General features: G+C 38.1%; 5 protein-coding genes, 38 non-coding genes and 3 pseudogenes across 52 annotated transcripts; 42 read left to right on the plus strand and 4 right to left on the minus strand.

Annotated features, from left to right (window-relative positions):
- Nucleotides 1-658: 658 nt before the first annotated feature.
- Nucleotides 659-799, plus strand: LOC130431703 (U4 spliceosomal RNA). Its single transcript, XR_008908308.1, has one exon. It is a non-coding gene; the product is annotated as a U4 spliceosomal RNA (small nuclear RNA).
- A 1,470-nt stretch (nt 800-2,269) lies between these two features.
- On the plus strand, nt 2,270-2,410 carry LOC130431843 (U4 spliceosomal RNA). Its single transcript, XR_008908343.1, has one exon. It is a non-coding gene; the product is annotated as a U4 spliceosomal RNA (small nuclear RNA).
- A 964-nt stretch (nt 2,411-3,374) lies between these two features.
- LOC130431816 (U4 spliceosomal RNA) lies at nt 3,375-3,515 on the plus strand. The gene has a single exon (XR_008908331.1). It is a non-coding gene; the product is annotated as a U4 spliceosomal RNA (small nuclear RNA).
- Nucleotides 3,516-4,480: 965 nt separating this feature from the next.
- Nucleotides 4,481-4,621, plus strand: LOC130431829 (U4 spliceosomal RNA). Its single transcript, XR_008908333.1, has one exon. It is a non-coding gene; the product is annotated as a U4 spliceosomal RNA (small nuclear RNA).
- A 957-nt stretch (nt 4,622-5,578) lies between these two features.
- Nucleotides 5,579-5,719, plus strand: LOC130431915 (U4 spliceosomal RNA). The gene has a single exon (XR_008908366.1). It is a non-coding gene; the product is annotated as a U4 spliceosomal RNA (small nuclear RNA).
- A 957-nt stretch (nt 5,720-6,676) lies between these two features.
- On the plus strand, nt 6,677-6,817 carry LOC130431837 (U4 spliceosomal RNA). The gene has a single exon (XR_008908342.1). It is a non-coding gene; the product is annotated as a U4 spliceosomal RNA (small nuclear RNA).
- Nucleotides 6,818-7,773: 956 nt separating this feature from the next.
- On the plus strand, nt 7,774-7,914 carry LOC130431804 (U4 spliceosomal RNA). The gene has a single exon (XR_008908328.1). It is a non-coding gene; the product is annotated as a U4 spliceosomal RNA (small nuclear RNA).
- A 956-nt stretch (nt 7,915-8,870) lies between these two features.
- Nucleotides 8,871-9,007, plus strand: LOC130431936 (U4 spliceosomal RNA). The gene has a single exon (XR_008908373.1). It is a non-coding gene; the product is annotated as a U4 spliceosomal RNA (small nuclear RNA).
- Nucleotides 9,008-9,967: 960 nt separating this feature from the next.
- On the plus strand, nt 9,968-10,108 carry LOC130431728 (U4 spliceosomal RNA). Its single transcript, XR_008908312.1, has one exon. It is a non-coding gene; the product is annotated as a U4 spliceosomal RNA (small nuclear RNA).
- A 956-nt stretch (nt 10,109-11,064) lies between these two features.
- On the plus strand, nt 11,065-11,205 carry LOC130431783 (U4 spliceosomal RNA). Its single transcript, XR_008908324.1, has one exon. It is a non-coding gene; the product is annotated as a U4 spliceosomal RNA (small nuclear RNA).
- A 956-nt stretch (nt 11,206-12,161) lies between these two features.
- Nucleotides 12,162-12,302, plus strand: LOC130431810 (U4 spliceosomal RNA). The gene has a single exon (XR_008908329.1). It is a non-coding gene; the product is annotated as a U4 spliceosomal RNA (small nuclear RNA).
- A 956-nt stretch (nt 12,303-13,258) lies between these two features.
- Nucleotides 13,259-13,422, plus strand: LOC130431930 (U4 spliceosomal RNA; annotated as a pseudogene).
- A 933-nt stretch (nt 13,423-14,355) lies between these two features.
- Nucleotides 14,356-14,496, plus strand: LOC130431734 (U4 spliceosomal RNA). Its single transcript, XR_008908313.1, has one exon. It is a non-coding gene; the product is annotated as a U4 spliceosomal RNA (small nuclear RNA).
- Nucleotides 14,497-15,452: 956 nt separating this feature from the next.
- On the plus strand, nt 15,453-15,593 carry LOC130431791 (U4 spliceosomal RNA). The gene has a single exon (XR_008908325.1). It is a non-coding gene; the product is annotated as a U4 spliceosomal RNA (small nuclear RNA).
- A 956-nt stretch (nt 15,594-16,549) lies between these two features.
- LOC130431796 (U4 spliceosomal RNA) lies at nt 16,550-16,690 on the plus strand. The gene has a single exon (XR_008908326.1). It is a non-coding gene; the product is annotated as a U4 spliceosomal RNA (small nuclear RNA).
- Nucleotides 16,691-17,646: 956 nt separating this feature from the next.
- Nucleotides 17,647-17,787, plus strand: LOC130431848 (U4 spliceosomal RNA). The gene has a single exon (XR_008908344.1). It is a non-coding gene; the product is annotated as a U4 spliceosomal RNA (small nuclear RNA).
- A 956-nt stretch (nt 17,788-18,743) lies between these two features.
- On the plus strand, nt 18,744-18,884 carry LOC130431799 (U4 spliceosomal RNA). Its single transcript, XR_008908327.1, has one exon. It is a non-coding gene; the product is annotated as a U4 spliceosomal RNA (small nuclear RNA).
- A 956-nt stretch (nt 18,885-19,840) lies between these two features.
- LOC130431750 (U4 spliceosomal RNA) lies at nt 19,841-19,981 on the plus strand. The gene has a single exon (XR_008908317.1). It is a non-coding gene; the product is annotated as a U4 spliceosomal RNA (small nuclear RNA).
- A 956-nt stretch (nt 19,982-20,937) lies between these two features.
- Nucleotides 20,938-21,078, plus strand: LOC130431710 (U4 spliceosomal RNA). Its single transcript, XR_008908309.1, has one exon. It is a non-coding gene; the product is annotated as a U4 spliceosomal RNA (small nuclear RNA).
- Nucleotides 21,079-22,034: 956 nt separating this feature from the next.
- On the plus strand, nt 22,035-22,175 carry LOC130431740 (U4 spliceosomal RNA). The gene has a single exon (XR_008908315.1). It is a non-coding gene; the product is annotated as a U4 spliceosomal RNA (small nuclear RNA).
- Nucleotides 22,176-23,131: 956 nt separating this feature from the next.
- Nucleotides 23,132-23,272, plus strand: LOC130431744 (U4 spliceosomal RNA). Its single transcript, XR_008908316.1, has one exon. It is a non-coding gene; the product is annotated as a U4 spliceosomal RNA (small nuclear RNA).
- Nucleotides 23,273-24,227: 955 nt separating this feature from the next.
- LOC130431755 (U4 spliceosomal RNA) lies at nt 24,228-24,368 on the plus strand. Its single transcript, XR_008908319.1, has one exon. It is a non-coding gene; the product is annotated as a U4 spliceosomal RNA (small nuclear RNA).
- A 956-nt stretch (nt 24,369-25,324) lies between these two features.
- On the plus strand, nt 25,325-25,465 carry LOC130431766 (U4 spliceosomal RNA). Its single transcript, XR_008908321.1, has one exon. It is a non-coding gene; the product is annotated as a U4 spliceosomal RNA (small nuclear RNA).
- Nucleotides 25,466-26,421: 956 nt separating this feature from the next.
- LOC130431772 (U4 spliceosomal RNA) lies at nt 26,422-26,562 on the plus strand. The gene has a single exon (XR_008908322.1). It is a non-coding gene; the product is annotated as a U4 spliceosomal RNA (small nuclear RNA).
- A 957-nt stretch (nt 26,563-27,519) lies between these two features.
- On the plus strand, nt 27,520-27,660 carry LOC130431779 (U4 spliceosomal RNA). The gene has a single exon (XR_008908323.1). It is a non-coding gene; the product is annotated as a U4 spliceosomal RNA (small nuclear RNA).
- Nucleotides 27,661-28,616: 956 nt separating this feature from the next.
- Nucleotides 28,617-28,757, plus strand: LOC130431714 (U4 spliceosomal RNA). Its single transcript, XR_008908310.1, has one exon. It is a non-coding gene; the product is annotated as a U4 spliceosomal RNA (small nuclear RNA).
- A 956-nt stretch (nt 28,758-29,713) lies between these two features.
- On the plus strand, nt 29,714-29,855 carry LOC130431901 (U4 spliceosomal RNA). Its single transcript, XR_008908362.1, has one exon. It is a non-coding gene; the product is annotated as a U4 spliceosomal RNA (small nuclear RNA).
- Nucleotides 29,856-30,811: 956 nt separating this feature from the next.
- On the plus strand, nt 30,812-30,952 carry LOC130431855 (U4 spliceosomal RNA). The gene has a single exon (XR_008908345.1). It is a non-coding gene; the product is annotated as a U4 spliceosomal RNA (small nuclear RNA).
- Nucleotides 30,953-31,908: 956 nt separating this feature from the next.
- On the plus strand, nt 31,909-32,069 carry LOC130431922 (U4 spliceosomal RNA; annotated as a pseudogene).
- Nucleotides 32,070-33,004: 935 nt separating this feature from the next.
- Nucleotides 33,005-33,145, plus strand: LOC130431858 (U4 spliceosomal RNA). The gene has a single exon (XR_008908346.1). It is a non-coding gene; the product is annotated as a U4 spliceosomal RNA (small nuclear RNA).
- Nucleotides 33,146-34,101: 956 nt separating this feature from the next.
- On the plus strand, nt 34,102-34,242 carry LOC130431888 (U4 spliceosomal RNA). The gene has a single exon (XR_008908358.1). It is a non-coding gene; the product is annotated as a U4 spliceosomal RNA (small nuclear RNA).
- Nucleotides 34,243-35,198: 956 nt separating this feature from the next.
- Nucleotides 35,199-35,339, plus strand: LOC130431864 (U4 spliceosomal RNA). Its single transcript, XR_008908347.1, has one exon. It is a non-coding gene; the product is annotated as a U4 spliceosomal RNA (small nuclear RNA).
- Nucleotides 35,340-36,294: 955 nt separating this feature from the next.
- LOC130431722 (U4 spliceosomal RNA) lies at nt 36,295-36,435 on the plus strand. The gene has a single exon (XR_008908311.1). It is a non-coding gene; the product is annotated as a U4 spliceosomal RNA (small nuclear RNA).
- A 956-nt stretch (nt 36,436-37,391) lies between these two features.
- On the plus strand, nt 37,392-37,533 carry LOC130431908 (U4 spliceosomal RNA). The gene has a single exon (XR_008908365.1). It is a non-coding gene; the product is annotated as a U4 spliceosomal RNA (small nuclear RNA).
- A 956-nt stretch (nt 37,534-38,489) lies between these two features.
- LOC130431926 (U4 spliceosomal RNA) lies at nt 38,490-38,630 on the plus strand. Its single transcript, XR_008908369.1, has one exon. It is a non-coding gene; the product is annotated as a U4 spliceosomal RNA (small nuclear RNA).
- A 953-nt stretch (nt 38,631-39,583) lies between these two features.
- On the plus strand, nt 39,584-39,724 carry LOC130431871 (U4 spliceosomal RNA). Its single transcript, XR_008908350.1, has one exon. It is a non-coding gene; the product is annotated as a U4 spliceosomal RNA (small nuclear RNA).
- Nucleotides 39,725-40,680: 956 nt separating this feature from the next.
- Nucleotides 40,681-40,821, plus strand: LOC130431895 (U4 spliceosomal RNA). Its single transcript, XR_008908359.1, has one exon. It is a non-coding gene; the product is annotated as a U4 spliceosomal RNA (small nuclear RNA).
- A 956-nt stretch (nt 40,822-41,777) lies between these two features.
- LOC130431876 (U4 spliceosomal RNA) lies at nt 41,778-41,918 on the plus strand. The gene has a single exon (XR_008908351.1). It is a non-coding gene; the product is annotated as a U4 spliceosomal RNA (small nuclear RNA).
- A 956-nt stretch (nt 41,919-42,874) lies between these two features.
- LOC130431832 (U4 spliceosomal RNA) lies at nt 42,875-43,015 on the plus strand. The gene has a single exon (XR_008908336.1). It is a non-coding gene; the product is annotated as a U4 spliceosomal RNA (small nuclear RNA).
- A 3,078-nt stretch (nt 43,016-46,093) lies between these two features.
- Nucleotides 46,094-46,215, minus strand: LOC130431942 (U4 spliceosomal RNA; annotated as a pseudogene).
- A 3,677-nt stretch (nt 46,216-49,892) lies between these two features.
- On the minus strand, nt 49,893-101,875 carry clcn3 (chloride channel 3). Of its 8 annotated transcripts, none has more exons than XM_056751467.1 (15): nt 101,618-101,875; nt 97,041-97,216; nt 79,242-79,408; nt 77,917-78,016; nt 63,508-63,695; nt 63,287-63,409; nt 62,709-62,915; nt 60,637-60,717; nt 60,008-60,260; nt 59,365-59,657; nt 58,104-58,290; nt 57,616-58,014; nt 57,183-57,399; nt 55,466-55,541; nt 49,893-52,242 (listed from the first exon to the last, which is right to left on the minus strand). In XM_056751467.1, the coding sequence occupies exons 2-15, from the start codon at nt 97,198-97,200 to the stop codon at nt 52,081-52,083; spliced, it is 2,613 nt and encodes an 870-aa protein (XP_056607445.1). In that variant the 5' UTR covers nt 97,201-97,216; nt 101,618-101,875; the 3' UTR covers nt 49,893-52,080. The 8 variants fall into 8 exon arrangements, with proteins under 8 accessions (XP_056607445.1, XP_056607437.1, XP_056607466.1 ...); XM_056751459.1 differs by lacking the exon at nt 101,618-101,875 and adding an exon at nt 101,189-101,520; XM_056751488.1 differs by lacking the exon at nt 101,618-101,875 and adding an exon at nt 95,549-96,106 and having other exon boundaries at nt 97,041-97,156.
- Nucleotides 101,876-102,730: 855 nt separating this feature from the next.
- nit1 (nitrilase 1) lies at nt 102,731-106,127 on the minus strand. Of its 3 annotated transcripts, none has more exons than XM_056751535.1 (7): nt 105,995-106,125; nt 105,800-105,901; nt 105,021-105,251; nt 104,692-104,795; nt 103,788-103,924; nt 103,541-103,666; nt 102,731-103,167 (listed from the first exon to the last, which is right to left on the minus strand). In XM_056751535.1, exons 2-7 carry the CDS (start codon nt 105,880-105,882, stop codon nt 102,907-102,909), a joined length of 942 nt encoding a protein of 313 aa, XP_056607513.1. In that variant the 5' UTR covers nt 105,883-105,901; nt 105,995-106,125; the 3' UTR covers nt 102,731-102,906. The 3 variants fall into 3 exon arrangements, with proteins under 3 accessions (XP_056607513.1, XP_056607521.1, XP_056607529.1); XM_056751543.1 differs by having other exon boundaries at nt 105,800-105,890; nt 105,995-106,116; XM_056751551.1 differs by lacking the exon at nt 105,800-105,901 and having other exon boundaries at nt 105,995-106,127.
- Nucleotides 106,128-106,505: 378 nt separating this feature from the next.
- On the plus strand, nt 106,506-108,984 carry pfdn2 (prefoldin subunit 2). The gene is made up of 4 exons (XM_056751563.1): nt 106,506-106,677; nt 107,395-107,483; nt 108,064-108,187; nt 108,289-108,984. The coding sequence occupies exons 1-4, from the start codon at nt 106,603-106,605 to the stop codon at nt 108,475-108,477; spliced, it is 477 nt and encodes a 158-aa protein (XP_056607541.1). The 5' UTR covers nt 106,506-106,602; the 3' UTR covers nt 108,478-108,984.
- Nucleotides 108,985-109,764: 780 nt separating this feature from the next.
- Nucleotides 109,765-109,846, minus strand: trnas-gcu (transfer RNA serine (anticodon GCU)). Its single transcript has one exon. It is a non-coding gene; the product is annotated as a tRNA-Ser (tRNA).
- A 247-nt stretch (nt 109,847-110,093) lies between these two features.
- On the plus strand, nt 110,094-114,411 carry b4gat1 (beta-1,4-glucuronyltransferase 1). The gene is made up of 2 exons (XM_056749566.1): nt 110,094-111,479; nt 113,286-114,411. Exons 1-2 carry the CDS (start codon nt 110,376-110,378, stop codon nt 113,475-113,477), a joined length of 1,296 nt encoding a protein of 431 aa, XP_056605544.1. The 5' UTR covers nt 110,094-110,375; the 3' UTR covers nt 113,478-114,411.
- A 15,149-nt stretch (nt 114,412-129,560) lies between these two features.
- On the plus strand, nt 129,561-132,842 carry six7 (SIX homeobox 7). The gene is made up of 3 exons (XM_056752104.1): nt 129,561-129,968; nt 132,190-132,353; nt 132,650-132,842. The coding sequence occupies exons 1-3, from the start codon at nt 129,561-129,563 to the stop codon at nt 132,840-132,842; spliced, it is 765 nt and encodes a 254-aa protein (XP_056608082.1).
- The last annotated feature ends 581 nt before the right edge of the window (nt 132,843-133,423 follow it).

The raw sequence follows: 133,423 nt of genomic DNA on the forward strand, positions 1-133,423 counted from the left end.
TAAATTTTAAGAAAAAAGATTAAGTTCCTGTTGTATTCTTTAATTATATTGACTTTCCATACTTGACAAATGGGATCTCAGTTTTTGTTATGGTCAAGATCTCTCCCAAGAATCTGATGGAGGCATTTGTGAGATTTCTTAGTCTTTTTCTCAGGAGAAACATCTGAGACGAATGAGACTGCTGCAAGTTTCCATGTTAATCGCACTGGTTTCTAGGAGAAACAACTAGGATTTTACAGTGATCTCGCCTGTGATTTTCTTTCCCAAGAGGAAGCTTGATTGTAAAAAAGGTGGAACAGTTGGGATTGGACATGTGAGTTGTCATGTCCAACCACCGGTAGAGGTTGACTGAGTCAAGCCAAGCCTAAGCCATATTCTGAGAGGTTGAGTGTCATTCCATTAATAAAGGATATTCCTAATTTTCTCTCCCAATTAATTTCCCTCGAGAAAGACACATCTACCCATGTACCATTAGCTTTCTAATTAGAAAGTGAACAGTGATTAATCTTTTTGAGCATATATCTCCCCTGTTGAATAGGCACATCACCTAGCAAAGCAGTGCGTGAAAGACATCTGCACGACACCTTTAAATCTTGCTTACCACCTTGCCGTTCAATGGTCAGGTATGTGCTGATGATAGGTCATGACCTTCACAGGTATTCTTTCGCAGAGGCAATATCGTAGCTCATGAGGTTTATCCGAGGCGTGATCATTGCTGGTTGAAAACTTTACCCAATACCCCGCCAGGATGACTTGAAATACAGTCAGCCTAGGCAATTTTTGCACGTCTCTTAGGAGGCTTCTAATTTTGTTTGAAAGAATAGTGTGCCTGTCTTGGAATTTTTCCATGATGTTGCTTTTTATATTGTAGAAAAGTTCTAGAGGAGTTTGGCATATTTTTTAGATTTGTCTTCATAGTCCAGGGGATTTGATGGATTTGTACAATGTGTTTCATTTAAATGTAACCTTATTTAGATGTATCTCCTGAAATGGCCTGGGCAAAATAAAACAGGATCAATTCAAACCATTGTGAAAACGCTGCAAAAGTGTTTAGACATCAAATTCATGTAGATTGTACGGTAATAAACAACTGGATTTGGGTAAATTTGAAGGAAAAAGTCTGAGTTCCTGTTGAATTCTTTAATGATATTGACTTTGCAGACTTGACAAATGGGATCTCAGTTTTTGTTATGGTCAAGATCTCTCCCAAAAATCTGATGGAGGCATTTGTGAGATTTCTTAGTCTTTTTCTCAGGAGAAACAACTGAGACTGCTGCAAGTTTCCATGTTAATCGCACTGGTCTTCCCATGTACCATTAGCTTTTTAATTAAAAAGTGAACAGTGATTAATCTTTTTGAGCGCATCTCTCCCCTGTTGAATAGGGACATCACCCAGCAAAGCAGGGCGTGAATGGCATCTGCACGACACCTTTAATTCTTGCTTACCACCTTGCCGTCCAATGGTCAGGTATGCGCTCACGATAGGTCTTATCTCCTGAATTGGTCTGGGCAAAATAAAACAGGATCAATTCAAACTATTATGAAAATGCTGCAAAAGTGTTTAGACGTCAAATTAATGTTGATTGTACGGTAATAAACAGCTGGATTTGGGTAAATTTTAAGAAAAAAGATTAAGTTCCTGTTGAATTCTTTAATTATATTGACTTTCCATACTTGACAAATGGGATCTCAGTTTTTGTTATGGTCAAGATCTCTCCCAAGAATCTGATGGAGGCATTTGTGAGAATTCTTAGTCTTTTCTCAGGAGAAACATCTGAGACGAATGAGACTGCTGCAAGTTTCCATGTTAATCGCACTGGTTTCTAGGAGAAACAACTGGGATTTTACAGTGATCTCGCCTGTGATTTTCTTTCCCAAGAGGAAGCTTGATTGTAAAAAAGGTGGAACAGTTGGGATTGGACATGTGAGTTGTCATGTCCAACCACCGGTAGAGGTTGACTGAGTCAAGCCAAGCCTAAGCCATATTCTGAGAGGTTGAGTGTCATGCCATTAATAAAGGATATTCCTAATTTTCTCTCCCAATTAATTTCCCTCGAGAAAGACACATCTACCGATGTACCATTAGCTTTCTAATTAGAAAGTGAACAGTGATTAATCTTTTTGGGCATATATCTCCCCTGTTGAATAGGCACATCACCTAGCAAAGCAGTGCGTGAAAGACATCTGCACGACACCTTTAAATCTTGCTTACCACCTTGCCGTCCAATGGTCAGGTATGTGCTGATGATAGGTCATGACCTTCACAGGTGTTCTTTCGCAGAGGCAATATCATAGCTCATGAGGTTTATCCGAGGCGTGATCATTGCTGGTTGAAAACTTTACCCAATACCCCGCCGGGATGACTTGAAATACAGTCAACCTTGGCAATTTTTGCTTGTTTCGTAGGAGGCTTCTAATTTTGTTTGAAAGAATAGTGTGCCTGTCTTGGAATTTTTCTATGATGTTGCTTTGTATATTGAGAAAAGTTCTAGAGGAGTTTTGGGTATTTTTTAGATTTCTCTTCTTAGTCCAGGGGATTTGATGGATTTGTCCAATGTGTTTCATTTAAATGTAACCTTATTTAGATGTATCTCCTGAAATGGCTTGGGCAAAATAAAACAGGATCAATTCAAACTATTGTGAAAACGCTGCAAAAGTGTTTAGACATCAAATTAATTTGGATTGTACGGTAAAAAACAACTGGATTTGGGTAAATTTGAAGAAAAAAGTTTGAGTTCCTGTTGAATTCTTTAATGATATTGACTTTGCAGACTTGACAAATGGGATCTCAGTTTTTGTTATGGTCAAGATCTCTCCCAAAAATCTGATGGAGGCATTTGTGAGATTTCTTAGTCTTATTCTCAGGAGAAACATCTGAGACGAATGAGACTGCTCGTTTCCATGTTAATCGCACTGGTTTCTAGGAGAAACAACTGGGATTTTACAGAGATCTCGCCTGTGATTTTCTTTCCCAAGAGGAAGCTTGATTGTAAAAAAGGTGGACCAGTTGAGATGAGACATGTGATTTGTCATGTCCAACCCCCGGTAGAGGTTGACTGAGTCAATCCAAGTCTAAACCATATTCTGAGAGGTTGAGGGTCATGGTCCCAACTCACTAATAAGGGATATTCCTAATTTTCTCTCCCAATTAATTTCCCTCGAGAAAGACACATCTACCCATGTACCATTAGCTTTCTAATTAGAACGTGAACAGTGATTAATCTTTTTGAGCATATATCTCCCATGTTGAATAGGCACATCACCTAGCAAAGCAGTGCGTGAAAGACATCTGCACGACACCTTTAAATCTTGCTTACCACCTTGCCGTCCAATGGTCAGGTATGTGCTTATGATAGGTCATGACCTTCACAGGTATTCTTTTGCAGAGGCAATATCGTAGCTCATGAGGTTTATCCGAGGCGTGATCATTGCTGGTTGAAAACTTTACCCAATACCCCGCCGGGATGACTTGAAATACAGTCAACCTTGGCAATTTTTGCTCGTCTCTTAGAAGGCTTCTGATTTTGTTTGAAAGAATAGTGTGCCTGACTTGGCATTTTTCTATGATGTTGCTTTTCTGTATTGTGAAAAGTTCTAGAGGAGTTTTGGGTATTTTTTAGATTTCTCTTCTTAGTCCAGGGGATTTGATGGATTTGTCCAATGTGTTTCATTTAAATGTAACCTTATTTAGATGTATCTCCTGAAATGGCTTGGGCAAAATAAAACAGGATCAATTCAAACCATTGTGAAAACGCTGCAAAAGTGTTTAGACATCAAATTAATGTGGATTGTACGGTAATAAACAACTGGATTTGGGTGAATTTGAAGAAAAAAGTTTGAGTTCCTGTTGAATTCTTTAATGATATTGACTTTGCAGACTTGACAAATGGGATCTCAGTTTTTGTTATGGTCAAGATCTCTCCCAAAAATCTGATGGAGGCATTTGTGAGATTTCTTAGTCTTATTCTCAGGAGAAACATCTGAGACGAATGAGACTGCTCGTTTCCATGTTAATCGCACTGGTTTCTAGGAGAAACAACTGGGATTTTACAGAGATCTCGCCTGTGATTTTCTTTCCCAAGAGGAAGCTTGATTGTAAAAAAGGTGGACCAGTTGAGATGAGACATGTGATTTGTCATGTCCAACCCCCGGTAGAGGTTGACTGAGTCAATCCAAGTCTAAACCATATTCTGAGAGGTTGAGGGTCATGGTCCCAACTCACTAATAAGGGATATTCCTAATTTTCTCTCCCAATTAATTTCCCTCGAGAAAGACACATCTACCCATGTACCATTAGCTTTCTAATTAGAACGTGAACAGTGATTAATCTTTTTGAGCATATATCTCCCATGTTGAATAGGCACATCACCTAGCAAAGCAGTGCGTGAAAGACATCTGCACGACACCTTTAAATCTTGCTTACCACCTTGCCGTCCAATGGTCAGGTATGTGCTTATGATAGGTCATGACCTTCACAGGTATTCTTTTGCAGAGGCAATATCGTAGCTCATGAGGTTTATCCGAGGCGTGATCATTGCTGGTTGAAAACTTTACCCAATACCCCGCCGGGATGACTTGAAATACAGTCAACCTTGGCAATTTTTGCTCGTCTCTTAGAAGGCTTCTGATTTTGTTTGAAAGAATAGTGTGCCTGACTTGGCATTTTTCTATGATGTTGCTTTTCTGTATTGTGAAAAGTTCTAGAGGAGTTTTGGGTATTTTTTAGATTTCTCTTCTTAGTCCAGGGGATTTGATGGATTTGTCCAATGTGTTTCATTTAAATGTAACCTTATTTAGATGTATCTCCTGAAATGGCTTGGGCAAAATAAAACAGGATCAATTCAAACCATTGTGAAAACGCTGCAAAAGTGTTTAGACATCAAATTAATGTGGATTGTACGGTAATAAACAACTGGATTTGGGTGAATTTGAAGAAAAAAGTTTGAGTTCCTGTTGAATTCTTTAATGATATTGACTTTGCAGACTTGACAAATGGGATCTCAGTTTTTGTTATGGTCAAGATCTCTCCCAAAAATCTGATGGAGGCATTTGTGAGATGTCTTAGTCTTATTCTCAGGAGAAACATCTGAGACGAATGAGACTGCTCGTTTCCATGTTAATCGCACTGGTTTCTAGGAGAAACAACTAGGATTTTACAGAGATCTCGCCTGTGATTTTCTTTCCCAAGAGGAAGCTTGATTGTAAAAAAGGTGGACCAGTTGAGATGAGACATGTGATTTGTCATGTCCAACCCCCGGTAGAGGTTGACTGAGTCAATCCAAGTCTAAACCATATTCTGAGAGGTTGAGTGTCATGCCATTAATAAAGGATATTCCTAATTTTCTCTCCCAATTAATTTCCCTCGAGAAAGACACATCTACCCATGTACCATTAGCTTTTTAATTAAAAAGTGAACAGTGATTAATCTTTTTGAGCGCAGCTCTCCCCTGTTGAATAGGCACATCACCTAGCAAAGCAGGGCGTGAATGGCATCTGCACGACACCTTTAAATCTTGCTTACCACCTTGCCGTCCAATGGTCAGGTATGTGCTGATGATAGGTTGTGACCTTCACAGGTATTCTTTCGCAGAGGCGATATCGTAGCTCATGAGGTTTATCCGAGGCGTGATAGTTGCTGGTTGAAAACTTTACCCAATACCCCGCAGGGATGGCTTGAAATACAGTCAGCCTTGGCAATTTTTGCTCGTCTCTTAGGAGGTTTCTAATTTTGTTTCAAAGAGTAGTGTGCCTGTCTTGGAATTTTTCCATGATGTTGCTTTTTATATTGTAGAAAAGTTCTAGAGGTGTTTGGCATATTTTTTAGATTTCTCTTCTTAATCCACTGGATTTGATGGATTTGTCCAATGTGTTTCATTTAAATGTAACCTTATTTAGATGTATCTCCTGAAATGGCCTGGGCAAAATGAAACAGGATCAATTCAAACCATTGTGAAAACGCTGCAAAAGTGTTTAGACATCAAATTAATGTGGATTGTACGGTAATAAACAACTGGATTTGGGTAAATTTGAAGGAAAAAGTTTGAGTTCCTGTTGAATTCTTTAATGATATTGACTTTGCAGACTTGACAAATGGGATCTCAGTTTTTGTTATGGTCAAGATCTCTCCCAAAAATCTGATGGAGGCATTTGTGAGATTTCTTAGTCTTTTTCTCAGGAGAAACATCTGAGACGAATGAGACTGCTCGTTTCCATGTTAATCGCACTGGTTTCTAGGAGAAACAACTAGGATTTTACAGAGATCTCGCCTGTGATTTTCTTTCCCAAGAGGAAGCTTGATTGTAAAAAAGGTGGAACAGTTGGGATTGGACATGTGAGTTGTCATGTCCAACCCCCGGTAGAGGTTGACTGAGTCAATCCAAGTCTAAACCATATTCTGAGAGGTTGAGTGTCATGCCATTAATAAAGGATATTCCTAATTTTCTCTCCCAATTAATTTCCCTCGAGAAAGACACATCTACCCATGTACCATTAGCTTTCTAATTAGAAAGTGAACAGTGATTAATCTTTTTGAGCATATATCTCCCATGTTGAATAGGCACATGACCTAGCAAAGCAGTGCGTGAAAGACATCTGCACGACACCTTTAAATCTTGCTTACCACCTTGCCGTCCAATGGTCAGGTATGTGCTGATGATAGGTCATGACCCTCACAGGTATTCTTTCGCAGAGGCAATATCGTAGCTCATGAGGTTTATCCGAGGCGTGATCATTGCTGGTTGAAAACTTTACCCAATACCCCGCTGGGATGACTTGAAATACTGTCAACCTTGGCAATTTTTGCTCGTCTCTTAGGAGGCTTCTCATTTTGTTTGAAAGAATAGTGTGCCTGTCTTGGAATTTTTCTATGATGTTGCTTTTTATATTGAGAAAAGTTCTAGAGGAGTTTTGGGTATTTTTTAGATTTCTCTTCTTAGTCCAGGGGATTTGATGGATTTGTCCAATGTGTTTCATTTAAATGTAACCTTATTTAGATGTATCTCCTGAAATGGCCTGGGCAAAATGAAACAGGATCAATTCAAACCATTGTGAAAACGCTGCAAAAGTGTTTAGACATCAAATTAATGTGCATTGTACGGTAATAAACAACTGGATTTGGGTAAATTTGAAGGAAAAAGTTTGAGTTCCTGTTGAATTCTTTAATGATATTGACTTTGCACACTTGACAAATGGGATCTCAGTTTTTGTTATGTTCAAGATCTCTCCCAAAAATCTGATGGAGGCATTTGTGAGATTTCTTAGTCTTTTTCTCAGGAGAAACATCTGAGACGAATGAGACTGCTCGTTTCCATGTTAATCGCACTGGTTTCAAGGAGAAACAACTGGGATTTTACAGAGATCTCGCCTGTGATTTTCTTTCCCAAGAGGAAGCTTGATTGTAAAAAAGGTGGACCAGTTGAGATGAGACATGTGATTTGTCATGTCCAACCCCCGGTAGAGGTTGACTGAGTCAATCCAAGTCTAAACCATATTCTGAGAGGTTGAGGGTCATGCCATTAATAAAGGATATTCCTAATTTTCTCTCCCAATTAATTTCCCTCGAGAAAGACACATCTACCCATGTACCATTAGCTTTCTAATTAGAAAGTGAACAGTGATTAATCTTTTTGAGCATATATCTCCCATGTTGAATAGGCACATGACCTAGCAAAGCAGTGCGTGAAAGACATCTGCACGACACCTTTAAATCTTGCTTACCACCTTGCCGTCCAATGGTCAGGTATGTGCTGATGATAGGTCATGACCCTCACAGGTATTTTTTCGCAGAGGCAATATCGTAGCTCATGAGGTTTATCCGAGGCGTGATCATTGCTGGTTGAAAACTTTACCCAATACCCCGCCGGGATGACTTGAAATACAGTCAACCGTGGCAATTTTTGCTCGTCTCTTAGGAGGCTTCTGATTTTGTTTGAAAGAATAGTGTGCCTGTCTTGGAATTTTTCTATGATGTTGCTTTTTATATTGAGAAAAGTTCTAGAGGAGTTTTGGGTATTTTTTAGATTTCTCTTCTTAGTCCAGGGGATTTGATGGATTTGTCCAATGTGTTTCATTTAAATGTAACCTTATTTAGATGTATCTCCTGAAATGGCTTGGGCAAAATAAAACAGGGTCAATTCAAACTATTGTGAAAACGCTGCAAAAGTGTTTAGACATCAAATTAATTTGGATTGTACGGTAATAAACAACTGGATTTGGGTAAATTTGAAGGAAAAAGTTTGAGTTCCTGTTGAATTCTTTAATGATATTCACTTTGCAGACTTGACAAATGGGATCTCAGTTTTTGTTATGGTCAAGATCTCTCCCAAAAATCTGATGGAGGAAGTTGTGAGATTTCTTAGTCTTTTTCTCAGGAGAAACATCTGAGACGAATGAGACTGCTCTTTTCCATGTTAATCGCACTGGTTTCTAGGAGAAACAACTAGGATTTTACAGAGATCTCGCCTGTGATTTTCTTTCCCAAGAGGAAGCTTGATTGTAAAAAAGGTGGAACAGTTGGGATTGGACATGTGAGTTGTCATGTCCAACCACCGGTAGAGGTTGACTGAGTCAAGCCAAGCCTAAGCCATATTCTGAGAGGTTGAGTGTCATGCCATTAATAAAGGATATTCCTAATTTTCTCTCCCAATTAATTTCCCTCGAGAAAGACAGATCTACCCATGTATCATTAGCTTTCTAATTAGAAAGTGAACAGTGATTAATCTTTTTGAGCATATATCTCCCATGTTGAATAGGCACATCACCTAGGAAAGCAGTGCGTGAAAGACATCTGCACGACACCGTTAAATCTTGCTTACCACCTTGCCGTCCAATGGTCAGGTATGTGCTGTTGATAGGTCATGACCTTCACAGGTATTGTTTCGCAGAGGCAATATCGTAGCTCATGAGGTTTATACAAGGAGTGATCATTGCTGGTTGAAAACTTTACCCAATACCCCGCCGGGATGACTTGAAATACAGTCAGCCTTGGCAATTTTTGCTCGTCTCTTAGCATGCTTCTAATTTTGTTTGAAAGAGTAGTGTGCCTGTCTTGGAATTTTTCTATGATGTTGCTTTTTATATTGAAAAAATTTCTAGAGGAGTTTTGGGTATTTTTTAGATTTCTTTTCTTAGTCCAGGGGATTTGATGGATTTGTCCAATGTGTTTCATTTAAATGTAACCTTATTTAGATGTATCTCCTGAAATGGCTTGGGCAAAATAAAACAGGATCAATTCAAACTATTGTGAAAACGCTGCAAAAGTGTTTAGACATCAAATTAATTTGGATTGTACGGTAAAAAACAACTGGATTTGGGTAAATTTGAAGAAAAAAGTTTGAGTTCCTGTTGAATTCTTTAATGATATTGACTTTGCAGACTTGACAAATGGGATCTCAGTTTTTGTTATGGTCAAGATCTCTCCCAAAAATCTGATGGAGGCATTTGTGAGATTTCTTAGTCTTATTCTCAGGAGAAACATCTGAGACGAATGAGACTGCTCGTTTCCATGTTAATCGCACTGGTTTCTAGGAGAAACAACTAGGATTTTACAGAGATCTCGCCTGTGATTTTCTTTCCCAAGAGGAAGCTTGATTGTAAAAAAGGTGGAACAGTTGGGATTGGACATGTGAGTTGTCATGTCCAACCACCGGTAGAGGTTGACTGAGTCAAGCCAAGCCTAAGCCATATTCTGAGAGGTTGAGTGTCATGCCATTAATAAAGGATATTCCTAATTTTCTCTCCCAATTAATTTCCCTCGAGAAAGACACATCTACCCATGTACCATTAGCTTTCTAATTAGAAAGTGAACAGTGATTAATCTTTTTGAGCATATATCTCCCATGTTGAATAGGCACATGACCTAGCAAAGCAGTGCGTGAAAGACATCTGCACGACACCTTTAAATCTTGCTTACCACCTTGCCGTCCAATGGTCAGGTATGTGCTGATGATAGGTCATGACCCTCACAGGTATTCTTTCGCAGAGGCAATATCGTAGCTCATGAGGTTTATCCGAGGCGTGATCATTGCTGGTTGAAAACTTTACCCAATACCCCGCCGGGATGACTTGAAATACAGTCAACCTTGGCAATTTTTGCTCGTCTCTTAAGAGGCTTCTGATTTTGTTTGAAAGAATAGTGTGCCTGTCTTGGAATTTTTCTATGATGTTGCTTTTTATATTGAGAAAAGTTCTAGAGGAGTTTTGGGTATTTTTTAGATTTCTCTTCTTAGTCCAGGGGATTTGATGGATTTGTCCAATGTGTTTCATTTAAATGTAACCTTATTTAGATGTATCTCCTGAAATGGCCTGGGCAAAATGAAACAGGATCAATTCAAACCATTGTGAAAACGCTGCAAAAGTGTTTAGACATCAAATTAATGTGGATTGTACGGTAATAAACAACTGGATTTGGGTAAATTTGAAGGAAAAAGTTTGAGTTCCTGTTGAATTCTTTAATGATATTGACTTTGCAGACTTGACAAATGGGATCTCAGTTTTTGTTATGGTCAAGATCTCTCCCAAAAATCAGATGGAGGCATTTGTGAGATTTCTTAGTCTTATTCTCAGGAGAAACATCTGAGACGAATGAGACTGCTCGTTTCCATGTTAATCGCACTGGTTTCTAGGAGAAACGACTGGGATTTTACAGAGATCTCGCCTGTGATTTTCTTTCCCAAGAGGAAGCTTGATTGTAAAAAAGGTGGACCAGTTGAGATGAGACATGTGATTTGTCATGTCCAACCCCCGGTAGAGGTTGACTGAGTCAATCCAAGTCTAAACCATATTCTGAGAGGTTGAGTGTCATGCCATTAATAAAGGATATTCCTAATTTTCTCTCCCAATTAATTTCCCTCGAGAAAGACACATCTACCCATGTACCATTAGCTTTCTAATTAGAAAGTGAACAGTGATTAATCTTTTTGAGCATATATCTCCCATGTTGAATAGGCACATGACCTAGCAAAGCAGTGCGTGAAAGACATCTGCACGACACCTTTAAATCTTGCTTACCACCTTGCCGTCCAATGGTCAGGTATGTGCTGATGATAGGTCATGACCCTCACAGGTATTCTTTCGCAGAGGCAATATCGTAGCTCATGAGGTTTATCCGAGGCGTGATCATTGCTGGTTGAAAACTTTACCCAATACCCCGCTGGGATGACTTGAAATAATGTCAACCTTGGCAATTTTTGCTCGTCTCTTAGGAGGCTTCTCATTTTGTTTGAAAGAATAGTGTGCCTGTCTTGGAATTTTTCTATGATGTTGCTTTTTATATTGAGAAAAGTTCTAGAGGAGCTTTGGGTATTTTTTAGATTTCTCTTCTTAGTCCAGGGGATTTGATGGATTTGTCCAATGTGTTTCATTTAAATGTAACCTTATTTCGATGTATCTCCTGAAATGGCCTGGGCAAAATGAAACAGGATCAATTCAAACCATTGTGAAAACGCTGCAAAAGTGTTTAGACATCAAATTAATGTGGATTGTGCGGTAATAAACAACTGGATTTGGGTAAATTTGAAGGAAAAAGTTTGAGTTCCTGTTGAATTCTTTAATGATATTGACTTTGCAGACTTGACAAATGGGATCTCAGTTTTTGTTATGGTCAAGATCTCTCCCAAAAATCAGATGGAGGCATTTGTGAGATTTCTTAGTCTTATTCTCAGGAGAAACATCTGAGACGAATGAGACTGCTCGTTTCCATGTTAATCGCACTGGTTTCAAGGAGAAACAACTGGGATTTTACAGAGATCTCGCCTGTGATTTTCTTTCCCAAGAGGAAGCTTGATTGTAAAAAAGGTGGACCAGTTGAGATGAGACATGTGATTTGTCATGTCCAACCCCCGGTAGAGGTTGACTGAGTCAATCCAAGTCTAAACCATATTCTGAGAGGTTGAGGGTCGTGCCATTAATAAAGGATATTCCTAATTTTCTCTCCCAATTAATTTCCCTCGAGAAAGACACATCTACCCATGTACCATTAGCTTTCTAATTAGAAAGTGAACAGTGATTAATCTTTTTGAGCATATATCTCCCATGTTGAATAGGCACATGACCTAGCAAAGCAGTGCGTGAAAGACATCTGCACGACACCTTTAAATCTTGCTTACCACCTTGCCGTCCAATGGTCAGGTATGTGCTGATGATAGGTCATGACCCTCACAGGTATTTTTTCGCAGAGGCAATATCGTAGCTCATGAGGTTTATCCGAGGCGTGATCATTGCTGGTTGAAAACTTTACCCAATACCCCGCCGGGATGACTTGAAATACAGTCAACCGTGGCAATTTTTGCTCGTCTCTTAGGAGGCTTCTGATTTTGTTTGAAAGAATAGTGTGCCTGTCTTGGAATTTTTCTATGATGTTGCTTTTTATATTGAGAAAAGTTCTAGAGGAGTTTTGGGTATTTTTTAGATTTCTCTTCTTAGTCCAGGGGATTTGATGGATTTGTCCAATGTGTTTCATTTAAATGTAACCTTATTTAGATGTATCTCCTGAAATGGCTTGGGCAAAATAAAACAGGGTCAATTCAAACTATTGTGAAAACGCTGCAAAAGTGTTTAGACATCAAATTAATTTGGATTGTACGGTAATAAACAACTGGATTTGGGTAAATTTGAAGGAAAAAGTTTGAGTTCCTGTTGAATTCTTTAATGATATTCACTTTGCAGACTTAACAAATGGGATCTCAGTTTTTGTTATGGTCAAGATCTCTCCCAAAAATCTGATGGAGGCATTTGTGAGATTTCTTAGTCTTTTTCTCAGGAGAAACATCTGAGACGAATGAGACTGCTCTTTTCCATGTTAATCGCACTGGTTTCTAGGAGAAACAACTAGGATTTTACAGAGATCTCGCCTGTGATTTTCTTTCCCAAGAGGAAGCTTGATTGTAAAAAAGGTGGAACAGTTGGGATTGGACATGTGAGTTGTCATGTCCAACCACCGGTAGAGGTTGACTGAGTCAAGCCAAGCCTAAGCCATATTCTGAGAGGTTGAGTGTCATGCCATTAATAAAGGATATTCCTAATTTTCTCTCCCAATTAATTTCCCTCGAGAAAGACAGATCTACCCATGTATCATTAGCTTTCTAATTAGAAAGTGAACAGTGATTAATCTTTTTGAGCATATATCTCCCATGTTGAATAGGCACATCACCTAGGAAAGCAGTGCGTGAAAGACATCTGCACGACACCGTTAAATCTTGCTTACCACCTTGCCGTCCAATGGTCAGGTATGTTCTGTTGATAGGTCATGACCTTCACAGGTATTCTTTCGCAGAGGCAATATCGTAGCTCATGAGGTTTATACAAGGAGTGATCATTGCTGGTTGAAAACTTTACCCAATAACCCGCCGGGATGACTTGAAATACAGTCAGCCTTGGCAATTTTTGCTCGTCTCTTAGCATGCTTCTAATTTTGTTTGAAAGAGTAGTGTGCCTGTCTTGGAATTTTTCTATGATGTTGCTTTTTATATTGAAAAAATTTCTAGAGGAGTTTTGGGTATTTTTTAGATTTCTTTTCTTAGTCCAGGGGATTTGATGGATTTGTCCAATGTGTTTCATTTAAATGTAACCTTATTTAGATGTATCTCCTGAAATGGCTTGGGCAAAATAAAACAGGATCAATTCAAACTATTGTGAAAACGCTGCAAAAGTGTTTAGACATCAAATTAATTTGGATTGTACGGTAAAAAACAACTGGATTTGGGTAAATTTGAAGAAAAAAGTTTGAGTTCCTGTTGAATTCTTTAATGATATTGACTTTGCAGACTTGACAAATGGGATCTCAGTTTTTGTTATGGTCAAGATCTCTCCCAAAAATCTGATGGAGGCATTTGTGAGATTTCTTAGTCTTATTCTCAGGAGAAACATCTGAGACGAATGAGACTGCTCGTTTCCATGTTAATCGCACTGGTTTCTAGGAGAAACAACTAGGATTTTACAGAGATCTCGCCTGTGATTTTCTTTCCCAAGAGGAAGCTTGATTGTAAAAAAGGTGGAACAGTTGGGATTGGACATGTGAGTTGTCATGTCCAACCACCGGTAGAGGTTGACTGAGTCAAGCCAAGCCTAAGCCATATTCTGAGAGGTTGAGTGTCATGCCATTAATAAAGGATATTCCTAATTTTCTCTCCCAATTAATTTCCCTCGAGAAAGACACATCTACCCATGTACCATTAGCTTTCTAATTAGAAAGTGAACAGTGATTAATCTTTTTGAGCATATATCTCCCATGTTGAATAGGCACATGACCTAGCAAAGCAGTGCGTGAAAGACATCTGCACGACACCTTTAAATCTTGCTTACCACCTTGCCGTCCAATGGTCAGGTATGTGCTGATGATAGGTCATGACCCTCACAGGTATTCTTTCGCAGAGGCAATATCGTAGCTCATGAGGTTTATCCGAGGCGTGATCATTGCTGGTTGAAAACTTTACCCAATACCCCGCCGGGATGACTTGAAATACAGTCAACCTTGGCAATTTTTGCTCGTCTCTTAAGAGGCTTCTGATTTTGTTTGAAAGAATAGTGTGCCTGTCTTGGAATTTTTCTATGATGTTGCTTTTTATATTGAGAAAAGTTCTAGAGGAGTTTTGGGTATTTTTTAGATTTCTCTTCTTAGTCCAGGGGATTTGATGGATTTGTCCAATGTGTTTCATTTAAATGTAACCTTATTTAGATGTATCTCCTGAAATGGCCTGGGCAAAATGAAACAGGATCAATTCAAACCATTGTGAAAACGCTGCAAAAGTGTTTAGACATCAAATTAATGTGGATTGTACGGTAATAAACAACTGGATTTGGGTAAATTTGAAGGAAAAAGTTTGAGTTCCTGTTGAATTCTTTAATGATATTGACTTTGCAGACTTGACAAATGGGATCTCAGTTTTTGTTATGGTCAAGATCTCTCCCAAAAATCAGATGGAGGCATTTGTGAGATTTCTTAGTCTTATTCTCAGGAGAAACATCTGAGACGAATGAGACTGCTCGTTTCCATGTTAATCGCACTGGTTTCTAGGAGAAACGACTGGGATTTTACAGAGATCTCGCCTGTGATTTTCTTTCCCAAGAGGAAGCTTGATTGTAAAAAAGGTGGACCAGTTGAGATGAGACATGTGATTTGTCATGTCCAACCCCCGGTAGAGGTTGACTGAGTCAATCCAAGTCTAAACCATATTCTGAGAGGTTGAGTGTCATGCCATTAATAAAGGATATTCCTAATTTTCTCTCCCAATTAATTTCCCTCGAGAAAGACACATCTACCCATGTACCATTAGCTTTCTAATTATAAAGTGAACAGTGATTAATCTTTTTGAGCATATATCTCCCATGTTGAATAGGCACATGACCTAGCAAAGCAGTGCGTGAAAGACATCTGCACGACACCTTTAAATCTTGCTTACCACCTTGCCGTCCAATGGTCAGGTATGTGCTGATGATAGGTCATGACCCTCACAGGTATTCTTTCGCAGAGGCAATATCGTAGCTCATGAGGTTTATCCGAGGCGTGATCATTGCTGGTTGAAAACTTTACCCAATACCCCGCTGGGATGACTTGAAATAATGTCAACCTTGGCAATTTTTGCTCGTCTCTTAGGAGGCTTCTCATTTTGTTTGAAAGAATAGTGTGCCTGTCTTGGAATTTTTCTATGATGTTGCTTTTTATATTGAGAAAAGTTCTAGAGGAGCTTTGGGTATTTTTTAGATTTCTCTTCTTAGTCCAGGGGATTTGATGGATTTGTCCAATGTGTTTCATTTAAATGTAACCTTATTTCGATGTATCTCCTGAAATGGCCTGGGCAAAATGAAACAGGATCAATTCAAACCATTGTGAAAACGCTGCAAAAGTGTTTAGACATCAAATTAATGTGGATTGTGCGGTAATAAACAACTGGATTTGGGTAAATTTGAAGGAAAAAGTTTGAGTTCCTGTTGAATTCTTTAATGATATTGACTTTGCAGACTTGACAAATGGGATCTCAGTTTTTGTTATGGTCAAGATCTCTCCCAAAAATCAGATGGAGGCATTTGTGAGATTTCTTAGTCTTATTCTCAGGAGAAACATCTGAGACGAATGAGACTGCTCGTTTCCATGTTAATCGCACTGGTTTCAAGGAGAAACAACTGGGATTTTACAGAGATCTCGCCTGTGATTTTCTTTCCCAAGAGGAAGCTTGATTGTAAAAAAGGTGGACCAGTTGAGATGAGACATGTGATTTGTCATGTCCAACCCCCGGTAGAGGTTGACTGAGTCAATCCAAGTCTAAACCATATTCTGAGAGGTTGAGGGTCGTGCCATTAATAAAGGATATTCCTAATTTTCTCTCCCAATTAATTTCCCTCGAGAAAGACACATCTACCCATGTACCATTAGCTTTCTAATTAGAAAGTGAACAGTGATTAATCTTTTTGAGCATATATCTCCCATGTTGAATAGGCACATGACCTAGCAAAGCAGTGCGTGAAAGACATCTGCACGACACCTTTAAATCTTGCTTACCACCTTGCCGTCCAATGGTCAGGTATGTGCTGATGATAGGTCATGACCCTCACAGGAATTCTTTCGCAGAGGCAATATCGTAGCTCATGAGGTTTATCCGAGGCGTGATCATTGCTGGTTGAAAACTTTACCCAATACCCCGCCGGGATGACTTGAAATACAGTCAACCGTGGCAATTTTTGCTCGTCTCTTAGGAGGCTTCTGATTTTGTTTGTAAGAATAGTGTGCCTGTCTTGGAATTTTTCTATGATGTTGCTTTTTATATTGAGAAAAGTTCTAGAGGAGTTTTGGGTATTTTTTAGATTTCTCTTCTTAGTCCAGGGGATTTGATGGATTTGTCCAATGTGTTTCATTTAAATGTAACCTTATTTAGATGTATCTCCTGAAATGGCCTGGGCAAAATGAAACAGGATCAATTCAAACCATTGTGAAAACGCTGCAAAAGTGTTTAGACATCAAATTAATGTGGATTGTACGGTAATAAACAACTGGATTTGGGTAAATTTGAAGGAAAAAGTTTGAGTTCCTGTTGAATTCTTTAATGATATTGACTTTGCACACTTGACAAATGGGATCTCAGTTTTTGTTATGTTCAAGATCTCTCCCAAAAATCTGATGGAGGCATTTGTGAGATTTCTTAGTCTTTTTCTCAGGAGAAACATCTGAGACGAATGAGACTGCTCGTTTCCATGTTAATCGCACTGGTTTCTAGGAGAAACAACTAGGATTTTACAGAGATCTCGCCTGTGATTTTCTTTCCCAAGAGGAAGCTTGATTATAAAAAAGGTGGAACAGTTGGGATTGGACATGTGAGTTGTCATGTCCAACCACCGGTAGAGGTTGACTGAGTCAATCCAAGCCTAAGCCATATTCTGAGAGGTTGAGTGTCATGCCATTAATAAAGGATATTCCTAATTTTCTCTCCCAATTAATTTCCCTCGAGAAAGACACATCTACCCATGTACCTTTAGCTTTCTAATTAGAAAGTGAACAGTGATTAATCTTTTTGAGCATATATCTCCCATGTTGAATAGGCACATGACCTAGCAAAGCAGTGCGTGAAAGACATCTGCACGACACCTTTAAATCTTGCTTACCACCTTGCCGTCCAATGGTCAGGTATGTGCTGATGATAGGTCATGACCCTCACAGGAATTCTTTCGCAGAGGCAATATCGTAGCTCATGAGGTTTATCTGAGGCGTGATCATTGCTGGTTGAAAACTTTACCCAATACCCCGCTGGGATGACTTGAAATAATGTCAACCTTGGCAATTTTTGCTCGTCTCTTAGGAGGCTTCTCATTTTGTTTGAAAGAATAGTGTGCCTGTCTTGGAATTTTTCTATGATGTTGCTTTTTATATTGAGAAAAGTTCTAGAGGAGCTTTGGGTATTTTTTAGATTTCTCTTCTTAGTCCAGGGGATTTGATGGATTTGTCCAATGTGTTTCATTTAAATGTAACCTTATTTCGATGTATCTCCTGAAATGGCCTGGGCAAAATGAAACAGGATCAATTCAAACCATTGTGAAAACGCTGCAAAAGTGTTTAGACATCAAATTAATGTGGATTGTGCGGTAATAAACAACTGGATTTGGGTAAATTTGAAGGAAAAAGTTTGAGTTCCTGTTGAATTCTTTAATGATATTGACTTTGCAGACTTGACAAATGGGATCTCAGTTTTTGTTATGGTCAAGATCTCTCCCAAAAATCAGATGGAGGCATTTGTGAGATTTCTTAGTCTTATTCTCAGGAGAAACATCTGAGACGAATGAGACTGCTCGTTTCCATGTTAATCGCACTGGTTTCAAGGAGAAACAACTGGGATTTTACAGAGATCTCGCCTGTGATTTTCTTTCCCAAGAGGAAGCTTGATTGTAAAAAAGGTGGACCAGTTGAGATGAGACATGTGATTTGTCATGTCCAACCCCCGGTAGAGGTTGACTGAGTCAATCCAAGTCTAAACCATATTCTGAGAGGTTGAGGGTCGTGCCATTAATAAAGGATATTCCTAATTTTCTCTCCCAATTAATTTCCCTCGAGAAAGACACATCTACCCATGTACCATTAGCTTTCTAATTAGAAAGTGAACAGTGATTAATCTTTTTGAGCATATATCTCCCATGTTGAATAGGCACATGACCTAGCAAAGCAGTGCGTGAAAGACATCTGCACGACACCTTTAAATCTTGCTTACCACCTTGCCGTCCAATGGTCAGGTATGTGCTGATGATAGGTCATGACCCTCACAGGTATTCTTTCGCAGAGGCAATATCGTAGCTCATGAGGTTTATCCGAGGCGTGATCATTGCTGGTTGAAAACTTTACCCAATACCCCGCCGGGATGACTTGAAATACAGTCAACCGTGGCAATTTTTGCTCGTCTCTTAGGAGGCTTCTGATTTTGTTTGTAAGAATAGTGTGCCTGTCTTGGAATTTTTCTATGATGTTGCTTTTTATATTGAGAAAAGTTCTAGAGGAGTTTTGGGTATTTTTTAGATTTCTCTTCTTAGTCCAGGGGATTTGATGGATTTGTCCAATGTGTTTCATTTAAATGTAACCTTATTTAGATGTATCTCCTGAAATGGCCTGGGCAAAATGAAACAGGATCAATTCAAACCATTGTGAAAACGCTGCAAAAGTGTTTAGACATCAAATTAATGTGGATTGTACGGTAATAAACAACTGGATTTGGGTAAATTTGAAGGAAAAAGTTTGAGTTCCTGTTGAATTCTTTAATGATATTGACTTTGCACACTTGACAAATGGGATCTCAGTTTTTGTTATGTTCAAGATCTCTCCCAAAAATCTGATGGAGGCATTTGTGAGATTTCTTAGTCTTTTTCTCAGGAGAAACATCTGAGACGAATGAGACTGCTCGTTTCCATGTTAATCGCACTGGTTTCTAGGAGAAACAACTAGGATTTTACAGAGATCTCGCCTGTGATTTTCTTTCCCAAGAGGAAGCTTGATTATAAAAAAGGTGGAACAGTTGGGATTGGACATGTGAGTTGTCATGTCCAACCACCGGTAGAGGTTGACTGAGTCAAGCCAAGCCTAAGCCATATTCTGAGAGGTTGAGTGTCATGCCATTAATAAAGGATATTCCTAATTTTCTCTCCCAATTAATTTCCCTCGAGAAAGACACATCTACCCATGTACCATTAGCTTTCTAATTAGAAAGTGAACAGTGATTAATCTTTTTGAGCATATATCTCCCATGTTGAATAGGCACATGACCTAGCAAAGCAGTGCGTGAAAGACATCTGCACGACACCTTTAAATCTTGCTTACCACCTTGCCGTCCAATGGTCAGGTATGTGCTGATGATAGGTCATGACCCTCACAGGTATTCTTTCGCAGAGGCAATATCGTAGCTCATGAGGTTTATCCGAGGCGTGATCATTGCTGGTTGAAAACTTTACCCAATACCCCGCCGGGATGACTTGAAATACAGTCAACCTTGGCAATTTTTGCTCGTCTCTTAGGAGGCTTCTGATTTTGTTTGAAAGAATAGTGTGCCTGTCTTGGAATTTTTCTATGATGTTGCTTTTTATATTGAGAAAAGTTCTAGAGGAGTTTTGGGTATTTTTTAGATTTCTCTTCTTAGTCCAGGGGATTTGATGGATTTGTCCAATGTGTTTCATTTAAATGTAACCTTATTTAGATGTATCTCCTGAAATGGCCTGGGCAAAATAAAAAAGGATCAATTCAAACCATTGTGAAAACGCTGCAAAAGTGTTTAGACATCAAATTAATGTGGATTGTACGGTAATAAACAACTGGATTTGGGTAAATTTGAAGGAAAAAGTTTGAGTTCCTGTTGAATTCTTTAATGATATTGACTTTGCACACTTGACAAATGGGATCTCAGTTTTTGTTATGTTCAAGATCTCTCCCAAAAATCTGATGGAGGCATTTGTGAGATTTCTTAGTCTTTTTCTCAGGAGAAACATCTGAGACGAATGAGACTGCTCGTTTCCATGTTAATCGCACTGGTTTCTAGGAGAAACAACTAGGATTTTACAGAGATCTCGCCTGTGATTTTCTTTCCCAAGAGGAAGCTTGATTGTAAAAAAGGTGGAACAGTTGGGATTGGACATGTGAGTTGTCATGTCCAACCACCGGTAGAGGTTGACTGAGTCAAGCCAAGCCTAAGCCATATTCTGAGAGGTTGAGTGTCATGCCATTAATAAAGGATATTCCTAATTTTCTCTCCCAATTAATTTCCCTCGAGAAAGACACATCTACCCATGTACCATTAGCTTTCTAATTAGAAAGTGAACAGTGATTAATCTTTTTGAGCATATATCTCCCATGTTGAATAGGCATATGACCTAGCAAAGCAGTGCGTGAAAGACATCTGCACGACACCTTTAAATCTTGCTTACCACCTTGCCGTCCAATGGTCAGGTATGTGCTGATGATAGGTCATGACCTTCACAGGTATTCTTTCGCAGAGGCAATATCGTAGCTCATGAGGTTTATCCGAGGCGTGATTATTGCTGGTTGAAAACTTTACCCAATACCCCGCCGGGATGACTTGAAATACAGTCAACCTTGGCAATTTTTGCTCGTCTCTTAGGAGGCTTCTGATTTTGTTTGAAAGAATAGTGTGCCTGTCTTGGAATTTTTCTATGATGTTGCTTTTTATATTGAGAAAAGTTCTAGAGGAGTTTTGGGTATTTTTTAGATTTCTCTTCTTAGTCCAGGGGATTTGATGGATTTGTCCAATGTGTTTCATTTAAATGTAACCTTATTTAGATGTATCTCCTGAAATGGCCTGGGCAAAATAAAACAGGATCAATTCAAACCATTGTGAAAACGCTGCAAAAGTGTTTAGACATCAAATTAATGTGGATTGTACGGTAATAAACAACTGGATTTGGGTAAATTTGAAGGAAAAAGTTTGAGTTCCTGTTGAATTCTTTAATGATATTGACTTTGCACACTTGACAAATGGGATCTCAGTTTTTGTTATGTTCAAGATCTCTCCCAAAAATCTGATGGAGGCATTTGTGAGATTTCTTAGTCTTTTTCTCAGGAGAAACATCTGAGACGAATGAGACTGCTCGTTTCCATGTTAATCGCACTGGTTTCTAGGAGAAACAACTAGGATTTTACAGAGATCTCGCCTGTGATTTTCTTTCCCAAGAGGAAGCTTGATTGTAAAAAAGGTGGAACAGTTGGGATTGGACATGTGAGTTGTCATGTCCAACCACCGGTAGAGGTTGACTGAGTCAAGCCAAGCCTAAGCCATATTCTGAGAGGTTGAGTGTCATGCCATTAATAAAGGATATTCCTAATTTTCTCTCCCAATTAATTTCCCTCGAGAAAGACACATCTACCCATGTACCATTAGCTTTCTAATTAGAAAGTGAACAGTGATTAATCTTTTTGAGCATATATCTCCCATGTTGAATAGGCACATGACCTAGCAAAGCAGTGCGTGAAAGACATCTGCACGACACCTTTAAATCTTGCTTACCACCTTGCCGTCCAATGGTCAGGTATGTGCTGATGATAGGTCATGACCTTCACAGGTATTCTTTCGCAGAGGCAATATCGTAGCTCATGAGGTTTATCCGAGGCGTGATCATTGCTGGTTGAAAACTTTACCCAATACCCCGCCGGGATGACTTGAAATACAGTCAACCTTGGCAATTTTTGCTCGTCTCTTAGGAGGCTTCTAATTTTGTTTGAAAGAATAGTGTGCCTGTCTTGGAATTTTTCTATGATGTTGCTTTTTATATTGAGAAAAGTTCTAGAGGAGTTTTGGGTATTTTTTAGATTTCTCTTCTTAGTCCAGGGGATTTGATGGATTTGTCCAATGTGTTTCATTTAAATGTAACCTTATTTAGATGTATCTCCTGAAATGGCCTGGGCAAAATAAAACAGGATCAATTCAAACCATTGTGAAAACGCTGCAAAAGTGTTTAGACATCAAATTAATGTGGATTGTACGGTAATAAACAACTGGATTTGGGTAAATTTGAAGGAAAAAGTTTGAGTTCCTGTTGAATTCTTTAATGATATTGACTTTGCACACTTGACAAATGGGATCTCAGTTTTTGTTATGTTCAAGATCTCTCCCAAAAATCTGATGGAGGCATTTGTGAGATTTCTTAGTCTTTTTCTCAGGAGAAACATCTGAGACGAATGAGACTGCTCGTTTCCATGTTAATCGCACTGGTTTCTAGGAGAAACAACTAGGATTTTACAGAGATCTCGCCTGTGATTTTCTTTCCCAAGAGGAAGCTTGATTGTAAAAAAGGTGGAACAGTTGGGATTGGACATGTGAGTTGTCATGTCCAACCACCGGTAGAGGTTGACTGAGTCAAGCCAAGCCTAAGCCATATTCTGAGAGGTTGAGTGTCATGCCATTAATAAAGGATATTCCTAATTTTCTCTCCCAATTAATTTCCCTCGAGAAAGACACATCTACCCATGTACCATTAGCTTTCTAATTAGAAAGTGAACAGTGATTAATCTTTTTGAGCATATATCTCCCATGTTGAATAGGCACATCACCTAGCAAAGCAGTGCGTGAAAGACATCTGCACGACACCTTTAAATCTTGCTTACCACCTTGCCGTCCAATGGTCAGGTATGTGCTGATGATAGGTCATGACCTTCACAGGTATTCTTTCGCAGAGGCAATATCGTAGCTCATGAGGTTTATCCGAGGCGTGATCATTGCTGGTTGAAAACTTTACCCAATACCCCGCCGGGATGACTTGAAATACAGTCAACCTTGGCAATTTTTGCTCGTCTCTTAGGAGGCTTCTAATTTTGTTTGAAAGAATAGTGTGCCTGTCTTGGAATTTTTCTATGATGTTGCTTTTTATATTGAGAAAAGTTCTAGAGGAGTTTTGGGTATTTTTTAGATTTCTCTTCTTAGTCCAGGGGATTTGATGGATTTGTCCAATGTGTTTCATTTAAATGTAACCTTATTTAGATGTATCTCCTGAAATGGCCTGGGCAAAATAAAACAGGATCAATTCAAACCATTGTGAAAACGCTGCAAAAGTGTTTAGACATCAAATTAATGTGGATTGTACGGTAATAAACAACTGGATTTGGGTAAATTTGAAGGAAAAAGTTTGAGTTCCTGTTGAATTCTTTAATGATATTGACTTTGCACACTTGACAAATGGGATCTCAGTTTTTGTTATGTCAAGATCTCTCCCAAAAATCTGATGGAGGCATTTGTGAGATTTCTTAGTCTTTTTCTCAGGAGAAACATCTGAGACGAATGAGACTGCTCGTTTCCATGTTAATCGCACTGGTTTCTAGGAGAAACAACTAGGATTTTACAGAGATCTCGCCTGTGATTTTCTTTCCCAAGAGGAAGCTTGATTGTAAAAAAGGTGGAACAGTTGGGATTGGACATGTGAGTTGTCATGTCCAACCACCGGTAGAGGTTGACTGAGTCAAGCCAAGCCTAAGCCATATTCTGAGAGGTTGAGTGTCATGCCATTAATAAAGGATATTCCTAATTTTCTCTCCCAATTAATTTCCCTCGAGAAAGACACATCTACCCATGTACCATTAGCTTTCTAATTAGAAAGTGAACAGTGATTAATCTTTTTGAGCATATATCTCCCATGTTGAATAGGCACATGACCTAGCAAAGCAGTGCGTGAAAGACATCTGCACGACACCTTTAAATCTTGCTTACCACCTTGCCGTCCAATGGTCAGGTATGTGCTGATGATAGGTCATGACCTTCACAGGTATTCTTTCGCAGAGGCAATATCGTAGCTCATGAGGTTTATCCGAGGCGTGATCATTGCTGGTTGAAAACTTTACCCAATACCCCGCCGGGATGACTTGAAATACAGTCAACCTTGGCAATTTTTGCTCGTCTCTTAGGAGGCTTCTGATTTTGTTTGAAAGAATAGTGTGCCTGTCTTGGAATTTTTCTATGATGTTGCTTTTTATATTGAGAAAAGTTCTAGAGGAGTTTTGGGTATTTTTTAGATTTCTCTTCTTAGTCCAGGGGATTTGATGGATTTGTCCAATGTGTTTCATTTAAATGTAACCTTATTTAGATGTATCTCCTGAAATGGCCTGGGCAAAATAAAAAAGGATCAATTCAAACCATTGTGAAAACGCTGCAAAAGTGTTTAGACATCAAATTAATGTGGATTGTACGGTAATAAACAACTGGATTTGGGTAAATTTGAAGGAAAAAGTTTGAGTTCCTGTTGAATTCTTTAATGATATTGACTTTGCACACTTGACAAATGGGATCTCAGTTTTTGTTATGTTCAAGATCTCTCCCAAAAATCTGATGGAGGCATTTGTGAGATTTCTTAGTCTTTTTCTCAGGAGAAACATCTGAGACGAATGAGACTGCTCGTTTCCATGTTAATCGCACTGGTTTCTAGGAGAAACAACTAGGATTTTACAGAGATCTCGCCTGTGATTTTCTTTCCCAAGAGGAAGCTTGATTGTAAAAAAGGTGGAACAGTTGGGATTGGACATGTGAGTTGTCATGTCCAACCACCGGTAGAGGTTGACTGAGTCAAGCCAAGCCTAAGCCATATTCTGAGAGGTTGAGTGTCATGCCATTAATAAAGGATATTCCTAATTTTCTCTCCCAATTAATTTCCCTCGAGAAAGACACATCTACCCATGTACCATTAGCTTTCTAATTAGAAAGTGAACAGTGATTAATCTTTTTGAGCATATATCTCCCATGTTGAATAGGCACATCACCTAGCAAAGCAGTGCGTGAAAGACATCTGCACGACACCTTTAAATCTTGCTTACCACCTTGCCGTCCAATGGTCAGGTATGTGCTGATGATAGGTCATGACCTTCACAGGTATTCTTTCGCAGAGGCAATATCGTAGCTCATGAGGTTTATCCGAGGCGTGATCATTGCTGGTTGAAAACTTTACCCAATACCCCGCCGGGATGACTTGAAATACAGTCAACCTTGGCAATTTTTGCTCGTCTCTTAGGAGGCTTCTGATTTTGTTTGAAAGAATAGTGTGCCTGTCTTGGAATTTTTCTATGATGTTGCTTTTTATATTGAGAAAAGTTCTAGAGGAGTTTTGGGTATTTTTTAGATTTCTCTTCTTAGTCCAGGGGATTTGATGGATTTGTCCAATGTGTTTCATTTAAATGTAACCTTATTTAGATGTATCTCCTGAAATGGCCTGGGCAAAATAAAACAGGATCAATTCAAACCATTGTGAAAACGCTGCAAAAGTGTTTAGACATCAAATTAATGTGGATTGTACGGTAATAAACAACTGGATTTGGGTAAATTTGAAGGAAAAAGTTTGAGTTCCTGTTGAATTCTTTAATGATATTGACTTTGCACACTTGACAAATGGGATCTCAGTTTTTGTTATGTTCAAGATCTCTCCCAAAAATCTGATGGAGGCATTTGTGAGATTTCTTAGTCTTTTTCTCAGGAGAAACATCTGAGACGAATGAGACTGCTCGTTTCCATGTTAATCGCACTGGTTTCTAGGAGAAACAACTAGGATTTTACAGAGATCTCGCCTGTGATTTTCTTTCCCAAGAGGAAGCTTGATTGTAAAAAAGGTGGAACAGTTGGGATTGGACATGTGAGTTGTCATGTCCAACCACCGGTAGAGGTTGACTGAGTCAAGCCAAGCCTAAGCCATATTCTGAGAGGTTGAGTGTCATGCCATTAATAAAGGATATTCCTAATTTTCTCTCCCAATTAATTTCCCTCGAGAAAGACACATCTACCCATGTACCATTAGCTTTCTAATTAGAAAGTGAACAGTGATTAATCTTTTTGAGCATATATCTCCCATGTTGAATAGGCACATCACCTAGCAAAGCAGTGCGTGAAAGACATCTGCACGACACCTTTAAATCTTGCTTACCACCTTGCCGTCCAATGGTCAGGTATGTGCTGATGATAGGTCATGACCTTCACAGGTATTCTTTCGCAGAGGCAATATCGTAGCTCATGAGGTTTTTCCGAGGCGTGATCATTGCTGGTTGAAAACTTTACCCAATACCCCGCCGGGATGACTTGAAATACAGTCAACCTTGGCAATTTTTGCTCGTCTCTTAGGAGGCTTCTAATTTTGTTTGAAAGAATAGTGCTGCCTGTCTTGGAATTTTTCTATGATGTTGCTTTTTATATTGAGAAAAGTTCTAGAGGAGTTTTGGGTATTTTTTAGATTTCTCTTCTTAGTCCAGGGGATTTGATGGATTTGTCCAATGTGTTTCATTTAAATGTAACCTTATTTAGATGTATCTCCTGAAATGGCCTGGGCAAAATAAAACAGGATCAATTCAAACCATTGTGAAAACGCTGCAAAAGTGTTTAGACATCAAATTAATGTGGATTGTACGGTAATAAACAACTGGATTTGGGTAAATTTGAAGGAAAAAGTTTGAGTTCCTGTTGAATTCTTTAATGATATTGACTTTGCAGACTTGACAAATGGGATCTCAGTTTTTGTTATAGTCAAGATCTCTCCCAAAAATCTGATGGAGGCATTTGTGAGATTTCTTAGTCTTTTTCTCAGGAGAAACATCTGAGACGAATGAGACTGCTCATTTCCATGTTAATCGCACTGGTTTCTAGGAGAAACAACTAGGATTTTACAGAGATCTCGCCTGTGATTTTCTTTCCCAAGAGGAAGCTTGATTGTAAAAAAGGTGGAACAGTTGGGATTGGACATGTGAGTTGTCATGTCCAACCACCGGTAGAGGTTGACTGAGTCAAGCCAAGCCTAAGCCATATTCTGAGAGGTTGAGTGTCATGCCATTAATAAAGGATATTCCTAATTTTCTCTCCCAATTAATTTCCCTCGAGAAAGACACATCTACCCATGTACCATTAGCTTTCTAATTAGAAAGTGAACAGTGATTAATCTTTTTGAGCATATATCTCCCATGTTGAATAGGCACATCACCTAGCAAAGCAGTGCGTGAAAGACATCTGCACGACACCTTTAAATCTTGCTTACCACCTTGCCGTCCAATGGTCAGGTATGTTCTGATGATAGGTCATGACCTTCACAGGTATTCTTTCGCAGAGGCAATATCGTAGCTCATGAGGTTTTTCCGAGGCGTGATCATTGCTGGTTGAAAACTTTACCCAATATCCCGCCGGGATGACTTGAAATACAGTCAACCTTGGCAATTTTTGCTCGTCTCTTAGGAGGCTTCTAATTTTGTTTGAAAGAATAGTCTGCCTGTCTTGGAATTTTACTACGATGTTGCTTTTTATATTGAGAAAATTTCTAGAGGAGTTTTGGGTATTTTTTAGATTTCTCTTCTTAGTCCAGGGGATTTGATGGATTTGTCCAATGTGTTTCATTTAAATGCAACCTTATTTATATGTATCTCCTGAAATGGCCTGGGCAAAATAAAAAAGGATCAATTCAAACCATTGTGAAAACGCTGCAAAAGTGTTTAGACATCAAATTAATGTGGATTGTACGGTAATAAACAACTGGATTTGGGTAAATTTGAAGGAAAAAGTTTGAGTTCCTGTTGAATTCTTTAATGATATTGACTTTGCACACTTGACAAATGGGATCTCAGTTTTTGTTATGGTCAAGATCTCTCCCAAAAATCTGATGGAGGCATTTGTGAGATTTCTTAGTCTTTTTCTCAGGAGAAACATCTGAGACGAATGAGACTGCTCGTTTCCATGTTAATCGCACTGGTTTCTAGGAGAAACAACTAGGATTTTACAGAGATCTCGCCTGTGATTTTCTTTCCCAAGAGGAAGCTTGATTATAAAAAAGGTGGAACAGTTGGGATTGGACATGTGAGTTGTCATGTCCAACCACCGGTAGAGGTTGACTGAGTCAAGCCAAGCCTAAGCCATATTCTGAGAGGTTGAGTGTCATGCCATTAATAAAGGATATTCCTAATTTTCTCTCCCAATTAATTTCCCTCGAGAAAGACACATCTACCCATGTACCATTAGCTTTCTAATTAGAAAGTGAACAGTGATTAATCTTTTTGAGCATATATCTCCCATGTTGAATAGGCACATGACCTAGCAAAGCAGTGCGTGAAAGACATCTGCACGACACCTTTAAATCTTGCTTACCACCTTGCCGTCCAATGGTCAGGTATGTGCTGATGATAGGTCATGACCTTCACAGGTATTCTTTCGCAGAGGCAATATCGTAGCTCATGAGGTTTATCCGAGGCGTGATCATTGCTGGTTGAAAACTTTACCCAATACCCCGCCGGGATGACTTGAAATACAGTCAACCTTGGCAATTTTTGTTCGTCTCTTAGGAGGCTTCTGATTTTGTTTGAAAGAATAGTGTGCCTGTCTTGGAATTTTACTACGATGTTGCTTTTTATATTGAGAAAATTTCTAGAGGAGTTTTGGGTATTTTTTAGATTTCTCTTCTTAGTCCAGGGGATTTGATGGATTTGTCCAATGTGTTTCATTTAAATGTAACCTTATTTAGATGTATCTCCTGAAATGGCCTGGGCAAAATAAAACAGGATCAATTCAAACCATTGTGGAAACGCTGCAAAAGTGTTTAGACATCAAATTAATGTGGATTGTACGGTAATAAACAACTGGATTTGGGTAAATTTGAAGGAAAAAGTTTGAGTTCCTGTTGAATTCTTTAATGATATTGACTTTGCACACTTGACAAATGGGATCTCAGTTTTTGTTATGGTCAAGATCTCTCCCAAAAATCTGATGGAGGCATTTGTGAGATTTCTTAGTCTTTTTCTCAGGAGAAACATCTGAGACGAATGAGACTGCTCGTTTCCATGTTAATCGCACTGGTTTCTAGGAGAAACAACTAGGATTTTACAGAGATCTCGCCTGTGATTTTCTTTCCCAAGAGGAAGCTTGATTATAAAAAAGGTGGAACAGTTGGGATTGGACATGTGAGTTGTCATGTCCAACCACCGGTAGAGGTTGACTGAGTCAAGCCAAGCCTAAGCCATATTCTGAGAGGTTGAGTGTCATGCCATTAATAAAGGATATTCCTAATTTTCTCTCCCAATTAATTTCCCTCGAGAAAGACACATCTACCCATGTACCATTAGCTTTCTAATTAGAAAGTGAACAGTGATTAATCTTTTTGAGCATATATCTCCCATGTTGAATAGGCACATGACCTAGCAAAGCAGTGCGTGAAAGACATCTGCACGACACCTTTAAATCTTGCTTACCACCTTGCCGTCCAATGGTCAGGTATGTGCTGATGATAGGTCATGACCTTCACAGGTTTTCTTTCGCAGAGGCAATATCGTAGCTCAATGAGGTTTATCCGAGGCGTGATCATTGCTGGTTGAAAACTTTACCCAATACCCCGCCGAGATGACTTGAAATACAGTCAACCTTGGCAATTTTTGCTCGTCTCTTAGGAGGCTTGTAATTTTGTTAGAAAGAATAGTGTGCCTGTCTTGGAATTTTTCTATGATGTTGCTTTTTATATTGAGAAAAGTTCTAGAGGAGTTTTGGGTATTTTTTAGATTTCTCTTCTTAGTCCAGGGGATTTGATGGATTTGTCCAATGTGTTTCATTTAAATGTAACCTTATTTAGATGTATCTCCTGAAATGGCCTGGGCAAAATAAAACAGGATCAATTCAAACCATTGTGAAAATGCTGCAAAAGTGTTTAGACATCAAATTAATGTGGATTGTACGGTAATAAACAACTGGATTTGGGTAAATTTGAAGGAAAAAGTTTGAGTTCCTGTTGAATTCTTTAATGATATTGACTTTGCAGACTTGACAAATGGGATCTCAGTTTTTGTTATAGTCAAGATCTCTCCCAAAAATCTGATGGAGGCATTTGTGAGATTTCCTAGTCTTTTTCTCAGGAGAAACATCTGAGACGAATGAGACTGCTCATTTCCATGTTAATCGCACTGGTTTCTAGGAGAAACAACTAGGATTTTACAGAGATCTCGCCTGTGATTTTCTTTCCCAAGAGGAAGCTTGATTGTAAAAAAGGTGGAACAGTTGGGATTGGACATGTGAGTTGTCATGTCCAACCACCGGTAGAGGTTGACTGAGTCAAGCCAAGCCTAAGCCATATTCTGAGAGGTTGAGTGTCATGCCATTAATAAAGGATATTCCTAATTTTCTCTCCCAATTAATTTCCCTCGAGAAAGACACATCTACCCATGTACCATTAGCTTTCTAATTAGAAAGTGAACAGTGATTAATCTTTTTGAGCATATATCTCCCATGTTGAATAGGCACATGACCTAGCAAAGCAGTGCGTGAAAGACATCTGCACGACACCTTTAAATCTTGCTTACCACCTTGCCGTCCAATGGTCAGGTATGTGCTGATGATAGGTCATGACCTTCACAGGTATTCTTTCGCAGAGGCAATATCGTAGCTCATGAGGTTTTTCCGAGGTGTGATCATTGCTGGTTGAAAACTTTACCCAATATCCCGCCGGGATGACTTGAAATACAGTCAACCTTGGCCATTTTTGCTCGTCTCTTAGGAGGCTTCTAATTTTGTTTGAAAGAATAGTCTGCCTGTCTTGGAATTTTACTACGATGTTGCTTTTTATATTGAGAAAATTTCTAGAGGAGTTTTGGGTATTTTTTAGATTTCTCTTCTTAGTCCAGGGGATTTGATGGATTTGTCCAATATGTTTCATTTAAATGCAACCTTATTTATATGTATCTCCTGAAATGGCCTGGGCAAAATAAAACAGGATCAATTCAAACCATTGTGAAAACGCTGCAAAAGTGTTTAGACATCAAATTAATGTGGATTGTACGGTAATAAACAACTGGATTTGGGTAAATTTGAAGGAAAAAGTTTGAGTTCCTGTTGAATTCTTTAATGATATTGACTTTGCACACTTGACAAATGGGATCTCAGTTTTTGTTATGTTCAAGATCTCTCCCAAAAATCTGATGGAGGCATTTGTGAGATTTCTTAGTCTTTTTCTCAGGAGAAACATCTGAGACGAATGAGACTGCTCATTTCCATGTTAATCGCACTGGTTTCTAGGAGAAACAACTAGGATTTTACAGAGATCTCGCCTGTGATTTTCTTTCCCAAGAGGAAGCTTGATTGTAAAAAAGGTGGAACAGTTGGGATTGGACATGTGAGTTGTCATGTCCAACCACCGGTAGAGGTTGACTGAGTCAAGCCAAGCCTAAGCCATATTCTGAGAGGTTGAGTGTCATGCCATTAATAAAGGATATTCCTAATTTTCTCTCCCAATTAATTTCCCTCGAGAAAGACACATCTACCCATGTACCATTAGCTTTCTAATTAGAAAGTGAACAGTGATTAATCTTTTTGAGCATATATCTCCCATGTTGAATAGGCACATCACCTAGGAAAGCAGTGCGTGAAAGACATCTGCACGACACCTTTAAATCTTGCTTACCACCTTGCCGTCCAATGGTCAGGTATGTGCTAATGATAGGTCATGACCTTCACAGGTATTCTTTCGCAGAGGCAATATCGTAGCTCATGAGGTTTTTCCGAGGTGTGATCATTGCTGGTTGAAAACTTTACCCAATATCCCGCCGGGATGACTTGAAATACAGTCAACCTTGGCCATTTTTGCTCGTCTTTAGGAGGCTTCTAATTTTGTTTAAAAGAATAGTCTGCCTGTCTTGGAATTTTACTACGATGTTGCTTTTTATATTGAGAAAATTTCTAGAGGAGTTTTGGGTATTTTTTAGATTTCTCTTCTTAGTCCAGGGGATTTGATGGATTTGTCCAATGTGTTTCATTTAAATGCAACCTTATTTATATGTATCTCCTGAAATGGCCTGGGCAAAATAAAACAGGATCAATTCAAACCATTGTGAAAACGCTGCAAAAGTGTTTAGACATCAAATTAATGTGGATTGTACGGTAATAAACAACTGGATTTGGGTAAATTTGAAGGAAAAAGTTTGAGTTCCTGTTGAATTCTTTAATGATATTGACTTTGCACACTTGACAAATGGGATCTCAGTTTTTGTTATGTTCAAGATCTCTCCCAAAAATCTGATGGAGGCATTTGTGAGATTTCTTAGTCTTTTTCTCAGGAGAAACATCTGAGACGAATGAGACTGCTCATTTCCATGTTAATCGCACTGGTTTCTAGGAGAAACAACTAGGATTTTACAGAGATCTCGCCTGTGATTTTCTTTCCCAAGAGGAAGCTTGATTGTAAAAAAGGTGGAACAGTTGGGATTGGACATGTGAGTTGTCATGTCCAACCACCGGTAGAGGTTGACTGAGTCAAGCCAAGCCTAAGCCATATTCTGAGAGGTTGAGTGTCATGCCATTAATAAAGGATATTCCTAATTTTCTCTCCCAATTAATTTCCCTCGAGAAAGACACATCTACCCATGTACCATTAGCTTTCTAATTAGAAAGTGAACAGTGATTAATCTTTTTGAGCATATATCTCCCATGTTGAATAGGCACATCACCTAGGAAAGCAGTGCGTGAAAGACATCTGCACGACACCTTTAAATCTTGCTTGACACCTTGCCGTCCAATGGTCAGGTATGTGCTAATGATAGGTCATGACCTTCACAGGTATTCTTTCGCAGAGGCAATATCGTAGCTCATGAGGTTTTTCCGAGGTGTGATCATTGCTGGTTGAAAACTTTACCCAATATCCCGCCGGGATGACTTGAAATACAGTCAACCTTGGCCATTTTTGCTCGTCTCTTAGGAGGCTTCTAATTTTGTTTGAAAGAATAGTCTGCCTGTCTTGGAATTTTACTACGATGTTGCTTTTTATATTGAGAAAATTTCTAGAGGAGTTTTGGGTATTTTTTAGATTTCTCTTCTTAGTCCAGGGGATTTGATGGATTTGTCCAATGTGTTTCATTTAAATGCAACCTTATTTATATGTATCTCCTGAAATGGCCTGGGCAAAATAAAACAGGATCAATTCAAACCATTGTGAAAACGCTGCAAAAGTGTTTAGACATCAAATTAATGTGGATTGTACGGTAATAAACAACTGGATTTGGGTAAATTTGAAGGAAAAAGTTTGAGTTCCTGTTGAATTCTTTAATGATATTGACTTTGCACACTTGACAAATGGGATCTCAGTTTTTGTTATGTTCAAGATCTCTCCCAAAAATCTGATGGAGGCATTTGTGAGATTTCTTAGTCTTTTTCTCAGGAGAAACATCTGAGACGAATGAGACTGCTCGTTTCCATGTTAATCGCACTGGTTTCTAGGAGAAACAACTAGGATTTTACAGAGATCTCGCCTGTGATTTTCTTTCCCAAGAGGAAGCTTGATTGTAAAAAAGGTGGAACAGTTGGGATTGGACATGTGAGTTGTCATGTCCAACCACCGGTAGAGGTTGACTGAGTCAAGCCAAGCCTAAGCCATATTCTGAGAGGTTGAGTGTCATGCCATTAATAAAGGATATTCCTAATTTTCTCTCCCAATTAATTTCCCTCGAGAAAGACACATCTACCCATGTACCATTAGCTTTCTAATTAGAAAGTGAACAGTGATTAATCTTTTTGAGCATATATCTCCCATGTTGAATAGGCACATCACCTAGGAAAGCAGTGCGTGAAAGACATCTGCACGACACCTTTAAATCTTGCTTACCACCTTGCCGTCCAATGGTCAGGTATGTGCTGATGATAGGTCATGACCTTCACAGGTATTCTTTAGCAGAGGCAATATCGTAGCTCATGAGGTTTTTCCGAGGTGTGATCATTGCTGGTTGAAAACTTTACCCAATATCCCGCCGGGATGACTTGAAATACAGTCAACCTTGGCCATTTTTGCTCGTCTCTTAGGAGGCTTCTAATTTTGTTTGAAAGAATAGTCTGCCTGTCTTGGAATTTTACTACGATGTTGCTTTTTATATTGAGAAAATTTCTAGAGGAGTTTTGGGTATTTTTTAGATTTCTCTTCTTAGTCCAGGGGATTTGATGGATTTGTCCAATGTGTTTCATTTAAATGCAACCTTATTTATATGTATCTCCTGAAATGGCCTGGGCAAAATAAAACAGGATCAATTCAAACCATTGTGAAAACGCTGCAAAAGTGTTTAGACATCAAATTAATGTGGATTGTACGGTAATAAACAACTGGATTTGGGTAAATTTGAAGGAAAAAGTTTGAGTTCCTGTTGAATTCTTTAATGATATTGACTTTGCACACTTGACAAATGGGATCTCAGTTTTTGTTATGTTCAAGATCTCTCCCAAAAATCTGATGGAGGCATTTGTGAGATTTCTTAGTCTTTTTCTCAGGAGAAACATCTGAGACGAATGAGACTGCTCATTTCCATGTTAATCGCACTGGTTTCTAGGAGAAACAACTAGGATTTTACAGAGATCTCGCCTGTGATTTTCTTTCCCAAGAGGAAGCTTGATTGTAAAAAAGGTGGAACAGTTGGGATTGGACATGTGAGTTGTCATGTCCAACCACCGGTAGAGGTTGACTGAGTCAAGCCAAGCCTAAGCCATATTCTGAGAGGTTGAGTGTCATGCCATTAATAAAGGATATTCCTAATTTTCTCTCCCAATTAATTTCCCTCGAGAAAGACACATCTACCCATGTACCATTAGCTTTCTAATTAGAAAGTGAACAGTGATTAATCTTTTTGAGCATATATCTCCCATGTTGAATAGGCACATCACCTAGGAAAGCAGTGCGTGAAAGACATCTGCACGACACCGTTAAATCTTGCTTACCACCTTGCCGTCCAATGGTCAGGTATGTGCTGATGATAGGTCATGACCTTCACAGGTATTCTTTCGCAGAGGCAATATCGTAGCTCATGAGGTTTTTCCGAGGTGTGATCATTGCTGGTTGAAAACTTTACCCAATATCCCGCCGGGATGACTTGAAATACAGTCAACCTTGGCCATTTTTGCTCGTCTCTTAGGAGGCTTCTAATTTTGTTTGAAAGAATAGTCTGCCTGTCTTGGAATTTTACTACGATGTTGCTTTTTATATTGAGAAAATTTCTAGAGGAGTTTTGGGTATTTTTTTGATTTCTCTTCTTAGTCCAGGGGATTTGATGGATTTGTCCAATGTATTTCATTTAAATGCAACCTTATTTATATGTATCTCCTGAAATGGCCTGGGCAAAATAAAAAAGGATCAATTCAAACCATTGTGAAAACGCTGCAAAAGTGTTTAGACATCAAATTAATGTGGATTGTACGGTAATAAACAACTGGATTTGGGTAAATTTGAAGGAAAAAGTTTGAGTTCCTGTTGAATTCTTTAATGATATTGACTTTGCACACTTGACAAATGGGATCTCAGTTTTTTTATGGTCAAGATCTCTCCCAAAAATCTGATGGAGGCATTTGTGAGATTTCTTAGTCTTTTTCTCAGGAGAAACATCTGAGACGAATGAGACTGCTCGTTTCCATGTTAATCGCACTGGTTTCTAGGAGAAACAACTAGGATTTTACAGAGATCTCGCCTGTGATTTTCTTTCCCAAGAGGAAGCTTGATTATAAAAAAGGTGGAACAGTTGGGATTGGACATGTGAGTTGTCATGTCCAACCACCGGTAGAGGTTGACTGAGTCAAGCCAAGCCTAAGCCATATTCTGAGAGGTTGAGTGTCATGCCATTAATAAAGGATATTCCTAATTTTCTCTCCCAATTAATTTCCCTCGAGAAAGACACATCTACCCATGTACCATTAGCTTTCTAATTAGAAAGTGAACAGTGATTAATCTTTTTGAGCATATATCTCCCATGTTGAATAGGCACATGACCTAGCAAAGCAGTGCGTGAAAGACATCTGCACGACACCTTTAAATCTTGCTTACCACCTTGCCGTCCAATGGTCAGGTATGTGCTGATGATAGGTCATGACCTTCACAGGTATTCTTTCGCAGAGGCAATATCGTAGCTCATGAGGTTTATCCGAGGCGTGATCATTGCTGGTTGAAAACTTTACCCAATACCCCGCCGGGATGACTTGAAATACAGTCAACCTTGGCAATTTTTGTTCGTCTCTTAGGAGGCTTCTGATTTTGTTTGAAAGAATAGTGTGCCTGTCTTGGAATTTTACTACGATGTTGCTTTTTATATTGAGAAAATTTCTAGAGGAGTTTTGGGTATTTTTTAGATTTCTCTTCTTAGTCCAGGGGATTTGATGGATTTGTCCAATGTGTTTCATTTAAATGTAACCTTATTTAGATGTATCTCCTGAAATGGCCTGGGCAAAATAAAACAGGATCAATTCAAACCAATGTGGAAACGCTGCAAAAGTGTTTAGACATCAAATTAATGTGGATTGTACGGTAATAAACAACTGGATTTGGGTAAATTTGAAGGAAAAAGTTTGAGTTCCTGTTGAATTCTTTAATGATATTGACTTTGCACACTTGACAAATGGGATCTCAGTTTTTGTTATGGTCAAGATCTCTCCCAAAAATCTGATGGAGGCATTTGTGAGATTTCTTAGTCTTTTTCTCAGGAGAAACATCTGAGACGAATGAGACTGCTCGTTTCCATGTTAATCGCACTGGTTTCTAGGAGAAACAACTAGGATTTTACAGAGATCTCGCCTGTGATTTTCTTTCCCAAGAGGAAGCTTGATTATAAAAAAGGTGGAACAGTTGGGATTGGACATGTGAGTTGTCATGTCCAACCACCGGTAGAGGTTGACTGAGTCAAGCCAAGCCTAAGCCATATTCTGAGAGGTTGAGTGTCATGCCATTAATAAAGGATATTCCTAATTTTCTCTCCCAATTAATTTCCCTCGAGAAAGACACATCTACCCATGTACCATTAGCTTTCTAATTAGAAAGTGAACAGTGATTAATCTTTTTGAGCATATATCTCCCATGTTGAATAGGCACATGACCTAGCAAAGCAGTGCGTGAAAGACATCTGCACGACACCTTTAAATCTTGCTTACCACCTTGCCGTCCAATGGTCAGGTATGTGCTGATGATAGGTCATGACCTTCACAGGTTTTCTTTCGCAGAGGCAATATCGTAGCTCAATGAGGTTTATCCGAGGCGTGATCATTGCTGGTTGAAAACTTTACCCAATACCCCGCCGAGATGACTTGAAATACAGTCAACCTTGGCAATTTTTGCTCGTCTCTTAGGAGGCTTGTAATTTTGTTAGAAAGAATAGTGTGCCTGTCTTGGAATTTTTCTATGATGTTGCTTTTTATATTGAGAAAAGTTCTAGAGGAGTTTTGGGTATTTTTTAGATTTCTCTTCTTAGTCCAGGGGATTTGATGGATTTGTCCAATGTGTTTCATTTAAATGTAACCTTATTTAGATGTATCTCCTGAAATGGCCTGGGCAAAATAAAACAGGATCAATTCAAACCATTGTGAAAATGCTGCAAAAGTGTTTAGACATCAAATTAATGTGGATTGTACGGTAATAAACAACTGGATTTGGGTAAATTTGAAGGAAAAAGTTTGAGTTCCTGTTGAATTCTTTAATGATATTGACTTTGCACACTTGACAAATGGGATCTCAGTTTTTGTTATGTTCAAGATCTCTCCCAAAAATCTGATGGAGGCATTTGTGAGATCTCTTAGTCTTTTTCTCAGGAGAAACATCTGAGACGAATGAGACTGCTCATTTCCATGTTAATCGCACTGGTTTCTAGGAGAAACAACTAGGATTTTACAGAGATCTCGCCTGTGATTTTCTTTCCCAAGAGGAAGCTTGATTGTAAAAAAGGTGGAACAGTTGGGATTGGACATGTGAGTTGTCATGTCCAACCACCGGTAGAGGTTGACTGAGTCAAGCCAAGCCTAAGCCATATTCTGAGAGGTTGAGTGTCATGCCATTAATAAAGGATATTCCTAATTTTCTCTCCCAATTAATTTCCCTCGAGAAAGACACATCTACCCATGTACCATTAGCTTTCTAATTAGAAAGTGAACAGTGATTAATCTTTTTGAGCATATATCTCCCATGTTGAATAGGCACATCACCTAGGAAAGCAGTGCGTGAAAGACATCTGCACGACACCTTTAAATCTTGCTTACCACCTTGCCGTCCAATGGTCAGGTATGTGCTAATGATAGGTCATGACCTTCACAGGTATTCTTTCGCAGAGGCAATATCGTAGCTCATGAGGTTTTTCCGAGGTGTGATCATTGCTGGTTGAAAACTTTACCCAATATCCCGCCGGGATGACTTGAAATACAGTCAACCTTGGCCATTTTTGCTCGTCTTTAGGAGGCTTCTAATTTTGTTTGAAAGAATAGTCTGCCTGTCTTGGAATTTTACTACGATGCTGCTTTTTATATTGAGAAAATTTCTAGAGGAGTTTTGGGTATTTTTTAGATTTCTCTTCTTAGTCCAGGGGATTTGATGGATTTGTCCAATGTGTTTCATTTAAATGCAACCTTATTTATATGTATCTCCTGAAATGGCCTGGGCAAAATAAAACAGGATCAATTCAAACCATTGTGAAAACGCTGCAAAAGTGTTTAGACATCAAATTAATGTGGATTGTACGGTAATAAACAACTGGATTTGGGTAAATTTGAAGGAAAAAGTTTGAGTTCCTGTTGAATTCTTTAATGATATTGACTTTGCACACTTGACAAATGGGATCTCAGTTTTTGTTATGTTCAAGATCTCTCCCAAAAATCTGATGGAGGCATTTGTGAGATTTCTTAGTCTTTTTCTCAGGAGAAACATCTGAGACGAATGAGACTGCTCATTTCCATGTTAATCGCACTGGTTTCTAGGAGAAACAACTAGGATTTTACAGAGATCTCGCCTGTGATTTTCTTTCCCAAGAGGAAGCTTGATTGTAAAAAAGGTGGAACAGTTGGGATTGGACATGTGAGTTGTCATGTCCAACCACCGGTAGAGGTTGACTGAGTCAAGCCAAGCCTAAGCCATATTCTGAGAGGTTGAGTGTCATGCCATTAATAAAGGATATTCCTAATTTTCTCTCCCAATTAATTTCCCTCGAGAAAGACACATCTACCCATGTACCATTAGCTTTCTAATTAGAAAGTGAACAGTGATTAATCTTTTTGAGCATATATCTCCCATGTTGAATAGGCACATCACCTAGGAAAGCAGTGCGTGAAAGACATCTGCACGACACCTTTAAATCTTGCTTACCACCTTGCCGTCCAATGGTCAGGTATGTGCTAATGATAGGTCATGATTCACAGGTATTCTTTCGCAGAGGCAATATCGTAGCTCATGAGGTTTTTCCGAGGTGTGATCATTGCTGGTTGAAAACTTTACCCAATATCCCGCCGGGATGACTTGAAATACAGTCAACCTTGGCCATTTTTGCTCGTCTCTTAGGAGGCTTCTAATTTTGTTTGAAAGAATAGTCTGCCTGTCTTGGAATTTTACTACGATGTTGCTTTTTATATTGAGAAAATTTCTAGAGGAGTTTTGGGTATTTTTTAGATTTCTCTTCTTAGTCCAGGGGATTTGATGGATTTGTCCAATGTGTTTCATTTAAATGCAACCTTATTTATATGTATCTCCTGAAATGGCCTGGGCAAAATAAAACAGGATCAATTCAAACCATTGTGAAAACGCTGCAAAAGTGTTTAGACATCAAATTAATGTGGATTGTACGGTAATAAACAACTGGATTTGGGTAAATTTGAAGGAAAAAGTTTGAGTTCCTGTTGAATTCTTTAATGATATTGACTTTGCACACTTGACAAATGGGATCTCAGTTTTTGTTATGTTCAAGATCTCTCCCAAAAATCTGATGGAGGCATTTGTGAGATTTCTTAGTCTTTTTCTCAGGAGAAACATCTGAGACGAATGAGACTGCTCGTTTCCATGTTAATCGCACTGGTTTCTAGGAGAAACAACTAGGATTTTACAGAGATCTCGCCTGTGATTTTCTTTCCCAAGAGGAAGCTTGATTGTAAAAAAGGTGGAACAGTTGGGATTGGACATGTGAGTTGTCATGTCCAACCACCGGTAGAGGTTGACTGAGTCAAGCCAAGCCTAAGCCATATTCTGAGAGGTTGAGTGTCATGCCATTAATAAAGGATATTCCTAATTTTCTCTCCCAATTAATTTCCCTCGAGAAAGACACATCTACCCATGTACCATTAGCTTTCTAATTAGAAAGTGAACAGTGATTAATCTTTTTGAGCATATATCTCCCATGTTGAATAGGCACATCACCTAGGAAAGCAGTGCGTGAAAGACATCTGCACGACACCTTTAAATCTTGCTTACCACCTTGCCGTCCAATGGTCAGGTATGTGCTGATGATAGGTCATGACCTTCACAGGTATTCTTTAGCAGAGGCAATATCGTAGCTCATGAGGTTTTTCCGAGGTGTGATCATTGCTGGTTGAAAACTTTACCCAATATCCCGCCGGGATGACTTGAAATACAGTCAACCTTGGCCATTTTTGCTCGTCTCTTAGGAGGCTTCTAATTTTGTTTGAAAGAATAGTCTGCCTGTCTTGGAATTTTACTACGATGTTGCTTTTTATATTGAGAAAATTTCTAGAGGAGTTTTGGGTATTTTTTAGATTTCTCTTCTTAGTCCAGGGGATTTGATGGATTTGTCCAATGTGTTTCATTTAAATGCAACCTTATTTATATGTATCTCCTGAAATGGCCTGGGCAAAATAAAACAGGATCAATTCAAACCATTGTGAAAACGCTGCAAAAGTGTTTAGACATCAAATTAATGTGGATTGTACGGTAATAAACAACTGGATTTGGGTAAATTTCAAGGAAAAAGTTTGAGTTCCTGTTGAATTCTTTAATGATATTGACTTTGCACACTTGACAAATGGGATCTCAGTTTTTGTTATGTTCAAGATCTCTCCCAAAAATCTGATGGAGGCATTTGTGAGATTTCTTAGTCTTTTTCTCAGGAGAAACATCTGAGACGAATGAGACTGCTCATTTCCATGTTAATCGCACTGGTTTCTAGGAGAAACAACTAGGATTTTACAGAGATCTCGCCTGTGATTTTCTTTCCCAAGAGGAAGCTTGATTGTAAAAAAGGTGGAACAGTTGGGATTGGACATGTGAGTTGTCATGTCCAACCACCGGTAGAGGTTGACTGAGTCAAGCCAAGCCTAAGCCATATTCTGAGAGGTTGAGTGTCATGCCATTAATAAAGGATATTCCTAATTTTCTCTCCCAATTAATTTCCCTCGAGAAAGACACATCTACCCATGTACCATTAGCTTTCTAATTAGAAAGTGAACAGTGATTAATCTTTTTGAGCATATATCTCCCATGTTGAATAGGCACATCACCTAGGAAAGCAGTGCGTGAAAGACATCTGCACGACACCGTTAAATCTTGCTTACCACCTTGCCGTCCAATGGTCAGGTATGTGCTGATGATAGGTCATGACCTTCACAGGTATTCTTTCGCAGAGGCAATATCGTAGCTCATGAGGTTTTTCCGAGGTGTGATCATTGCTGGTTGAAAACTTTACCCAATATCCCGCCGGGATGACTTGAAATACAGTCAACCTTGGCCATTTTTGCTCGTCTCTTAGGAGGCTTCTAATTTTGTTTGAAAGAATAGTCTGCCTGTCTTGGAATTTTACTACGATGTTGCTTTTTATATTGAGAAAATTTCTAGAGGAGTTTTGGGTATTTTTTTGATTTCTCTTCTTAGTCCAGGGGATTTGATGGATTTGTCCAATGTGTTTCATTTAAATGCAACCTTATTTATATGTATCTCCTGAAATGGCCTGGGCAAAATAAAACAGGATCAATTCAAACCATTGTGAAAACGCTGCAAAAGTGTTTAGACATCAAATTAATGTGGATTGTACGGTAATAAACAACTGGATTTGGGTAAATTTGAAGGAAAAAGTTTGAGTTCCTGTTGAATTCTTTAATGATATTGACTTTGCACACTTGACAAATGGGATCTCAGTTTTTGTTATGTTCAAGATCTCTCCCAAAAATCTGATGGAGGCATTTGTGAGATTTCTTAGTCTTTTTCTCAGGAGAAACATCTGAGACGAATGAGACTGCTCGTTTCCATGTTAATCGCACTGGTTTCTAGGAGAAACAACTAGGATTTTACAGAGATCTCGCCTGTGATTTTCTTTCCCAAGAGGAAGCTTGATTATAAAAAAGGTGGAACAGTTGGGATTGGACATGTGAGTTGTCATGTCCAACCACCGGTAGAGGTTGACTGAGTCAAGCCAAGCCTAAGCCATATTCTGAGAGGTTGAGTGTCATGCCATTAATAAAGGATATTCCTAATTTTCTCTCCCAATTAATTTCCCTCGAGAAAGACACATCTACCCATGTACCATTAGCTTTCTAATTAGAAAGTGAACAGTGATTAATCTTTTTGAGCATATATCTCCCATGTTGAATAGGCACATGACCTAGCAAAGCAGTGCGTGAAAGACATCTGCACGACACCTTTAAATCTTGCTTACCACCTTGCCGTCCAATGGTCAGGTATGTGCTGTTGATAGGTCATGACCTTCACAGGTATTCTTTCGCAGAGGCAATATCGTAGCTCATGAGGTTTATCCGAGGCGTGATCATTGCAGGTTGAAAACTTTACCCAATACCCCGCCGGGATGACTTGAAATACAGTCAACCTTGGCAATTTTTGTTCGTCTCTTAGGAGGCTTCTGATTTTGTTTGAAAGAATAGTGTGCCTGTCTTGGAATTTTACTACGATGTTGCTTTTTATATTGAGAAAATTTCTAGAGGAGTTTTGGGTATTTTTTAGATTTCTCTTCTTAGTCCAGGGGATTTGATGGATTTGTCCAATGTGTTTCATTTAAATGTAACCTTATTTAGATGTATCTCCTGAAATGGCCTGGGCAAAATAAAACAGGATCAATTCAAACCAATGTGGAAACGCTGCAAAAGTGTTTAGACATCAAATTAATGTGGATTGTACGGTAATAAACAACTGGATTTGGGTAAATTTGAATGAAAAAGTTTGAGTTCCTGTTGAATTCTTTAATGATATTGACTTTGCAGACTTGACAAATGGGATCTCAGTTTTTGTTATGGTCAAGATCTCTCCCAAAAATCTGATGGAGGCATTTGTGAGATTTCTTAGTCTTTTTCTCAGGAGAAACATCTGAGACGAATGAGACTGCTCATTTCCATGTTAATTGCATTGGTTTCTAGGAGAAACAACTGGGATTTTACAGAGATTTCGCCTGTGATTTTCTTTCCCAAGAGGAAGCTTGATTGTAGTAAAGGTGGACCAGTTGGGATGGGACATGTGATTTGTCATGTCCAACCACTGGTAGAGGGTTTTTTTCTTTCCAAAAAGTTTTATTGTCCTCATGTATCATTTTTACATCTCAATTTCATGACATTTTTAACATTTAAATTTAGAAATTCAAACAAAGATAAAAAACATTTCAAAGAGTGAATCATGGAAAGAGAGATAAAAACAACATAAAACAAGGGATGACATAAAAGAAATGTTAAACATGTTTAAAAATCCAAACACATGCTTAAAAGGTATAAAACACATGTTTGTAAAAGGTTTTTAAACATGTTTGTAATTTTTAGTGTTTAAAACGGTATAAAACGAGGAAATGACCATTAAAACCCAAAATCTTAAAAAACCACTGTCTCTCGTCATCTGTTGTCCAGAACCGGGATGAGTCCATGACAAGATGGCCATCACCCCGCTCTGCAGAGCAAGCCAATTTCCTTCCATTTCCGACAGCCAGCGGAAATCCTCTCCCTCCGGCCCGCTGGCTGCTGTTCCCGTAGCCAGATTGGTGAGGGTGCATCTACGGGCGACCAGGTGCGGGGGCAAGCCCGGGACCCTAAGCGTGACCCCAGCCCCCTCCTCCGAATGACAAGGCCCGGCACCCCTGCAGCTTAGATGTGATAATCTGCTCGCAAGCGTGGAGGGGCACCGTAACCTGTTTCCCCACCAGCAGTTCCCCACCAGTTTCTGTTGGTCCAGATGACTTCCCTTTTTTTGTTCAGGGTTTTATGTATGTATTCAAACGTCTGAAAAACCTCTAAGGAACGTTCTTATAAAAAAAATTGTTAGCTGTGTTGTATTTCAGGTTGTATTTCAGGTTGTAGTTGTTATGTTTCTCTGGTTAAATTTTTTTGTAGTTTTTGTTGAACTTTTCTGCAGTGATGTTGTTTGTTAACAGCAGATGTTCATCACTTATGACTCAATCATCACTATAATAATAATAATGAAACTCAATACAAATTCTGTCAAACTGGAGCACAGAAAGGTGTTGGTTTTGGAATAAATCTGGGCCAGAATTGAAATGAACTGTTGTTTATATTTGGTTCAGCTCTACTTTATTTGTTATGATGTTTGACATGTGGCATAGCTTTGACATGCCTGAGGCCCAAATCTGGCAAACAGGTGCGGACCGCACAAGTGCCATCATTCCACGCCGTATGTGAGCCAGATGAGTAAATTATGGGGAGTAAGGTGTGGGCCAGATTTGGGCCGCAAAAATTTGCTATCTGGGTATGTCTTTGGATCACAGCCTTAAAAGATTCCCACAGAGTGGAGTCAGTGTCTTCATAGTTATCATTGATATCTTTTCAGATATAAATTGGAAAAATGATAAATCAGAAAGTAGTGAAGGATGAAAAGGCCAACAATGTGGTTTAAACTTTTGACCGAGATCAAGAACCACTGAGGTTGGAGAATGATCAGAAATTAAGATATGATGATAGTCTGAGGAGATCACGTTTAATATGAGTTTGGAGTCAAGTAAAAAAAAGTATATTCTAGAAAATGACTTGTGCCTTTGTGAAAAAAAGAGTAGCGTCAACCTGTGCCGTGTGTCAATATATATCAACCAGATTCATTGAGGACATAACGTTGTTTAAAATTATGGAGCCAGAAAGTAACTGGCTCACTTGGACTGACCTGTCCAAAACATTATCAAGCACACAGTTAAAATCCCCACCTACAATAACATGTGAATCAGTAAAATCAGACAATAAATTAAATATTTTAGTAAAGAAAGAAGGATCATCAAAGTTTGGTGCATATACGTTAAGAAGTGTAACATGAAGTTAATAAATGTAACCAGTTACCAGAACGTATCGACCGTTTGGATCACTCAAAGTTTGGTCCATATACGTTAAGAAGTGTAACATTAAAAGGGTATTGTCGCTGCAAACAAAGGCAAGTCCAAATACGTCTTTTCAACGTTGTTGATGACGTTGCATAGACGTCCCCTGAGGAGCCAGAATGAAAGTTTTTACAACGTCTTTTTATGACGTCTTCTGAACGTGTGCTATTGTTGTCCAGGTGAACTCTATAATTGTATTATACTGATACCACTTTTGCACCTGCAATTATTATTGAAATTGAATTAATCCACCATTATTGTGATCGGTGTTTGGTTTAGTTGGGATCTTGACTCTTATTTATTACAGGAATTGTAGGTGTATTTTGCCATTGTCAATGTGTTTTAATACACTGGTTTAGTGGCTAAAGAATATCAGTTTTCAAATTTTATTTGCGGAACGAATATTCTCACTAACATGAGTGTATTGCATGTTGTGCAAATGTTGGCTGCATATTAACTTTTGCATAATATGTGGTTAAAGCCTTTCGTTTTCTCATTCATTTCTTAAGAATTTTATAAAATATATTTTCAAATGATTGAACAGCAAGAGCAAATAAACACACAAATACATGATGAATAACAAGACAATCACATTATTCTTTCAAACAAAACCAGAAGCCTCCTAAGAGACGGGCAAAAGTTGCCAAGGCTGACTATACCTATTGGGTAAAGTTTTCAACCAGCAACGATCACGTCTCAGAAAAACCTCATGAGCTACGATATTGCCTCTGCGAAACAATACCTGTGGAGGTCACGACCTATCATCAGGACATACCTGACCATTGGACGGCAAGGTGGTAAGCAAGATTTAAAGGTGTCATGCAGAGGCCATTCACGCACTGCTTTGCTTGGTGATCTGCCTATTCAATAGGGGAGATATATGCTCAAAAAGATTAATCATTGTTCACTTTCTAATAAAAAAGCTAATGGTACATGGGTAGATGTGTCTTTCTCGAGGGAAATTATCTGGGACAGAAAATTAGGAATATCCTTTATAAAAGGGTGGCTGCCATAACCCTCAACCTCTCAGGATATGGTTTAGGCTTGGATTGACTCAGTCAACCTCTACCGGTGGTTGGACATGACAAATCACATGTCCCATCCCAACTGATCCACCTTTTCAACAATCAAGCTTCCTCTTGGGAAAGAAAATCACAGGCGAGATCTCTGTAAAATCCTAGTTGTTTCTCCTAGAAACCAGTGCGATTAACATGGAAACGAGCAGTCTCATTCGTCTCAGATGTTTCTCCTGAGAATAAGACTAGGAAATCTCACAAATGCCTCCATCAGATTTTTGGGAGAGATCTTGACCATAACAAAAACTGAGATCCCATTTGTCAAGTCTGCAATCAAAGTCAATATATTTAAAGAATTCAACAAGAACTTAAGCTTTTTTCTTCAAATGTACCCAAATCCAGTTGTTTTTTACCGTACAATCCACATTAATTTGATGTAAAACTTTTGCAGCATTTTCACAATAGTTTGAATTGTTCCTGCTTTATTTTGCCCAGGCCATTTCAGGAGATACATCTAAATAAGGTTACATTTAAATGAAATACATTGGACAAATCCATCAAATCCCCTGGACTAAGAAGAGAAATCTAAAAAACCCCAAGCTGCTCTAGAACTTTTCTATAATTGATAAAGCAAAATCATGGAAAAGTTCCAAGACAATCACACTATTCTTTCAAACAAAAGAAAGCCTCTTTAAAAGCCTCATAAGAGATGGGCAAACTGTTTGAAAATATGGCATCAAATTATGAAGGGATGTAGATTACCTGAAACTGCTATTTTTGCCCCATATCGCAATCACGCATTTCCCCCCTCTCTCAGATGCAATATTCATGTGGAGGCTGAATGGTATTGTTACCTTGGAGGATTTTTATATTAACAAACATTTTGCTTCTTTCTCTCAATTAAAAGATAAATTTTATCTTCCCACAACACACTTTTTTCGACATTTACAGATTCGAAATTATGTGCGTCATGCAGTGCCTAATTTTGAGTCACTACCAGAGGGAAAGAGGGATTTATAGGCTATTGTTGGGCTCGCCTGATTCCAAAAATATGTTTTCAGATTTTGTAACTGTGTTTTCTGAAGAACTTAGTTATTCCACACATTCATTAAAAGTTTCATTAAAAGGAGAGCCTTAGCAGGATTCGGTCATGTTCTGTTAATTCTAGGCATCAGTTAATTCAATTTAAAGTGATGCATAGATTGCACTACTCAAAATCTAAATTACACAGAATTTTCCCCACAATTTCTTCTACATGTGATCGGTGTAAATCTGCAGAGGGCTCTCTTACCCATCTCTTTTGGACATGACCTAAACTTTTTTTTTTTTTTGTGACTTATTTAAGTGGTTTTCTGACATGTGCGGTTTTGTGTTTAAACCCGATCCAGAGATTGTATAGAAAGAAATTATGATCTGACAGAGAGAGAGAGAATATCCAAATAATGCAAAGTATCATTATTTATGGAATGATTATCACTAAGAGCATCATTCTAAGACTCTGGAAATCCGTTAATGTCCTCAGTTCATGACTTGGCTGACCTATATTTCTGGAATATTGCACATGGAGAGAGTCTGGTATGGAATTATGGGTGACCTTGACAAATTTTGCAATATATGGCAACCATTTCTGGATCATCTTAACCAGTTTAACACTAACTCTGATCAGTAATGGAGGGCATAGTATGCCGACTGTTTTACCACCTAGAGAGTGCTTGTTTGTGGTTTATCACTGAAATTGCACATACGCCCTGGTTGTTCTTAGTTCCCTTTTTTTTCCTGTGTATTTTTCTTTTACTTTTTCTTTTCTTTTATTGTTACTACAATTATTTTATCATTCATTGATTTGTATATATATATATATATATATATATATACATAATTTTTTGTGTGTCTTTTTTGAAACATTTTTTTAAAACGTTAAAATCCTAATAAAAATACTATATAAAATAACAATACATCACTTCATAACCATTAAATCTGTTCTCTAAGAAGTTCTTATCGATGAAAAACTATTCACACAAGAAAAATCTAATAAAAATAAAATACTTGCTTAAAATAACATAAATGTTATACATCATATTTTAATACTGCGCTATTTTATGTCATTCAAATAATATATATTTCACATTAGTAAAATTATGAGAATGGGAAATGAAAAAAAAAACTGTTTTATCCATACTATTAGGTCTTGTTACGTGAAGCAGCGATTTCCAAACTTTTTCATTCCAGGACCCACCTAGACTGGTATAATCTATCTTTAGACCCCCCAAAATATTTTTATCTGGAAATATGGGGAGGAAATACAAAGTCATCCTCTATAAGCAGAAGAGATTTTATTTTCCCTAAATAGAATAAAGGAATTTTAAGCTGCAATACCAAACTATCTAATGGTAAAATATCAAAGCTATTGTTATTGCCAGTCATTAACTGTTTTTTTTGTGTGTCATTCAAAAGCCAAGTGACTTTTCACGACCCACAGTTTGAAAACCCCTGACATGAAGTACCACGACTTCTGGGAAATGCTGAAAGTGTTATTGTAAAGTGCAGCGACACCTCCCCTTCTGACTTTTAGACAAGGCTAATGTTTATAATAATAATCTTGGGGGAAAGACTAATTTAAAGTAACATAACCATCTGGTTTTATCCATATTTCTGTCTAACAGAGCATGTCTATTTTATGATCTGTCATCATATCGTTAACAAAAAGTGCTTTATTAGAGAGAGATCTAATGTTTAGCAATCCGAGTCGAAACAGTTGATTATCTGCATTTTGTTAATGTTTAATTGGTTTAATGTTTATTAAATTACTTTTGAGAGGTTTTCAGCTATAGCTGCTCTTGTCGCTCTGTACTGCTATAGCTCCAGACAATGCTTACTGGTGCAGCTGAGTGGTGTTCCTTGGTAAACCCACGCCCCGAGACTTCGAGGTTGGGGATTCGAACCCTGTGGGTAACACGTTTATATGTAAAACCTTTGATTTGATTTCATTCTCACCTTCTCATCATAACATATTTGTTTCTCACATACATTCTGTATCTGCTGTGTTTTGTTCTCGTCTGCTATAGCTTCAGGCAGGACTTGAGTGTGTAGCTGGGTGGCGCAGCTAGTTAAATCCCATCCATACCTTGTAACATCGAGGTTGTGGCTTCAAAACCCGTGAGAACAGTGTTATATGTTATATGCATTATATGTATATAATGTTACATGGTTCCAGGCTGCTCTCGCGGGGCCTTGCCCCCGTATCGCTGCTTTCAGCTATATTTAAAATTGCAACTAATGGGTTTTATACTAATAAAAATGACAAACACATACCCATCATTCATTGATTTACCGGACAGAAGCATATAGACGTGTGATACAGAATCAGTGAGAGCTATACTATGCAAACAAAAGATCAACCATTAATTTAAAACAATTTAATTTTTACATTATACATTTACATTTTTACATTTATAATGTACAATTAGACCATCAATCATACGTAATATTCATGTACATATTGTACAACTCAAGCACTAGTATAAATAAAATTTAGTTCAATGTACAACAACATTGTTTCTCCAGTGCAACATCAACTGTTAATGAGAACAGAGCCCACACATGCTCATATTCCATCTGTCAGCAGGTTCAGGGTTCAAATGCCAGTTACCATGGAAACAAAAAAGGACAGAACTTCACTGATTAGTTAAAAGACAACACTTCTGCGTTATTTAGGAAAAACATAACATGCTAATATGCAACTCATTAAAATTTTTGGGAAAACCAAAGGTTTAGAGCAGCCGGAAGGTTATAACAATTTTCTGATTTAACATACGGTAGTAACCATTGCTAAACCCAATCTGTATTTGTCTCTATATTGAATTTGCACAAAATTATGATATGTATCTTTTATGCCAAAAGCAGTTGTCATATATTAAATGCAACTTCTCATTCCTTTTCGTGCCTGGTCACATTGCTTAATCGTTCTCTCAAATTCTGGAACTGGTTCACCGTTTATGGCTCTATGTACATGCGGTTTTAATGACAACCCTCTCATCTCATCCTGCGACTTACAGTTTCCTACCTAAATAGGGTGGTATTTTTTCTTATTACTGTAATAATTAACCAATGTAAACAGACAGTTTTATTATACAAATACAAACATCACGTAACAATCTGTATTTTTTTATAATTATGTTCTCTAGCTAGTATATGGTTTTCATTATGGTATTACATCAAAATGTGATTCTTGAAGATTGATTGCAATAAAAAAAATGGGAAAAAGAGTGAACATGAAGCAAAGGCCACTTACTAACTTCTCTGGAACCAACCCAATTTGAACATTTACATTTGTTAGCAAAAATACATTTGTTACTCACATTTTTGTTTGCAAACTGAGAGGAATTGCTTAGTGCATGGAGTAGAACAACAAGGACAACAGCTTTAAAAGAAAAGAGTCTTTTACGTTTGTTTATAGGTAATAAAAAACAAACAAATGTTCCCAGTGTAGGTGCTTCAAGACCTGCCAGAAAACCTTGGTTGCCTCGTTCCTAATGACTGTTTAGAATGCCTATCGTAGTGTCAATGTTGAACATGATTAATGGAAGGTAATTCACCCACTCGGTTCTCTCTTCACCTTCTGTCCCTAGAAAGCCTGCTTTAAAATGTTTGATCAGTTCACCGTTTGAATACTCAACCCTCACAGATTCATAAATATGAACATGATCTGTATAGACATTAAAGGCATAGTTCACCCAAAAACTAAATGATGTCATCATTTACTCAACAAAGTAATTTATTCAGGTATGAAATTATATGAGGGTATGATGAACACAGAGAAAGATATTTGGAAGAATGTTAGCCATGTTTAGTTCTGCAACATCATTGACTACCCCAAGCAGAAAAAAATTAAATGGTAGTCAAATTCTACAGAAATGTTCAACAGAACAATTTTTGAACTATGGAAGGGGGTGACGTCTAAGAACTGAAAATGGAAACATTCTTCCAATTATCTTTCTTTGTGTTCAAAGGAACACAGACATTTACACAGGTCTGAAACAACATGAGGGTGAGTAAATGAAGACAAAAATTCATTTTTGGGTGAACTATCCCTTTAAGAGTTTATTTTGCTTCACATATCCTGACTGGAATGTTGGGATGCACTCACAAACACAATCTCACTCTGTCACATCATACACCCTAAAGGTAAACAATGTTATGCAGTCTTGCTGTGACAGGGCAGTGGTGCTTTGTGGTGAAGGTCCCTCCTCGCAAATGAGCGGTTCATCTTGACCTGTCACGTCTTGGGGACACAAGGCAGAAAGCTTACAGAGTTCAAATAACGGGGGGTCTGAAGGTGAAACAAATGTGTCTTTAACACACACACATGTACAAACACCCACGCTTGTGGTCGAGTTAGCTGAGGAGAAGGTCTCTCCACGCAGAGCATCCGAAACTGAAGCTTTGCCCAAATCTCCAAGCTTCTCAAGCAGCAAGGCTCAACCTCAAACATCTCCTTCTGTTATCTTATGCATCCAGAAGATTTGACCAGGATGGGGTCCTGTCTGGTTAAGTGTTCTATTTTTTCTAGGGTAGCAAAGGGATGTGTGGTCAGAGGGATGAATTGTCCAGTAAACGCACTTCCTCTTCACTCTCTTCCTCGTAGCGAGAGAAGGAAGATGCTAGTTGAACATTATGGACTCGGGGTCCTGGTTTGTCATCTGGGCCATATGACGGAGGATATCTTTTTTTGTAATAACACCAAGGAGGCGCCTAGAAAGAGAAAAGGGGAAAATAGGATTTAGTTTCCTTTTTTGCTTTTGCAATGAGAACTGTCATGATTGTCGCCAATTTTTGCAGAGAAGACTCACTGAAATGAATCAAAACCCAGTATTTTGATAATTTTAGAAACTTAGAAACCCAGCTGCATTATGCTGATAATTGACAATAACCTTTTTCTTTAACTACATTATGTGAAAATAAAACTGCAGACTTGGCAACAGACAATTGACAGCTTCTAGTTTAAAGAACGGCAGAGAGTGTGAAGATGAAGTGTGCAGGAATAACTATAGTGTTTCTATGAGCCGACAGCACATGTACAGTGAAAAGCAAGTGTTGCAACTGAAAGTGAAACAGTGTGAGAGCCTCAAGCTTCGCACACTATGGCCTTGGTGACCGAGAGAACAGACAGTTATTTTACAAAACAAATTCATGAGCATACTTATTCACAACAAACGTTCGTCTTGCTTTTTGTCTACAGTGTTGAGGAATTTTACTTTTAGTAGTAATGTTACATTAATGCATTACATTCATCATAAACCCACCATTATTTACCCCCCCTTCTGTAAATTTTATTTTTTCAAAAGTCATATTTGTATTATCATGTTTTTATTGTGTTTTATTGTGTTAGTTTGCTGTTTTTTTAAGTTATAATGGCTTAAGACAAAACAAACCAACTGCAGTTTGACTGATATTACCTGGAATGCACAATAAAAAAACAGCATTAGCTGTATAAGATTGTGCACTACACTAATATATTACTTCAGAGGCATTACTGGATTGTATTTTAAAATCCATAACATTATACATTTACAGTTAATTGAAGGCCTGTGGCTTTATACTGATATATATACTCATAGATATTGTCAATTTTATTTGTTTATAAAATGATACATTTTTCACAGCATTAAGATGACAAAATTTAAATGGAACTAGTTTATGTCCACAGATAAAAGAGACATGTTATCTTTTCAAAGAGGGAGGCATGAGAAGCCAGGTCTCATAATTGTCTTCTGTTCATGAAAATAAAAATAAGTTCACAAAAGATATAAATAAATTCACATCCATTAAATTAACGGTTACATAATTGTGAGCCCACATGTGAAAGCCCAAGTGTTTTGTTATTAACTGAATGTCCTTTACATTAAGATGTTTAGAACAGTGAAAAAATAACACTAATATGAAAATATAAATTGTTTCAGTGGTCTATTTTTTATACATCATATTTAAATGATTTCTTAAAAATTCTACATTTTTAATAACAACATGTTGTGAGCTTAATGGGAACAGGGGGTATGCAGTGTGCCCATTAAGCACAGCCAGACTTCTTTAATTTAATTATGTTTTTTTTTCCATTAAATTTCTCATTTAAAATGAAGTTACATTATTGTATGAAAGATTAACATTTTATTTTAAGATAACTTTTTGTACTGAAAGAAATGTCTTGTGCACTAAAAATTACTAAAAGTAGAGTTTGGTGAGCTTAGTAGGTATGTTTACCCTATAATAATTATATATATACAAATCTAATTTTATACCCATGATACAGTAGTAGTATAACAACGCACTGCGCCAGGCGAATTGTGTGGTTACATCATTGTTTTCAAAAATTTAATAATTTTTACAATACTTATATAATAATATAAGTAATAATAATAATATAATAATTTTGGGTATTATTGCATGGTGTTACTTCAGAGTTTGCTCACAGCATAAGTACTACACTGTAAATGCAGCATTACTACGCACACTACCCCCAACACTGTTTGTCCAAATAGATATTTTGTATAACCCCAATAATGCATTTTTCTTAATCGAGGATGCCTGCTGACATATGGATGGTCAACCAATCTTCCACATGAACTATGCTCGTGAGTTTGGTCCTGAAAAGGACAATTTGACAAGAGCTGGAAATGTGAAAGTCCATCCAAACAGAGCTAGAGGCATGAAACACTCGTGAAATGAGTGTCAAACCTTCGCGAAATGTTTGTTGATAAAGGAATAAGGACAGGGTGTGGGATTTGAGACGGAGTGAGGATTGTTGGTTTGGGGTTCAGCAGACTACACACTACAGGAAGTGCTATTATTCTTGAGCCACATCAAATTAACATGGTACTAGCACCACCAAATCCTATTCATAGCTACTATGCCTACAGAGATGAAAAAATAGCTATGTTGAAGAATGAGAAAATATTCGCTACACATCACTGTTACTCGCCAATAGTTTAGTGGCGGAGCTGCGCAAGGGATCAGATGTCATCGATCTGTAGCCCAGCAGATGCAGACTGGGCAACCCACCAAGGAATTTAGCAATAAACAAGGAAAACAAACAAACAATTCAGATGAAGGACATCACGGCATGTGTATTATATGTGCTTAGTGAGTACACATGCACAATGTAGAGTTTAAAGGGAAGGGCTACATAAGAGTGCTTTTCAAAGACACCATGGCTTTGTGACAAACTATTCTAATCTGTGGGGATGACCGAGGACAGGAGCAATAATCTGAGTGAAAGCAGATTTTACAAAACAATAAAGACATATGCAGGAGAATATAGTATTTCTTTTTTTTAAGTTATATTTCAGGGGCAGTTGGCTTTGTTGGAACAGGACAGTAGAGGACTGACAGGAAAGCACTGGGCAGTTGAGATGGGAATTCACAAAGGCTATCGGTCCAAAACTTTTCTTTATAATTCAAATTGACCCCATTTACTTTCTTGTACGACTTTTTCCCATTGATCAATCAAATCCTGTTCAAGAAATGCATTGCATTATAGAATATAAATGCGTTGCATTAATAGACTGATCTGAGCCGGGCAATGGTCAAATGGAACAATTTTTAAATGAAATACGTGACTTACTTCAATACCAAAACGGTTACCATCCAACTCTCCAATAACGTTTTACTTCTTGCATTTGGGACTGGTAAGGGTTTTGTACTTGACGTGTAGAACAATTCCACAAATTTGAGCAGACTGTCACACGAAACGTTTGAAAACATATACTAAAATGAAATATTCTCCTACAGACATCAGGAAAAGTGACAGCAAAAACGTCAAATCAAGTTAAATGTCGCGAAAACAGATTTTTTTTCAGAACTAGATTTGAAGTTTAGGGGAACCCCTCAGGAATGTATTTTTTTCACTCAAGTTTCATGCGTCCCTCCTAAGAGGTGGAGTCTAACAGGCAGAGTGGGGGGCATGGGCGGGGCTAATCACCAAGGGCTCCACGTGCAGCTTGAGCTCTTCCAGATGTTCTAAAATATTCTTCTTTGTGATGATGCCCAATACAATCCTGCAACACACACCGTGACGACCATCACTTAGCAAACAAAAATTACAGCCACAAATGAAGTACAAAGAAAAATAAAAACAACATAAGAAAAACAGGACAACATAAGCAATATGAACAGAAATTTACGAGATCATCAAAATAATCAGGTGAAATGCAATTAAATAAACAGGAAATAATCTAATTGTAAATACTGCAACCACCACCATATGTCCATAAACATTTCATGCTATGGATTGGCCAGCAGTTGTGAGCTTAACAATAATTACTTTACGATTCTCCAACAAAAATTACTTAAATAATAACTTAAAGATAGTTTAAAATATCATGGTGCGATTCCTCTGTAAGTGTGGCTTAAGTTGTGCCCTATGATTTACACGATGCAGAAAGTGTGGACGGAATGGCAGAATCCAGTTATGATAACACAATTTGTTGTTTAATGTGGACTGGCACGACATCTTCCAGATGAAGAGATTCTTCTTTATTATTTGCTAGAAACGCTGAATACCTAATTAAAGCTTTGAATAATGTCAGTTATTACTTAGCTGCTGTTTTAATATGTTATCTGCTTGCTCTGCGTGTTCTGTGTACGAAACTTGTGGAGTTTACAGAGTCTACGTATGGAGACGTGAACACATGAGCTGAGAATTTACTTCACAAGCATTTCACTGTTTCATTTGGGCAAAAGCTACTGTCAAACATGCATTGAAAATGTCTTTGCGACGAGCCGTCTAAATAATTTCCGCATTGACATACTCGCAATACAGTAAATGTACAAGTAAAATTACTAACGATGATACAAACATTTTAGTAGACAGTGTAAAATGAAAGAAAAAATGCCTACATTATGCGTCTTGAGCTGCCAAATGTCAATGTACGCAAATGCAAATTACTCGACTTTTTTATCATGTGACCTACAGTTGAGAGAATTTTTTATTTGGTGAGCAGAGATTCCCACTTAGGTCTGTTCCTCACAAAAAGCTATCATGCGGCTTCAGAAAACATGAAATAATAATGATTTGATAACAGTCATATTGACTAACATTTGCCTACATCTTGCCTCAGAAGTAAAGACTTCAGAATTCAAGAATTTTGCATGTTTTGGACGGCATGCAAGCAGATGAAGGGTGACACAATGAGATTTCTTATTTCCATTCCCTGTAATCTAAAACTAGTTCCTCGATTTGGTGCATTGCACCCTGTAGTGCATCATTTACACAGCAGGGCACAGTGCAGAGCAACTCTCATTGTGACCAAGCAGACCTGAAGTGCTGAGATAGTGTAGATTACCCTTTGGCTTTTTGTAGCATAAAAAAATATTTACACCATTTAACTTGCAAACAATCTGAATTTTTAAAGCAAATTATTCTAGGTATGGCTTTTTCAGTATCTAACGCTACGGTTATTAAATGAGATTGTTTAGCAAGCCGATAGATACAGTGAAGGCTTGTGTTTAAAAGAGTGTTTCACCCGTGTCTGAGCAGGAGACTAGCAGCTGAGAGGCATGTGGTTCAGTGTGTGAATGACACCACAGACTGAGCCCCATGAACAGTCTATCGATGGGATATGTTAGTTGAATCTATTTCACACAGAACACTGAGGAGGTTATGTATTTCTCACTCCGGCGGCCAAGAGAACACTCACCCGTTGTGTGTCACAAGGCACTGGCGGAGGCCGAGCTTGCGGAAAATGTCTACCACAATCTCCATGGGCGTGTGGTCGGTGACGGTGAAAGGGCTCATGTCAAGGATGCTGCGGAGTTTCAGGGGCCGTGGGCTGTCGGCAGGAAGGGTAGGAGCATGCGGGGTGAAATACACACGGGAATTCAGCACTATTCTCTCCTGCTTACGGCAGGCACTTTCTGTAGAGGGCGAAACAAAAGTGAAGAAAAACAACATTATTTGCACCATAGCACAGCACCATAGAATGCTAGTTATGTTATGGCTGATAAAGTACTGGTACTGCCAAAATGTTTATTTTCTGTGAAGGAAATGAAATATATTTTCTTAGATTTTGGGCTAAAACAGGTTCAGACATGGTTTGTTTGAGAACAGAAATAAAAGTGTTGCTTAGTTACCTATAGCAATTGTTATATCCCTCCGCAGTGCAAAGCCTACCAGCCTCTGAGACTCTTTGGAAACGATAACTGGGAAGCCGTTATAGCTCGTTTCTGAAATTATGGTCTGCAGCTCGCCGAGCGTCATGTCATCCTGCGTAAGCACGGCCAGCGGCGGGTCATTGCGTGCTGGACGCATCACGTCCCTTGCTAATGTGGTGTGTGTGAATTCTTCTTTGGCGTCCAGGAATGGATATCCATTAAGACGGATATGGGCCTCGTATATTCCCTCTCTCCCAAACGCATCACCCACCCATTTACTGGTCATCACGGCCGCCATTAGAGGAACAATGTATTCCAGACCGCCAGTGAGTTCAAACACAATGACCACCAGAGACACAGTCATGCGAGTCACACCACCTACAGCCAGCACAATATAACAAAAATTGGTTCATTAGCGAAAACACAGATGCAAAGAAAGAACAAAGCATCCATGCATGCACACTTACCAAGGCAGGCTGCAGCCCCGACCATGGCGTAGAGTCCAGGCGTGATGCAGTCAGCACCCACCTCACACCATTCTCTAAACAGGAACCAGTCGTGGTGATAATATGCCAGTTGCTCAACAGCGATTCCCACGATACGTCCAGCAATCGCACCGATGGCCATGCTGGGGATGAACAGACCTGATGGCACCTGAGGATCAAACCACATAACCAGATTGACATTCAAGAGTTTAAAAAGGGTAATCCTGTAGTTAATCTCAACAGAATAACATGGCAAGCATTGATGCTGTGGCAGAATCCCCTTTGCTCAGAGACATGCGAGAACCATTCAGATTCACCGTTGAGATTTGTGTGCCACCATTACGAATGTAGTCCTCTTATCTACACGTGTTTAAATTCAATTGCAACATATAAAAGACACATTAGCTTCAGAACATATTTACTAGCTCCCTGGAGTCCCCTGAACCCCTCTTGGATTACTTTTACGATGCAATTTTGAGCTTCAAAAAGCGTTGGGTACATTTCAAAGCTACTAACAGGCAGGATTTTCTTTTTTAACACTCCAAGCTGTGTTCAGCTGACATTTACACTTAGAATGGCATGAGGGCGAGTTTATTATGGCAGATTTTTTTGGGGTGACCTATTGTAACATGATTTAAGTAGGGAAGGAAGGAGTCGGAAACCGGAAGACATTTTAAATCATTTAATAAAGTAATATAACAGCAGGCGGCCCCTCACGGACGACCGCCGGCAAACAATAACACAGTAAAACATAAATACATATACAAACACTTCGGGCCCGGACCGCTCTCTTCGACGGTCCGGTCGCTCCTTCCATTTATATGCTCTCAATCTCCTATGTGATTCGAGCCCGGTGTGCGCACACCTGGCGCTCATTCACAATTACTCACCGGACTTGAACCATGGTCTCGCCCTGCCTACTCTACTACACCTATTTATTTAAATATTTAAATCTAATGACGTCAAACTAACTTTACCCGCAAAATCCAAGAGCTCTTTAAACGTATAAATCATTATATGTTTTTACGGTTTTGTTCATGATTTAATAAAAAAGGAACCTGAGAATAGCAACTTTGACCAAAAATATTTTATTAATGAAATAAATGTTGATTGAAATCAGGACTGTAAATTTAAGTGCCGTTACTTCAATGTACTTTTGTTGTAAATTCATGTATTGTAAATTAAAGTCCAACCGAAAGAATTGTTATTGTGATTTGCTCAACGGCGAATGCTGGATGCTCACCTTCAGGCCAAAAGTAAAGATGGTCATGATGATTTTGAAGATGAGCGCCAGGCTGAGCTGCCACATGGCAGAGTAAACACCTGGCGTGGCGGCAGCCTCCGAGCCTTCTGGGTATGCTTGACTGCCGTTCATCTGACTTCTGTACTGACAGAGCTGTGATGATTCCAGTGGGCCGCAGTCTGTGAACAGCTCCTTAATCAGTTCGCTGGTGTTCTGGCGCGTGTACGGGTTTGGGAATGCGATTATGGCTGTGATAGCCGCCACTGTGATCACCTCCAACACTGGATACTTTCCTGTTGTAATAGTTTGACACAGTATTCAACTCATGATATTAACAATATAAAAATCATGATGTGTATTAAAAACAGTTCATCCAAAAATAAAAATTCTAGCATAATTTACACTCATGCCATCCTTTACAAAAGTCATCATTAAATGGTGCCATTTGATTTTTGCGTGCCTTGTAAAACGTTTGGTTTCAATTTCACGAAATCAGCTCAAACCATGAATACATTTCTTATATACCTATCGTTTAACTCACGATTACTTTTTGGTGCGTCGACTTGTTGGGTGGTATACATGGACATAAACAGTCATTTTGGGTGAACTATTTCTTTAATTTCACATTACATTCAATTTTTACCAAAGCGTGTGGATTTGCGTCGCCGGCACCAGGCGATATTGGCCCGAATGAAAAAGGCCCCCCATAGGCCACCGAAAACCCCCAACAGGATGAAGGGGAAAAGCTCAAACAGGTACCAGGGTGTGTGGTATTCAACATAGAACAGCACCAGCCGGCTGTTTCCGAATGGGTTTATGGAGCGTAGCACAAATGCTGCCACCAGAGCAGCAAAGAACGAGCGCCATAGAGTCTTTAGTGGGAAGTAGTAACTGACCTAAGGGGAAAGACATCAGTACATCAGTTAAGCTGAAATACAGTTTTTAAGGCGTGGAACTTGTCTTGGAATTGGTAACGATTTGTAATGCTTACAATCTTCTACATTGAAAAAAAAATATTGTCCAGTTTTCTGCAGAAGCCATATTTTTATTGAGTTTTGACATTCAGCAGAATTACACACGCCTTAAGACTTAAAATACACTATAAGACTTTTGCTCAGATTTTGTGCCGGTCTGCAGATTTGATCAGTTAGTGTTTCTATCTGAAACTTTCAAAAAGTCTGCAAGTGCATGATGTCTAGTTTATAACAATTCAGATCATATTTTAAGTCTCGTAAGTGTATTCCAGCCAATAGATGAAGATGTAAATCTCACCTCCTCTAAACTGAAAAGTACTCCTCCTATAGGAGCTCCAAAAGCAACAGACACACCAGCAGCTGAAGCTGCAGATAAAACCTGCAATGCGAGAAACACAGGGTCATGGAAAACAAAGCAAAACAAATCAAAACTTGAGAAAATATTGTCATTAACCCGTCAGAAAATATATTAAAACAGGTTGAAAGTAAAAAAAATTATCAAAACTGTGTTTTCAGTAATTATTAACCTATAAGGTTTTGTCTATCATCTCTAAAAATATGTTGGCGAAATTCAATTGACAGTGGCAAGCTGATCTTTGAGGACATGATCGACAGAGATGCAAAAAAATCGGCCATAGATTTCCCTCTCTTATCACCACAAAGACAGTTTACATATCAATGTACATGAAGAATGAAGGTCTTGAGAAAACTACGGCAAAGCATACATGGATTTAAAGCACAGAGTGACCTGGAAAAAAGTTTGTAAATGTGCACACAACCGAATCGCTCTTTGTTTGAGTTTAAATTTAAACGTCCTTAATAGTGATTTTTACAGGCCGTAATAGTTAAAACATTTGTGGCTTGAGCCCCCTTAGACCACCCCTAACGCTTCCTCTGATCCGAACAAATGTCTTTTTAAAGACACTTGCTTTACATGCTCATTTTAAGTTACACTATGGTATTTTTATTTTTAGTACCATATATGTCCAAAACTGCAAACTACCCTCTCTCTCTATATTGTTGATGAAAGTGACTCACTATATTCAGAGCTCAACTCGAAGGAGATTTTGGTCATTCTGGTTCAGATTATTAGAATTTAAAGACAAATAAAGGCAGTTATTAAACAAGAACAAATAAACAGAATTACAAGCAATAGCACAAATAAATACAATCAGGGCAGGAATTAAACTGATATTTCACCCAAAAATGAAACTTCTGTTGTCATTTCAAACCTGCATGACTTTCTTCTGCAATCACAAAAGAAGATATTTTGAAAAATGTTGTTGACCGAACAGCTATGGCATCCATTCACTTGCATTGGTTTTGTGCTCATACAATAGAAGTCAAGGGGTGCCATAGCAGAAGAGAGAAGGTCAAATGACAAGAGAATGGGGTAAAAGATGAAAGAATTTTCATTCTTAGGTGAAATATCCCTTAAAAGACCTGCGGGACACTTGAAAACCTGCCACCTTTTTAGATACGATACTAAAATCCACTATCTATTAATGAGTGAGTCGGGTTAGGGTAGCGATCAGCGGACTTCAGACAACCACAACTTTTGTAATAATACAAGGTAACAAAATGATAAAGGCTTGAACCTAGTTTTCATATGGTATCAAAATCTGTATTATGTAAAAATCTATCCATGTGTTTGGTTTTCCCAGATCGCATCATACTTCTTATAACTAGTTTTAAAACCAATCATTTCAGCGTTTCCTATACAATACAATTACTTGGGCGGACAGGTATATTGATACCTAAAGTATATTTGCCATCACATTTTGTAAAATAAATCCATTCGTGATAATGACAGTATCTGTGATCACTTTACTAGTGGATAAACAGCGCTTCATCGTCTTCTCTCTTTCCTGACTTGTTTGCTGCGAGTGGAGTGTGGCCGCGTGCGTGTCCTCCTCTTACGTGTTAACATGCACTCACTTCCGATGAGCTCCACGTGTGCGAGCCCTTGGCCTCTCGACCGCACGTGTGGTTAACTCCTTGTAGTGTATTTAACAGTCACTTGCATTTAAAATGAAAGTAGTGTTCATAATACAGCAACACATTGTTGAGAAAGGGCAAACATCATATAGACGCTCCATAATGTAGATGTACTGTATTGTGATTTTGTTCGATGATGTTGCGGTTATAAATCAGTATTTTAGCAGCAGTTAAAGTAACTGCTGGTGGCATTCAGTTGTAAAATACAGTATAATGTGACAGAAAAAAGAGAGTACAAGAAAAACAGATATCAAGTGCTAACATTAACACGATGTAAACTCGACGTGATGAAGTCACAAATGTCAAAATCCTGTGGGAAACACTGCAATACTGTCTTCTAACCCTCACACTGTTCTGGTTCTAATGCCTTACCTCTCGTTTCTTGGCCTCGTTTTTGCTGTATTTGGGAAAGAGGTAGGAAAAGATGTTGCCACAGCAACAGGCGACGTGGACCAGCGGACCCTCCTTCCCGAGACTAAGACCTGATGCCACAGCCAATACCAGAGTGATGGTCTTTATCAACAAGGTCCATTTCCCCAAGTACCCTCGAATAATGAAGCCACTCAGAATAGTTTTAATCTAAAAAGAAGTAAAGTAGAAAAGAGGTGAGATGATTTCAAAGTACAAAACAAACAGCCACAATTATTCAAAATCAACCCTATTCTATAATCCTACTTAAAGTAAAGCTATTTACTTATAGTAAATTACAGTTAGGTTTTCTAACATATGTTTCAGTGCACAACTAGTCTTATTTTCTGAATTCGATGTGCAGAGCAGAGTGCATGATGTTGACACCAACATCTTGGGCCAACTGGAATGCAGACTTTAGATTTGGGGTTCACTATTAAGGTACTAAATCGGAATATGCTCATATCTGTATCTTTTACAATATCATATCAAAATTGATGCAAACACAGCAGTCGTTGCTTTTAATTCATATGCAAGATTACCTCAGGTATTCCAGATCCACAGGCGTAAGGGGCAAACACCTTCACCAAAGACACGGCCAGGAAGGCAAAGGAAAGTGCCCAAAATGTGAACATGAAGTAGTTCATTATGTAGGAACCAGGACCCTAAAGGACACAAGAAGAAAGAATTATAGACCCAGACTGAACCTCAATGATGCTTTTTATCTGGTACACGTTAATACAGAATCTGTTTATGCTCAGACCTCAGCTTGACCCAGAATGAGTTCGGCCCATGTCTTCCATTGGGGACACTTGTCTCTCTCAGCAAATGTGGTCTCGTTGGAGCCCCAGCAACACTGCTCATGATTAAACCACATTGCACTGAGACACACGCCCTCTTTCAGGTCGTTCAACCAGTCGGCGGCGATGTCTATCAAACCGGCTAATGCACCTGGCAAAACGAAAGGACAATTTGAGGTCTAACCATAATAGTGCTTTTAAAATAAAATAAAAATCTCATTTCAGGACTAAAATTATTCTAAATGTTCTGGATCAAATATGGTTTGTATAAAATTCATGCACAAAATTCACCCCAATCCCCACAAAACAGTCTTTAATGTTACTAATTAAATGTTACATGATTCAAAACAGGAAACTGTCTATCAAAAATAGATATTTTTCACTAAGCAACACAAAAACAAACCATTATAACTTCCCAATTCCTTCTGGCAATTTTGGAAATATCAGTTCAAATGTTTATTAGTTTAACAGTCACCCTTACAATATTTAATAAAATAGGTTGATGGTTTGTGAAATTTGACATTAGCAAAAGAAATTAAGACAGAGTTTACAAATGGCCCTTGAGTGGTTTATACTAGGCCTACTTTAAGAAATCATTGCAGATTACAATAACATTTTAACAATAATTGAAAGGATATTGTGGCCTCAAAAGACTTTCAAACACAGCCACTAGATGGTGCATCTATGTCATTCATAGAGCATTTTTTCGAATAAATCTGCATGTTTTGCAAATGATGCACGGTTTTAGTTAATTTCAATGTATGCTTTCAGTAGAGACTTCAACGTGTTTATATTACAGTGACTAGATCGGCGTAATTTAGAGCGGTCGGCAATAATCTTCACAGCACCGAGAGAGAGAGAGAGAGAGAGAGAGAGAGGGAGAGAGAGAGAGGAGAGAGAGAGAGGGAGAGAGAGAGAGGGAGAGAGAGAGAGGGAGAGAGAGAGGAGAGAGAGAGAGAGAGAGAGAGAGAGAGAGAAAGTCCAAGCAAAAAAACGTGTAAACCAACGAACAAGTGACATTTTTAGAGCTGGAGTCAAAAAGTGGAGAAGGCAATGGAAGGACCAACCACTATATATGATAAACATTATTTTTACAGAAACAAATGAATAAAGTATTAATTTTTGTCCCCACCACTTTTCAAAACAAAGTTACGCCAAGGAAGGAATGCGTCAGGTCAGGTGCACGTCAAGCCAAGTTGGGTAACTCACAGGTCTCGACCACCAGTGTTCAAAGTCCACTCCTGATATAGGTTTAAAATTTTTAATTTTACATTTTTATTGAACAACGTATAGCCTCTATATACCGATATAGACGTCTCAACTTCCAGACTCAGGATTATCCGTATACGTTTCAAAACGCTGTTCATTTCCGCACTTAATTAAAAATGACATCACATTTTTTTTGAGTACCAAAACAGCCATGTTTGGCTTCTATTAGTCTTGTTTGACTCTCTGGAAACATAAAGATAACTCCCAAAATGATGTTCTTCTGAATGAAGCAGTCACTCTGCATTTATAACAAGTTTGTGCATGACATAGAGAGTGTAGAAAGGATCCGATTGGCCAGCTGTATGATTACCACGCGCATATCCCCAACCACCCAATCCCGCCACAAATTTAAATAAACCGAATTTATGCAATTTACGCGGGTGATCCCAGCGAGGAAAAAAAACAGAAATCGCATCCCTGCTTGCTGTATTTTAATACAACTGAATGCCCAATAAAGCCCGAAGTTGTTTACATATTTAATGTTTATGATGTCAGACATAAAATAATAATTACAGACAAATGCTTATGTTCATGTGTCGAGTCAGTAACAATGATAGATGCTTGTAAACGTTGTTTTGTAATCATTCATTCATTCATTCACTAAGAGATACATTTTCCACTCACTGAAAGCTACTAGCTGCTATCGCTCCCTTAAACTCTGCACCACTGGTTTGTGTGCACCTGTGTGCGTGTGTATGGATGCATGCACAAAACGCGGGGGTATGAGTGAGTGACGGATGCATGCTTTGCCGAATCAGATCAAGAAACTTTGACGCAAAAAAAATGCCACAAAGATCGTTGTGTGATAATGAATTGTAAAAAAACATTTTCAGTTAGATTTGAAACTCAATAATGAATCTTGTATCATATGTTAAGTTACATAAAAATAAAGGTCCCTCTTTGTTAATTTGTTAGCGCCAATGCTAATACAGTCCTTATTAACCTTTTAATGCTTTTATAACTGTAATGGGGTAAAATAAATGGGAGGACATGATCGGGTTGACAGCATCTATTTTACATAAACCTATCCGAAGTCTATGTGCTTGAAAAAAGATAGATATATGCTCCAGACTGTGCCTAAAACAGTAACAAATATTAATTAGTGTGTAATATTTTTGCGTAGGTAACCAATGTTTCCAACGGAAGCACTATACTTTTAAAAAGCACCAATCTAGCGAGAGAGAGCTTTGCAGGTCTCAGGGAAGGTGCACTTCCTCTAGCGGCAGACGCAACCGACTCCCATGCCGGACCAACACTCGGTTCGAGGTCCAATAGTAGCAGGAGCTGTGCGAGACAGGTCACACAAGTAGTTTCTCGCACTCTTCGCACCAGCGCTCTGCTCTCTGTCTGCGTTTATTTCACACTCTGCGCATCAATGGCTTCTAAAAGGCAACAGGAAATAAGTGCTCGCAAAACTGTGGAATTCCGTGGATTTTAGCGCTTGTTATTGACGAGCAGACACACACAATGTGAGCTTGTAAGTAGTATGCGGTGTTTGCTGTGACGGATTTTAATGAGCCCGAGAAGTTCAGGGAACGTATTTGTTATAAGGCACCACTGTTTCATTTCAAATCCATTCACAGCAAGAGGAACAACATTATTTACAGTTATCTTTACATTATGTTGTGAACATGTGAAAAAGTGTCATTATTAAAATTATACTATATTTCTTACAGTATAATATATAAATATGTTCTTGACATGCACCTTTTCTGTTGGTTCAAATGAATTCAGAGGCATTTGGTCTGGTGTATTCAGAGTTTAATCAGTCTTAACAATAATCAATTACGCTTACCTCTTTTAAATAAGCAGAAACCAATCTGCTGTCATCGGATTTAAATACATAGACGGCCAGCAATTGAAGACTATTTGAACACATTTACACATACAGACATGCTCAAATTTGTTGGTACCATTACAGCTCATTGAAATAACGCTTCATTCCTCCTGAAGAGTGATGAAATTAAAAGCTATTGTATCACGTATACAAGCTTTTGGTATGTCATATAATAAAGCAAAGAAGCTGTGGAAAGAGATTATTAATTATTGCTTATTCTACAAAGATATTATAAAATGGCCTGTGCAAATTTGTTGGACCCCTTATAAAGGATAATACATAATAGGATTATAGTGATATTTCAAACTAATTGGTTTCTTTAATTAGTATCACACATGTATCCAATCTTGTAATCAGTCATTCAGCCTATTTAAACGGAGAAAAGTAGTCACTGTGCTGTTTGGTATCATTGTGTGCACCACACTGAACATTGACCAGAGAAAGCAAAGGATAGAGTCATCATAGACAAGAATGGTAAAAGTAAAGGCTACAAGACCATCTCCAAGCAGCTCAATGTTCCTGTGACAACAGTTGGAAATATTATTAAGAAGTTTTAGGTTCATGGAATTGTAGCCAACCTCCCTGGGCGCGGCCGCAAGAGGAAAATCAACCATAGATTGAACAGAAGGATAGTGCGAATGGTAGAAAAGAACCAAGGATAACTGCCAAAGAGATGCAAGCTGAACTCAAAGGTGAAGGTACGTCAGTTTCTGATCGCACCATCAGTCACCTTTTGAGCAAGAAGAAGACCCAGGAGGACTTCACTTTTAAAACAAACAAGTCAGACTGGTATTTGCTAAAACTCATATTAACAAGCCACAATCCTTCTGGGAGAATGTCCTTTAGGACATATGAGTCAAAACTGGAGCTTTTTGGCAAGCCACATCAGCTCTATTTTCATAGACGAAAAAAATCAAGCTTTAAAAGAAGTGAACACCGTACCTACAGTGAAAAATTGAGGAGGCTCGGTTATGTTCTGGGGTTGCTTTGCTGCATCTGGTACAGGGCGCCTTGAATCTGTACAGGGCACGATGAAATCTCAAGACTATTAAGGCATTCTGCAGCGAAACGTACTGCGCTGTTTCAGAAAGCTCTTAGTCGCAGGTCAGGGTCCTCCAACAGGATAATGACCCAAAACACACAGCTAAAATTACCCAAGAATGGTTAAAAACAAAACTTTGGACTATTCTGAAGTGGCCTTCTATGAGTCCTGATCTGAATCCTATCGCACATCTATGGAAAGAGCTGAAACTTCCAGTCTGGAGGAGGCAGCCATCAAACCTGAGGCAGCTGGAGCAGTTTGCTCAAGAAGAGGGGGCCAAACTACCTGTTAACAGGTACAGAAGTCTCCTTGAGAGCTACAGAAAACGTTAGCTTGCAGTGATTGCCTCTTAAGGTTGTGCAACAAAATAGTAGTGTAGGGGTTTCATTTGTGTTATTATTTACAATATTATGTTGGATAAAAAAATCTAAAGCAAAGTCTGATTTAGGGCTGCAACTAACGATTATTTTAATAATCGATTAATCTATAAATTATTTGTTCGATTAATCGATGAATCGGATAAAAACCAAAAAACAAGAAAAGCATTAATATCCAACCTTTTATACAAAAACAGAACTGCACAAGTGTGAAGAAGTGCACAAACATTTGCGCCTTGAACCTCCCTGAGCTGTTATAATAATAATAAAATAAAAATATAAAAAATAAAGAACAATTCAAATCAGAAAATTTAACAGGATTTCTCACAAACTCTCACACTGACACACACACACTTTCTCTCTCTCTAAAATTGACTTGAAGCTCATTCATTAAATTATAATTATCAATAATAACCTATATGGGACATAGCACAGAATACACACTGCAAAAATTGCTTTTCTAATTTAGTAGCTTTGTCCTGTTGTCAGTCCAAATATCAAAAAAATCTTAAATCAAGAAACATTTACTAGACACATGAAATAGCATAAGAAAGTATTTCTTGCTTTCTGAATAAACACCTCAAAATTAAGCAATTGTTTGTTTAAAAAAAGCAAATTGATCTGCCAATGGGGTAAGAAAAATAAGCTTAACGAGATATAATCTCAAACAGAAGTTTTAAGCATCACTTAATTTTCTCATGCCATTTTTCTTTTCTAGTAATCTTGATTTAAGAATTTTTTTGATATTTGGACTGGAAACGAGACAAAATTACTTTGTAAGAAAATATTTTTTTTGCAGTGTAGCTATACATGACAACAGAATGAAAAATGAATGGTCCAAAAAAGGATGTTACCACCCCTGCATTACTATTGTTAATAGCAAGTTAACACTAACTTGTCAAGCTGGATAACGAGTAAACACCAGCACCAGCGACATTACGTTCTTCACTTCAAAACGGAACAAAAGTGGGATTCTGTAGTGACTTAACCTGCTGTTGAACTCCCTTCCTCCTCATCAAAGAACCCAACATGTTTCCGTTTCAGGTGCTGGATCATTACTGTGGTGCTCCCGTGTCATGTCATGTCGTTTTTGCATATATTGCAATTAACACACTTTTTCATTTTATTAAGTGTGAAATGCTCCCGCATCTTTGATGACTTGGTTCGCGTTGATTTCTCTGCCTCCGCCATGTATCTTTTCTCTAACTCTGCTGGTTTATTTTATTTTTGCTCCTCCCTGTTTATGATGCGCCGAACTCTAGCACCAGTGCGCGAGAGAGACAGAGTCTGTTCACTCCGCTCCGCGCTTAAATAAAGTTATTTATTTTTTAATAATCAAACGTCTCCGCGTCGCGCGACACAACGAATCGATAATGAAATTCGTTGCCAACTCTTTTAGTAATCGATTTTTATCGATTTTATCGATTCGTTGTTGCAGCCCTAGTCTGATTTCTATTACACATGAAATAAAGAATGGTGGATGCCAATTACTTTTGTCCGTTTCTAGTTATTTCAGAGAAAATTGTGCATTCTTCGTTTTTAGTGGAGGGGTAACAACAAATTTGAGCACATCTACATTTATATTCGTGTTCAAATGTAAATACATTTCAAACTATTCTTTGGAATTCTGCAGATTTTCCCCAAATTTTAGGGTGGAATTAACAAAAAACTGTATGTTTGTATGACCCTGCTTTTGATTGGAAACAACTTGAAAGCCAAATATATGAGCAAAACCTATGAGAGGGAAGATTCACAAAGTATTTTTTATTACAAATTTTAAGTTCATGTTATAATGGCTCTTAAAAACATATTTGGCGCCTACCTTTTCCCCTATGGGAACCAATGGTTTATTAACTGATTTTTTTTGTCTGGAGCCTGTAGATAAATCTAATAGGTTTAAAAAGCCAAAATTAAACTCAAGAAAAGTCTGCTGCATTAATAATTTTAATATACAGTAACCTTAGTGCAAGTAATCTTGTGTAAATGCCGCATAAAAACTGACTTTTGTTTTAATATTGCACATGCATGTATGTTTAGTCAGTTGCCTTACTGAAGTTTATTCAATTCATCTTACACAGCAGCACACTGAGGAGGATGTTCATCAGCATGAAAGACCACAACAGTTTCAGCAACAATTAACTTGTATACTTCATGTATACAAAATGCCATTGCTTTTTATACACCAATATTAACAAATATTGAGCTTTAATAAAATTGTGTTTCAATTAGCATGTACTGGTGTTTTGCTTTGGTACCGAAATTGGTACAGAGAACCGTGGAATTTTACTGGTATTGGTAGTGACGACTACTGAAATGTTGGTACCGTGACAACACTAGTCCAATCATGACTTCTTGTTTCACAGGGGAATTAGTAACTTCTCCGCATTATGAACTCCTCCGCATTTTGCATCCTATAGACTTATGTTGCTCTAGCTCCATTTAACATGCTACCAGGATATTCATTGCTGATATTATAAATAGAGAAAGTGAAAGATTTTCTCAACAAATCCTGTCATCATTTACTCATTTGTGACTATTACTATTACGCAAACCTCAGAAAGTACCTGTAATGGGAGGAAAGCTGGATAGAACATACGTGTCGTTCAGATCTACCAAAATAACTAGTCCTGGGGCGCATCTATGCCCACCAGATTTGGAGAGCATAGCTGTTCTTTATGACGGATAGGGTGCACTCCGATATGTCCAGAATGGAGGGCCCATTTCCCATCGCTGGGAGAGCAAACGGAGCGCTTCGCTTTGCTCATTCTGACCAGTCTCTTTCTGCAGCACGCACAAAGTGGCCACAGTAAGAGGATGAGGTCCATGCATGCTCAAAGTATGAGGTGGAGGAAATCGCTTTTTGTGACAGAGTCAATATCTTTATTGCAGTTTTGACACACACAAAATTAACACTTAACGTCGCCTGCAACTTCCAAGGGGATGCTCGGAGACATTGTGACACGCTTTTTTTGCCCGCTCGCTGATCTGCGGGGTCCTCCTCTCTTCCGACCTGTCAGGAGCGAGGCTTGGAGCCCAACACGGCACTTCCTAACCTGGGCTTCTTGTGTCGCTTCCTGTATGACTCACTGCCGATGAAGCAGTTGCTGCAGGGGCTTGCTGCAGAAGATAATCTCTGCAGGGGTGGAAGCTGCGCTGTGTTCCAGCGAGGCAGGAAATGGCTCATGGCCTTAGAGCTCTTGACCACGTCGGAAAAACGCTCCATCATAGAACCTACCACTTCGCCGAACAAACCGGAAGTTGATATAGGTGCATTGAGGAAGGACCTTCTATCAGCCTCCTTTAGATTAGTGAGGGTGATCCACAGGTGGCGGTGCAAAACCACCATGTAGCCAATGTTTACATTAAGTCATTTAGTAGACACTTTTATCCAAAGCAGCTTACAAATGAGGTAAACGATAGAAGGAATTGGAACCTCATAAGGACAACAAGTGCAAAAATGCACTAAAAACTGGTTTCGTATAGCCTACCACAGTATACAAAGTAGGGGTGCTCCGATCAGGGTTTTTTTAGCCGATCACCGATCCTCGATCACTGAAAGCTGTATTGGCCGATACCGATACCGATCACCGATTATAGGAACTATTTGAAGCTTTCTGAGTACCAAAAGAGAAAGTGTCATGAATTAACTAATGAATATTAGTAAGTAACATATTTGGTAACACTTTCCTTGAAGCATTTATGTATAATGCATTATAAAGAGTTATAAAAGGGTAAAATGCATTATTAATATTCATAATGTGTGTTGTAATGCATTATATGTAGTTGTAAATAATTATAACCAATTTACAATGTGTCGTGTTACAATGAATTGCTTAGTGTTATAATGTATTAACTGTAATAACAATTATCTATTAGACATTACAATGCATTAAAATGTGCATTACACTGCTTGAAAACTACTTTTACAATAAATTAAACATACATGCTTCAAGGAAAGTGTTACCACATATTTTCATAAAACATAGCAGCATGTGACATGAGTCCCAGAAACCCTTTGTCTTCCACAATATAAAGTGGCCATGATCAAAGCAAATTTATTACATTGTTTTATCTGATAATCTGATATTTCTTTATGCTTCTTACTGTCCTTGCAGTAGGGTTGATGCTTTAAAAAATGTCTCCGTTACTGACAGCTGAGGAGAGGTTGCGCTAGACTTAGACTTTTCATTTATTTTCAATGTTTCTGTTGTCGGACATAAAATAATAATCTAATTACAAGCAAATGTTTATGTTCTTATGTCCATACAATAACAATGACAGGTGCCTGTAAAAGGTGTTTTGTACTCACAAGAAAGCTGTGGTTTGGTCATATGTGACCCTGGATCACGAAACCTTAAGGAGCACGGGAATATTTTTAGTTATAGTCGAAAATACATTGTATGGGTCAAAATGATCGAATTTTCTCATGTTCCATTAAGATATTTTGTAAATTCAATATATAAAATATATCAAAACTTTATTTTTGTGAGTGGATGGCCATTAACAGGGCCATTTATTAACAACTTCAAAGGCAATTTTCTCAATATTTAGAATATTTTGCACCCTCAGATTCCAGAGTTGTAAACGGGTTTATCTCTGCCAGATATGATCATATCATGACAACTTATACATCAATAGAAAGCTTAATTATTCAGCTTTCAAATTATGTGAAAATCTTATTTTCCAAAAATGTACCAATAAGACTTCTTTTGTTGTCCGGTTTCACATATATGTGCTGCTTCACTGAACAGAGAAAACGCAGAGAAATTTTTCCACTTACTGAAAGCTATTATTGATACAAAAAGACGGTATTTTATGAAGTAAAAACTCTGTAAAGACGGCACCACAGCGCGCCTGTGTGTATTCGGGGAGTGATGGATGCATATATGCATCTCGAGTCTCTTTTGACCACATGCGCGTTTAGCAAAACTGAATAGACATTTGAGAGTAAGATCATGAATAGAAACACACGTCCCTTCGCGATAGTCTACCTCCTTCCGCTCACAATCACGTTCATTCACGATCACGTTCTAATGACACGAAATGATAAAAAGGGGAATTACAAATCGCATTTATTGTAGTGCGTCAAAATGACGATTGCCATCAGATATTTCTATCACTGGTAGAACAAATGAATCTTCGGTTGACGCGATCTCTGCAGCAGAGTGGCGCTCGAGCTGCTGAACTGCCCGCTCACTTTGCGCGAGGCTAACTTTGAAAACAACTCGCACTCCTTTAAGTGACTAACCCTCAAACGTCTAAAGAGGTTGTTGGTGTAAAAATGTTTTGGGTGCTTCTCGCATCGTGGAATTCACATAGTACACACGTATCAGATTGATAAAGCATTGTCTATTTCACACACCTTGTAGAATTGCCAGACCGATGAAGCCATTTTCATATCGCGTAAAATAAATGTCTCGTCAATTTTGCATCATCTGATCGGCTTTTCTGGATCGGCCTTTTTAGAGACCGCCGATCATACTTCCCAAAGTGATTATCGGCCGATTCTGATTGGCGACCGATCAATCGGAGCACCTCTAATACAAAGCAAAGGATTTTTTTTAAGGATGGAAAGAGTAGAAAAGAAACCGAAGTCAGAACTAATCGGTCAGGTGTTAAATGAAGAGATGTGCTTTCTTCCGACTCTTAAAGACGGCTAGAGATTTGCTGATATTGTAGTGCTGGGTAGATCATCTGGAAATGTGGATCAGATCCAGAGAAGGTATGTGAGAGTGATTTTTTTCTCTTTTGAGGATGACACTACAAGACATTGTTCGTTTGATAAACATTAGATGATTTAGTGGCTGCTCTTCCCAGTCTCAGGGCTTCAATGATTGAGAGCAGTGCAGTCTCTGTGGAATGACCGCTCTTGCACTAAAAAATCATGCACTAAAAATAAAACAAATTTGCTTTACAAATTTGAAGAAAGATTTCACATTGGTATTTGAACCACAAAACGTTAAAATCTGCACTTTTACCATATTAAAAACTTTATATTTTTGTGGTATGGTTGACATTTTCACAGAATTGCCCAGTGGGTTTCTTCAGTAGCAGGGTAATACGGGCCTCTTTGAAGACTGTGGAAAATGTATTTTAGTGGTGAGAGACGAGTTGATGATGTGGGTCAGACTATGCACAACCAATGGAGAGATGGCCTGGAGGAGATGGGTGGGGAAGGCATTAAAGCTGCACGATTAATCACTAAAAGATTGCGATCTCAATTCAAACATCCACACAATTACTTTAATGAAAATCAACGATTCTCGTGTCTCTATTCATTTACACCTCAGACTAAAATCACAATGCTCCAATTTGTGTTGGTTCTGCTGCATAAGCATAGAAAGCATTATCATTATTGGGTATGAAACGACGTCACAAACAGTGTTTTTAACCAGACACACTATCAATATTTTTGTGTCAAATGATCACATAAGTACTCGGGTTAAAGCAGAGAGTTGCCAACTCGCGCACATTAGACAGGCATTTACAAGCTCTCAAGTCTGCCTAAATTAATCTTACACCAAATTACAGACCAACATAATGTAAATACAGCCAAGCAACAAAACGGTTCCTATTATGGCCTTTCACGATTGCGTAACATTGTTCTGATTGTGCTTCACATCTTAACTGGAAAGGTTTGAAACCAGACAGTTTGTAGTGCGGACAAATCCAAGCGTGGCTTTTATCTGTCATTACGGTAAAAACACGTCATAGGAGTGTGTGGCGCTTATCACTGAATTTAGGCTAATAGAGAAGCTGCGCTATTAAAGGTTTTCATCAAGTTGCCCAGGATTTCAAGTTTTCAGGATATGTTAAACCGTTTACAGAAGATAATACTGTGTTGTTATGTTAGTGAGATATGTCTCTCTTTAAAGACTCCTTCAAGCAGTCTATAGGTGTCAAACTGATAAATATTTCTAAAGACTTTTAATTGCAAGTGTCACTGTGGCGAGGAAGGCAGGACGGGAGCCGTGAGGAAGGGGACAGAGTGATAGTTGGAATCAGCTGTGCGCACACCGGCCCCGCATATCTCACGGAGGAAATCTGGAGCATAAGAAGACGAGTGACAGGACTGCTGACGAGAGAGGACCGGGTCCGGACATATATTTTACGTCTGTATTTATGTTCTTGTGGCCGGCTGTCGACCGTGAGGTGGCTGCCGGCATTTTACTTCAGTGCTATTGTTTGTTTATTTTGATTAAACTATTTCAATGTTCGCCGGTTCCTGCCTCCTTCCTTCCCTACTTTGAAAGTGTTACAGTCACCTTATGAATTTGCTTTACTGTAGAAATATTTCATATACAAGTTACTTCATTAATACTTTTTAGGAAGTCAAACTTTTGCATTTCAAGTAAAAAACAAACACTTTAGTTTAGCTATGGTATTTGTTGTAAAAAATGTCTCTTGTTTCCACTGATCTTCCTTGAAATGTTTCTACAACTTGATTGGAGTCCACCTGTGGTTAATACAGTTAATTGGACATGATTTGGAAAGGCACACACCTTTCTATACAAGGTCCCACAGTTAACAGTGCTTGTCAGAGCACAAACCAAGCCATGAAGTCCAAGGGATTGTTTGTAGACCTCCAAGACAGGATTGTATCGAGGCACAGGTCTGGGGAAGGATACAGAAATATTTCTGCAGCATTGAAGGTTCCAATGAGCAAAGTGACCTCCATCATCCGTAAATGGAAGAAGTTTGGAACCACCAGGACTCTTCCTACAGCTGGCCGCCCGGCCAAACTGAGTGATCGGGGGAGAAGGGCCTTAGTCAGGAAGGTGACCAAGAACCCGATGGGTACTCTGACAGAGCTCCAGCATGTCTCTGTGGAGAGAGGAGAACCTTCCAGAAGAACAACCATCTCTACAGCACTCCAATTATCAGGCCTGTATGGCAGAGTGCCCAGACAGAAGCCACTCCTCAGTAAAAGGCACATTACAGCCCGTCTGAAACAAAATTCTCTGGTCTGATGAAGCAAAGATTAAACTCTTGGTCTGGAGGAAAGCAGACACTGCTCGTCACCTGGCCAATACCATGCCTGCAGTGAAGCATGGTGGTGGCACCATTTTTAATTTGTAATAAATTTGCAAAGATTTCAAACAAACTTCTTTCACGTTGTCATTATGGGTTATTGTTTGTAGAATTTTTAGGAAAATAATGAATTTAATCCATTTTGAAATAAGGCTGTAACAAAGTGTGGAAAAAGTGAAGAACTGTGAATATTTTCCGGATGCACTGTAAATGATGTATTACTTTTAATCGTCATTCAGAACCGTAAAAGAATCGCTATCTCTATTTGAAACAAAAGAATCTGGATTCTCAATTTATCCACAATCGTGCAGCTGCAGGCAGGTCGGGTGGTTAGAAGAATTGATATTGTGTTGGGGGATTGGCTGTGTTCAAGAGGCGGTGACGCGGAGAACTGACTGTTGATGGTGGTCATTCTCTTTATGAAGAAAGACGCAAAATCATCAGCTGTTAAGTCCGATGGAGGATAAGAGCAGAGAAGGTTTTAAATAGAGTACGAGAGTCAGGCGAGTTGTTGATTTTAGAGTGATAGAACTGAGTTTTCGCAGAGAAGACATCAGCAGAGAAAGAAGAGACTGATAGAGACAGAGGTCAGTAGGATCTTTAGATTTATCTCCTGGCGTGATGCTCACCGAGAACATCATATAACCAGGGGGCAGAAGGGAATGCAAGGCTGGCCTAGATGTAAGAGGGCATAAGCTGTCCAAGCAAGAAGTTAGTGTGGAATAAAGTGTCGGTGACGCTGTTAGTATTCAACAGAGAGAGCTGTTCAGAGGGAGGAAGCGTGGCGGAGATCGCAGAGGATAAGCGGGAGGGAAAGAGTTTACGTAGCTTGCGTCGGAATGGGACCAGTGGGGAAGCGTGTGTAGTGGAAAGTTAGGAGCTGCGCAGTTATAAATCAAGCGTGTCTTTGTCCCTTTTCAATGTCCCTCCGATGAGCTGCACATTTTTAAAGTCAAACTTGTCTCTCCATGCAGCGTGAGGTGCGCAGTTTTAAAGTCAGACGTGTCTATCCCGTGCATGCGTCTCTCCGTGCAGCACAAGTTGCAGTTTTAAAGTCAAACGTGTCTCTCCATGCACGCGTCTCTCCGTGCAGCGCTTGGTGCAGAGCTTGGTGCAGTTTTTAAGTCAGACGTGTTTTGCATGTTTCTCTTAAAGCTGCTCAGTCATGAATGAAAAAAATAAAGATTATATTTGTAAAACCCAATTTGTGGCGATTGCACTTTCCAAAGTACATAAAAGCCTAAATTTACATATATCAGAGGTAGGAAGTAACTAAGTACACCTTTTGTACTATACATACGTATTATTTTTTTACTGAAATGAGCCACAAAGACACCCCTCTGACTTGAGATAATTATGACGTTTAAAGGCATACATATTAAAGGCAAATTTATTTAGAACCAATATAATTTAGTTGCAATAGAATAGTTTTTTAAAGGGTATAGTGCCTGAATGCCGCTTTGGTGCAACAAGCAAGTCACATGGCATTTCAGTACAGGAAAAAGTGTGCATTTGACTGGGTCTACATTTCACTTCCCATAATCATTTGAACATTAGCAATGCAAACTAGACCTCATCATCAACATCACTGATCGATTTTCAAAGTAAAATATTGAATACATTTTTCACCAAATATCATGTGATATGAATTATTTTGTAATGCATATCCAATGCTATAAAAGATAAATACTGTTTCACAATTACACTGTCCATTTATATCAATGACTCAATCCACTTTGTAAGTACTTTTTACAAGCACTTTCTTAGAGTGAAAAAAAATCTGAATCTGGTGATGATCCTTGAAGCGTGTGCTTACCTGATGCAAGACCTGTTAGCGTGACCACCAGCCACCCTGACCAGGCATCATAAAGACTCTTGGTAAACTCCCATGCGGATTCCTTCTTTTTACTGTTTATCTAAAAATACACACAAGAAGCAAATATTTGTGTCAATACACATAACTTCAACTGTTGATTTGTTAGACCACATTATAATACCAAGTGAAGGTGGAAGGTAATTTGCCAAAAAATATTAAACCAACCAAGTCTTCTACTGTGTGTGCATTCTAGCAAATGAATGAAAGCCTGCAAGTTGCATGTATGAGCAAGCCAAATTTTTTATTACTGCATGTTTTGCTAGGCACTTAAACATGCATTCAAATGTAATGCAATTATATTTAATCAAATTATTTATTAACTAATAGTAATTTAAATCAATGTAGTAAAAACCTTACCTAACATGTCAATTTGATGACTTATTTTTAATTTTGATAATCCACTGTGGTGCAACACGCTCCCTCTACTTTGTATATCAAATAAATTGATATTGAATCAAACTGAATTTTGGAAAACAATTGCAAGCTTAGAAATCAAACTGTGAAATGTGTCAATGCCCTGCCTTAAAACACAGAAGCAGCAGTTTGACTAATGATGACAATTGATGGAAGACAGAAACCTGAAGGAAATTCCTCCATTCAGCTGGCTCGAAGTTCACTCAGCTATTTTCAAAAGCTGAAATAATGTACTTGTTTTATATATTAGTTAAAATAGGTAAAACTCAATATTTTAATGAATTGCAAAAACTGAATAATCGATCAAAACGAATTTATTAATCTGCTTCAATAAATAGTTTGTTTATCACTCCCAGTACTATTGACATATTAAAAAAGTTAACCACATGACCACATTACAGATGTAATGATGTCTTGCATCAATTCATAAACAATTAATTTACACACATAAACAAACACTGTGTCTACACTGGATGCGGCATGTCATGTTTCTACTAGAGACAATACACTCATTAGAAACCATTATAATTTAAAATTTTGTCCACACCTGACGTGTCGCGATGCAGCGCAACAATCCCTTTAGAACAAGCCATGTGTCCGGTGTAGACACGGTGTTAGGCTGTGTCCTACCCAGAAAGAAATAGCCTGAAGTGTTTGTGCAATGGACAATGATGTCAGCACCACACTGACCAATGAGAATTTCAGTAAGACTGAGGTTAAAATTGTGCTTTAGGAAATCCAATTTACTATATTCCCTCTGGATTTTAAACTGACCCAGCTCTTCCCAAAGCCAAAATGGATGTTGTCTGTTTTCTATAATGTGGTAAGTGGAGTAAAAGTTGATGCTTTACCTTTCGATGGCGCTCTCGGTCTTTGCACTTTTCTCTGACCCAGTCAATAGTGTGGAAGTCATCATAGGTGCCCACCCCTGGAATAGGCTCATCCAGCAGATCCAGCAAGTGGGTGGAACTGCTGGCTCCTCCTCCACCACCACCATTAGACATGGTGTAGTTTGACCCTAACGAAACAGAGACGGAAAAAGTCACTTCAAGGCATGCTAAAGGAGAGAAACAAGGGGACCAATTGACCAAGGTAGAGTTTGAAGTTGTAATGTGATACAATAAAGATTTTATTAATTGAAAAATTACAATGTACTAATCCCAAGAGACAAGTGCAAAGAAATGTATGCATAGCAGCATCATCCATCCAGTCAAACGATTTGACTGGACAAAGATAACAGAGCCTAGAAGACAGTTAAATTTAGTGGTCCTATAGAGCCCCATGTAGCTTTAGTGCGCATAATACATAATAATAATACATTTTAAACAATCTCTGCAACGTGACTAGGATTGAGGCGTTATAACGTGAGGCGCGTTTTTATACAACCCGGGCTGCACTATTGAGAGGGAGTCGACTCCAAAAAATTAGATTCCTTGACGCTTTATGTCACTAAAGTTGGATTCATCTCAAAGACAGGAATTGACTCTCGTCGACTCCTTTTCGACTCCGTAATCGTTCATATTGTTATTGACCGATACAGTTAAATTGCCTTTATGATTGGCGAACAGCAACGGATAACATTTAAAAACCAATCATGTTTAACGTAAAAGTCATAACTCTCTGCCTACACGTTATGAATGCGTCCAATGGTCACACTATGCTTAAATGCGAGTCTGTGCACATAACTGGACACAAATCAAAATCAAGTTTGTGGAAACAATTCATTAAGCATTTCATCCATCTTAAAAACATAAAAAAATCAGCAATAGCCAGGAAGTAACAAATTGTGGAGTACAATAAATGAGGAGACAAGAGACGAAGATGCGTCGAGTTCGCTTAGTATCCACTTTAAAATCTCTCACTCCGAACAGCGAGTGAGGTCCAAAACAACAGCACACATCTACAACCGGAACACAACAACAACTAACTCCACCCTCCCTTTAAGGTACAGTACCCTGGTGAATGTCTCTTAATAAGTATAATACTAGTGGTTCGCCACAAAATCATATAAAGTTCTTGTTGCTGGGTTATTATTAGGGCTGAAACGATTCCTCGAGTAACTCGAATACAAGAAAATCATCGAGGCAATTTTTGATGCCTCGATGATTTGTTTAATCCATATAACAACAGTACACATGGAGCACTGCATTTCCCCACGGACTGTTATTACTAACGCACAGCCCGCTAAACTCTATACATGTTACAGAAACTCAAGGAGATGCATTTTAGTCTATTCACACGCTCACACATATTTCTCATGCTGATAAATAACTTAAAATAAGTGGTAGCTTATTGAAATGGTGAACTGGTATTTAACTTAGTTTTAGTCTATTTTGCGAGTGAAACTTGATTTCTGGCAGCATTGAGTCCATAAAACTAGATGCGGAGTAGTGGATGACGAATCCTGTTATTTACACATGCCATCTGGCTGTTCTGCATGTATTATTGAATGAACTGCACAGTTTAAGTGCTACACGCGTGATGCACATGAATTTGTCTGCGTCTGCGCTTTATGAGGACATGAACACATGAACTTCATCTCCAGAGTTGCTCTGAGAGTTTATTTCACGGACATTTTATTGTTTCAGTGAAGAAACAGAGATACAAAAAATCTTTCAACAAACTGCCAAAATAAAAGTCTGCTTAACTCTGTATTTTGTGTGGACTAATATATTACTATTTAATAGTAAAAAAAAGAAACTTAAACAAATTTAGATAAACTAAACGCATCATGCATAAGCTGAAGTAAGTTGTTTATCTTTGAAATTATTCTTTCTAGTATTATTGGGTAAATGGTCATTGGGTAAATGCTCTGACAGCACAAAAAAACTATGATGGTGTGCTCGTTGCGCAAATGCATGTATGTTTGCTAGTAACTTTGGAGATTTGTGCCAGCCAAAAGTAGGGCTGGGCGATATTCCCAAAAAAGAATATCACGATCTTCATAACAAAGAATCTTGATCAACGATCTGAATTGAAATAAGGGGATGTATATTAACTTTTTTGCACATAGCGCTGGTGCTACAGAGGTTTCAAGTTTTGTAGCACAGGCAAAACAGTTGTACAGGTAGCAACAGTATAAAACATCTGTTGTCACCTTTAAAAAACACAAATGCTATATGTTTTATATCAATGGATAAATTAGGGCCATATCAATTTTAGTTTACCCATTTTTTTATTCTGTGTTGTCCAGTTTTTACTATACAATAGTAATATATTTAACCACATAAAAATAGTGTAGTAGCCTATACTATAGTCAGTGTCTCCATTCATTGACGAGACTATGGCAGCCCAGAAATGATTGGAGTATTTTTTTGTATGTGGCTCATGTGCAGAACATCACTGTGTCCCAAACTTGTCAATATATTTGGTTTGTCGGACATAAAGTAGCGCTGCTAAGACTGATCGGTATGTACCGCAGGAGAAATGGTCTTGTCAATAATTGCTCTCATGTTACTTTGATATAAACTTATAGGTCTAAGCAACTTGCGCATAAAGTTGACAACATAATAAATCACAAACTCAACATTACTCTGTTGTGGTGAGAGAGTGTATGCTTTTCTTGCGGGTTAACTCTAAACAGTCGCCGCAAATAATGTATACATGCTATAGTCCTGGATAGTAAAGTGTACTGGCATGCAGGGAGTGGGACAATGGCACTGTGAAAAAGGCCCGATCTGAGCCCGCATTTTAATATATGGTTATGAAATTAGTTCAACTGTTAAAAACTTTTTTTCCTTTATTTTTTGATGGCTCATGCTCTACATGTTTGTGAACTCTCATCTTACCACGTGTTCTTCCCTATTATCCCCATTTATATATGGAGCCAATGATTACATTTTTAAATTACTACTATAGCTATTGTATTCTTATAGATTAAGTCACTTAATTTTGCTCTTAATTCACCAGATTGCAGCATTTACATTTAAAATATGCAAAATTTTCTTCCAGGGAGCGTGAACCCTGCATTCCTTTAGCTCAGTGGTTAGAGCAAGGCGTTAACAATCCCAATGTCATGGGTTCAATACCAGGGGGATTGCACATACTTCGAAACAAAAATGTATAGGATAATGCAGTGCAAGTTGCTTTGGATAAAAGCGTCTGCCAAATGCATAAATGCATGTAGCACGGACCGCCCTAGAGGAAAATACGTTTAGCTCCCATGGTCTCACTTAATTATGTGTGAAGCCCTGCTATAGTATTTACTAGGCCTATAGTAAACTGCAGTAAAATTCCTATTTAACATTGTTTTAACCTTATTATAGTAAATATTAAAGGATCCTACAGATGATCAATTTACAACAAGAATACCACAATTTGCTATATCAAATACTATAGAACACTACATAATTTTTCATTAGAGCGTTTATGTTAACCTCTGTTCGATTTTGACGGGTCGTCGTGAATCGCTCCAGTGTTTCCCATAGGATTTTGACAGACTTGTCGCGCTGGTGACGTCACACACTAATTAGCATATTTGTGATGCCATCACTTCGTATTAGTGTTAGCACATTTTTGACAAGAAAAGCGTCTTTTTAGTAAAAGAAACACTTGCAGTGTTTGGTTACAAATAGCAGCCGGACGCCATGACTTGGCACACGAAGGCAGCCCAGAGAAAAATAGGCTGGGTAACTGAAGTCTATTTGAATAATAAACAGAGAGCATATTTGCAATAACTAATAAAATATTTAGATACTACAATATGTTTTTTCAACCTCAAAAGACGCTCTGAGTTACAGTAAAAGTCGCCAGCCCTGGCGTTTAAAAAAGCGCTCAGGATGTCTTTTGTAAACACGGTTTACTCCATAGGATAATAATGTAAAACAGACGATAGCAGCTGAAAAAAAGAAGTCAAGTCTGAACATGGCTGTATTGTATATTTCATTGATTAAAATTGATGCTATTTGAGAATGCAAGTAACTTTTCAGAACTCTAGCGAACCTTCAACCACATAGTTTAGGCTACATATATTAGGGCTGCACGATTTGAAGAAAAAATCTAATTGTGTTTTTTCTGACCAAAATTGCGATTTGCGATTTAAAATGCAATTTGACTACAATTTTTTTTAAAAAGTGCTAGGTTTGTTGTGTTTGTTTTAACAGCATGCATCAAAGAAAGACATGCAAACATGTCATGACAAATTAAGAGAATAACAAAAGTATTTTAAATAGTTAAATTAACAAGTATAAACTAGGGATGGGCATTTAAGGCAAAAATAATATTCGAAGATCGATGAGAACTATTCGAAGATTATTCAAAATTCGCACCCCTCCCCAATATGGACGCATTTACAGAATTACACACACGTAAACGGAGAGAGAGAGACCACTTTAAATCTGTGACGACACACTGCTTTTTTATTATGGAATAGGCAATCTTACATCAAGCTAAACATTAAGATAACGCATTTAAACATTAATATATTAACAACCGAATGACAGCACTTATTAACAGTACGTCGATCAGCATCAACCGCTCATAATGCTAGGACATTTCCTTGTAAAATATGAGCATGCACATTTATACCAACTAACAAACAGCAGGGTGATTGATCAAGGAAAATATAATAAAGGCATAAATATTTTAGACCAGCCTTAAAACGTGTTAAAACATATAAGCCAAATGAAGGCATTTATTAAAAGTCCGGAACGATTTCATGAATTAATAGCTCAAAAGGCTTCCATTTCTATTGTCATGAAAAAGTTTCTCCAGTCTGGCAGTGATCGTTTTTCTAGACTAAAAGGAAACTCGGGCTGTACAAATTTTTAAAGCCTTCTCCTTCGACAAAGCTGATCGGAAGTGAATCCTTAGCGGTCATTTTAGTAATTAAAGCCGTTATTTGCTCCGCCCGTCTGGCATCCAAATTGGTTGGCCTTGCATTCATCATAGAATAGTCTGTGATACCTTTGCAGGTGTTGATAGAGATTGGTTGTGTTGCCTCGCGAGGTCGACACAGACTTTCGGCATGTTTTACAAAGCACTTGCTTTGGAAGAACATCAGAAGGTCGAAATCCAAAATAGTTCCAAAAATAAGCGTTGCTTGTTCTTTTAGGTACCAAGTAGTTTGCTGCTGCAGGACTTTGCGCTTCAGCAGACATAATATTACTTTGTTGCGTATTTTTAACTGCTGCTCCCTTTCGTGCTCATCTTTTCAAATGACGTTCTTTGCTTATTCAAAAGCATGTACAGTGTTAAAATGTCCCCTTTTGGTTAAATGTCAAATTGCAGAAGCAAACTGTGAAATACTACGTAGGTGTATTTTATCATTTTAAAGCCCTTAATGGAAATAATCGTAGCTCTTGCGATTTGAACATCGCATCCCTTCAAATTGCGATATCGGTTTAAAAACGATTAATCGTGCAGGCCTAACATATATGCATGGGTACCAAGACCTGGTGATGAGCCCGGCGGCTAAATTATTACAGTTGTCCGCATTGTATAGCTAGATAAACTCCAAAGTTATCAAAACGGTTTCTGTTCCGGAGAATTCCTCTCCCTCGGATGCTGCGTCTGAGACGTAGCAACTCAAGACTCTCCAGCCATGCCTTGATAAAAGACGAAACTTCTTGCTAAAATGTGCAATTAAACTTTCCTGCTTAAATGTGTCTGTGGGTCTGACTCGGTTTATATATTGGTATTAAGATGTATTTTGGTCGATCTTTCTATCAAATGGAAATAAGTGCACACAAATTACAACTGAACGCGTCCGGGGCAGAATAACATACAGAGAGAAGCAGGGTTTTTTCTGCTTTGTTGTTAGAAATCTGAAATGGAGAGAAAACATTCTGGTTGCTTGGTACGTTTTTCATCATTAAACCAAAATCATCGTCTTCAGCCAAAGTTGAAATCTTGACTTGTTGTTTCCCCTCGTTTATGCATTGTGTCCGTATGCGGTCTTTTGTGGCCGTTTAAACTAGTAGTCGACCAATTATCGAACTGGCCGATTATCGGCGTTGATATTAAGGATTTAGCCGATAATCGATATCGGTCATTTTCAAAGCCCATTTGCCTTTAAAGTCATTTAATTTTGAAATGCGAAATTTGGCTCTGAAGCAGCCTGTTATTGATCGAGCTGTCGTTTTGCACGTCATTTTAAGTCACGCCATTTCAAAAATACAAGCCATTTTAAAGCACAATGAACTTGAATCGTCGGTCTTCAGTCAGAGCGCTCTCATGCACGTGCGCACACACACACAGACTCCGCATCTAACAAATGTTAGCTTGAGTTATTTTTCGCAATTTATTTATACACATAAATGTTCAAAGACACACATGGGTGTGATAAAATCCCCGTCTAGCCGACAATACACTCAAGGAATAGGCTAATAATGTACTAACTAAGTGTGCCTAAAATATGCTTTTAATGTTATAGCTTAATGAAAACATTTGCGGTCTTTTCAACAACATACAAAATAAAGCTATGAAGGCAATTCAATTATTTACACTTATTATACAAATTCAAATTGTGCTAGTTAATCCAATGATGATCAAAATTATTAATTGAATAGTTCTAGTATTGTATGCAATGTTTAAGTCATCAGAAGATATTTTTCTTTTGTTATTATTCATATTAATTAATAATTATATTAAGTGTTATGATTAAGATTTTTCAGTCAGAATTAAAAATGTTTCAAATGTTTCAGAGCCCGTGTTCTTAATTTTTATACAAATTTCCGTTTTTACACCATACATATATATCGGTTCAAAATATCGGTTATCGGTCTAATTCACATGGAAATAATCGGTATATGCCCTAAAAAGCATATCGGTATAAACACATTCGATCACAAGAGCGTCTAGTTTCCTGCCAGGCTAGAAAAAGGCTTAAAGCTAAATATAACTAAAAACGCAGTTATGAGCAGCAGGCTGTGTAATACAAGAGATTTTTTTATTTTTGTTTTAAATTACATTGTGACCATTTGACTAATAGCAATGTCTGCCAACAAACATAAACAATTTTTTTATTTATGCAATATTCTGTATTACTTATTATTACTTAATTAGATTTTATCAGATGAAGGTGGAATATCATGTACCTCATATAATGGCCATCGGCTGGCCTGATTTCGGCCGGAGTAAACCCATATTGGTCGACGGTAATGTTTCTCAAACAGTGAAAACAGTTAAACCGCTCAGTGACCGCTGCTTCTCCCGCCAAAGAGTAATTGGAATAATTCATGACAGAATTTTCAGTTTTGGGTGGAGTATCCCATTAAAGCCCAAAATGCCTACACTGAACATTCAACAATCACCACGAGTGTGAATGATAAAAATGTGTCTATAATGAAAGCAGAGAACTAGGTCATCAGGATATCACAACAGCTCATAATCAGCTAATCAGCTTTCCAAATAGATCGGTCAGGCTCTGGATATTATGGCAGGGCATTTTTCCATACTATATTATTCTGTAATTATTCAAGTGCCACAAATTCAAAACAAGTTTATAATTAGGATAAATCCAAAAACAAGCCTACACTATCCTGTGTTTTAGTCAAAGTCATGCAACCCGAGTTTGTAATAAGTACAGAAAAACAAATTAAGCTCAGGCGGAGTGCAATAAGGCTGGGCAATGTGTGTAATTTTTTTATAGATAACCGACTTTAAAATCATTGCGATGTCCGATTATATCGGATGTGTTTGACTTCATGCAACGTTGTGCAGACAATTGATCTGCGTATACGGAGCGGGAGGGAATTCGTCCCAAGACCTGCCAAACAAACACCCACGCTTGCACACACAAACACACACACACACAAAGGCGTGCCACCTGCACAAACTAGTGTTGCAGTGACTTCTTTCATCCGGTAAAGCAAGCAGATAAACCATATCTTTTATGCTGTAGTAAAATATTGCATGTGAAATCATCCTAACGTTACCTGTTTATATTGTCGATCTGGTTTAGATTAAATTAAATTTTTGCCCTGCGGTAGGATATATCTGACAGGGTAGGACAATTCGAACACTGGCACAGCCTCGCGAGTGTGAGGTTTTGCTTTGCCGACGCAGCTTGTCTTTCTCTTGTTCTGTATCTGTGCAGTGACCTGCAGAAAACAGCAAAACATTCAACTGACCCAACAAAATAGCGTTTCCAAACTTCTGTCACTGTTACTGACTGGCTGGGCATATGAACATTTATGTTCACCCTAAATCGTTATCAATTATCATCTGGAATCTGTCTGTAGTAATCAACATCAGGAGATTTGCGAGACATCGGCGATATACGATAAAAACGTCACATCGCCCAGCACTAGAGTGCAAAAATATGAAGAAAAATAGCTACATAATCATTTGAGTGAGTATATGATCATTATATTTATACTTAGCATGTTTTTGAGGAAAAGCAAGCCTGTCTAAAAAAGCCGCATCTGATAGCAGTATGCTGGTGGCTGCAGCCGGCTCACTCTCTTATTGCGCAGGTGCTGCGGATACAAACAGATGCGTTTCTAAAGTTGCTAAGTGATCAAGATTATCAAAGCGCTTTGTATTTCTGCGTTGATCTTTTTAATTCAAATTTAGAAGCTTTTAATCCAAAGCGATTTACAGATGGGGTAAACAATGGAAGTTTGTGATTAAATATTACGAGTGCAAATGTTATGTTGGTTGTATTTTGTATAAACGTTACTGTGCGTGAATGTGAACTTTTTAAAAACATATTTTGGATCATCATGCATACACATTCATTTATGAATTTTTAATCAAGTTTTTTAATAAAGTGTGAAGATTTTACTTGTCCAATGTTGGACAGCACTTTTGGCCATAAAGCCCATTGCACACGGAGTCTTCTTGCATCCGAATTTTAAAGTAAATACGACCTCACGTTATGTCATTAACATTTACATACTGCCTCCAATATTTTCGTCAGTCATAAAAAAATTCGGACTGGGTTAGATTTTCTGCGTTTTTCGCATCCGTAGCAAGCATTCTGAGAGGTCTTTTTTTTTTACAATTCAGAGACACCGAACAAAGAGCGCCAAAAACGTATACGAAAATGTTGGACTGTATGTGCAAAGATACAAAGTGATAATAGCTCTGCATATTGAGATTAGGCAAAAATTAAGTACCAGAAAAAGATAGATACACTTCACCTTTCATTTATTAAAAGAGCAACTACTCCACTAAGTCTTCAGAGCAAGAAGATTGTTGATTTCAAATAAAGGGCAGCAATGGCATTTCAGCTGAAGCAACAGCCTTATCGGATAATTTTATTAACCAGCTGTTTTCCAGCAAACCTAAATTTAAATTATGACGGTTGGTCCATACAAACATGTGATAGTTCATAACTTACTGTAGACCTCCTTCACAACAAATCGCCAACTAACATCTCTAATCAGCACATCTTTATGGGCAAAGGCAAAATATTTGAAGAATGTTTCTTTCCTGCATTTCTGCATTATGCAGCGTTAAAAAACTAACTGTCTCTTGAGCTATAATTACACAAAAAAGGGCCTGGCAGACAAATTACTTTTACTACGGATGATTTGCATTAACCTGACCGTTAAACAAACATGTTGTCATTTTAAAAAAAGTGAGAACATAAAGACTAGCTATCTAAATGCCAGTCTATTGCACCAATAATTCTATGTCTTAAGAAGACTTATGTATGGAATAACAAATGTTTTGGTGTTTTTATAGTATTTAAGATCTTCACCGCCCCCGATCCCCAATTTTATTTTGTCTAAAACAGTGACCGAGACTAAATTTACAATAGTCTATAATGACATAAGGGTAAGTAAATAATCTGTCATGTTTGGATGAGCTAACATAAATTGGGTTAAATTATCTGGGTGTCATTACCACATTCTTGAATAATACATTCCACTTGATTAGACTTTGCACGCACACATGCAAAAACATAACGATATTCCTAATGCTACTGTAGACATGCTGTAGCAGATTTTGAGAAAAACATCTCTACCAGCATTCATACTTAATACATGCACACTCTCTGGCAAAATGCAACACACAGGGATACAAAACACAACATAGAAACACAAGACCATACACGTCATTACTGTTTTATTATGAATACCCACGGGAGCTTACACAACCATTGTATCTTCATAGACACAAACACTTACACACAAAAACACACACACGCAACACGTCTTTGACAATAACACCACATATAACGTTACGCAAAAAAAAGAGAAAACATTCCTTCGCGCCGTCGAGCACAAATCTAATAAACGTCTCAGATTATTAATAAACGATTTCGGTCTCGATTAATCGGCCTGCGATATATAAGGTGGGGTGGGGGTAAATAACCCTATCACAAATTGACCCATACCTTTCTTGCTCAGTTCGTGCAGGGGGATCGTATCCCCTCCGCCGTCGTACGGTAAATAGGGGTCGGCGGAGTCCTCCTCCATACCGATGAACGGTTCACAGATGAACAGCAACGTCGGCCATGATCTGCACAGTGCGGTGCTTGTGAATATATGAGTGCGTACGTCCCTTCAACGCATCAATGCGGCATCCCGTGACGTCATCGCGTACCAGAGAACGTAGAGCCGCTGAAAAACATTTGCTGCGTCCCAATTCGTCTACTTAAAGTATGTACTGTTTTTGTCAAGTTAAAGTATATACATCTTAGTGTGTAGCAACATGTATGATTGTACTGAGACGTACTAACGCGAAACGGAAGTTGCCGTTGTTGCCTAGACTATAGACATAATAAATACCTAACCTGTGTCTGAATTCGCCCCCTTTCTCCTATTTAATGCACTGTATCGGGTGTCCACCATTTTGTAGTGTTGTCCAAATTCGGCGCATCTTCCAAACGGAAGTGAGTAATCCTATGCCCTACTCCCTTAGAAGGTCTGAGCCTTAGAAGTCAACTCTTTCAAGGGTGCAGGGCTGTACTGTCTCTCGTGTATGCGTTTCGAACTCTCTTCAGAAAGGGAATGACTGGCCAAAAGTTATCTTGACAATGCCACACATGCACTCCGGATCCAGCACTCATTTGTTGAAAATAAACAACACCTTTAATACTTCTTGTTAAATATTGTGTAATTATGTCTCATTTCACCTTGTATTTTATTATTATTAAAGGGAATATGTAATAAAGGAAACCTATAAACAAGTAGCTATTTTTAAACGTATTATACTTTCCTATAAACCAAATTATCTTTATACCATATTTTAACAATCTCAAAATCAAATTTATTACTGACAAAAATAGTGTAAAACAAACACAAACTAAATGATTTTACTTAAATTTGTAGGTAACAAAACAAACTTAATCCCACTTAATAAAAAATGTGTCGCGAGAACCTGTAATCCAACATCACGTGATCACAAACAAACCTCATTTCCTTAAAGTGACCATGGCATGTACCCTTCGCTAACGGACTTCTGAAAGGGCCCTTTGTGAAGGGATTCAGGTGTTCACTTTTGTTTGGAACGCCCCTACAAATGGCGTCCCCTTCGCGAAGCGCCCTTCAAGAGCGCATAAATGCCATTTGGAAAATGCCTTCTGAGTGAACAACTCATTCCCTACACTCGTTCACTCAATATTTCCCATAATACAACGGGAATGGGGGAAGAGTGACCAAACTCCCAGTGAAATAAAAAATGACATGCCTATTTTTTCATGAAATATTGCAGCATTTAATATAAAAAGTTTGTCAATGCGTGCCATTTTCTTTTTAAAATTTGTGTGCCCTCATAATCTTTAGTTAAAATCTGAAAATGCGCTTCCTTCCTGTAATGACTATCCATCTTAATGCTGCCTTCACGTGCTCTCCGAAATTCAATTCCCACTTCAACCCAGAAGTAACGTCTGGATTTAGAAACATTAAAAGCATTAAATAATTTTAAAACTTTAATGTTACTAATGATTTAGTAGCATTAAAATATGACAAGTATTTGGTAACATTAAAATAATTAACTGTTCCATAGATTACTTAGGGGTTGTAAGAATTTCGAATTATCCAATTTCTGAGAGCATGTGAAGACAGTATTAATGACGTATGTCAGACGGCTTGGGCGGAGCATCCGTGAACTCCCCCTTCCACTGTTAAGGCCGTGGCATGCTTGATTTTCCGCATCTGTGTCTGTCTCGCGAGTTCAACACATACACAAAACAAATGAGTATGTGTGCTCTACCAGACCGTTAGAGGGCAGCGCTGAGTCGCATCATTTACAGACATCCTGAAAATTAATGAATGAGGAAGGGTTTTCGCCATTGCAAACAACAAAAACAACAACCAAACAGTTTGGAGAAGGATATGCTTCTAAGCTTACTGTTCTTGCTTTCAGCGTGTTGGTTTTGTGTCATTCTTCTTAGACAACGGCACACTGCACACTTTCTGTGTGTGTATTTACCCCTAGTGGACTAGTGCAGTCTTTTTGCGCATGCGCTGTTGTACGCGGCACATCCACGTAGACTCAGAAAATGGGCGGCACACGGACCGGGTGTGCGAAAATTCCGTCATACGCACACGGGTGGACAGACCATACTTCCAGCTTTAGTCTGCTGCCAGTTCCATTTAAAAATGCAACGGCTGTTTTTATACATCCAGTCAAATCGCAGAGAAAGACGAAGCCACGCCCACTATTTTTCTCATTAGAAATTCCATTTCACACGGAATACGAATGTTATAGACAGTAGTGTTTTATTTTAATTATATTAAATAATTTCATTAAAAGTAATAGTAAATAGATGTAGCAAACTTATATAAACGTGACAAAAAAGTGCAAATTAACTTTACAATTTTACAAGAAATTGAAAGAGTCCATAAAGCCACAGGTGCGATGTAAACGCTTATGACAAATGACCACGACAGAACTGTGATTTTACATCCGTTTCTTGTTTTCATTCACTTCTTCCCCATATAGTGGACTATTTAGCATTCACTATATAGGGAAAAGTGAATGAGTGAAAGAGTGTTTGAAATCCAGATGCAGCTCTAGATGCTGCATTGGCCGTTTTGCTCCGCTGCTGCGATACGTCAACAGCCCGCCATATGGGTGAGGGCAGCAGTGCACTAAAAGACCACTGAAATCAATGGGAGAGCTGTGCTTTTTCAGCATTAAAAGCACAATCATGTTAATGGTGTCATGAACTGGCCTATTTTATTGTTTTATACTGTTGTATGATGTCTACTTATGACGTTTGCGTGGTATTAAAATGAAAAAACATCAAAATCAATAAGTAATAGGGTATTTTCTACCCGGGTTTGGACGCCGGCTCGACAAACGCTCAGTTTTAATGGGTGTGCCGCATTGAACACTTAGAATTAAACGCCCACTCTTACTATTGGATTGCAGTTTGCTTAGTAAACTAAGTTGGAGCCTTCTGTGAATTTGGTTAGACACATAACGTTAGGTTACACATTTTCAGCACATATCAAGCGATCCCTAACAATGCAATAGTGAAGCATAGTACAAATATGTTTTACTCACATAAGATTGCTGCGCCATCCCTGTTGGATCCAATATTGATGTTTTTTATTTTAGTCTCTCCGCAAATCCCGTGTCGACCTGGGCCTTGTACACAAAGGAATGTTCGCTTGGCTACGATTACCTCTTATATAACAAAAACTTGGGTTCAATTTTATGTCTTAATTCATGATACCTTTAACATTTCTTAAGTACAGCTTTATCATGTCTCTTGTTGCTTCGTATATCGACAGTTATAGACTACTTTAAAATTAATGGTGGTCATAAGGAAAGGTGAAATCAATTATTTTTGCCTGTTATTCGTGAGAATCCACTAGATCGTACCATGTTCAGAGATATATTATAGACAAGCAACAGAATAAATAACCACGTTGCAGTAGTCGAAAATAGAACACAGACATGAAGAGATTGATTCTGTTTTACTTGAATCATTGAACAAAACACACAAGGTAATATAGTTTAATTTACGTATTATATCAAATGTAATGTTTTTCACTTTGAAAATTGTTTTTTTTCTGTAGTCATTTTTAGGGTTGGGTACCGACATTCGGTCCCGATACGGCACCGGTACCTATATGACCGGTACTGAACCGAATCAGAACTCAAATTTCCATGCCTCACTTCGGTGCCACTTAAATGCCTGAACCGTTAAATATTGGCCCTCTGGTGCTATTAGTCATGACACGGACGTAAAGAAGCATTAGATTCATCAACACTTAGGATGGGGTGTCCGAATGATCGGGAAAAAATCCTCAATGAGAAAACTCACGTGAGCTTTGATGATACAAATCCAATACATCTTTGTAGCAGCGTAACTGTCCAATTTTCACATTTTATATTAAAAACACAAATCACGAGAAGCATGTGAATGCAGCAACTACACTTGCTCTGACTGCAGTGCAGCAGGTGGTCTAACGCTTAGCTAAAGTTAAACGCGCTAAAGTTAAAATGTCAAAACTAAAGGCTCTAAAATGTGGCTATATTTCACACGAAATGATTTAAAAACCGCAACGTACAGCAAATGTTTTGCAACAGTTGCGTGTAAAGGGGGAAACTTGCAAACCCAATGAAACATTTGTGGGCACGTGGAATAAACTTAAAAGCAGAGGGATGCACCGTGTTTGACACCTTTCGAACATCTGCTGGCACTCTCAATTATGATGACGACAGCAGCCTTTCCGCAGGTTAGTAGTAGGCTAATGTAATGCTAATTGCAAAATGTAGATCTTGCATTCATGCTAACAAATGATCAAACTATTTGTAAAATATTTATGTAACATGGATTTATGTTTATAATTTTGCCTCTCCAGCTAGTAGTACTACAGCCGGGACCAGTGGTTACCAGTTTTCCCAGTGACTGAAGAGTCTTCAGAACTTTTTTTCTAGTAAAAAGGTATTCTTGAGTCATCCACCATCATTGGCACCCGTACCATTTTACTGGTATCGATTTGGCACCGGTATCGAAAAAAACCCAAACGATACCCAACCCTAGTAATTTTAGACATTTTTAAAGACAATAGATGTTCCTATATTAATACAGTAAAACCGTTACTGCAGTAAAACTTGATGTATGTGACATACTAAAACTAATAACACTGCCATGCATTATAAGTATGAAATACCAGTATATAGGCATTTAGTAAAGATGCATAGTTTTGATTTTTCCCAGGATTTTAAGCTGAACGAGCTGTGTTCTGATCATCTGCATTTAATCTACATTAAATTAAATCACATTAGCGATGTGTACACAATTATTAAGCCTGAATGATTGCTTGACAAGCCTGAGTTTTCCCAGTTCCGTATGACAATAAATACATCCATTTAATTCAATTCAAGTTTATTTATATAGCGCTTTTCACAATGTGTATTGTTTCAAAGCAGCTTTACAGGGGCAAACTGGAAAAACAGATAAGTTAGAACACAGCACAGTGCATGGTGTTTATACAACGAGTAAGATCATTCTAATAAATAATATCTAATTTCTAAATAAATAAATAAATGAATGAATGCAGTCTCCCTTAAATTTAAAAGCAGAGACCTCTAAAAGCATGTCTAAAAGCATTTATTCTATAATCATCTTTAACTGGAGCCAAAAAATTTCTGTACTCCACTCTATGTTGATGTACGATCCAGCAGAGGCGTCAAGGTAATATATATAGTATATGTATGTCTATGGCCTAGACGACACTGTAATCCTTAAATGCGTGGCTTTGGATGGCGAATCACATAGAGGTTGGGATTATAATTTCTGTGCTAGCAGGCTAAAGTTAGCGCCTCTGAAATCAACCACCCCAACTTTAAGTGTCCATGGATCTTATTTCTTGGAAGTTATTTGTTTCTTTAAAACACAAAAAATGGCAAACACAACAATCAGTCTTTTTTTTATGGCAGCCTTTACACTAGTTATTTTAGTAAATGTTAATAGTAACTGTAAATAGTTTTGTAAAAGTTACTTCTGATAAAAGCTTTTGTCTGTGAATGGTAACCAACAGGTCAATTCAGGAGCATTAACCATGCTAACCGGGTGATAAAAGTAAATTGCTAAACAAATTCAACAACTTGTACATCTGTTCACTGCAAAATGTTATTGTCTACACACACAAACACCTGCCACAATTTGAATCACCATTTTGCCACCATTAATCTCTCCAGAATCTAGGACAGAATAAGTCATGTACACACAACCATGACCACAGCACTTGCACACACACTTTTACAGTACACACACTTCAACCCATAATTCCCTACCATTTACCTTCAACGCTTGTCAATAATCCTTCAGTTGCCAGGTAACTGCCATGGAGCATACAGTTAGGTCTCCCATTCTCTCTGTTGCGTTCTAATAATGCTTTTGTTGAATATCAAAAAAGCTTTTGTAGCTGGTTAAGGGACATCACTGACCCCATATATCTCACTGGAAACAGTACAACTGCAAGAAGGCAGTGCCAGGGACGCCAATAACAACGAGGTTTGAAGACAGCAACAAGAAGTCCGACACGAAGTGAAGCACTGGAATAAGTAAAACTCAATACACATTTAAACTTCCTGAAACGTTTTGTTCAAAGTGATAGGTCTGTCAAACTGGTTCCCAGATGTTGCCTGTTTTAAGGCATGTCAAACCTACTGGTTTGACTAGCAAGATATGTCAGCATGAACTTTCACTCAGTTACTCATCCTTCTAGTATAGTCAGCAACAGTTGGAGTTTTTGACCTTCTGATTGTTCCTGTATCAACCTCTCATTGTGATGTTACTGCAGTCTCACTTAGGACAGGAAACTTTCCAGGTGCTGGGCAGCCGAAGGGAGTCAAGAATCTGATAGGGCAGAGATTGTTGAATGACATTGAAAGGTGACACCTCCCATTACACAGCCACAGAAACTCCTGTTGTGTGTGTTTCAGGAAACAAAGGTTTGTGGGTCCGTCCGCTACGCTTGTACGGAGATGCTAATAAATAATGAACTTTCTAATGTTGGACAAGACAAAACAGAACTGTCATGCATCAAATCAATTCGCATGTCCTCCATATACAGTAGTCAGTGAAGTCAAAGAAAATCCATTATTTGTTGTTGGAAATGAAATTTTTGTATAACATTTTAGCATCCCCCACACTGATAAAGACACAAACAAGGAACTTTGTGTTCTACAGTTAGAAACCCGGTAGCAAATGTAGCATGTGTGTAGAAGTACATAAAACATCAGGCTGTTGCTGCTTCACACAACTCAAATTGTGAAAACTTGAAAGAATTTGTTTCACTGAGATATTCAAACATCAACATACAAGTACAAACATCAAACCAAAGCAACCACAGCAAAAAAATAATTAAATAATGGATTTACCAAAAAATGAACATTATTCACTGATGTTTTAAACACATAATGCTCTTATTTTTTTTACTTTTTCTCGCATGAAGCTATCATAAAGCTAACTTTTATGGTTTTTTGGAGCTAAACATAATTGATTATTATTAACTGTACAGAGCTCCGTAAAGATATTTTTAACCAAAAGTTTTTTTGGGGGGTAAATCCATGAGGCCTTAAACAACATGACGGGAAAAAAGCATTCAAAAAGATTAAACGCCATAACCAAGAAAATACAGATTGAAAGATGCAAAACTGGTATTCAACCTGTCATTAAAAAATTAACTTTCACTGAAGTTTCTAATCTTAAACATAAGTTTAAAGTTTGATGATCATGGCAAGAAGAGCTTTGGATGAATAAAGAGTGGTTCAGCTCAAGTGTGGCCTACCTGGGGATGCGTCACCGTCGAGCAGATTGTCATCTTCTGTGGTGTGGAAGTCCATGATGACTCCAGCACCATCAAGAAGCTCTTCGTCACTGCTGGCACTGGTAATGCTGTTGTAGCTGTTTCTGCCGTAGCCTCTGTTGAACAACTGCTCAGACTCCATTTAGCAACACAACCCCCTAAGAAAACACCAACACAAACAGAGAGAGTCAAGTCATGTGATTCAACAAACTGCCAGAGATTAGCCATCACCGGAATATTCTCTCATTATATAATCACTCTCATGTCATCTGAAATGTCTATGACTCTATTTCTTCAGTTGAATACTTTGAATATTTTGTATTAAAATGCTATCAGGTCATCTTATATGGGAGCCAACATGATGAAGCTCCAAAATGACCATACACCCATTATGATCAAAGTAATCCAAATGACTTCAGTGGCTAAATAAATTCTAAAGCAAAATTTAATAAAATTTAATTTGGATTAATTTCATGATGGGTGTATGCGTTTTTGGGGCTTCCAGGAGAAAATACATGACATAAACAAGCATTTAAGTATTTTAATAAAATCATTACAATATAACAGAATTTATTTGTTTAGTTGAAAAAAATTAAATCAGATTTGACCTTTTTTATTGTCCACACATGTGGAAATTAATATTCAGACCCAAAATAACATACAGCACAAATAAACTTAACTACACAGTGCAGTACAGTAAACACACAAGACATCGTAAAGCTTCTTGCCCCATACAGACCTACAACATAATAAGTGTGTAGATTTAAGGCTAAGACTGAAAACTTAGACCTGATTTATACCTCATCATTAGGAGTAATTTATTTAATAAAACAATAGTAGATGCTATAAACAATTTCTAGGTGCTTTGGGTACCCAACACTGTCTACCTGAAGTCAATTTAAAATTTCTGAGCACTATTCCTTAAGAATGCATTGTTACCTTTCATAAACATTACCTTTCTAAACCCACATGTTTATAGAGATAATGTTCTGACTGGGTCAGATGATTATTGATTTTCATAGTACTGGTATTCCAGATCATTACTGCCCCCTGCTGGAGAGAGCTATAAAACAGCATTTAATAGAGAAAGCCTGAGGCGCAACCCTCAAGTTAAAAAATAAACATGGTAAATGACAACAGCCAGTGCTCTTCGTACTGTATAACCTGGAGCAGTTAAACAAAACATATAATATTACATTCAAACATTTCTAAGTATAGATCAAGGGGATAACAAACTTTTATTAATTTACTTTTCATGAATTGACAGGATCAATACAATACCATAAGTCATGGCCTCATGACTTACAGCTGAATGTTTGAACATTCCAGAGAAATAAGCCATAAAGTTTCCCTGCTGCTCGAATCGTCTCACAAAATGACAATTCATTTCCAGGGACAAAGTTTCCTTATACCTTCTATTTTTATACTTTCTATTTTTTACCTCTCTATATTGTAGTCCACTTCTGCTATCTCATATCTTTTATCTCTATGTAAGCTGAATCATGAGTCACTATCAAACCACCGTCACAGGTTAACAATAGACTGAGGGCAGTTCTAAAGCAAATAACTAACTTTATAAAGACAGCATCCATCTCCATCTCAACACTTGAAAGTGTGTCATTTCAAAAACATTGGCTGAATAATAATAAATGAATGATCCAAACAGCCTTAGCCCCCCATATTTCATTGGTCAAATAAACAGATCCCCATTGTCCAAGCCTCTTGCTGTGCTGGGCAGCATGCTCAAACAAGCTAAAAAAAATAGCGTTACTGAGACATGTTTAGATTTGGGGAACTAAACTACAAATATTAAAGTTGTCACTCCATAAACACACATTTGCACACACTTACAGTTTAAAGTTTGAGATTTTAAGATGTTTTTCCTCTTTTTCACACTGTAAAAGCCATTAATGCTTTATATTGCTGCTTTACAAAAAGTGTATGTTTTAGGTAATGATTTAACAAACAAATCATGAAACTCAAATATGTACTTCTTCTTTGCCCGCAGGGCACTAGCACAAGAGACTCTCTGTCAATGATCAACTGTCTGGGGAACTGCTGAAGTTACATCAAATTAAAGAAAGAAATTCAATTTCAGTGTTTTTTAAAGAAGAGGTGTGTTGACCAGCCCACTGGGCGCTAGAGTAGATCTTGCCACATTGGTGACTGACGACAGGCTATGCAGGTGACATCAGCAAAATCGATCAAGCGTGTTGATTAGGTCACAATAGCTACCAAGCCAGAAGTAATCTCAGAAAGAAGAAAGGTTTGTAAACAGATTGTACATATAGTGCCGTGTCAGATGAATTTGCAAAAAAAGAGGAGATATGTTGAAAAAACAGATCACATTCATGTTTCACTAGTAATCCATCACCTATCATCTCAAAATGGCTAAATATTATCCAATTAAACTCCCTGGTGAATATTTCGGTTTATCACAAACATCTCAACACATTTGCAATGAACAGGGAAACCATTATCTATGACCTTAAATCTTTGTTGTTTAAATAAAACATGCCTGTTGTCAGAAATGATATCCAACTACTGCATTTTAAGACACAAAGCCTCAAACACTACACAATTTTCACCATCTCTGTCCTTCCCTGTTGTCATGGAACTATCACCTAGGTAATAGTTGCTTAGAGATGAATCAGCATTTTCAGATTCGTATGAAATGACGGGTTCTCACTAACACTTGTTTTCTCAACTGCTAAAGACAACATGGATACATAAAGACTACAATAAACATGACAACATTTCAACCTTGTCATGTGCCTGTGAAGTTATTATAAAAACCACATTGTGATCATTAAACATTCTGTATCCCACAATGAATACAGTGTAATCTGTACTTCAATCATGAAAATAAGCAGTCTGATGCAAACATGTAGTGATTTATATTCATTTCGTAGTTCTTTTTTAGAAAACCCTTAGTGAAGCTTACAAGTCAATGCTCACCATGTCTGTATTAAGTATGGACAGTTGTGAAAATGCACCAAAAATATCAACAGATTACGTTCTGATAGAGGGAACCTTAATATAGTAATTAAGTAATCCATTCATTTGTAAAGGGACAATTTTCACCTGAAATTTGGAGACGTATTAGAGGGGCTAAAAAATGAAATGAGTAATATAGCAACATCATAATTTTATTTTTACACAGAGATCGGTATATCTGTTCATTTTAGCAATCCTTGATGCATTTTATACCAACGGAAACGACTCAAAAATAAAGAAAGAGCATTTTTCATGCCACCGGTCAAGCGTGTTACAATATCACAAAAATGCTGCTGGAAAAACCATAGAATGTGAATTAAACTCATAAAATCATTTTACAGGTAATGTGCCTTTCTTTAAAATAACAAATTAACAATTTTGGTTGATTTCCAAATAGGATACATTTTAAATGTGAATATAAAAATGCTGTCACCTTGAGTACAATCAGATATTGATCGAGGGTCTTAAACCATGCACCTGGAGGATGCAAAGTTGAACATAAAACTCCAATTCTGATCTCATGGAGAAATGTATTTCATGGACATCAATTGTTCATAGTATTAATCACAAAGAAACTACATCTTATTTAACATTAATAGGCATATTTGTGATGGTTATCACTTCATATCAATGTAAATATGACCATGTTTACAAGTTCACGTCCACGTGTACAGTTTTGAAATAAACAAATACAGCCAGACCTGCCAGTAGTAACAACTTGACATGCATATAAATAAAAAAAACACGTAATATGCCACTGGCAGAGAATCTGTAAACACAAGCTCTATCTTATAGGCACATACATGTAAACATGTTTGCGTTGGCATCTTGTGAAAAAGGGAAAGTGATCTCTTGCTTTGTGTTAAAATGCAAGAGTCCATCAAGCAAAACGCTCAGATAACCTGTAACGTCACAGCATTAACTATTGTCCGTGTATCTGAATGGCGACCGTTGAAACATGTACACACACAATGGCAATACACAATTAATGTATTTTCACAGCAAAAAAATATTGCATTTGCAGGACGTATCGCTAAAAAATAACTGACCGTGTTTTTTAAATGAAGCATTTAAGAAGTGATCATGTGAACCTGCGCTAGAACTGTGTAGAGCACGAGCTATATCAGTCTTACCTCAGCGATGCCTTAATAAGACCTCTGAAGAAACAAATCATCCCTTCAATAAAGGTACAGCACAAAAAGATATTTTCGAAAGAATTGTTTATCATGCTGCACTGGTGCAGATTATTTTGGCCCATTCCTGTGTAAATGACGTTCACTTCCGGTGTCTCCCCCTCCGGCTTCACAGAAGAGAAGCCTTAAAATTCAGCTCTTCATCTCAGCCGAACAAATGCAAATTTTCGTGTAACCCACCAGATTATACGGAATGATTTTGCGGCCTTAATTAAAAGGGAATTGCAAACTGCATTTGCAAATGCGGTTTCTATTTGTTTGTGTCAAACTTGTGACATAATTCAAATGCAAACCATTTGCATTTGCGCGAACGTACAATGTCTGTTAAATTTCAAAAGGAAAAGCAAAGTTTATTTGCGAATGAATTACCTCAGTTTTACGAGTTACGACCCTGCCATATTTAAATCGCAATGGCAATTCCCCATATGCTATTTCACTTCCTCTGGCGCGAGTATAAAGCCTGCCAAAACTCTAATGAAATCCTAAATGCTGACTTGTACAGAAACCTGTCAATCAATGGCGGGGGTGACGTCATTCACCGTCGACTGGAATTTATGTAGATACAGTAGGAAAGCAATACAGTTAATCCGTTATTGTTCCTATTTTACAGTAATAATTTGGTGTAAAGTTCATGCTTGCAAATTATATTACAGGAATAAATAATTAAATATATTTATTTGGTTTGAATTATGCCCTGTGTTTTAACATCTACAGGATTAATTAGCCTATAGGCACATTAAGAGCACAAATCACAAAATATTTAAGTGGTCATGAAAATGTATTCAGATTTAGCAAATTAATGATGCATTCATTTAAAAAAATAAATGGCATTTCATACACAGGAATGTAAATGTAAATTCAAGTGAATGCTTCTAAAAGTATTGATATCGATATCGGCAATACTGGCCCTGCATTTACTTGGTATCGGATCGATACACACGCCCACTCCCGCTATTGATTGACAGGTTTCTGTACAAGTCAGAGGAATCGCAAATGCAAAGATGCGATTTCAATTGGGTTACGACAGGCTTACTACGCGACGCAAGAGGAAGTGAAAAGCATATGGGGAATTGCTATTTCGATTTAAATATCGCAGGGACGTTCCTAGTAAAACAGAGGTAATTCAATTGCAAATAGACTTTTCCTTTTGAAATCTGGCGGACATTGTACGTTCGCGCAAATGCAAATAGTTTGCGTTTGAATTGTTTCACAATTTTTACACGAACAATTAGAAACGCATTTGCAAATGCAGTTTGCAATTCCTTTTCAACTAAGTCCGCAAAATCACTCCATGAGATTCAATACAACGTTTTACAATAATCAAATAATACTTACAATTAGTAAATTTGCTTCATGTAATAGCCTATATAATTTGGCATTCAGTGTTAGGTTGAGTAGGCCTACCTTATTTAGGCAATTTATTAATTGAATTTAATACGAGTAAATTTATTTAAGTGTTCCAAATTCGAAGAAAAAAATTGGTCAGAGGCAACAGATTTTTTTTCTTTTCTTTAGATTAAAGAGAAATCAATCATTTCCAAATGCAAACAGGCAAAAAGAATAAACAATTGCAACTAACTTAATCCAAATTGCATTTTGAATTGATTTATAAATTTTGTAGAATCATAATCATTATATAACATATAATACATGGATATTTAATCCAAGCTGGAGTAATACTCCTTCTCTCTTTGATGCTGTAGCACTGGCATGTCTCTCCTGATATCATGTAAACCCTGCAGGTCAATCTGAACCATAGCTACGCCTACATCAGAACCCCCACAGTCCCCGAGCACCACACCCCATGGATCAATGGCTAGAGCATGTCCATAAGACGTCCTCTTGGCATGATGAGCTCCAACCTGTGCTGCGGCAATAACGAAACATTGTGTTTCGATCGCTCTGGCTCTAAGAAGCACCTGCAAAATAAAAACAAAACATTCAAGATACTCAATGCCTTTAAATGACTCTGTTTTATGAATATACTGACATTGAAACCCTACGTGGTTTACAGATTAGAGACAAATTTACAAGTTTACTAAATCATTCGCTGTTGAAAGGTACACTCCTCCACATATTCTTGAATATTCTATATATTAACTTTCTTTCAGTTTAGAGATGATATTGTAGTATCTCCCCATTCGAGTAGATTAGACCTTAAGTGCAACTGGAAAATAGCTGTGGCACTGCCAAGATGGTTGACTGAATTTAGATAACCATTCCTTTGACAGTGAAAACCTACTGTAATGTCAGATTGCATTAATTAGTGATGATCTCATGATTCCAATGTACCTCCCAGTGGGCAGTTCCTGTTACCACAGTAAAAGCTGAAGGGTATGTAAGGATCTCAGCACCGTGTCTCTGAAGGGCTGACGACAGCTCAGGAAAACGGAGATCATAGCAGACACCAAGACCAACCTACATTAATTCAAATATTATAATAGTAGCAGAATATAAAGATTTAAACTAAATATGAAAACTAAAAACTACATTACTGCTTGTTGTTGCACTATGGCTGTTCTGACATGAGCTGATGCACCTTTCCAATTGGCGTCTGGACTGGAGGGAGTAGTCGCGGTCCAGGTATAGTAAAAGCACTCTCTTTAAGGGACACGGCTTTACTTGTTAACTCCACATCAAACAAGTGTCCCTTCCTGTACACAGATACAATCTCACCTAGGGGCAGGAAAACAGCAAGGTTTAATGTGTTTTGGTGAAGAGAGAGATCAGTTCTAAGACTAATTGATAAGATCTTTTTGTGTCCACAATAAATAAGACAATATGCCTTAGGGTATGTTTACACCACAATGTAGTAAAAAGCAGAAAGGTTTTTTCTTCGCGTTTTTAAAAGTTTCACACACACACAACACTATTGTCAACATGATATGCGTTTACACAGGTCTGCGAAACTAATGGAAAGGCTGTATTATGCAGGCCAGGCCAGTGGGCGATGATGTCTCTACTTTGAAAAGAAACTCACACAAACACATACCGAGTTTTAAGCCAAAAGCGCCCTTTGTTGGGTTTGTGTGTTTACAGTTTGGTATATGTAAAAAATGTCTCTCCGCTGGCCGTAGAGGTGCATTTAGGCTATACTTTGCTGGATTAACATTAATATGTTAGGCAGCACAATCACACACTCCTCACACTGTATTTTTTTATATATTTGTGCATGGGTGTAGACTGAACACATTACACACAATCCTATAACTTCAACTTTTTCACATGATTGCAATTTACACCGAAGCGAAAACAGTGTCATTTTTTTAAACTTCCACTTTGAGGCCAGTTTTCAAAGGTTGTTAGTCCCCCAAAACACAGTGTTCAAACATTGTTGTTTAAATGGCCCTTAAAACAACAATGGGCTAGTAAGCAAACACCCTAGAAACCACATAGCAACCGAAAGTTTAGACATTAACAGCATATACCAAAGAAAAGAGTACCTTGTCCGTTTATGAGAATGTGGCTGTTATAAATTCTTTGGTCATATTTCCAGTCATGTCCTCTTTCATGGAATCCACCCAGAGACAACCACACGTTGAGCTTTCTAGGACACACAAAACTCTCATATTACCTCTGGATTTTTTTAATCATATTAATACATTTCTTGAATTTTTGCCACCATATTTAAAGAAACAGTTTACTCAACTATTAAAACTCATCCTTATCTTGTGCCAATGCCAAAACATTTATAAATGTGCAGCAGTATGTATTGAAAACAGATATAGTAATATATTTTTCAACAAATCTGTTTCTTTTACTGCAAACGTACCTCGCTAGATGAGTGTAGCGAGTTATGATGTCACCATCTAGGCTCTCTGAATGGTGTAGCGTCTCCTCTCGGCTTGAGCCAATATAATCAAAGCCTTCAGGTAGAAAGACCATACTCGCTCCACCCTCTTTAGCCTGTTCAACCAATCGCTCACATACTGTAAAATTTGCTTCTTTGTCAGGCGTGGAAGTCATTTGACAAACTGCTGCTACAGGAAGGGATGACAACATCCTGACAAAATAAAACGGGGATTACAGTACAGCATATTATTTAGTGAGGAGAAATAAAATACATATATATTTATTTATAAATATTTTTCAAATAAAAATGAATTAGATGAGTGACATTATTAGTGTATACATGTAGTAACCTCACATTTTCAGATATTGTGTATTTATTTTATTTCTGTTGATGCCACAATTTAATAAATTCTATAGATTGTAGAGCATATAAATATGAAATAAGGGGTACTGTATGTTGAAGCTATTAACAGCATTTGGCAAATACAACCAAATCAAAACGAACAGTGTATTGACCTAATAGTGATATATAACGTTGGTGGTATTTGCTCATATAATCAGCCGTGTCAGTACACTTTTATCTATGGCTAATTATAATAAAGAAACTGCGATGGTCACTTTTTTATAATTTCCTCTTAAATTTACTCATAATGTAAATAAAAAAAGACTTCTTGCGTGCGTTCTTTATCAGAACCTTAAAAACATTGAGAATAAATTGATTAAATGTGGGACAAATAATATATAACTAAAAAACGTTACCTGCTTCGGTTTTGTACTGCCCAAAACTTTAAGGTTAAGAGACCTCCTGGTAATTTACCCCACAGTGCAGTGCAGAGTAGCATTGGCAAACCTTGAAATCAACTTTACAACGTTTTATCACGGATTGTACTTTAACCCCACTCTCTTAGCCAATATGGCTAATAACTAACCTGCTGACATATCACGAATACTTACCTCGCACAGTGTTTTCAGTGTTTTAAATAAATATTAACCAAATTACTTGCGTAATAAATACTGTATGCGTCTCGTTTAATAATTGAGCAACCCACGAAACATGAAATGCTTGATGTTTGGCAACCCGGATGTTTTCTCTGATTGGTGCGATGAGTTTCTTCTTCATCTGAGGTCTTCTGGCGGTTGGCAAACCACCTTTTTCGCCACCCACTGCACTGGAGTGTGAAACGCCGATATTAGGAAATCCAAAAGGTTTAAATTCTCCCTTCTTTTCCAATTTCTCTAAAAAAGGTTATGATAACTCTATTTTTTACTTTGTTTGAGGTGATCATTCCAACAGGCTCTGTAAATTAAATGCATCAATTCCCAATTTTGTGTTAATAGAGTTTATGCTTTACATAGCATGGGCCGTCATGGCTCGACAATTCAATACATCAATGGTTTATGTTTTACACATAATGCATTTTCGTGTTCTTTTAAACAAAGCGGACAGAAATCCTTTAATAACTGGTCGCACTGAGCAGAAATTTCAGACAGGCGTGTTCGCGGCCGTCCACAAATGTGACGTTTTGAGGTCCTGACGAGAAAGGTGCTGTGTGTGGTTCATCATGGCGTCGAACAGTGGCAATAACACGAGCGCTAAAACCGGTGGCGGAAAGCAGTCCACTCCCTCCGCTGAGCAGGTAACGGGAGGGACATTGTGCTTATTTAAGTAATACACTAACATCTCATCTAGGTTGCCAACGAGTGATCCAATCTAAATGTGTCCGTTACATACAACAAAGGTCTACATGTATGTGTTGATTATACTCGGGCCGTGGGGTGTCTATTACAGCGTGAGCTTAAACGGTAGAATTGCTATGCAGTAATATACATTTCTGATGTGTTGTTGTATAGAAGAATTAAAGTGGATCGGCCCATGAGTTTGTAAATGTATAAATCTCGGAGTGCCATTGTAGGCAAATAAGCCGAACGTTACACTCAAATCAAGGATCAAGCACAGCCCCTTTCTTTAAGAAATGTGTCTCTTGCACATTTAACACTATTCCTGGCATGCAACATATATGGTAGAGCAGAAATGACTAAATGAGGCTCAAGATGACAATGATTAATAGTGATATACGAAGTATGTTTTTTCCTCAAATAATCCTTATTAATTAATCGATGATGCCCTTAATTGTTTTTAGATTTTTTAAGTTTTAGATTTGTATAAACCCTAGGGGATTGGACAAAGTCAGAAACGAATGTATAGTAAAACGCAATATAAAATCGTCTGCCAAATGCGTAAATGTAATACAAAATGGATCAGTGAATATGTAGTGAAGTAAACAATTTATTGATCATTTTGTTTACTTTTTCCACAATAAACATGCAATCGTGCATGGTTGTTTGGTTATTAGGTGGTGGCTACTTTCCAGAGGATGCGTCAGGAGCAGCGCAGTATGGCCTCCAAGGCTGCAGAGTTTGACATGGAGATCAATGAACACAGGTTTTTGTTTTCTCTAGACTAAATATGTAAATATGTGTGTGTCCTTATTGTAATATATATTTTAAACAGTGATCTCTTTTAGGGTCGTTAAGACCGTATTAGTGCAACATGAATCTAGTTATGCTATATTTCTTTAATTAAATTACCTTTAAGCTTTAAGTTTGTTTTGAAAGTCATTTGTATTCTCTATAAAAGTAATAAAAACAACCAGAACTTACAAATTAAAGGGATATTTCACAGGCAAATAAAATGTCCCCATGTTTTACTCACCCTCGAGGCATCCTGACTGAATATGACTTTCTTTTTGGAGAATAATGCACTCAAAGTTAGATTACACTTCAAGAAGAAAGTTATATTCAGTCAGGATGCCTCGAACATGGGGAAATTTAGTTTTGCCCGTGAAATACCCCTTTATGTAATGGACTTAATGTAATTTAAGCATAAATATAAGAAATAATGTCATTAAATAATGTCATTTATTGTTATTGTAATAAGTTCACAAGTTCAAGAAAATTAACAACGATTACACACACATTAGATTTTTGGTCTAATTCATAATTGAAACTTTTTTTCTCCACAGTCTTGTGATTGACACACTAAAGGAAGTAGATCCTTCACGGAAGTGCTTCCGTTTAGTTGGAGGTGTCCTTGTGGAGAGGACTGTCAAAGAAGTTCTGCCTGCTTTAGAAAACAATAAAGAACAGGTGAGATTCTGTTGCTAGCTTAATTTTATTTTTGGTTTATGTATCCAAATACTTGTTTATGGCCAATATGTGTGACATAATTATTTGTCTTTTTCTGTTAGATTTTGAAGATTGTGGAGTCTCTTAACACACAGATGCAGACAAAAGGGCGGGAGCTGACAGAATATCGTGAACGTTACAATATCCGATTAGTTGGCGAGGACGACAAACAGGGCAAAGCTGATGCCAGTCAAGCCAAAGAAAGTGAAGGAGGAGGGTCTAAAGGTGGTGCTGGAGTCCTTGTCTCATAGTGGATGTTGTCTTAAGTAGCTGGTTAAGAATTGTGCTTGTCAGCATCTTGAAAAACTAAAGAGGGCATGTTACAACTTTGTCTCAGATATCATTAAACATGGAAAGAGAGTGAAAGTCTTGGTTTCAGCAAAAACCTGTTTTTTTTAATGCACATTTTGTATACTTAAAATAACGAAGCATAACATGCCACATTCACAAACATTACTATCTTGAACATAAATACCAGTTTGTAAGGAAAGTAGTCATATAATTTATGTGGTTTCATTAAGTGCAATGTTGCTGTTTTCAATCAAGCATTTTTGTGTCGGTTATTTGCTTTTTGGTCAGTTTATTGCTTCTAATAAATTGCTTTCTTGACAAATAAAACCATGAAGACCACTGACTTACTTAAGCCAGGGCTGTTGAACACGACCATACCCAGTCATTTACGTCACGATTGTATGCCTGTGAATGAAGCCTTTTTATGTTGTTTTGTTTGATGAAGTAAAAATACTTTGAGCAATGTATCTTTGCCGTCTTTGTTTTGCATTTGTCAGAAAATGTACAAATATCACTATTTACCATTACTAAACAATTTTGGTATCTTTAACAGATAGTATTAAAATTTGCACCATTGTTTAATGCATAGGAAGTTCATTAAGACTTCAAATACAAATGATCTCGAGTGTGCAGAGAGGCCCAGACACTTGAGACTACAGCCACCTAGAGGCCAATTTAAACAGCCGCTAAATTAAGATTGGTGTCTTAACAACTAGTCACAATGACTAGGAATTAGTCAGGACTAATCAGTTTTACATTTAAGTTTTTAATTAGACCTAATCTAACGTTTAATGTAATTGACTAAGTAATTATTCAGTGTACTGTATTCAGAAAATAATCACATTTTGCTTCTTTAAAACTTGAAATGAAGATGGACACCGTTTTCGTTTTATCCAGCTGTATTTACTCGGTGCAATTTATAATTTCAAGCAAAAGATGTAACACCAACATGTTATAAGCAAACAATTCTTGATAATGATGTATTATTGAGCTTTTTTAAATGCTTTGTCTCAGAATATATTGGCTTTTTCAAATGAGTTGAAATACAGTGTGAAAATTGAGTAGTTTGCCCAAAACAAATTAAATATTAAATGCAGGCCAAAGAATACTGTATCATATGTTAGAAAAGAAAATGTATCAAATGTTTAAAAAACTGTATCATATGTTAAAAGAGAAAACTACTTAAACTGTAAACTTGATATCGAAAAATCACTGCGATTATAAGAGGGAGCGAAAACTAAAAGTTCCGACGAGGATGGGATTCGAACCCACGCGTGCAGAGCACAATGGATTAGCAGTCCATCGCCTTAACCACTCGGCCACCTCGTCGCATCCTTAATGTCATAGTAGTTTTTATTTATATATATATTTTATATATTTGATTGTCTATTTGTTTTTGTGAATGACTATTAGCTTCTCTTTCTGTCCGTTGATAATATAAAGCATCTATATATATATAAATAGCAAAAACATTTCGCGCACGTATGCAACAAAACTACTAGGTTTTATCAGAGCCAATTATACAGTATTTACGGTAGCGAGGACGTAAAACACACAACGTATAAACATGCGCCGCCATGCGCAGTGATCTTCAAGACCGCAATTCTCTTCCTTTCGTGTTCACGATAATCTTCTTGCATACATTTAAACCTGTTTCTGCTCGAATGTTTATATAATATTGTCCTCAACCACAGCTTGCTGCAATGCAAGTCCTGTCCGATGAATGCACTAGGACTACATAGCTTACAGCTTACATATTGTCACTTGCGAACCCTAGATGATTTGTGCTTTCACCATAACACTTTGTTTCGGGATCGATTTATTTAAAGCCTATATTGACTAGGTATCAAGTATTGTAATGCATTTCTTAAAAAAATGTTCTGTGTTTAAGATGGTGCTGAGTGCTCTTCTTATTGTTGCACTGTTGCAGCTTTTATATCTGTCTTTCCTCTCAAAATTCCATGGCAAACAGCAGCGCTACAAATATTCTGAGCTCTTCGGCTCCAAAAAAGCTTCACAGCCAGCGGAGAAGAACCCAAGACGAGAACATTTCAGATACTCCTTATCCACTGGCGGTATCTTTGACGGAAGCGGGCAATATCGTGTGTATAAGAACCTAATCAAAAGTGACTTTTTGACTAATCAGAAGCCAGGAGCAGATCCGAGATCACACCACTTGGCTTTGGCCACTCATACAACTATTAATAACCTTTATCACTTGAACTCATTGTTGGAGCGCTGGCAGAATCATCTGTCAGTGGCTATATTTGCTAATAACCAAGATGTAAAGTTTGCCACAGCATTCATCTATGCCCTCAGCATCTTTTGCCCTCAGATTAAAGCTCTGGTGGACTTCCATCTGGTCTGCCACTCGGGGGAGATTGCCAGCTTTCCAGAACAGGACCGAGAGCATTTTGCTGGGCTTGAGGAGAAAGGGTGTCCCGGTGTCTTCGCAAAGCTTGAATCCTATCAAGACAAGTATAAGAACTATGCCATCGGCGCCAATGTCTCGTACCCCAACAATCTACTCCGCAACGTGGCACGTAGTGGCACAGATGCTGCCTACATCTTGGTGATTGACATTGACATGATCCCAAGCGCTAATTTACACCACCAGTTTGTGACTTTGCTGATGAGAAAAGAACCGGCTGCCGACGAAGTCCTCGTGCTTCCTGCTTTTGAAATCAGACATACTCGCAAGATGCCTGCGTCAAAAGCTGAACTGTTGCAGCTCTATCAGGTTGGGGAGGTGCGACCATTCTACGATGAACTTTGCCCTCGTTGTCAGGCTCCCACAAACTACTCCCAGTGGGTCAATCTGCCCAGCAAAAGCTCTGGGCCTCTGGAGATGGCATATACCATAAACTGGGCGGACCCATGGGAACCTTTCTACGTTGGAGCGCGATCTGTCCCTCTCTATAATGAGAACTTCAGGCAATATGGTTTTAACCGCATCAGTCAGGTGAGTGTGTGGGAATACTATAGCAGGAAGCATGCATGGCCTACTCAGAAATGTTGTAAGACTGAACTATCCTAAAAATAGTTCACCCCCAAAAAATTGAAATTATGTCATAATTCATTGACCCTCATGTCATCCCAGATGTACAGGAGTTGCTTTCTTTAGCTGAACACTAACAAAGACTTTTATATTTAAAAAATGTCATCATGATATATTGACATGCAGGAACCTTCTGTAAGATTTGAACTCATTGACATGCTTTCAAATTTGAATATAGCTATTGTATAAAACTTATCAAAAATGCTCTTAAAGGGATATTTCACCTAAAAAATTACAATTCTGACATGAATTACTGCCCCCAAGTTGTTCCAAATCTGTTTAATTGTCTGTTGTTCTGTTGAACACAAAGAGGAATACTTGGAAAAATGTTAGCAGCTGACATTTCTGGATCTCTATCATGATCTCTCATGTGAAGCCAACAAGAAGTGACTTAAACTGCAATTCATTGACTGGGTGTTATTTTACAGCAGAAAAAATATGTTTACAGCCTGGTACAAAAAATAATTTGGTCTATATAGCTAATGTTACCCTTCATAGCAACTGTGAGGAGTGTGAATTTATTTATAACTCACCCGAATAACTTATATTAAGCCTTAAAATTCAGCAAATTAGGTTTGTGGTCACTTGAGTGTGAAGTTGTTTCAGCAACCAGACACCTGAGCTCCAACCACGATGACAGCCAGCTCCTCGCAATTTAAGCTTCAAAACAGCAAACCTACAGGTGATTTCACGGACACTACGTCCATGTTTATACAGTCTATGGTTCAACAGTATATGATAAAATATTTTTTCCTACTATTGTAGACAATGATGTCCCCGAAATGTCAGTTGCCAACCTTTTTCCAAATATCTATTCAAATAATATTCTATATGTTCAAATGAGGGGGGCACGGTGGCTTAGTGGTTAGCACGTTCGCCTCACACCTCCAGGGTTGGAGGTTCGATTCCTGCTTCCGACTTGTGTGTGTGTGGAGTTTGCATGTTCTCCCCGTGCCTCAGGGGTTTCCTCCGGGTACTCCGGTTTCCTCCCCTGGTCCAAAGACATGCATGGTAGGTTGATTGGCATCTCTGGAAAAATTGTCCGTAGGGTGTGAGTGCGTGAGTGAATGAGTGAGTGTGTGTGCCCTGCGATGGGTTGGCACTCCATCCAGGGTGTATCCTGCCTTGATGCCCAAATACTCCTGAGATAGGCGCAGGCTCCCCGTGACCCGAGGTAGTTCGGATAAGCGGTAGAAAATGGATGGATGGATGGATGTTCAAATGATGACAGAATTATAATTTTTGGGTGGAGTATCCCTGTAGAAGAATACTAGACCAATCAACAAGAAAAAGCTTTCGACAATGACTTTTGAGTTGAGTTGTACAACCTTACAGGAAGTCGTAATTTGACTTCAATCCATGTAAAAAATAAATACATAAAGTAGCCTTCAATTTTATGTTACAAACTGAGATGGCTATTATTTTATATAATTGTATATAGTATTGTTTGAGCAACTCCCGTCATCATAAATTCCACCTATTCTTGAGTTAAATATGTAATTAATTTTGAAACACTTGAAACTAAACATTTATTCTGAACAACATTATACATACTGTCCCAGGTTTTCTTGCATTTTACAACATTTTTGCGTGTTGCATTTGCTTTTATTATTTATTATCACAACTTTATGTGGTCCAAAATATGACTTGTTCATTTATTTTTACTCTCATACCTGTTATTTACTCATTGCTAATTTTTTCCCACCAAAGGCTTGTGAACTTCACATAGCCGGTTACAGATTCTCTGTGGTGAGCAATGCTTTTGTAGTGCACAAAGGGTTTAAGGTCCAGGGAGAGTTCCATAGCAGAAAAGATGAGGAGAACCGTAAAAACCGCCTTCTCTTCCGAAGCTTTAAGGAGAGTCTGAAGGCCAAGTATCCCCACTCACCTCGCCGCTGCTAAGAGAAAGCTTATTAAAGATGTACAAGTCTACACTACACTGCAATCAAACCCTAATAACTATTCTTCCAGGAGAACTGCAGGAAACTGGAACCTTAAACTTTGTTTGTACAATTTCTATTAAAGTTGTTGAGAAAAAACTAGCACAGCTGGACCGATATATTGTTCCTGTTCTAGATATGGTGGTTTTTTTTGTAAATTGATATGATCTATCAGGCTTTTTTCGTACTACTGAAACAAATGTTTAGGTTATTTTTGTTGTATTACTGAACAGATTAGTTTTTTATACACAAATGTTTGTGTTCAAATTGATTCTAAGAGCAACAGGCTTTGTCTTGCTATCTTTAGAAGTAAGTTATTTATTTTGATTGCAAGTTCAACCTCTTTGAAAATTATTGTGTTTATTCTTTGCGTAATTTTAATATGAAAAATGTAATGTCTACCATACAGATTCTATACAAACTGCATAAATGAGCGATAGTTGATGTTGTGACTGTATCAGTTTATGTGTTTGCATTACTGACAAGACAACAGTTTTTTTCTGACTCGTGGGTTCAGGGTATAAAGCAAAATAAGGTTAATGCAGAAGTTTGCTGATGTAGAAACTGTAGTCACCACATTGTCACAAGCAATACTGATACTTACATTAACTGGCAATATGAATAGTATTAGATGTGATATTGATATGATATAATCTTAGCCTGATTTGAATGCAGTATTATTTTGTTTTGCTTTTTTTGGTATATTTATTTAGTGCTGTGTAATAATAATGTTAGCATGAACATTATGTTTAAACACTGAAGAAATGTTTTCAACAAAGGAACATTTTTGGTACTACGGAAAAAGATTGTAAAGTTTTTTATATAATATTATAATGTATTATCTTAACACTTACAGTTTATGTTTAAATTAATAAATGTGTTGTTTCATATTTTTACTGACATGTTCATTCTGTAACATTTTTGTCAGAATCGTAAAATTTTGTCTTTCTCTGACTGACTACTTTCAGGAAAAATTTTACATTTACACATTTGGCAGACTTTATAGTGCATTTAAAGAAATTGTTTAACCAAAAATGGTCCCCATTGACTGGACCAAAGTCATTTTTATATGGACAGTCATTTGGGAAAATGTTTGGGTGCACAAAGCCTTTAAGATTTAGGAGTGCAACATGAATAAATAATCTATCCATCCATTTTCTTCTGCTTATCCTGGGCCGGGTCGCGGGGGCAGCAGTCTAAGCAGGGATGCCCAGACTTCCCTCTCCCTAGACACTTCCTCCAGCTCTTCCAGGGGGACACCGAGGCGTTCCCAGGCCAGTCGGGAGACATAGTCCCTCCAGCGTGTCCTAGGTTTTCCCCGGGGTCTCCTCCCGGTGGGACATGCCCTGAACACCTTCCCGGGAAGACGTCCAGGGGGCATCTGAAAGGGACCTCAGCTCTCCCCTCTCGATGTAGAGGAGCAGCGGCTCTACTCTGAGCTCCTCCAGAGTGACTGAGCTTCTCTAAGGGATCCCAGCCACCCTGTGGAGAAAGCTCATTTCGGCCGCCTGTATCCGGGATCTTGTCCTTTCGGTAATGACCCACAGCTCATGACCATAGGTGAGAGTAAGAAACTTAGATTGACCGGTGTATCGAGAAGTTTCGCCTTGCGGCTCAGCTCCTTCTTCACCACGACAGACCGGTACAGCGACCGCATTACTGCAGAATAAATAATTAGAAAGCAAAATAAATATTTTTAAAAGGCAAGGGATAACACCTCTTAACATATAGCTTTATATATTGGTGAAAAAGTATTTTTATTCAAAATAATTTACATTTGGACAGGTCTGAGCATCAACCGAAATACAACTACATTAAATACAGTTTTACCTGAAATGAGGATAAGTGTGTGCTGACAGTGTTTAATGTTTTTTATATTTTGGGGCTATTCAGTAATTTCTTTTAATGTACTCTTCCATCCATCCATCCATCCATTTTCTACCGCTTATCCGTCCTACCTCGGGTCACGGGGAGCCTGCGCCTATCTCAGGAGTCATCGGGCATCAAGGCAGGATACACCCTGGATGGAGTGCCAACCCATCGCAGGGCACACACACTCACTCATTCTAATGTACTCTTGTGATTATTAATTTTATATTTTTATTTATTATTGTTTTACTTTAAGAGACTACAGCCACAATGTCTATCTAACAGTTTCCTCTTTATATAGACAGTTTCATCAAACGCACATGCATGGCCCAAAGATAACTTCAGCTCAGTTATTGTTTATTAGTCTGGCTAGAGGCTAATAATATAAGTAGACTATTGTTCTGATCAATTTATATTAATATTACTTCTATTCATTTGGCAGATGCCATTACATGACACATCTGTATGTGACCAGGTCTGTCATCTTAAACATGGAAAGATGTCAATTCAGAATTGATTCTTTAAATTATCAGCCATCTTATCCCCCTCAAGGGTCTTCCAGCATGTTTTCTGCAACTTCGGTATTCCCAAAGACCGTGATGGACAGAGGACCACACTTCAAGGTTATAGAACGCCTTTTTTACTCTCGTAGGTGTGACCTTGAGCCTGTCCTCAGGCTACGTTTACATTTACATTTACATTCACATTTAGTCATTCAGCAGAAGCTTTTAACAAAAGCACCTTACAAAAAGCTAAGGCAATATGTTAAGTTAAGCGATATGTCATACAGGAGCAATAATACAATAGGTGCCAATACTAGGTAACTGGTTTCAACAAAAGCTAGACCACTACCTGTTGAGAGAAAGTTCGTTTTTTTATTTGTCTGTCAAGTATTCACAGAAAAAATGGGTTTTAAGTAGTTTTTTGATGGTGTGAGAGATGTAGTTTACCGGACCAAGTTAGGAAGAATGCTCCACCAGGAAGGAGTTGTGAATGAGAATGAGCGGGAAAGCGATTTAATGCCCTTATGGGAAGGCAATACAAGACACCGATGGTTTGCTGAACGCAGGGATCTTGATGGGGTGTAGGAGAAATTTTAAGTATGCTGGTGCAGATCCAGTGATAATCCTATAGGCAAGCATTAGTGACTTGAATCTAATACTGGCTTCAACCGGTAGCCAGTGGATGGCGTATGGCTAGCATCTTCAGTCTAATGAGGAGAGTAATGAAAGATCTTAGAAATTGGACGTTTCCTCAGAACCTTTTGCCATGGTCACCAGGAGTCCTGTAACTAGTTTTTGTGCTAGGCCGAGAATGCACCAAACTTTGTGCACCAAACTTCCACAGGACTTTCCCCATCCTATTGCGTGCTTGCTACCAACCCCCAATGCTCCCTTGTTCTGGAGGTACCATCGGTAAACTTATGGTTCCGGGAGAGCAAGAAAGTGTCACGAGACGTAATGTGATAGAACCCAAATGCAGGCAGCGGTACGGGGTAACAAAAGACTTTAATTAAAGCGTCCTGAAAAAAAAACCAACAGAACATTGTAAACATGATTAGGGGCAGACAGGCAAATATCACACTTGGGTTAGGATGGCATAATAAAAATAACAGACATGGGAGGGGTGGTGGGGCAAAACAAGAGTTCCCAGGGGGCAGTCCAAAAGGGTATGGATAGGGTGGGACAATCTTAGGGGGAGTCACAGTCCGGGGTGGCGCTCTGAAACGCGAAGCCCCAGGGGGATTGACTGGGGAAGTCCAGTGGGGAACAGGGGCAGGCTTGACTTCCGGGTGTAAGGCCGGCTGGGTCCGACTGGAGGCAGGCTGCACCGGAACGGACGCTGGTTGGACCGGAACGGACGACGGCTCCACCGGAACGGACGCCCGCTGCACCGGAACGGACGCCGGCTGGACCTGGATCGTGGACTGGACCGGAGCCTTGTCTGGTGCTGGCGGTGGAGGAAGTAACCCCCTCCTATGCTTCCTTGATCGGACCACAGGGCGTGTGGACGGCTGCAGAGAAGCGATAGGGGGACTAGAGAGCCTCACCATCCCAGTGGTCAGAACCCGGTCCTCCGGGATAGAATCCAGGTGGGAATGGGAGGAGTCCTGCGGGTTGCTGCAAGCGAGATCCTCTACCAGATCCTGGAAAGACCCCCGGATCATCCTCTCCCGTTCCTCCGGCAGAGGAGGACTGACGAGGCCAGCAAGGAAATAAGAGTTCAGTAGGACCTCTGGGAGAAAGCCCCGCCTAGCCACCGATCCCCGTGCATATTCATCCAGGGTCCGATTACCCTGGGGAGGAAAAAGGCCGTTGCCTTTCTGGACCACATTGTAGGTTGACTGCCACCGAGTCTGGGACGAGTTACTGCCTGCTGGGTTCATTAGTGGCTTGTTTGTTCTGTCACGAAACGTAATGTGATAGAACCCAAATGCAGGCAGTGGTACGGGGTAACAAAAGACTTTAATTAAAACACAAATCAAAAACCCACAATGGGGTAAAATACAGGGGATAAACAAAGACATCCAAACAGGAACGTAAAACTCACGGAGGGAAAACTAACTGCAACAAAATCAACAAGGATCACAAAACAGGAACAGGACGCTGGAATTGAACGCTGGGACACAGCGTATGGATAAATCCTTGGTACAAGAGTTCAGATCCAGATGAGACACCCCTGCAGAATGTGAATTCATTGGCCCCTTCCCCATCATTCGCCAAATTAATCTGGTCACTCACTCAAATTGCCCTCCACCTACCGTATTCACCCTGGTTTCCACATTTCCATCCTCAAAATTCATCACTCACCCCAATCTTTTTCCTCCACAGAGCCTGGCCCCACTGAAGATCCCCCGCTCTGCTGGAACTGGAGGATGGCACCATCTATGCTATGAAGGAAATTTCAGACTCCAGTCGTCATGGTCGTAGACTGGAGAGTCTCATCGACTGGGAGAGCTAGGGTCTGAAAGAACACTCCTGGGTCCTTAAAGGAGTCATATGGCGCGAACATGTGTTTTTCTGTGTCTTTGGATTGTTATAAGGTGCCCATGCATGTATTAGACACGTAAAATAGCAAAAAAAAAAAATGCATTCTATTTAAAACCAAATGCTCACCCAGAAAACTGCCTGAAACGCATCGTGTAACCACACCCCCACAAATCCACGTCAGTTCTTTGTATGAATTGACTAAGACCGCCCAAATGTATATGCAATTAAGGTGGGTATACCTGTAAGTACAATTGCTTTGGAACCTGATGTATACATACAAGAGGAGATACAAACATGCACAGAATGTGGAAAATACCTAAATCGTGTATACACTTGCATTACATCTAAAACAAACCATAATATTTGTTTAAGCCGTGTCATTTGACCCCTTTAAGGATGACAATTTCGGTTGGGGTGAGGGGTATTGCCATGGATCTGCCAGGCTCTCTCTCCCCTGAATTCTAACTCCGGTACCTGAAAAGCATCACTTCCACAATTGTGGACCGTACATAACCACAAACCTCACAGTCAGTCAGTGTCTGGTCCCAAATATCATGTGATACGGACAAATACCTACGCAACTACTCGCCTGGTGTTGGATTTTCACCTGAAAGCTACCTACCTGATATATTCTCCATCAGCCTCTTCTGTTTTCCTCACAGTCGTCATCCCCAGCTCCTGTTCTACCTCCTGTTCCAACTCCCACATCGAAATGTGGGCATTCCAACTCCAACCAGCCCCGTGTCCACGATCTCTATCACCTGCAAATCACACCTTCAAACTAGTCGCTTTTCAATGAAATTTGCCGTTTTGAATAAAAAATAGGTATGTGAATCGTGTAAATCCAAATAGTTTTATTCTATTGGGGGAGGGGGTTGGGGGGGCCTTAGCATCTACTCTCGAGTGTCTGAAATGTCTTTGGTCCAGCCTCAAGATTCGTTTGGCCAACCAGAATCCCGATAACAGCTAACAGGGTCATCTTTTTTGGTCCAGAATCCTATTCTAAATGTCTCACATAGCATCTGGAAACTGTACATTGTAAGAAACAATACGTTAAACCTGTAAATAACACCACAGTGGCCATTGTAGTCTTGTAGACTGGCATGCACCACGTCTGCGTGTTCACCCCGGGATTTCCCCAAAGAAATGGGGGGGTTGGGGGCTCCCATAACAACACTGCATCTACATTTTCTTGTCACTCAGCACAACTTTTTTGTGTCACTCAGCATGATTTTTAATACACAGACTGCGTGTGTAAAAGAAGCTGTACATATTTTAGGTTGTGGCTAATCAACACTTAACCTCACACTAACCCTAAAATCATAGCAGCAAAGGCTAATTTAGTTAGAAACGCAAGTTTCGCAAGGAGACAAAGCGACAATAAAGGGCTACCCTAACCCCGCTCCTTAACCTAACATCACAGGGGCAAAGTCAAATCATTACAAAACATACGAATGAGGTCGTAGGAAAAAGGAATTCACATTAGAAATCATATTGCGTTGATATATATATATATAAGAGAGACCATGTATTAAAATACATTAGGCTGAAAGCCGTGTTGTGTGACACGAAAAAACATTGTACTGAATGACACGAAAAAAGGGGTAAATTCATGTCCTTGAAAAATTATTTTTAAATATTCATGTTCATGACAATGTCACCAATTCCCTTGATATTATGTTGAATTTTAATACTGCCCCACCTGGGTAAACCAGAATGTTTTCAGACAGAATTAGTTTCATATATCCTTAACATTGACTGTGATATGCAAAATTAATAAAACGATGTCATCTAATAGAGGATCCACACCTGTCAAAACGGAAATAAATAAAATTCAGGATCCATGCAGGATGAAATAAAAAATCTGATAGATGCAGACAGATGAGGAGTTGGGGTTGGGGATGGGGAAGGGTTTTTGAGCGTGGCACGATTGAATAGCTGTAGATGAGCTGTAATAAGGCAACCTAAATAGAACACAGGCTAGTGTGTGTTGTATCACTACTGCTTGACATTGTTTAGCTGCCCCATGCCATGAGATTGACTGAGCAAGCTTAACTACGTTGACCTGCCAGAACTAACGATGTAAGAAATTAATTAGGAAACAATAATTAAGAAATAATTAAGAAGTAAGAACTGTTTTCAGAATACCAGGGATAAGATTAATAATTAATATGTGTATATTGTGAATTAATTTATTTTTAGTTCAATAATTTGTGAGTTTGTGGGAGAGTTATCAACCTCAGAGCTATAGAACATGATAAAATGTGTGTATTTGACTGTGTGTGTGTATTTAAGGTTGAGATAATTTTAATTGCAAGTATTGTCTGCAGCCATTGTATTCTGATATGTCCTTGTCAGCTCAGCACTCAGAAATATTATAAAAAGTATATAATGTTTACATAATGTTTAAGCCTATATAAATGGTATGGAGTCCCCCCAATGACGTGGTTGCAGCCTTGGTGTGCGAGGAAGCAGAAGGCACGATGGGTGAGGGGGTTGGAGTGGATAAAAGGCGTTTTATTAAGCAGGTTTGGTGAGGTAAAGTGGGGCTTATCCCAGCAGCTTTGGGGAGCGAGGCTTATTTGGGTCACAGAGCTTTATGACACAAGCAATTAGCACTGGTTCTAGCAGGAGGGAGGCAGCCCTCAGATTAGCTGACCTGAGCCAGGAGAGAAGGGTGGGCGCTCCCGGTGCATCTTGGACAGCTGAGCCCTGTGAGCGGGTTAAGGCGAAGTAGGTTGATCCAAATGACCAATTTGTTTCTCTGCCATGCCACTCTCTCTCTCTCATACACATCCTACCTTCCTGTTCAAATAATTTCTTAGAAAAGCACAACCATCATTGCTTGTTTAAATTTGTCGTTTTTCAATTAGCAACATTGGTGCAAAGGTGCATCGTTGTGTTGCAAGTTTTCCTTAAGATGTACATCGTCACTAATTGTAAAAATAATATTGTCTAAAAAATGGATATTGCATTCAAATACATACCTACACATCGTGTATATATCTTTATCATCCTTAAAGGGATACTTAAGGCTAGGTACAAAATTTCCCCATGTTTTACTCACCCTCAAAGCATCCTCACTGAATATGACTTTCTTTTTTCAGAATAATGCAGTCGAAGTTATAATACCATGTATCCTATTTCTTACAAGTGGCAGAACGGGAGTGAATGGTAGGCAATTTTTTGAAGTTCCAAAAAGTACATCCATCAATCAAAGAACTGCTCAACACGGCTCCGTACGGCTCTTATTAAAGTTCTTCTGAATGTGGTATTATAAGTCCGACTGCATTATTCTGAAATAATTAAGTCATATTCAATGAGGATGCCTTGAGGGTGAGTAGAAAATGTTTTTCTTGCCTGAAGTTTCCCTCCAACATCACACAAGCAGCATTACAGCCAATCAAACTAATCAAGAAAGAACGGTCTAACCAATTAAATTGAAGAAGACAGTCGTCAGGCGAGCGCTATCGACTGTAAAAAGATGTGAGAAGTCAAACATAACAAAACCAACAGTTTTACAATAAAAAGTATGCAAGTTACTTATGTTTAGCAAATTCTGTTTTAAATGGAACTTTTGTCCATTTAGTAAATAAATATGTTGTACCAGCAATATGTCCAAATACTGTTTTCTCATTGTAGAAATTTCAAATGTGGTAATAATTTTTGCCAACGTGCACAAGAGAGTACCGGAACCTTTTTTTCCCACTTCAAGCACTAATCCTTATACATTGTGTTATTTAATTCAAATGTATTTCTAGAGCACTTTTCAGGCTGTAGTTTACAGTTAATACAGTATTGCAAAAACAGATAACTTATTTTTTGTCAATTTTCATAAATGATGTTTTTTTGTGCATTTTAACTCTTGCAAATGAACTCTTCAAGTATAGTATACTAAATTATAAATGTATCAAATAAACAATGCTGGCCCAATGCGGGTCCAGAAGTACTTCCTGTTTCAGCATTTTAACACTGCACAAACATTTAAACAGAATAAAACCAACAAAAAATGTACAACCTAATTAAAATGTTAAAAGTTTATCTTTCAGAACTATTTATATATGTAATATTGGGAAAAGAAGAAACCGTAAATCCTTTTGGACTAGTGTTCACATCTTCTTAAGTGGTCTAAATAAATTATGTATGGAATAAATTGAATACATGTTTAAATTAAAATACCATCAAATTGCCATAGAATCTGTTTAAAATGTATAGAAGCTTTACTAACTTAAAAACAGAGAAGGGTCTAGATTGAATCTTCAGTATATTATGATTTGTATTTATATCTGAGGACATGAAAATATCAGTCTTTCCATTGATCTGACTATACTTGTCTATGTACTTTATAAAATATAACCAAGAGAGCCACGTTAAACAACAAACACCAATACCACATTAACCGTCTCATCAAACTGGGAATTAAAAGCTCACCCAGCTTTGAGAAAAGGTTAGCTGACGGTCTTCACATGGATCTCAGTGGGGCAGTGAGACATGTGTCATTAGTTGCTTTGGCTGCTTGTGTTTTAAACCGATCCTGCTAATACTGTGCTGTACATATAGCAGCTCTAATGAATGATGACACTAAAACATAGCGACACAAGAGAAGAGTCAAGCATTCTTATAGACTTCGGTTTATGGGCTTTTATACAAACTCAGATGGACATCCAGGTGCGTGCATCAGTCAGTGACCCAACACATGAACGTAAACCATTTAAAGTATGGTCAAACTTGAATAAAAGAAGAAATTTTGTTTGAAATGCAGCAAAGACCTTTGGTAGTATAACAATCCACATTCAAGTTCTGTCTCTCTCTCTCTCTCTCTCTCACACACACTAACACACACACCCACACACATACACAGACAGAAACAACTTGTACTCATGACTGAGCATAACTGACAGTCTGTGGATCGATCACTACACTGATTCCTCTTTTGGACTGTTGAATTAAGCACATGGAAAAACAACTGATATGATATAATGACCCCTGAAGAAATGGACAGCGGTTTATCCTATGGACCTTCTGGCATTATTCCAAATCACATGAAGTATATCCAATATCCAATAAGCTTTATGATATCCCTATGTGCTGGGAAAGCAGTTGCATGGCCAAATTGTAATAAACTCAACTGCATAAAAATGTACAGAATAAAAAAGTATTTCTATTTTAAACTTAAATCTTATAGAAAAGTTTTTTTAATAAAATATATTGAAATAAAAAAGGCCCTGGAAGATCATATAAACAAAACAAAAATAACATACATAACCAAATGTATTATAAATGCATATAAGTATATTCTGTATGTTTACACAAATGACTTATTTTTAAAAAGGAACTGTTGTTTTATTTTCTTTTTTTGGACCAGCTATCTAAGATGGACAGGTTGATGTGGGCGGAGCTTGTGGAGCAGATCGGGATGGCGGAAGTCACAGAGGCAGGCATTAATGAGTATTAAAGTATTAGGTGAGAATAAGCCTTTGGGCTAAGCCCTTTAGAATTCCTAAACAACTTCTGTAACACCTGTTATATCATGGAATCACCTAAGATTGAAATGATTTTTTCCCCTAAGCTCAAATAAGCTCTGACATCCACAGCATCTTATGGATTCATCAGATATCACTTTAGAGGTCAAAAGAAACCATATTTTTATAATAAAGCATAATTTTTGCATTGGATATTTCATCACATTCTCCTGAATGAAGTAACACCCTGAATAAAGGCTGTAAATGTCTTAACATAACCCAACAGTGTGCTCTGTTCAATATTTACCCAGCATGGGTCAAAAACAACACAGCACTTTTGTGTGAGTGTAAAGACTCAAATAACTGTATTTTCTTTGTGAGTTTTCAGTATTTCCAGATGTTAACATGGTGATGCTATGTTCAAAGACCAAAATCAGAGAGACAGACAGATCACACGTACAGAAAGAGTTATGCACACAATATTTGATACTTGCAATTATTATGTTATATGCCCATCCAATCATTCTGAACACATTACGTACTCTTAGTCACTACCACAGATGAATCAGTTTCCAGACCAAATGAACTAGTGGGAGCTAATAAAAGCCTTTAGATTTGCAGAAAATAGCTGGAATGAATCTCCTTTTCAGTTGTCTGTTCGCTTGTTTACTGGATAGATTAAAAAAAGAAGCTCTTTGGTTTATCTTGATTCAATCATGGATAGTGGTTCCACATGTTTGACTCATGTTTTTTAAACATGAAATTAACAAGTAGAGAGAACATGAATGAATCAAGTAAACTAAACATGAACTTAACATGTAGACAGAACATGAATGAAACATGTAAACCCAACATGACATTTAAATGTTAAGTGAACATGAATGAATCAAGTTAACCCAACAAGAGTCTTTTCTGCACAACTCCTAAAACAGACGTCACAAAAACTCTTTAAAATTCCAACAAAACAGAATACTAAACTCTAATACCCTGATAACATTTTTTTTAAAGTAAATTTTACTTACAAAGATTTTGTACAGATTATTTTGTGAAACATTCACAAATAACACAAAAAATAAGTAAATCCTATAGCTGTTTTTTTATTCCTTAACCCCTCAAAAAACAACAACATGCAACAATAATATTTATACATTTATAATAAATATATAAACAGAAACTACTAGAAAATTGTTGATATGGCACTTAATTATTAAACAACTACAGACATAATTTATTTCAAGTAGTCAAAAGTGCTTTTAATAAAATAAACAAGTATTGGGTAATTTTTAACACAGCAGTGTGAATGCAAAGGAGCAAGTTTATGTCATAAATATAACATTGATCAAAAGTTACTAGTCACTTACTCATTCCACACATTCTTTTTTCACAATGTAGAATAATTGTAAACCATCACATCCAACTAACAATTATGTTATGAATAAAATAAAATAAAAAATTGGAGTTTGCATCTATTCAGATTTCTTATGGCTGCCTATTTATTTCTGTCCATAAAAGTCACGTTGAACGTTTTAAGGGTAACTCTAGCAAAGAATGACAATTTTGTCATGATTTAGTGGAGGTGTATCGTGACACAGTTCATCTTAATATAGTTTTGATGATATCCGAAAGCACAACACAACATACAATCAAAGCGCAGGAAGTTAGTACTCCAGTAATTCACAAAAAACACAGACACAGTAAGGTTTATGTATTTTGTTCTCAGACTGTCATGATTTGTAAATGGCATACTTGCATCCTACTTACTGAAAACTGTACATTAAACAGTGAGCTGCTTACTTTTATTTTTAGGTAAAACTGTAGAATTTATTCAGTGATGAACATTAAAGATAGAATGCGAAATGTCACAGATAAGTGACTTTCAATTATTAAAATGAAAATAGTTTTTTGATTGTGAAAAATCAAAGCTAAAAAAACACTGAATTCTTCATCACACTGGCGATCGTCAAGTCAACCACACTGCATTATGTGTTACACACAAATTACATACTGTACAATTCAGTAAATGTTTTAGGTCACCCATGCATACAAAAATAGGCATACTATGCAGAGGACTTACTATAGAGAATAGATGTAGACTAATGGTAACACACTGCGGAGCTTAACATGACCTAAGATGCTTTATGTGTTTTTTGTTACTTTATGTTAAATATGCATGAACTTAAATTAACAAATACATCATTATTGCATAGTAGCATAGAAGCTATTATAACCCTTCACAATATAAAAATAAGAAACAATAAAAATGTTCATTAACATCTTTAATTTACAATTCAAATCCTACATTTAACAAATTGTTACATTGTTAGCTTTTCTACCTGCAACATTTTCCTAACAGCTTAGCAGTGTGTTTTTGTGTATTTATGTGTACTCTTCCTATTCTACTGATTGCAAAACAATTTATCTTTTTTCCATCCATTCCACAACAACAGAGAAGGAAGTGGAGCAGTCGTTTATTTTGCGATTGTCACCCACGTGTTCTTGGAAGGGGGTCGGGGGATACTGCAACATTGTTTCATTGATTTGCAAACAAGTTTGTAATTAGCTGTTTGCGAAAGGGTATTAGTGTGTGTTTTGTGTGCGTGTCTTTCAGTAAGAGCACCCACATTTTTTTGCGATTGTGTATCCCCCTTGTATGAAGTAAATGAGAATGCTCCGTGATAAGGAGATAACACTAATTAGTTCTCCACCCATTTACTTGTTAACTGTGTTTGTGTGGATTTAAAGGCCCATGGTAATACACCATCCAAACCCCCTCCCATCATCCCCACACACACCCCCGCTGCTTTTGCCTGTTGGCTATGTTAACAGCTCATTTAAGCAGAAGGAGCTGAATTTAAGCCTAATTAATTATGCCAAGTGGGGTTCCATGGCAAGAACTGGAAATAATGTGAAGAGACACTTCATTTTTAAACTCGACTTATCGGATAATAACTGAAGCTGTGTTTATATAATCAAAGTACCATTACACATTGTACAGTTAATAAGCATATGTGCATACAATTAGTATTTAATTTATTCTGTAACTTTTTAATCTGCTCACGAACACTGAAATCTGATTTGTCAGGTGAGCTTTTATTTTATTTTATTGAAGTACTTGAATATTACTTTTAATGTTATGAATAATGTTATACAACAGCATTTTGAAAAACAGTGCAACATTGCCAGACAGGAGAGCCCATTACGTGTATACATTTTTTTTATCCATTACAGATGTTTCAAAAGTTCCAAAGGTCACATTTAATGTCAAAGCACATGTTAAAATGATGTTGTTCTAGAAAGTAATCCTACTTTGATCTCATCAAACTAGATTCACTGGCAGAAAAATTAGATCCATTTGTCAATAAAACAGTGCTGCACACATACACATTCATCATCCTATCCTCATCTTATGATTCATCCTCTTGTAGAGCTTGGGAAGGGTTAAGCAGATTTGGAGTCAGTCTGTTCTCAAAGTGTTAATATGGATTGGACCTGTGTCTTGTGCCAATAGTGTGTGTGCGTATGTTGATAGAGAAGTGTCTGAGAATCAGATTAATAAAGAAAATGATCTTCGCTGAGCTCATTTCTCTCCTTCTGACACACGCTCGTGTCTTTGTTTAAAAAAGTATTTTGTCTGTTTGTGGTTCAGAATCAATTGACTGTTTTATTTTTAGAACTCAAGGGTCTTTTATAGGCCTATATTATATTACAACTCAACAGTATCACATATCATTGCAATAATGCTTAACTATACTCTTCTGTTTTATTTTTTACTTAAATGGATAGTTCACCCAAAATTGAAAATTCTATCATCATTTACTCACTCTCGTGATAGTCCAAGCCTAAATTACTTTCTTCTGCGGAAGACAAAAAAAGTAATATTTTGAAGAATGCTGTTAACCAAACAATATCAGGCTTCAATGATGAATTCCGTAGTATGCACACAAAACCACAGAGATAATTTCTCGAAATTAAGGTTTTGAACACATGAGAGTGAGTAAATGCTGAATTTCTAAAGGGAACTATCGTTTTAAATATCTTACATTATTGTGATTTAGTTTTCATTATTGTAAAAACAATGTATTTATTAAGTATGGTCAAATGTATCTGCAGTTTAGTATATAAACAACAGATGTAACACTAATAGGCATTTTGGGTCTAATTCAATAAACACTTGTAAATCCTACTGCCGCTAATGGATCAATAAAAACTAGACAAAAAATTGAGCCTAAGATTAAACCCCATGAAACCTCAGTCTAAACCGCAACCTTCACCTGACGGCAACCTTTATTGAACAGGCTGTATAAAGATTTAACATTCTATGCCCTGAGAGAACAGTTAAGGCCTACTAATAGTCTATAACAGGCCCGACAGTTAGAGAAAATCTGTCGCTTTGTAAAATACTGCAACCCCATTTATAACATAAATTGTCCATTCCATAACAACCAGAAACGGTTTAAACTCTGATGTCATATGGGTCTGAGGAACTACTCATTTCCTTAAAGACCATGCATTCAAGTTCTCAAGCAATTCTTGAAAATATGAAGAGAACACCGAAAAATCACACAAAAAAACTTAAAGCAACCCTTATACATTCAATATTCTGTTGAAAAATTATGTTCCTTAATCCTTATTTTAACCAGTTACCTCTAATCGTTACTGTCAGACACGTTTATTATTATTTTTTACTCTCAGACACGTTAATAATAAAGTTACTCATTTGTTTAACTAATTTGTTGACAGATGCTTATGCGTTACCAGATTAATAGTAAAATAGTCTTCTTGGAAACGGATTACACAGACATCTCAGGGATTGAATCGAGAGAGCGTATATTGTTATAATAAGGTTTCCCAAGGTGGCTTTCAGCATCCCAGGCGCTCAGACCTGCTCCAGGGTCACAGAGGATACAGTATAACCATGTCCAGATTAATTAGTGGGTATTAGTCAGTCGGCATTGTGGTGGATTCTGAAGCGATTTAGACAACATGCATCTCAAATGTCCCCTCTGACTTGCATGTGATAATGGCTTTAGCGCCTAGCTGACATAAAATCCCAATTAAAGGCAGTCAAACAGCATGAACAGCCTTTGGTCCGTTTACTTTAGGATAACATGAGCCCATTTCCCAGGTAGCGTGTCTAATCAACAACTCCACTACAGGGAATACAATTTAAATGATGTTATGATTAACTTTAATTAACATCAACACTAATAAGTAGTTTTAATTAAGATATTTAATATACAGTATTAAATAGATAGTATGCTTGCTCAAAACTACACAGGAAACCTACAGTTAATGTCTTCCTTGAGTCTAACAATCTGATCATCCAGTCACTAGGCTCCATGAGAAGCAACCCATCCCCCGCAGCAAAGTGGCAAATGACCGAGGTGTAATCCCCCTCAAAACAAGCACAAAGATGCTAATTGAAACTCTCTATAAATAGGGTTGACTTCTGCTGCTCCTCCTTTACTAGAACTGCGCACCTGGAAGACTGAAGTATTCCGTGGGTTCACCCATATCCTACCGAGAAATAAGACTAGTCATACTATCTTCGGCATTGTAACGCCTTGTTAAATTGAACCACTTAGAGTGTGAACTATACAAAAGAGACGATTTGAGACCTTTTGAGACGATTGCGCGCAATGGTGATAGAATACGCGCAGCTTTATGCGCTGACCTAAACCTGTTTAGAACCTGTCAGTCGAACAAGCAGGTCTAACCCCAGCCATGTTTCCTTTACCGATGTTCACACCTGAGCAGGTCGCTCTTGTGTGTGAGAATCTGGAGGAGACAGGAGATATCGAGCGCTTGGGGCGCTTCCTATGGTCTCTCCCCGCTGCAGTTCCCGGTTCGGCAGCTGAACTTCTTAACCGCCACGAGTCGGTGATGCGAGCCCGAGCACTCGTCGCTTTTCACGGAGGGAATTTTGAAGCTCTCTACCAGATCCTGCAGAGTCACCGTTTTACGCGCGAGTCACATGCCAAACTGCAAGACCTGTGGCTGGACGCACACTACCGCGAGGCGGAGCGCCTGAGAGGAAGGCCACTCGGCCCGGTGGAGAAGTACCGCATCCGTAAGAAGTTTCCTCTTCCACGGACCATCTGGGATGGCGAGCAGAAGACGCATTGCTTTAAGGTGAGAAAATAAGCTATAAAAAAGCACAAATCCAAAATTTAAAGCAACACATGGCAGATTGGAATTATATAACAAGTGATCTAATTTATCTAATCTAATATTTGTCTTATTTATCTGAGGGAATCTTATGTTTTAACCTAGACCAACCAGCATCGTAAAATGCACATTGGCATCCTTTTTGAGCAGCCTTAATGGCACGTTTTGGTTTTGAAGTGGATGATTTAAAAACAGTGGAAAGAAATGTAAACAGACAGAAGTAAATTTGTGTAGAAAAGTAATTTAAAGCATACGCCTGAAAAGATATAAGACAATGAGAAACGTATATCCGATTTTATTTCATTAAATGTGAAGGAAATATAGAAATCTGCTTGATTGGCTGTTTGCCTCATTCATTTTCAGGGTCAGCCTAAATAGAAACAGGTAACGACACCAATGTATTTAAACTGTCACTGTGCGAGGACTACTTGTGGTATTTAAACCCTTTAAAGACTTTTAAAGTGGATGAAGGGGCTATAAAGCCCTTGGTGTGGTCCGAGATTAGTCAAATAAAAACGTTTGCCCATCTTGGGGGATGCCAACCTTTTCTCGCCCCAGAGCCTCACCAAGCAGATAGGGATGTCCCGATCCGATCGCAAAGATCGGGGGGCAATCAAGGCATTATTAACCTGATCGGGATAGGCTATATTTTGCCCGCTCATTTCAAATTACCTCTACCGTCATTCAAATTTCGAAAAAGAAAGCGCGAGCTGTGACAGCTGTGTCTGCGGTGTTGAAATGTGGACCGAGGACCACCTGTGGTATTTAAGCCCAGATGACTTTCTACCATTTTCAGATTTACTATGTAATTAACTTGCAGTATACTGTTTAGTTTTGACGGGGTGTCAAATGACGCTCTGTTATTCTGTCTCATGAGGACACACTCCTGTACAGCTGCAATAAAAACATTTAAACTATACTTCATTGATAAAGAGGTCTATTTTATGTTTAATCTAATCCTGCTATTTGAATTAGTTGAAAATACAAATTTTGTCAATATGTTTGTTACATTATGTTAGGCTATCATTTGTAGGCATGGTAAATTAATTTATATAGCACATTTCATACACAAGGGCAATTCAAAGAGCTTTACGTAAAATGATTGACAGAGAGAAATAAGAACTGTCTTTAAAATGCAAATTATTTAAAATCACAAATACTTTAGATTTGAAGAAACAATAAAACAGCAATATAATTGATTAAAAATGTGAGTGTATATATAAATTTGAAATAGAAGTGCAGTTGATGTGAACCAGAACAGTGCTCAGGTTGTAAACACACAGCTAAACAAGTGTATTTTTAATCTGGATTTAAAAGTTGTTAGTGTTGGTGAACGTCTGATGTCTTCTGGAAGCAGATACCAGCTATGGGTGGTGTAATGGTTTAATGCCGACTGTCCTTGTTTGGAGTGAACCCTTGTTATCTCTAACTGACTTGATCCTAATGATCTGAGAAGTCTGTTTGGTTTATATTCAATATGCATACTTGAAATGTATTTAGGTCCTAGACCATTGAGTGATTTATAGACAATTAATAATAATTTGAAGTTGATTCTAAAAGTAACGGGTAACCAGTGTAAGGACCTGAGGATTGGAGTGATATGCACAGAAATTTTGGTTCTGGTCAGAATCCTGGCAGCAACTTTCTGCATGAGCTGTAGTAGCCTATGCTGAACTGTTAAATAGTGATATTTTAATAACCTGAAGCCAAATTAAAATAATTAGTCATCTGGGGTGGAGTATCACAGTATTATTAGATCACTCTTTAGATCGTACTATTTGTAGATAGAGAGAAGCATAACAGTAAATGATAATATGAAACCATGGGGTTTCTCTATTGATAAATATCTGAGGGCATGGGGTTTCGCTCCAGAAAAGTTCTGGACAACATGCACCACTTAAATACTACTTTCATTCTTTCAAATGTACTAAGTATTAAAATAATTTATGTATTCAAAGGCCTTCCAAAACTGAGCACAGTGCCCTACAGTATACCCCAAAATCCAAATAAGGCCCAGGGCTTATGGTCAGGTGCGGCTGGTCATAGGGATGTTCCGATTCCCCTTTTTTTGTCCCCTGATCAGAGTCATTTTATTTTTTGAGTATCTGCCGATCCCAGTCCTGATCTGAAACTTTTTTGACAGTTTTAGATTAAGAAACAATGTTTTCTATTGTGCTTTTTTCAGGAGAGAACCCGCAGTCTCCTGAGGGAATGGTACCTGCAGGATCCCTATCCAAACCCATCCAGAAAACGGCATCTGGCTCAGGCTACAGGTCTCACGCCCACTCAGGTGGGCAACTGGTTCAAAAACAGAAGGCAGCGGGACAGAGCAGCATCTGCTAAAAACAGGTAAACAAAAGAAAATTGTATACCAATGCTAACAATGAACTGTATGTGCTACATGTAAATAATTACTTTCTGGACAGCAAGACAGTAAATGCACTTACTGAAAGGCTTTTTTAGTTTTTTCATTCATGCATTTGGCAGACATTTTTTCATCCAAAACTAACAACACTGGTCTATCAACAGATACTTATTAAAATTAAGCTTCAGCTTTCTTTTAAAAAACGACAGAGATATTTATGAAAGTCGACCTTTACATTCTTAATCAAAAGAGTAAAATTGATCTCTCTTTGCCTCCCCAGACTGCAGCAGGATTGCTCCCTCCTTCCCTCAGGTAGCTCTTCAGAATGTTCCTCCTCAGAGCACAACTCCCACCTCCAGGGTTCCTCTCCACATCATCCGGGCAGCCCAGACAACAGCGACTACAGCTCTGGTACAGGGCCAAGGGGAACGCCAGACATATCCGTGAGCAGCGACAGCGAGTTTGAGTCCTGAAGAACATTTTAACCACCCTCCAAATAATCAAAACCAATGAATGACAAAGATTTTATAGACACTGTCTTAAGTATTTTTAAGGCGCCTGGAGATGGGAACACGGAGGAGAGTGAACTGCTACACAGTTACAGTATGTGAAAGCTTTTACAGTAGAAGCACTTAAAGGGTTTGCCGGCCACATGAGTGAGCAAGGAGGACCTTTGATTTTCTGAAATAGAAATTTTCTGATTTGTCAAAACAGGCACATTAGGTTCTGGCCGTTCTGAGGGAGAGGTAGGCCTATAGATAGTTTTATCAGAAGTGAATGCTTTTTTAATGCTTTATGGTTTCCTTTTTCCATACCAAAGCAGGACTGGAATTTTAGGGCTGAAGAATGAACTGTGCACTTGAAATGGAACAGGCTTCCAAAGGACCTCTTGAAAAGCATGTGCCAAAAAAATATTTTCAGGTTTATTTGCTTTCACTTTAAAAAAAAAAAATCATGATTTTTGAAAAATATCTCAGGTGGCACAGAAATGACATATTTCACATGAGGACATCTCTTGACGAAGGGAGCTGTATTCCAGCTCTATAGGCCTTTT

Source organism: Triplophysa dalaica, chromosome 1 (assembly GCF_015846415.1).
Source record: "Triplophysa dalaica isolate WHDGS20190420 chromosome 1, ASM1584641v1, whole genome shotgun sequence".
Classification (NCBI taxonomy): domain Eukaryota; kingdom Metazoa; phylum Chordata; class Actinopteri; order Cypriniformes; family Nemacheilidae; genus Triplophysa; species Triplophysa dalaica.

Coding starts and splice junctions, on each gene's coding strand:
- clcn3 (XM_056751467.1), bottom strand. CDS start 97,200: ATGGAGTCTGAGCAGTTGTTCAACAGAGGCTACGGCAGAAACAGCTAC. Junction 63,696..77,916: donor GCTAACAGGTCTTGCATCAG/GTAAGCACACGC, acceptor TCGTTTTGCCAG/GTGCATTAGCCGGTTTGATA. Junction 58,015..58,103: donor CGGGGCTGCAGCCTGCCTTG/GTAAGTGTGCAT, acceptor TGCTGGCTGTAG/GTGGTGTGACTCGCATGACT.
- six7 (XM_056752104.1), top strand. CDS start 129,561: ATGTTTCCTTTACCGATGTTCACACCTGAGCAGGTCGCTCTTGTGTGT. Junction 129,969..132,189: donor AGAAGACGCATTGCTTTAAG/GTGAGAAAATAA, acceptor TGCTTTTTTCAG/GAGAGAACCCGCAGTCTCCT. Junction 132,354..132,649: donor GCAGCATCTGCTAAAAACAG/GTAAACAAAAGA, acceptor TTGCCTCCCCAG/ACTGCAGCAGGATTGCTCCC.
- pfdn2 (XM_056751563.1), top strand. CDS start 106,603: ATGGCGTCGAACAGTGGCAATAACACGAGCGCTAAAACCGGTGGCGGA. Junction 107,484..108,063: donor ATGGAGATCAATGAACACAG/GTTTTTGTTTTC, acceptor TTTTCTCCACAG/TCTTGTGATTGACACACTAA. Junction 108,188..108,288: donor TAGAAAACAATAAAGAACAG/GTGAGATTCTGT, acceptor TTTTTCTGTTAG/ATTTTGAAGATTGTGGAGTC.
- b4gat1 (XM_056749566.1), top strand. CDS start 110,376: ATGCATTTCTTAAAAAAATGTTCTGTGTTTAAGATGGTGCTGAGTGCT. Junction 111,480..113,285: donor GTTTTAACCGCATCAGTCAG/GTGAGTGTGTGG, acceptor TTCCCACCAAAG/GCTTGTGAACTTCACATAGC.
- nit1 (XM_056751535.1), bottom strand. CDS start 105,882: ATGCTACTCTGCACTGCACTGTGGGGTAAATTACCAGGAGGTCTCTTA. Junction 103,925..104,691: donor CATTCTCATAAACGGACAAG/GTACTCTTTTCT, acceptor TCCTGCCCCTAG/GTGAGATTGTATCTGTGTAC. Junction 103,168..103,540: donor CAGGAACTGCCCACTGGGAG/GTACATTGGAAT, acceptor TTTATTTTGCAG/GTGCTTCTTAGAGCCAGAGC.